Raw genomic sequence first — 127,631 nt, 5'->3', positions numbered from 1 at the left:
ACGCCATTATGTCAGAAGCAAATGTACTTTTTACAAGTAACTTAAAAAGGCAAATATATGTAGACTACTGGAGAAAAAAGAGTAAAAAGTAATACTGTCATTCTTGATTTCAGTCAATTAAAGGTCTTTTTCAGTCGGTAACAAGCTGCAGCAGGCCCCCTTCTCTATTTAAAACACACTGACTTCTGAGGTGGAAGTGATACACACATGGAATATATGAATCTGTAATTTTGAATGTCATATTTAATTAGACTAGTAGAGTAAAAGTACATTTCGTTCTGACAGAATGGAGTAGCCTGCAGTGTACTCATCACTTTGCTTTGTAAAAATACTGTGTAACCTTGTATGTCAATGGTTGAGCCTGCTTACATTTGATTTTGATACATTGCAGCTTTTTTACAGTTTACTTGCTTCTCAACTGTCTACTCTCTTTTTTACTGTGTACAGTGTTCTGCATTTTAGTATATAGAAGCAAGTAACAGAAAGTCTTAAATCAAGTTTTCACTTAAGTAAAAGCGCCATTCAAACACATTCCACCACTGTAACTCACATACAAAATGCAGACCCATTAAGAAAACATTAATTATACAAAACATTGTTTAAAAGACGATAAACTGCTTGAGGGGTGTTTTTGTCTAACTCCGTGGTTCGCACCACTGGTGGGAAATAGAGACATGACAGGTGGGGCGTGCCAAACAGGAGGAAATTTTCCTTTTTATGCCTGTCTTTATCCAGACATCCCGACAGTTCCGGGGGTCTCCCGCATATTGATAGCTGCTCCCTGACCTCCAATACAAGCTCACAGAGATGTGGATCTTTCCTTTATCTCCTGGATCACAGATTACCTGACAGGAAGACCACAGTATGTCAGGTTGGGGAACTGTGTTTCTGGGACATTAATGAGCAGCACAGGAGCTCCACAAGGGACTGTTCTGGCTCCATTCCTGTTCACACTGTTCACAGGGGACTTCAAATACAACTCTGAGTCCTGCCACATCCAGAAGTACTCCGACGTCACTGCTATTGTGGCGTGTATCAGGAAAGGACAGGAATCTGAATATAGGGATCTGATAAAAGCCTTCAGTGACTGGAGTCACAAGAACTATCTCCTACTGAACACCTCAAAGACTAAGGAAATGATCATAGATTTCCGCAGGTTCAAGCCCCCTCAAGTGAATACCTGTGGGGTGGACATCGAGGTGGTGCCAAGTACTAAGTATCTAGGTGTATACCTGGATAATAAGTTGGACTGGTCCCTAAACACAGACGCTCTCTATAAAAAGGGGCAGAGCCGCCTCTTTTTCTTCTTGAAGCTCAGATCTCTGGACATGTGTAGTGCGATGCTGCAGATGTTTTATCAGTCTGTGGTGGTAGTGTGTTGTTTTATGCTGCAATCTGCTGGGGAGGCAGCATCACACACAGAGATGATCAGACTGGTCTAAAGAGCTGGTTCTGTGGTTGGAGCCAGGTTGGACACACTGGAGGAGGTGGTGGAGAGATGACCTGTCAACATGTTCCAGTCCATCCTGAAATACCCAGATCATCTGCTACACAAAACCTTTATGGACCAAAAAAACAGCAGTGGACGGCTCCTCTCTCTCTGTTGCAGGACGGAGAGATATAAAAGATCCTTCTCTCCTACAGCCATCAGGCTGTCTCATTCTAACAGAGATAACAGACTAACTGAATTTACCCTCGAGGATCAATAGGATAGGATTGATAAAGTAATTTTGAATTTGAATTTTTGAATCTGAATTTGAATTGACACTCGCAAATGAGATCTCCCGGTGCCTGGAGCAAGACCACGCACTAGGCTAGAGAGAGACTGTGTGTGTGTGTGTTGTGTGACTACAAGTGCAGCGTGTGTGAGAGCAAAGCGTCCTTATAGCTGTGTGTTGCCTCTCATTAGACCGATCACCCTCCCCCCCAACCCCAGGGGCGACCACAAGTGTAAGTGAACTTGGTTTAATTTTATGTTATTGAGTTAGATTTTAAATATAACATGATGTTACTTGAAAATATTAAGCTTGGCGTATTTCATTAGCATTGTGTTGGGCAATGGGGGCAGGTGGGGCTTGAAAATTCTCCCTTGTCCAAAGTGGGAAATGACCCCACCCTCCCTCCCTCTCTACCTTTAAAAACCTCCTGAAGACCCATCTTCTCTCCTAGCACCACACGATAATTCACCCCACCCTCCCTCCCTCTCTACCTTTAAAAACCTCCTGAAGACCCATCTTCTCTCCTAGCACCACACGATAATTCTACTCCTTAAAGAATTGTCACTAGCACTTATTGATGCACTAATAGCTCTTTTTGCACTATACCTTCATTGTTTGCTTTTTATTGTTCCTGTAAGTCGCTTTGGATAAAAGCTAAAAGACTAAATGTAAATGTAAAATCACTTATCCATATAGAAACAGAAACAGTCGTTAATGACTGCTGGAAAGTGAAATTGTGGTATTTGTCATTTTGTTGAGCCCCGTGGAAGTCCCCAGACTTCCCTTGAAATCAAGATTTGATGAATATAGATCAGAGGATACACAGGTGTTGAAACCAGGCTGAATTAGGTTAGGAAGGTTTTTTTTTAGGCAATCTAGAATCGATTCTCAAAGTTTAAACAGCTCTTAGAGTCACAGTGAAACTGCATTAAGAGTGTCATTACAGAGTCTGTGGGTCGGTGTGTTAGGGGACAGAGAGGATTCAAGCAAACCTCCTTCTATGATGGCACATTGCAAGCTGCTACCACCAACTAGTGGTGGATAAATGCATCATCATGTTGTCAAAATCTGACACAAATATTCATGTCCAAGTAGATTAATAACAAAACAGATCAACCTTCACATTTCTTTTTGCACCATCACCTGGTCAAAAACAATAATCAGTTCTTTAATCTGGTTTATAACTACAGTGACAAGAAAAAGTATGTGAACTGTCGTGGCAGTTTTGACAATTGCACTAAGTTAATGGTTGAGCTGGCCAAACAAGAAGCACTCATCCATATTCCAATAAACCACTCACTCCCGGTTCGTTATTTAACAAAGCAACAAAGTCACTCGACCTGTGGTTGTTGCACTTTCCAGCATTGGCTCTTCAGCAAGAGCTGCCTTAAGCTGCATTCTACCGAAAATTCCAGCAGGGGGCGCTAAGTTTGGCTGCCAAAAAAAAAAATGTTTTCTTTCTTTCCATTCATTTCAGTGCAAAATGAGAAAACTTCTCACTTGATTTTTGACCTCAGAAATGTTTTTTTAGGACAACACTATGGTCTCAATCAGTAGTAAAAAATCTTCTTCAAGACAATTTGATGTTAATAGTTCTAATAATGGCCCCATTTAGAAGAAAAGAGAAGATAAAGAATCGTTTGATTTGGGGCGTGGCTACCTTTGATTGACAGGTCACTCACAAGGCGAGCCGTCATCAGGAGAGAAGCAGAGCAATGCGTATCCACGGCAACGGGTCAATAAAGTTTTATATAACGTTATATTTATTTGAACGTTTTGTTAATTAAATGTCTTGTTCAGCGTTTGGTTGGACTAACAGACACTCCAAGGAGTCACTGTTCAGTTTTCTGAGGTCAGTAATGAACATTTTGTTTTTTGCTAGCCAAAACTAACATCCCACTTATGGTCCAGTTAATGCTAACATGAATTAGCAGTGACTTCTCTCAGTCAGGTTGAGGTGTAGAGAGGCTGTAGTCACTGATCAGATCCCTCTCCTCCTCCACAGTCCAGATATGGTCTGCTCCTCGTATCGGAAACAAGATGGCGACGCAAGATGAGTGTAACGATGAACTCAATGCTTCCAATGGGCCACAAACCAATGGGTGACATCACGGTGACTACGTCCATCATTGATATACAGTCTGTGGTTCCCACAAGGCCTTGCGTCTTGAATATCAAGTAGGTTGCTGCCTACTTCATGCCCCACCATAAAAGGAAACACCAAATTTCCTTCAGAGAACCCTTTCTGTATGAATAAATGAAGATAAATGAGGTTATTGCTGCTTAAGGATTCGACCAGTTATTAAATCCAGGGGTTCACTTACTTTATCCACCAGCACTGTGAATGTTTCATACATATGTTCCAAATGAAATATTAAACCAGACAACTGTGGCAGGGCATCCAGACTGTCACTGGCTATAAAACTACACCTTCACCCTACCAAGATGACATCAGCTTCCTCAATGAGCTCAACAAATTCTTCGGAAGGTTTGAAGCTCTGAACAACACCATCGCAAGCAAAGCTACCCCCCACCCTGATGAACAGGCCCTGAGGCTTGAAACCACTGCTGTGCGGAGAGCACTGAGGAAGGTCAACGCACGGAAGGCTGCAGGCCCTGACAACATCCCAGGACGGCTGATCAAGGAGTGTGCAGACCAGCTGGCCCATGTGCTCACGGACATTTTCAACACCTCACTGAACCAGGCCGTCGTCCCTTCATGCTTTAAGTCAGCCACCATCGTCCCAGTGCCCAAGAAACCAACCATCACATGTCTTAACGACTTTCGCCCTGTTGCACTAACATCCACCATCATGAAGTGCTTCGAGCGGGTGGTTAAGGACCACATCCTCTCCATACTGCCCCTATCATTCGACCCGTTCCAGTTTGCATACCGGCCTAAACGCTCCACTGAGGATGCCATCTCAACTGCTCTCCACCTGAGCCTGGAACACTTGGAGGAGAAAAATACCCACGTCCGGATGCTGTTTCTGGACTTCAGTTCAGCATTCAACACGATCATCCCCCAGGACTTGGTATGTAAACTGGGCCCCCTGGGACTCAACACCCGCCTGTGCAACTGGCTGCTGGATTTCCTCACCGACAGAACGCAATCTGTCCGTGTGGGGAACAACACCTCAAGCGTCATCTCCCTGAGCACAGGCTCCCCCCAGGGCTGCGTCCTGAGCCCCCTGCTCTTCACCCTTATGACCCACGACTGTCGTCCCAGACACAACACCAACCACATACTGAAGTATGCGGATGACACAACAGTCGTGGGCCTCATTAGGGACAATGATGAGCTGGCCTACAGAGAGGAGGTGCAGCATCTGGTGGACTGGTGTAGGGTGAACAACCTGCTCCTGAACGTTGACAAGACAAAAGAGATCATCGTCGACTTCAGGAGATCCCGACCCAACCACACACCAGTCCTCATCAATGACACAGCGGTGGAGGTTGTCAGCAGCACTAAGTTCCTGGGGGTGCACATCACAGACAACCTAGGCTGGTCACTTCACACTACCTCCTTGGTGAAGAGAGCTCAGCAGCGCCTGCACTTCCTGCGACGGATGAGAAGAGCCTCCCTCCCCCCTCCCATCCTCTCCACCTTCTACAGAGGGACCATCGAGAGCCTGCTGACCAGCTGCATCTCTGTCTGGTCTGGGAGCTGCAAGGCCTCAGATTGGAAGTCTCTGCAGAGGGTGGTGAAGACAGCCGAGAAGATCATCGGGACTCCACTCCCCCCCATCCAGGACATGGCACACAGGCGCTGCTTAGCCAGAGCTCACCAGGTCCTCTCAGACCCCACCCACCCCCACCATGGACTGTTCTCCCCACTGGCGTCTGGCAGGAGGTTCCGCAGCATCCGCTGCAGAACAACCAGATTCAGCAACAGTTACTTCCCCCTCGCCATCAGACTGCTTAACACCAAATAACCCTGCCTGTAAAGTGAAACTAATCATCTGTGCAATAATTCAGACACTGCTGCTAACTTTGAGGGTGCAATTAATTCATGTACATATTGGACACCTTTATTTTTATTTTTATACAAGTTTTTATATATATTTATATAGATATATTTATTTATTGTGACAGTCCACAGTATGTATTTATTAACAGGTTCTGCTCACCAGTTCTGTGTTATGTGTACTGCGGAAGCCGAGCAACGATATTTCGTTGCCAGATTCACTGTTGTGTTTTTTGTGCAATGACAATAAAGAAAGTCTATAATTGTTGGTGTGGTATTAGGTTAAGCACACTGTGTTTGTCTATACTTTGGAGATGCAGATAAGATCACATTTTATAACAAATTATTGCACAAAACAAGGGAATTTCAAAGGGTTCACATGCCACTGTAAAAACTGGGAAATCGTCACCAGCCTCAGCTGCACTTTGTGTTGAACAATAAACTAAGATGGTAAATCATACTCTGAAAAAAAAACAACTGTTGTTTTTACGGTGAAAAACTGGCAGCTGTGGTTGCCAGAACTTTACCATGATAAATATGGTGCAACTTTTTCTAATATTACCGTAAAATGATATTAGCACTGTTGATTTCACATTTAAGAATGCCTTTTTTTCCCATATTTTACTGTAAAAAAAATAAAATCAAAAGAAACGCTGTTCTGCCATATGATTGACAAGAAAATACTTTATAAATGCTGCATAAATTAAAGATTTTACCATTAAATATTACAGTATATTTCTGTTAGAGATGGTGTTTAGTACATTTAACAGTGAGAAAAAAATAAATGCAAAAATTACAGTGTTGTCTTGTATATATATTACAGTATATTTTTGTTACAAACACGGTGCCAGAGTATTTTAAAGTGGAGTAATGTATTTTTTTTTTTAAATAGAAAACTGTAAAAAAAAATACTGTTTTGGCTGATATATACATTTACGGTGTTTCATTGTTACTGAAACTGAATGAACTCATTTATCATTTTACGGTCTTTTACTGTCATGGTTTAGCAGTTTTTCACCGTAAAATCTACAGAAATTTTTTTTTTACAGTGCATGGTAACGCCTATAAAAAAATGTGACCTGCTAACGTGATCTGTATGATGGATCAACAACAAAGTACACAATGAGAGCATAATAATGCTATTTGAATATACTTGGCAGCTATTAACACAGATGTGGTTAGAACACCACGTCTTGCTCCCTTGACTTTAATTAGTTGTAGTAACATGACCAGGCTACGCTCACTGGATCATGAATCTCTCTCTCTCTCTCTCTCTCTCTCTCTCTCAGCTGGTTACTGAACATGGAAAGTGAGTGACTGAATGAATCATTAACATTTACACATGTTGACTGGAGGAATTTCACATTTGGGATTTGTTATTGCACTCGCAGAAAACCTGCTGTGTTTGGAAACGATTGACTTGGTGCAAAAAAAAAAAAAAAATTGGGTCCTTTCATAAGAGGCTCACTCAAAGAAAAAGAGGGCCAAACATCGGTCAGTTTAAAAAAAACAAAAATGTGTACCACTAAAAAGTGTAAGAGTGAGGGTTGATTGATTTACCAGGCTTCTGTTCAAACTCCTTCAAGAGATTTAAAGTTTAACCCTTTGGAGTTTGGGGCAATTTTGTCGAGTTTGGGCTCCTTTTCATTCTGCCTGTATGTGTTGATATAATTGTTTTCAGCACAACCTCACCTATATGACCTGATATTATTTTCTTCATTTTGACTTACTGGATCAACATTTTGAACACAAAAAACAAAAACACACATGAAAACACACAAAAAACACACCAAAAACATAAAAATAATTACAAAAAACACACACATAAAAACACAAAAAACACAGATGAAAGCAGTAAACGCAAAAGATTGCATTAAAAATGCTGAATATAAAGAAAATAAGAACAATCTCTGCAAAAAAGTAAAATTATGTTACTACTACTATTCATTTTTATTGCTGAAAAAGGGTTAATGCATTAAATCGGACATGGAAACTTGTGGAAAAGCCAAAACTTTAGAGAAAAGCTGACAGCAGGGCTCCATGCTGCTTAGTTTTTACATCCTGATGTCATGAAGAAGTCGTGCTCCGGTGCTTTTGTGGACTCCAGAGGGTTCATCACAAAATCAAACGTAGTTGTGAGGATATATTAGGACATTTGTGTGTGTTTAAAATTCAGAATTAATTCATGAATAATGTGAAGAACTTGTCAACAACTATAACTTCAACTGTGAAGACATATTTGATATTATCGCTGATAACAAAACTAGAATTCATAGTTTTCTCTTGTCTGTTACACTCTTGACTTGATACAAAGTCTTTGATAACAGAAATTTCATGTCAAATCAAAATAAACTGCCTTAAATCCAGAGAAAAGATAAATAATTATTCCCCACAGTTATATTGTGGCAACATACACAAGTATTCTTTTTATTTTATATTGCTTGGCACAGTTTTTTTTCTGAATTGATAAAAATAATAAAAGAATATAGTATAATATAAACATACATGCATACAGACACAAACTGAGCCTTTGGTTGGGCTCAGGTCTGAGAGCAGCTGATGACAGACAGTCAGTGTGGGCAGGTGATATAAAGGAGGCTCTGTGCTGTGAAAATGTTGCTCATTCAGTGTCTCAACACTGTAATACTGTATCTAATGTAGTTTTTATGCAATGTAATTAATCTGCTTTTATCCTCTGGGGTCTATGATCACGCTGGTGTGATCAGATAAGTCTTTTTTTAAAGCGCTGTAACAAAAAAACGAGGTAACATGGAGTGCTGCTGTCAACTTCACTCCAAATTACAGACTTGAAACTTTCTCCAGTTTTTTGTTTGACGTTCCGAGGTCATGTGAAACCAAAGATATGATAGTTTTAATTTGATAGTACAAAAATATTTATTCAAGTGTAAGAGCGGCCCTCGTGACGATATTTTGTGGCCCCCACCTTGATACGAAAGTTTAATGTGAGTTTTATATGAATGGCACTTTACCGTGTTGTGTGTGGAAGGTCCCTTTAATTACTTTTTTGGGGGTAATATTGTGTCTTTTTTTGGTAATTTTGTGTCGTTTTTAATAATTTTCCGTCTTTTTTTTTAACAGTTCTGTGTCCTTTTTTTTTTGGTAATTCTGTGTCTTTTTTGTAATTTTGTGTCTTTATAAAATACTTTTGTGTCTTTTTTAGTAATTTTGTGTCATTTTATTGTTATTTTTGTGTCTTTTTTAAGTAATTTAGTTTTTTCTGTCATTTTTTTTAGTAATTTTGTGTCTTTTTTTGTCATTTTGTGTCTTTTTTTTAAATAATTTTCTGTCTTTTTTTAATAATTGTGTGTCTTTTTTAATAATTTTGTGTATTTTTAAAATAGTTTTGTGTCTTTTTGGTCATTTTCTTTTTTTTTTTTTAATTTAGTTTTTTGGTCATTTTTTTGGTCATTTTGTGTCTTTTTTTTTGTTGTTGTAATTTTGTATCTTTTTTGGGGTCATTTTGATACTGCCTCCAGCGGCCCCCAGGTAATTTCTGTTTGAGACCCCTGCTATAAATAAACATGTTTTTATGGTAATTTTTAATGTATAGTTTTATTATTATTTGAATTTTACCTTTATATGTTCATATTTGTAACCTATGTTTACATTTTTCAGTTCTTAATCAGTTCATTGAGCATATTTGTGTTTTTATTGCCCTAAATAGTAAAATTTTTATTTCAGATTTCATGATTTTTGTGTATTTCTGGGCTCAATATGTTAATAAAGTGGGTTAAAGTGAAAAAATAATTGTCAGATCATGTTGAAGTTGTGCTAAGAAAGTACCAAATACCAAGCATGAGTATAGTAAATATTATGTGGTATATAAAGGGCAAATAGGCTCAAACCCCAGAGGGTTAAACAACATCAAATCATATTATTCAGCATTGCCTTTAACACACTGCCCCATGTCTTTGTTTTATCTTTTACATGTTTTATTGTTCTCTATTTCCCTAATTTTAATGGTTATATTTTCAAGGTTTTCAAGGTTTCAGGTTTAATATATTCCTTGGATTTTTTAAAACCTAATTTTAATGATTACTTACAAAGTTATTACAAAAAACAAAATTAGAATTAAATTACATGACACAATTCAGTTTTGATGTTTTTGAGAGTGAAAACTTTTTGGTTTGGTTAAGGTATACCAAAAGTGCTTGAATTTTACTCCGTAATCTTATTTAAAAAGCTGTTGAATCCCTTCTAATGCCTTGCACCGATTTATTTTTATATTTCACAACACTTTATAGATCCTGTTGTTCTTAGCAGAGATGTTCTTGGTATTTGATGTCTCTTCTGTTTGTTATTAATTTAAGTGTCTGGTTTCACTGTGCAGTGTTAACACTTGTACAGTATTTAATTTGCATATCATGAAGCACTTTGAGGCACACCCTGTTTACAAATGGTGCAATATGAATAGAGTTGTATTATCTTTAAACGGGGCACAGTAATTAATTTTGTTTCATTACCACATACAGCGTCCTGCTGACGCCAACACTCCTGCTTGAGTAATGGTTGCTATAAACTAAATATTTGTGAGCTGCTTTTAAAGATTTACATCTTCAATAGGAATAAATGAGCTTTGAAGCTAAGAGCCACAGACAGAAACAAAGACATATATCGTCTTATATTGTATACTTCAAAATCTGGTGTCTTTGTTTTATTTGATTGCCTTTTATTTACCTGATAAAAAAGTTTCTTTAAGAAACCAAAAAGGCAGCATAAAACACTGTTAACCTGGCAGCAGGAGGTGACTGGAACCATTAAGTCATGTGTGAGTTTAGTTTCTCACAGCAAATTTGACGAAACCAAGTAATGTCTCAAACATTTGTCAATTTAAAAAAATACATTGCTTCTTTTGGCTTGTAAACAACAACTGTATATATCGTCCTGGGACTGTACTGCCCTACAAAGTCTAACTGCAGTAACTCTGCAAAAGGTAAAACTGAGAAAAACTGCTGTAAAAGTTTTTTAACTGGCCAGCCAAATGGGTTATAGGTAGGTAAGTGATATGACACTTATTTCTACATGTATTGATGTCATTTTTATGCTCAAAATCATGATTATTTATATGACCTTTGACCCCAAAAACATAGTTACTGCATTGCTGTAAAAGGTTCTAATAGTAATGATAAACAGAGTGAAGTAACTATAATGTTGTTGTCTTCTCTCAGCTTTTATATTTTGTTTTCAGTGAATAAACATTTTCAAATTGATTTTGTTATCAGTGTGTTTAAAAGTGTTTAACAACTCTATTCAAATATGTGCATATTTTAGACTTAATATTATAAAGTAATGTTATATTTTAGTCTTGATATAGATTTATCTCACTTTTTTACTTCTTCACTATCTAGATAATAATTCCTCCCTTTTATTTAATCCCATTCAAATAAACTTATAATTTATTTTTTTATTTTATTTATATTTTTATGTTTAAATTAGTATATATATCCAAAGCAGACCGTGGTAAGTGCAATTACTGCTTGGTTTTGAGTTGGATTTTGTGGTTTTTATATCATTATTTCTCTGAAATAAAGCAAAATTGAAATCTAAAACTGTGTCACAAGATAAAACAGACATCAAGGAGTTCATTTTAAGTTATAACTCAATTTTGACCAAAAATGTAGTTACTGCAGTTTGACTTTGTAGAGCAGTGTAGGCTGGTGTACAAACAGATAATGAATGGCAAAATAGATAATATGAAGTATTGTAGAGTAGATATTTACATACAGGCTGAGATAGATGCAGCGTTTCTTTACCTTTTCTGCCTACATGATGCAGGTGAGGTGAGCTCAGGTAGCAACATTTAGAGAAAAATGTTGCTCCTGACATGAAACACTTTGAGGCCTTTCATCTCTGCAGCCAAGCATTCACTAACGCTGAGTGGAAGGAGTCACAAAGAAGGATTATCATGTTATGAACTTAAAGCTGCAACAGAGACTTTAAGTAAAGAGCTGCTGCAGTTATTAACTCAAGTAGAAATCCTGCTTTGCAACTAAGACTGGCACCCAAAGGTGACAGCTTCTGTTGAATAACAACTGGGAGCAATCAGGAAAATCAGCTATGTTACAGCTGGAAAATAATCAATTACCATGTACTGATTTTTACTTTAAGCGTTTGATGTGAGTTTCAATAACTGAGAAAAAAAATATGAAATCATAATTAGTAGTAGTTATCTTAGCCACTGGTGATTGCAAAGGATACCATTTATATTAAGAATAAATAAAAAAATAAAACAAATAGCTTAATAAACATTAGTACTGTATATTCAGAATCAGTCAATTGCTGACAATTAAAATAAATAAAAATACAATAAAAGTTACCTAAACATTATATTCAGTGTACATTCAGTGTTAGTTAATTGCTGACTATGTAAAAAAACCATTAGTTCTGTATATATTTAGTATCATTTATTTGCTGACAATTAAAATAAATGAAAATATAATAAAAGTTACATAGACATTAGTACTATATATTCAGTATCAGTCAATTGCTGACCATGTACATAAAAAAAGCTTTAGAAAATTGCTGGCCAGTAAATTAATTAAATACAAAATCAAATAAAAAGCTATTTAAACATTAGTACTGTATATTCAGTATTAGTCAGTTAGTCTGAAAATAAAAATACAATAAAATAATAAAAGTTACATAAACATTACTACTATATATTTAGTATCAGTCAATTACTGACCATTAAATCATTTAAATATAAATACAATTAAAAAATAAATAAATAAACATCAGTTCTGTATATTCAGTATCATTCAATAGCTGACAATTAAAATAAATAAAAATATAATAAAAGTTACCTAAACATTATATTCAGTGTGTATTCAGTGCGAGTCAATTGCTGACCATGTAAATAAAAAATATAAAATAAAACAATAGCTACAGAAAATTGCTGGCCATTACATTAAATATATATATATATATATATATGTATATTCAGTATTAGTCAGTTGCTGACAATTAAAATAAAAATGTAATAAAAGTTACATAAATATTGTATTTAGTACCAGTCAATTGCTGACCATGAAATACATTAAATAAAAATACAATAAAAAAAAAGCTATATAAACATTAGTACTGTATATTCAGTATCAGTTAATCACTGGTCATGTAAATAAAAATTTAATAAAAATAGAATAAATGCTAGAATACAACAGTTATTCTATTACTTTGCATCTTTTTGTAGTATGGGAATGTTTTCTTTGATCACATTTATTGACAATGCAGCTATTTGCTTGTTGAACTGTTAAAAACATGAGTAAGAAAAGTCTTATAAATTGCATTAATGATTACATTATAACAGGGTCCCTGGTAATCCGTTACCTATTACATCATAAAACACTTACCTTCCCAAAACTTCTGCGTTGATGTTAATAAAAAATTCAGTTGTCTGTATTAATAACAAACTGTGATTAAAAACACTAAAGCTTTTTAACATATGTGAGAATAACAGTGGAACAGTTTAATGCATTGATCATTGATTTGATCTATTTAAATGTGATTCTATGCACATTTTCCACATTATGATCTATAGTTATACAGACAAAATGTCTTAATCATAGTCAGTTATCTTAATCATCTCTGCCACGCTGTCACGTTTTCCTGCATTATAAATAAAACAGGTTTATATATGGCTGATGTTTTGACAGCGAACCATTAGCGCCACTTTTATGTTTATGATGCTTATTAATAGATTTCTTAAACCAGTCATTAGAAACATGTGGCAGCTGCCAGAAAACTATTTGAGATTTCTTACTTTAACATTTATAGGCTCTATATAATGATCTAATAAATGGATTATAGCACAATATAATGCAGCTGTAAGGAGAAGAGGACATTTAAGTGTTTAAATGTTCTTATCTCATTAAACCTATGTGTCAACAGTTAACCTATGGAGATAAATGTAATATTTGACACTTTTATTTGTTGCTGTATTGTCATTCCTAATCTGCAGTTTGATTTTAATCTGTGGTTTGATTTGAATCTGTTTATATACAATTATTCTTATTTAAGTGTTTCCTCTTATGTAGCTCCTTTTCTCATTGTTGCAGTTTGTTATGTTTTCTATTTATTTATTAGTCTTGTAAAGCACTTTGCTGGGAGAAGTGCTACATAAATAAAGTTTATAACTGTGAGTGATTAGCAGGTATGCGTGTGGAATCCACCCTTTAAATTACAAAAAAAAACCCAGAGGCAGACAAGACTTCCTTTCCATTGTGTTCCTTTATTACCATATTTGTGGAGATAACTTAATCAGGAAGCAAAAAATATACCAGACAATAAAGTACTAAAAATCTGAGATAGAAATAACCCCCCAACACAAACCGCCCGGAGCCCCCCACCCCGCCGCCTCCTCCTCCTCCTCCTCCCCCCGCTGCTGCCGTCCTCTGTGGGTTTATGTGGCGTAACGCTTCGTCCACTGTTTGGCTGTTCGGTCATGTTCCGCTCTGTTAGTCGTGTACTGGGTGGCGATGCTTCCCACCAGGGGGTCGGCTGCACGGAAAAATAGGTTTCAAGTTAAGTTTGTGTTCACAAAGAAATGACAAACACACAAAGAGAGGAAGAAGACACCAGAGGGCTTATAAATAAATCTCATGACGTTTACATTTTGTTCCACTGGATTAACATCTGGCTCTTTTCAACTGCGATTTTTCTTTATTTAGAAACATATTGCATAGAATAAATAGTGAAAATAAATAGAAATAGTGCATGGAAAAAGAAGATTTCATCCCATTAGGGTAAAATGTTTCTAGAAATGTTGGTACTTACTCCCCTACATGGATTAACCAGTTTCAAAAATCTTTTAAGAAAGACTTTAAGGGATTAGAAAGGGTTTTTTTTGGACGTTATGAAGTAAAATATCTCAAACAGAATCATTTAAGTCGATTCCCTGTCATAGTGTTAAAATAAATCAGCACTCTGACGTCAAACAAATGAGGTGCTACGCCTGCTAACTACTGTCTGTCACCCGAAATGATAAGTAAAACGCTAAAACTTCACTGCTTTTAAAAATAGAACATGATGTCCTGATGACGCTGGGTTTCATTAGGAAATAAAACCCAGCATTGGGAAAATGTGTTCAGGTGACATTTAGTGAGCTTGAAAGGTGATTTAAATCACTTTGCTGAAATGCACAGCGGACTGAGCTTTCGGATTTGTTTTTTCTCCTCGTGTGTCTCGTGTTCATTGACTGATGTGACACACTGAGAGAAGTAGGGCAGAAATCAGCGAGGTCTGAAGAAAGCCAAAAAAAGCCAAAAACAAGACAAAAAATGGGCAAAACCTCCCTTTAGAACAGAGATGGGCAACTTAAATGCTGGAAGGGGCCACGATTTTTCATCAACACTACCACAGGGCCACATATAGGACCGTACACTTAACCAGATATGATGAAACTACAATTTTAAATATGTTTACAGTGCAGTAACTTAACATATTTCATGCTCAAATGCATGTTTAACAGTATAAATAGGTATACAAAAGGTTTGAGGCAAATAAAAAATAACCACTTACTGTGATTTCTTTTTTTTCAGTGCAAGCAGACCAACATTAATTGCAAGAAGTCATTTTGTGCATTTTTACACAGCACTTTTAATATTTCATGCTCAAATGCATGTAGTTGTACTGAGGGCCACTTCAAGTGAGGGTGCGGGCCGTATGCGGCCCCCGGGCCTCCAGTTGCCCATCCCTGCTTTAGAACATGTGCACGTGTCAGAATAACAGAATCAAACCTCTGTGTTAGATCTGATGTGCTCAGTTTGCTGCAACATGAGAAAATAATAATAAGTTGCTGCACATTCTAGCTACAAGGCCATGGTTTATTAGACATCAAGAAAAATAATTATACCGCTGTCATCATCGGGATAATCTTTATTTTTGTGCCTCTTTTTCACCTACTTTGAACACAGCCTGTTGCAACAAACGGCAAACTGTGAAGTTGTAGTTGTTGAAGTCCACCGCGGACAAAAAAACACAACCATGCATTCAGCAGGTGGGTCACTGTGAAGGCGCTCTAACTAGTCTGAGTCTTACCTGGGTTACAGTCTGTGAGCAGGGAGCAGATGGACAGCAGCACCTTGGAGATGGTGAGGGCGGGGCTCCAGTTGTCCTTCAGGATGTCCAGACAGATCACCCCCTGGCTGTTGATGTTGCAGTGATAGATCCTCGTTCGAAATGTTACCTGCACACACACAAACAGTGTGTCAGGGAGGGAAAACATTCCTAATGCTGTTTATCCACAGAGTTAACCGGCAGGGATGCACCGAATTGTTAAATCCTTTTGGTTGTGTTTTATGTTGTTTGTGGTAATTTATTTCCTCTTTGTGCCAGGAAAACATATCACATAACATTTTTTGTAAAACTTAGACAGAAATTTAGTTGTCGTTTTTTAATTCATAGAGGAACACTTAATTTAAACCGTCATTGTTAAACCTGCAGTCGCTGCTTCACTGAACATTTCTGTGTTTTATCTGCAGGACATGAAAGCCCTCTGGTGGTTGAAAAGAGGTACTTCTAAAAAAAAACAAAAAACAAAAAAAAACAGGAAACGCCATCTGCTGTGACTTCTGCTTTCCCAAGACTATCACAAAGAACTTCTCATTAAAAGCAGCAGTCAGTCAGCAGTGAAAGCACATGATTTATTTAAAGTAAATGTCCTGATGGAAACTGAAAACATCACTTCACAAGAACAAGTGAGCTGTGGTGATGTCAGCCAATGCCTATCATCACAAAGATGTAGATACATTTATTTCAGACCATGTTTCACACGCAGCCTGAACGGGTATTTTTAAATCTTGTGTTCACCTTTGCCTTTCTTACTTCATGAGGCTGTTTTCTGTTGATGTTTATACAGTAAATCTTCCTTTAATACACACATACACACAAAGGACCAAATGTGTATTCTGTCAAGAAGATATAATGTTTCAAAGCTGAGACAATTTAAAAAAAAAGTTTGCTTTAGCTTGAAACAAACAGTGGAAACAAATACCTGCAAAAATACAGAAATATTGTGGAATAGTTCCTTTGTTTTTAATCTCTCTATAACTTTTCCACCCTCCTGTGTTTTTTTTTTACTGATATCACAATTTGTTTTATCCCACTGGGGAAAAAGCCTTAGTTAAATAAACAAAACAATGTTTTTCCATCAGGATCACAGTGGTCATATTTGTTACATGATGTAGCATAATTAGTGGAAATCCATCTAGTCCTCACAGACAAAGAGCTTAGAAAGTAAAAGCTTTTATTATGGAGGAGAAAATCCCAAATGTCAGCTATATTGATGTCTGACAATTGACTTTATGTGCCATCTTTTACAGCTGATCCATCTGTTCATAAGAAAACAGAAGCTAAAAGGGTTTGTCAGGTCCAAGAGAACAAGAGTTTTTACAAAAAATGAGGACAAGCAGCATTGTTAGGACACCACTCCAGAATGCAAATCTGTATATTAACTGCAGAAAGTAGGTTTTCCAGATAACCGTGTTGTTTTGCTGGTGTGACTCTGACAGGCTCTGCTGTTGTTTTGCTCCAAGAGAAGCTCAGTGAAAAGACAGTAAGCACTTTGTTTCTGCTGCAAAACGTCAGACAAAAACACAACACACAGCTAATTGTTAAGTGAGAGTGATCTGACAGAGGCTAAATATTACTTGGTGCATAATTTATTTGTGTCTGTTTACATAGTTTGTTTTTCCTGTTGTCAACCAAACCCATTAAATGACCATAATTAACAGTCAACTCCTCTGAGCCACTGAGCTCCATTGTTGTCCAACGACTTTTAAAAACGTCTCACAGCCGCTCCATTGAAGCATCAAACTGTGACATGTCATGTGCTGCTCGAAGTTCGAGGAACTAGAGGAGTAAAAGCTCACGACGTCACAGACAGGCGATTAAATTAAACGCACCATCACTGTGAATAAATGTACAGATTTCTCTGAGTCTGATCATTTGGGGTAATGTTAGTACAGAACTTTGAAAAGGACCGACCTTATTTTGTATACATTATTAGACATTTTAATGTAGAAATGTTACATATTATACCTTTACCTTTACTTGCTGCCATTGCTACTGCAACACATTGAAAACTAATTCTAGTGGCAAGAACAATCTGTGACAGCAGCAGAAACTCCCTCATGTCAGCGTGCAGTTTACTGGCGTCAGGTTAAACAAAGTATAATTTTTCTTATGAACATGTGAAGTGCCACTTTTAAAAAACTAAAATTTATGAGGTTGAGCATCATTTTGTCCTGCTTTAAAGCTGATTCAGAACACTATGGTTGGTGTTTGTACACTTCTTTAAAAGTTACTAATTAGAGCCCGATGGATAGATCAGTAGGCAGATATTATCGGCTTATCTATATAGGTGTATAGTTGTCTGATAAGTGCCGTTATGAAAACCTTTTTTACACAATATATAATGCAGAAAATGTTGCTTGGCATGATTTAGTACTGGCTTTAGCTCCTAGACTGACACTGAACATTAATGATGTTTATTTAGCCATTAATTTTATTCCTATTTACTCTTCATTTTCTCATTATTTTCATAGAAGTGGCTGAGAAAAGTGCTAGATTGTTTGTATAATGTATAACAATGCTAAATATTATTTTATTAAAGTTTTACGCTTGAGAAAGTAGCTCCCTGGGTCCATTTGCAGAGTGGTGGAAAAAATTAGTGCACTAAGGTCTATCTTTATTCCAGCTCAAAAAATTACTATATTGGTACCATATTAGTTATAGATAAATTTTCAGTATCAGCAACGGTCTCAAAAAGCCCATATGGGTCAGGCTCTAGTACTGATATCGGTACCTTGGGGGGTTTGAAGGGGTAGTCGGGTGTGAAGGCGATGTCCAGGAAGAAGACGCCTCCCTCGTAGACGGAGCCCGGTGGTCCCAGGATGGTCGACCTCCACTCATAGATGTTATCTCCTTTTGGGCCAGCACTGCAGGCACAAAAATACTTCATTTACAGCTGCACAAGTACTTCCACACAGGAGTACTGAATGCATAAACCTTCACATCATCTCAGACGTCAATATTAAATTTAATGCATTTAAATTTTTCATTTCCCAAAACTCGGACTGGATTAATCTGCTAATGCACACCACGATTCATGTTTGAAAATTTAAACAATCAATGTTTATCTGTCTTGTTTCAACAGTATTTGGCATTCTACCTCCGTCTGTTTCATCAGCAATGCAGAGGAGAAGAAAAAGACCACGAGGGAAGAACAAACACATCATTACAAATCTCACAGAAAATACAGCTTAATAAATAAATAACTAAATAAAGTGAGAGGACAAGACACCCACGCACTGAGGAGGACTGTCAATACATCAATGTAGATTACATGCTTCTGTTGCTTTAAACGGATGCACCTGGATCTAGATCAATGGAGAAATCAATGCAGTGTGTACTACAGTATCAAACTCACATATTTATTCATGTTCTGTGTGTATAATCTGATGGATCGCTTCACAAGTACAGCTTAAAGATTTCATACTGGAGTATGTGGGCGTTGTATTTTCTTTGTTCAGTAAAGGAGCTGAACTAAAACCGACAATAAATGCTACTTTCCATTCAAGATTTGCTTCAAGTATGGTATTAAAGTTAAAATTCCACCAAAATTAACCAGATTCATTCAGCAGGAGTCGATGCCGTATGAATCATCCCCATTATTTCTGACGCTCAAAAGGATCAAAGGAAGAGCATCATGGGAAATCTTGTACTTGCACTGCCTTTGATGGATGAAAGCACATGTAATGTGTGCAAAAGTGAGGTTTCACATTTCCTCTGCCCTTAATTAATGATCACAATTTGGGACATAAAATGCACATTTTCACACATTTCTACAAAGGTGACTCAACACACATAAAAATGTACTTTTCCCTTCAAAATGTGGAGTGATGAAAGTTTCATTCCCCCCTGTGCATCATTCAGAGGATGCCTCAGTTCAAAGCAAATCCCCAGTGATGTGTCTACGCGTCATGATCTGTAATCTGTATTGATTTTTTCTCAAAGCGGCCCGGCCTTTATCCCTTGTACATGCAAAACATGTGGTCTTAAACCCCTTGGGGTCCTGAGTACAAGACATAATACTATTGATCCAGAGCTGTCGGGTGGGGCGGGGCGGGGCAGATGTTTCACTCTGACGGGCGGTTTTTGATCAACCTTAACATGGACGTTTGGCGGCGTTTTAGTGCGAGCTACGACACAGAAATAATCGATCCAGAGAGCACACTTTGGACTAATAAACTAGTTGTTAAAAGATATAACTGCAAATGTGACGGATGAGAACTTTCCAACACATGAAAGCTTTCCAAGTCGTTGATTTTAATGAGAAGAACACACGCTCAGCCTCAAACACTGTTTTGCTCTCATCTGCGTCCATGATAAGCCATTAAAAGATGCTAGAATTCATTTCATTTGACTTCAGATATACTGTATGTTGGTCAAGCTACATCAGATACAGTTATGACAGCTGGCCAAAAAAAAAAAAAAGCCCTTTCCATCAATCGAAGCAGTGTGGTGCATAGTTTCAGCACAGCTGGGCAGCAGTTATGTCTGCAGTATGAAATGTACTCAAGATGGAAACTTTGAACAGTCGAACAGCTTCAACTTCAAGAGTTTTCCAGAGTGGCGGCAGCAGCAGAGCTCGTTACAATAACACTTCAAATAAAACCTCAGGGAGATAGTAACTCAGAGTTTTTTTAATGAGATAGATTCATTTAATACAGAGCTGAAATTATTTAATTGATTGGCAGAAAATTAATCAGCTAAAACACCGGCTTATTCAAAGTTTTTTTTAGCTACATTATTGCTGACAGCAACTATTACAAATAGGACATGCTGCTCGTTTTTCCTCAGTTTTATGTTTTTGCAAACTGAAAAACTTTTGGATTTTTTGGCTTACTGGGTGAGACTGATAAACTGAGAAAATAATCTGCAGATACATGGATAACTGAAATAATTGGTTGTTAAAATTCTTATAGGCCTCGGTTTGTAAAGTTTTTTAAATTAAAGCACTTTCAAGGTACCTAAACCAAAAATATACAGACTCTCGCAGCCTTTATCATCACATCGAAATTATTACTATTAACTGAATTGTAAAAATAAAGTTTACAGAATAAATACCCCAGCAATGCAGCTGTTAATAATTGCACGTTTTACGTCATGGTTATTTAATGAATAATTATCAGTAATTAAAACACAAGATTAACAGTTAAGTTTAAGTATTTTCCAAACTTCCAATACTTTGCAAGAACCCTATAAATTAACCAGCCAATAAATAAAGAAAGAAAGAAAGAATTTGCACCACACTGAGCAGTACCAACAGATTTGCTTGGACCCTCAACAATTAAATTTGATGATTTGATTGATTTAAATCTGTACAATAAATTAGTTTGAACTACATGATACAAAGCCAGAAAGACATTAAGAGCTCATCACTTCAGTTTCATTAATATCACAGACGTGCTACACGACAAGTTAAGCTCGACTGCATGTTCACAATACGAACACTTAAATTATTACAAAGTACATTATCACATAATACGAGGTAGTCAATTAAACGTGGCTTTAATCCATCATGTGCCGGGGCAGGTTGTGTTTTAAGCTGTCACACTTCACCATTGTAATTAGGCCGTCCATTATGAATTTGCTGAAATGTCACAAGCCTATTGCTGAAATCTCAAACTGATGTTGTCCTTCAGCTTCGCAACTTTCAGCTGCAGTCATCCGTCCTTAATCCACAATTAAAGACGGTAATTTACCCATCATCCCTCCGTAGTCATGATACAGTCAGAGACACGAATCACCCTCCGAGTGTCACTCAAAGCTCCACTGAAAACTCTCACGATTTAAGTAGAAAAGCTTTTAACCGAAAGAACTGGGATACATGTCACCATTTCTGTTGTTTCCTTTTCCTCACATTATGTGAATGCAAGTCAAATTATCAGTAAATATAACTTTTATAAACAATATAAATCATTTGGAAGTAATAAAATAAATGTATAAAACATGATTGTAAGTAACTGCAGTAAAATAAAAACAGTCTTCTCTCAGATCCATTACTCTAACATTTCAAAGTAAAACATGTGCTTCACAGCAGCAAACTAACAGCTTGATTTTATAAACAGACTGACTTACAAATGAAGGCTGTTTGCCTGGAAGGTGGCAGGTAGAGAGAATAGACTTGCTATTTTTCCCACCCAGCCTCAGACAGAGAAGCTGTTGTTTTAAACATGAGAAACAGTCTGAAGAAAATCGAACAAAAATTCAAAATAGAAACTGACTTCTTTTTTTTTTGAAGACTGTGTGTGAATACCAAACTGTTTTCTTCCAGTTCACAACAACTATCCAGACGGTGTTCATTTCTGGGCCGGTCTGTGGCCTGGGGTGGCTTGTTTGATCTACTGAGCCATGATGGCAGAGATTTCTCTGTCTTTCTTTTTCTCCTTTCACAGGGAGAGGTCAGAGGTCAGGCTCTGCTGCAGAGCTGCAGCCCGCAGCAGGGAGGGCTTCAGTGAGTCGCCTCAGGGCGCTGCAGGAGGGAGCACGCCTGCTGCGAGCTGAGCTTGAACCCAGAGCGTCTGGTTTTAAGGATAATCTTTAAAATCACACCACTGAAGTAAACTGGGCTGCAGAAAGGTCAGTCATACAAAGGGACTGGTACAGAAACCAGGTTTTAAACAGGCTCCAGTGGGTTAAATTATTAAGACCGCAGTATTGATAAGCTGCACATTATCCATTCTTTTATTGTTTTGTTTTTTTAATTTATTTTGGTTTAATTTATAATCAGGCTGCAGCACCTCCTCTACTCTCCATGTCGAGACTGAGCGCCTGCAACTACTTCTAGCCTTTGCAAGTAAAAAAAATAAATATGCTGTTCAACAAGCATACACATATAAACAAAAAAGGGAAAATTTTAGTCTGCTTTGTCTGCAGTTGCTCATCTGCCACACAGCAAAGTGTGACATCTCTCTAAACAGATCTCTGCATATGCATGCAGAATCTATGAGCAACAACATAACATGAGCCTTGTAGTATACATTTGTAGTCCTAGTAGTATTTAAGCTAGCTTTGGTTGAATACCAGGAAACAGTTTGTGTGGAGAGGTCAAAAAGCAACCTTGAAACGCATCAATTATTATTAAGATTAAGCTTTTTGTTATTATTCAAGTGCAGTTATCTGTTTAAAGAGATTATCCAAAATGTCGTCTGGACCTAGAACACAGACAGAAAGTATTGATAAAGTTGCTTATCAGGCTGTAAATAATGACCAGAGCAGAGGAGTCTTGGTCTGAATCTCCGTTATCCAGATTTTCTGCCAATTGACAAATTGGTTAATTGATTCAGCTCTTTGAGTTGTTTGAGTGCCATGCTTCCCCGAGAATGGTTTACATTCTTCAACTGAAAATAAGCACTATTACTATACTATGTCCTAATACTTTGGCAACTGCAATGGTGCATTTAATGGTGAATGGTAATAATAGGAAATATTCCAGTCTTACTAATACACACAGTACATAAGTAGGAGGAATGCACCGCAACTATGTAACCAATAAATATCTATTGTGGTTTCTTTGTAACACAATTTTATATATCGAGGACAGCATAATTGTACACATAATTAATGTGCTCAGGCCTAAGAATAGTTTTGATGTACTGATGTCTCACTTATAAAAACAATTAATGTGTAATTACAGCCTCGTGTTGCCATACACACTGAGGAATGATCCTAATTCAGATGAGTACTTTGAATCCGAGTATAGGAATTACTACAATTTCACCAGGAGAGAAATAGTGTGTTCCTAATGAGTGCATCACTGGAAAGACGACTAACAGACTTTAAAGCAAAAAAAGAAACCAACCTGCAGTTTGGCGGAGGGTCCAGTGTAATATCAGCCAGCTCTTTCTGAATCCTGCACACACAAAGAAATAATAAATCACTCACTGGCTCAACAGTTTTCCTCCATAAAAACATGACAATTGAAAAGATGCCATATGAAGTCCTTCAGCCACGAGGAAAATACAATAATGAAAAACTTGTCGTCCGGCTCTGATCTTTCAAGCATTATTGCCTCTGCCAAGGAGGTTTTGTTTTCAGTTTGATGCGTGTGTTTGTATGCAGAATTAAAGACAAACTACTGGGACGATTTTCATAAAGCATTGTGGAAGGGTGAAGCACGGGCCAAGGAAACACCCATTACATTTTGGAAATGCTCAAAATCATGGGTCATTTTTCAAATTGGTACATTTTGCAAGATAGGACATGGCCTTGGCATCTCTCCGAGTGCCCTTCTTGTTATGAAATGTGATTTATATGTTGTATTACAAATTAACTTTATTTATCTTTATCAGTTTGTGAGTAGTGTAATTCATGCTACTGGTTTCTTGTGTAAACGCAAGCAACAGTGATTGTGAAAGTAAGCTATAATAAGACCAAGAGTGTTAGACGTTTTGTTTCTTTTTCTTTTTCCACGGGGGAAATAAGGGAAGCAATGAGCTGCTCACTCATCTCTGCTCACAGCATATACTAACTGTACATTATCATCTATTAAGAAATTAGCATGTGTTCCTCTATTATAGATTTCTTCCTGTATGAAAGCTGAACCATGATGCAAGGTGGAAGTACTAGAATACACAGCTTCTGCATTTTTGTCTGCAGTCCAACTTCATTGTAGCTTCACTGAAAGGATGTCAGAGCCTTGTTGCCTATTTATCTATTTAAGACATCACCAAATTGCAAAAATAGTTTTGTTTTATTGCTAAAAGTGTTCTTTTTACATGTGACTTTCCTCTCAAGAGAAATCCCACATTAATAAATGAAAGAACTCTGATTAAAGTCAGATGTAAGCAGAAACAGCTGACTGATTGTGAGATAAATCTGGTGAATAAAACTACTCATCTTTCTACAGTCTGGGGTTTTTATTTTTACCTTTTGGCGCTGGTGGTAAGCAGCTTGGAGGTCTTGCTCATGCTGGCTTTGCTCTCCCGTTTCTTTTTGCAAAGCGTGTCCCTCTGTCTGGTTTGGCTGGAGGAAGGCGGCGATGAAGAAGAGCTGGTGCTGGCACGGGAATCCTCATCCGACATACCGGTTTGGATTGGAACAGAGCCGGAACCTGAGGGGGGAGAAAACACAAACAAAAACAAAATGAGTGAAAAAATAAGGTAACACCACAGCTGCAAGTAGGTGGAGCAGTTTCATAAATATTTCTAACCAAAGCAGATGCTAACATACCCTCTGAGTGGCCACAATAGCAGACAGGTTCCAGCATACACAAGCTTCAGTTTCACTATTTATAAATATTAATTTGCATGTTTTCATAAGCAGCTGCTGGTTTACCTGCTACAGTACAAACACTGACACACTTCTCTGGGCTGTGGTATTTAAACAAGGCATGGGTCAATATGAAAATTTCATGCCATCATTATCCTGGACAGAATAACTGCGATTCACAATCCTAGCCTAATAATCATCAAAATGGGGATGGAAATTCAAAGGAAATTCAAATTGGACATGTCGGTCCACAGGGCTGCAGGTGGGCTCTTCATCTCCCTGTCATTCATTAGTTTAGAATTCACATTCGCTTTAATTTTTGTGTAGGATACAATGGCCTGGTTGAGCCTTCCATTGGTTTCCATGCAGATTTATTACAAATTTTAACCACATTTTGAGAATATCAGCAGTAGGAAAAGCCAATAAATGCTTGTTTCCATCCCCTAACTTGGAAACTGGCAACATATTCTTGGCTTTTAATTGATGTTAAATCTCAGCTGTTTACATTTGGGCAACATTTGCTTACTTACATCTGACCTTAGTACGTTATATACGACAAAGTCTAACTGCAGTAACTACACAAAGGGTAAAACTGAGAAATACTGCTTTAAAGTTTTTTTTAACGTTTTTTAACTGGCAAGCCAAATGGGCTAAAGGTAGGTAAGTGATATGACACTTATTTCTACATGTGTTGATGATGTAATATTTATGCTAAAAAATCATGACAAATATTTGACCTTTGACCCCAAAAATGTAGTTACCACACTGTGGTTTTGCTGTAAAAGGTTCTAATAGTAATGCAGAAACAGTGCAGTAACTACTATGTTGTCGTCTTTCAGCTTTTATATTTTGTTTTCATTAAATTAAGATTTTCAAATTGATTTTGTTATCAGTGTTTTTAAAAGTGTTTAACAACTCTATTCAGAGATTTGTGTATTTTAGACTTAATGTCATAAAGTAATGTTATATTTTAGTCTTAATATAATTTTATCTCACCTTTTTTACTTTATCACTATCTAGATAACTTCCCTATCAAATAAACTTATAATTTACATTATTTCATGTTTAAATTAGTATATATATCCAAAACAGGCTGTGGTAAGTGCAATTCACTTGGTTTTGAGTTGGATTTTGTGGTTTTTATACAATTATTTCTCTGAGATAAAGCAAAATTTAAATCTAAAACTGTGTCACAAGATAAAATAGACATCAAGGAGTTCATTTTAGTTATAAATCAATTTTGACCAAAAATGTAATTGTTGCAGGTTAGGCTTTGTAGGACGGTATAGTTATTTAGTTGACGTACAGCTGCATATTATCTTAATTATTCAAAATATAAGGTGACTAAAAATGTAAAGTTTTTGTGACTATGTGCCGATACCCATTTGCCAGTCTGGCAACCACTTGTCACAGTTAATGTCCTCAGTTCAACATGATTTATTAATTTATTTAACTGTTTTTGGGTTCTCTGTTAAACTGGGAGACAAGGGAAGTTTAGCCTGTTATACAAATGATCATTTTTTTGGTGAAGTATTCCTTAAATTGCAAGTATTCATAAATTACTGCTGGTTACCTGCCACAGCAGATTGCAGAGTCACATTTATTTGTATTCAGGTATTTAAACTGCCATATTCTTGTGATAACAGACTCAGATGTTAAGTATTTTGATGGAGGTGATTATGAGGAGCTGTGTCAACATTAGATGTGTACTTAAAGTAATTATCAATACATTACCAGGGAAATTATACTCATAATCATCTGGCTGTTGGAGGGGGGCGGCACACAAATCTGTTACCGCTTGCGATCTTATTTTCCGTATTTAACGTTTCCGTGACGGTGAACGAGCTGCCGTTAGCCGACGAGCTAGCGAAGTGCACCGTTCACACCCGCACGCGTTCAACTTAACCCTTTCACGCCCGTACACTCAACATTGCCAACTATATATAGATTAAATCCTTATTAATGTGAATGTTTAGTTAGTTTGTCGTGACCCCCATAAACACAGCTAGCGCTACCCGCAAACGGTCGCCCCCCCACCGCTCAACTCCCAACGGACAGCCAACACTCAGGCCCGACGACTTCGCTGGATGCGACTACTTCTTGGCCAGACGTTGGGGGAAAGCTGCTTGCTAAGCATCCTTTACAAGTGAACCGACATTCGTGATACAAATAAACACTTCGGTAGTTTGGGTTATTACACATAGTGTTGAGGTTGTGTTTATTGAAACACAGCTTTTAAATGTGCATTTCCAGGGTAATTATGGCAACGAGTCATTAAACGCGTCAGAGAGCAGCCAGGAACAACTCCGTTCCAGCACATAGTCGGAGCCCCTTTTCCGTGCAACCAACTAACCACGACCGTGTTGTTTGTTTCTTTTCGGCGTGTTCAGACAAACTGACCTTCAGCTTCACCTGGAGACACACACACAGCACACCGGCTCTGATACTCTGCCAACTCGGTAAAACATCGGCCGTGATTCATGTATTTTGCTAGCTAATAAAACTTACCCAGTCTATTGTGTCTGGAGCTCCGCCACAGTCTAGGCTGGCTGCTGCCTGTCGCCCTCTGCGGAACGGAAGTAGCCTACCGCGGCTGAGTGGGCTGTACGGCCCCGGTCCTACTGGAAACAGGACATCCTACATTATGTATCACTTTATACACATCATCTCACATATCTACACTCACTTTCATCTATTTAACATAACATTTGGATTTAACATCTTGCTCTAGCACATGTGCTGCTTTCAGTTTTTCTGCTGCATCTACCTGGAACATCTTACAACATTCACTCAAACTCAAAACAATTATAACTATGGGCCAATTCAAAACTATGATGACCAATAACTCTGCCTTCACTGTAACTGTTTTTAATGTCTCTGCATGTGTTTTGTCTGTGCTGTTTCGTGTTTTCTCTGTACTCTGTTTTGTGTTTTCTCTGTACTCTCGACATCATTGCAAATGAGGGGTTGCCCTCAATGATTCACCGAGAAAATAAATAAAGGATAAAGAAAAAAGAAAGAATGTGGTTGCAACAGGAGGAGGAACTTCTGAACTTCTGACTGACATTTACATCAATATTCACCTCATTTACCTGTGAAATAATAGAAATAACAAAGCCTAACAAATAAATTATTATAGTTTACAGACAGTAGCTCTACTTGCTGCACCACTGGCAATGGCCACATAATATATATATATATATATATATATATATATATATATATTCCCTAGTCTCTATTTTTTTCCTTTATCTTGATTTTATTTGAATGTTTAGCTCTTTATTTAAACATATATTGTATGTATTTTTTATAGTATTTTTTTTATATATTAATTATATATTAATTGAAAAGGTTCCCCTATTAATATATATGTATTTTAAAAAATACCCTATAGTTGCTTTTAATTTTTAATTTTAGACTTTTTACTGTATTGTATATATTTTTAATAGTATTATTTTTATATATTCATTGTATTTAAAAAAATACATTTTCAGTACAACTTACAACAAAGTACAACAAATAAATGAATATATATTACAGACAGTAGCTCTGCATTAGACAAAGAAAATAAAAAAAACCTTTATGAGCTCATAATTAAAATGCGGCCATAAATAGGCCTAATAACAGCTTATTATCATAATTTAAAGAAGATCATCTGTTAAGTGTGATGTGTTGTTTACTACATTCAGTGTGCTCATCTAATAGCACTCCAGCAATGACTAACTTGCTGCACCACTGGCCACAGAAACTGAAAAACCACTTAGACTGACCACATTTACATCTACGAATTACTCATGACTAACAAGGTAATATTACAGGGGACAGTTGTTGAAAATATTCATTACACACAGCAGCCCAGGAGCACATTTGTTACCAGTTTCAAGGGCATATTGTGGGTTGTTTGTATTTCTGTATTAATACGCTGTACTTTCTGCATTCATCACATGCAACCAACACTTCAAAACCTTATTTTAACTGCGTCTGGGGCAGTTAGCTACCAATAAATCACATAAGAGGTTTGTAAAGTGGAAGCAGTGCCTTACAGCAGGTAAATGAGCCGGTAAGAACATTACGTACTGTTACCTGCTGCTGGGTGTGTGAGTCTAAAAGGTAAGTCTCAAACTGTGAAAACTGCTGTGTCAATATTTTTGACTAAAAATGTGCAATTTGAAGTCCTTCTTTTAACTTTTTTGTAGAAAAAAAAGAAGCCTTTTCACACCTCATCTGTCTGTCAGTGTCTTTTCATTTTGGCTGTATAAAGAATACAGATTGTATTCATATGAAGTCTTCAGTGGTGGAAGAAGTATTCAGAATTCCTTTACTTAAGTAAAAGTACTAATGCCACACTGTATAATTACATAACTACAAGTAAAAGTCCTGCATTCAAAAATCATGTATCAGCATCAAAAAGTACTTTAAGTATCAAAAATAAAACTATTCAATATGCAGAATGGCCCCATTCAGATTGTTTTATATTTAAAATGTATTATTGGATTATTATTATTGATGCATTTATGTAAGCAGCGTTTTATTGTTGTCCAGGTAGGGTTAATTTTAACCACTCAATATCTTTTTTTATGGTTTGCTTTATAAATATGCATAATCATGTTAAATTGATCATGTTTTTTTATGTTAAATCTCGACCTGAAAAGTAACTAAAGCTGGCAGATAAATGTAGTGGAGTAAAAAATTCAATATTTGCCTCTAAATGTAGTTAAATAGAAGTATAAAGTACCTCAAAATTGTACTTAAGTACAATACTCAAGTAAATATACTTAGTTACAATCCACCACCTGAAGTATCAAATTATTTCATGTAATCTTGCACACAGGCCACACATCTAAAGAACAACATATATTGTTTTGAGATCCAGCAAACTTAATCAATTCAGACCATTTTATTACTACAACACATGAACTACACTAAGCCTTACCTCTAATCTTTGGCAAATGTATATCTGATGTTGTTATTCCAGCACCCGTTAATAGGCGTGGATGCTCTAGCCAGGTTGGCGAGCAGCCTGCTGGCTTCTGTCCTGCAGGCTACAGGCCCTGATATTATTTATGCATACTACCGGCCTATCAGAACAGTTATTACTATCTAAAGTAGGTTTTTTCTGTAATGCACAACGATCCTTACTAGAATACCGAATCTGCCAAAAATATAAAATAAGATAACAGAGCTGAGTTGGTTCTTTGCCGAAAAGCTTTTGTTGTATGATTAATTTATAATGCCACATTGTCACACTGCCAAACATGCTGTGTGCAGTGATTTGAGTATGAACACAACAAAGGCTTCTTTAAAAGCAGCTCAGTTCCTTCTGTTTTTAATACTTTTGATATTCACTTTAGGTCAGTGTTGGAATGTAACTTAGAATATTAGCTAAAGTGCTTCAAAGCGATAGTTTGGGTTGTGAGTGGGGTGTATGAGGTGCAGGTAGTGGCTAATGTTTATACTGTACCTTGTTCATTGAGTGTGATCGAAAAAGCACACTATATGTTATTCATCGGGCTTATTCTTATTCTGAAATAATGTATACATAGAAACGTTGGAAAATTCGTCTTCTCACTCAAATTCATCTGTTAAAGCTGTCAGAGTTATGGTTTCGGTGTAAACAGTTCAAATTGTAATCTAATGTATGGGTAGAGTCATGGGCCAGAGTCAAGCACACTCAACATTTCTTTAGAAATTTTCTAGTTTTACAGTTCTTTAATTTTAAATAAATTGTATATATTTTATAATATTCTTTTTAATATATTAATAATTTTTCCTGTTCTTTGTTGATTTAAAAAAAACACTTTTTTCAGTACTTGCTTTTATTTTATTTTATTTTCAGCTCATTATTTAAAAATATATTGTTTATTTCCTTTAAAGTATTGTTTTTAACTAGTTATTGTATTTTCCCCCCTATTAATGGCTATTTTTTACTTTTTCAGTACTTGCGTTTATTTTAATTTCCAGCTCTTTATTTAAAAGTTTTATATTTTTATAGTATGGTTTTTATACATTATGTTGAATTTTTTGCCATTCTCTTTTTAACGTCAGTACTTGCTTTCATACATTTTGGTTTCAGCTCTTTTTAAATTGTATTTTTCCCTTTTATTATTATTTTTTTTACTTTTTCAGTAGTTGCTTATATTGTAATTTTCAGCTCTTTATTTTAAAATATACTGTATATATTTTTTACCGTATTCTTTTTATATATTAATTGTAATCATGCATATTTATTTATTTTTTTAACTTTTTAAGTACTCTTTATTTTAACCACTTAACTAATTTTACTCTCTTCATTTGTATATATTTATTTTCTATTTTTAGGTTGGATTTTTTTCAGCACTGGCTTTTATTTAAATTTTCTCTTTCTATTTTTTATTGTTATGCACTGAAACCCCAAGGCAAATTCTTTGCATGTGAAAATCTACTTGGCAATAAACCCAATTCTGAACTAAGAAAAGACATCACACATGTGGCTCGCTGCCAAAAACACAATCACAGAATTTCCTGGAGATGCATTCACAGGTTTTTTTGAGATATCCTGCAGACCGTGAGACTGACACATGAAAGCATCACACCTCGGTGATCGAGGTAATAAAAGCTGCAACAATATGCCTAAAGCAGATAAGCTGATAAGAACTTTATTGTATTTGAGCTGATGTCTCAGACTGTAAAGTTTTACAATCAGACATAAAGACAGTTCTGGATGTGACTGGAAGAATGAGCAGAAGATCAGTAACAGAGGTGTGAATATTTGAGGCCGCAGTCGAACACAAACCCCAGACAGAGCCGAGCGTTTTCTCACAAGCCAACCACAGTGTGTTTTATTGGGTGCTTCAGTAATACAAGTGCACAACAAACCACTCTGCAATTGCAGAGGTGGCGGGTAGCCAGTAAATATACAAGTCCTGCCTCTTTCACAGGCAGACCTATACTTTTGTGGTCTGCCTCAAAAGCCTTTGAAAAAATACATACAGTACAAACAAAATCAGAGGAAGTTAAAAAGCATGAAGGATCCAATGACGCAAACCTTCCTGTTCCATGCAGATAACATATTGATGACAAATAAAAAAAACAAGGAAAACAAAGTAAAAGCATATATTCTGCATGTTTGTTCCAGGTGCCACTAAGAAAATGAGAATACATACTGTATAGCTGGAGGACGATGCGTATGATATTTATAATATTCTGTTTTTTTTTCTCCAATACAATACTTCCAACATTCAGATATTGGAAAATAAAAATCCCAATCTACTCTTTGTATAAAAAAGAAGCTTTCAAGTCAACAAGAAACAAAGAACTTTTTTTTCTCGTTTGTGTTTTTTTTGTTGTTTTTTTTTTACACAGAAAAGGTAGATAAAATGTTGAGGTGGAGGTGGAGGAGGAGGAGGAGGAGGAGATACGAGGGCAGGTATACCGTTGCACTTAGTGAGTGTGCTTTGACTGACTAAGGGTGAGAGAGAGAGAGAGGTAGAGAGAGGTACAGTGAAGGGTGAGGGGGTTAAAGGAGGAGGATGGCTGGGAGTCTATGTGGCGTATCTCTTCGTCCATTGTTTGGCTATTCTGTCATGCTCTGTTCTGTTGGTCAGGTACTGTGTGGCGATGCTTCCCACCAGAGGGTCGGCTGAAAGACAGAGACAGAGAGAGAACATTTAAATTCATTAAATATGATCAATCACCTCGACTGAGCAGGAATTATTTCTGCTGTAAACTGAGGAAACTTTTCCAAACATTTCTATCCTCCCGGGCCCAGATTATGTAAACGATTGTGCAAGAGAAGACGAGTTATGTAACAAAAATGATCGAATTTCTGCAGGATCTATTGGAGCGTGACAAGGAGGACATATCTAATCATTTCGCAAACAGAATTTGTAGATGACAAACACTCCTCAGCCCCCTCGAATAACTGTGGTGCACCAGGTCCTTAAAAATGAAATCAAAGTCCAAATCTGTAAGTTTTTACCATTCCCTAATTGTTTTTCTTTACATGTAAAGTTTAGAACAGGATTTAATGCCTTAGTTTTTACATTTTGATATTGTCATTGTGTATTCCTTCCAACTTCGTGTTGAAACAAACTATTTCTGTTGATTATCAGACCTGTGTCTAGTGAGTCAGTCGCCTCTTTTACACAGAGATTCTGTAAAAATGCTGTATTGAAGCTGCGCCATTATACCAGCTATTTTAGATAGCACGCTGACCTTCCAGAAGCAGAAGAACAACAGCGTTTGTGAGCCAACTGACACTGAACAACCCAAGAAAATATGCATTGTCCTTCGTGGAAACAGGAGAAAGTTAATTTTCCCACACATTGCCCAAAATATAAAGAAATTAAAGAACATTTTGTCCTCAAATTCAATCAGAAAATCCCTTTCAGAGGACTAATTTAAACTCTTTTGGAGAAGACAGCACTACAGAAGAGCTGGCAGGAGAGGGTGTTGTTGCACGTCACAAAGCAAGAAATACTTCAACGTAAGGCACCTTTTGTCCTTTTCTTTTACCTCATTTTATTGTTTGCTATGTGTATTTTATTGTTCATGTGTGACTTTTTGCTACTGCAACATGTTTAACCCATGAAGTCACACCAATAAAGCTAATTAAACTGTTGTGACTGTAATAATGTTCACAGTCGTCTCAGGGGCGGAACAAATTAAAACTAAAAAGCTTTTCACCAGAAATAAAACAACTTGTCTTTAATGATGACAGGAAGTCCTCTGTCCCATTGGTACTAGTTCCATAAACAGAACTTGTCCTCTTACAGCCATATAACGACATAAGCCAGATGTATGTATATAAATATATATATATATATATATATATACACACACACACATGATCTACATATTTCTCTTTCTCATTGTTTCAGTCTTGCAATTATTAATTAATGAGTCTTTTGTAGACTTGAAAATGAAATGTACATGAGGTGGAATCAGGTTACAAACAGAACAAAAATGTTTGATTTATACATGATGCATTATACACTCTGAGACATTTCATCTGCCACTGACTGCTGAAAGTACACAAGGAAAAACATATTTTAATATATAGTGCGACATAAACTGAGTGTTATAGTTTAAAGAAAAAACGTTTTTATTGGTCCTGATTGAAGCCTTTAAGTTGCAGGAACTGACACTTCCAGGTGATGATTAAATGAAAATCATCCTGCCGTACCTCCTCTTGCCTGTCATTATCCTGCACTGCTACTTTTAACTACAACTAAGTGCCCATGGCAGGAAGTCTGCACATTATATTACGATTATAAAGCAAACATCTATTGCCAAAAGTGACTTGGTACATTTTCCCCTGCTGTGCTAACTATGACTGATATAAATGCAAATAGATTTCATTCCAGATCATTAAACCATCTTCCAGATTCATGTTGGCTCTGAACTATAAAGAGCTCTGCTGGGGGGACAGACGCAGCATCCATTTTTATTAGGGTGTGGTGACCTTTAAGTAGACTTGATTGCACTGTTTTAAATTTAGCTGTATCAATAACCAGTTAATCATATTAAAAAGCAAAGACAGCCCCTCCAGGAGCAGCAAAGACTGCACAGAGAGGTGCGACAATGACAATTAAACCATCATAATATACCAAGTTATTTCCCTGTTCTTCCATTATGCTCACATAGATCATGTTGAATTGAAAATCCCTACATATAAAACATTACGACACAGCTTTAAAAGGTGGACCACTGACCCAATAACTCCATCCCTAGTCCTTGTCCAGCCTGCACTCATGCACTATATTGTTGTAAATGAAAAATCATCACTATTGTTTATAGCATCGTACATGATAATATTCGTTTTTCATTAAACAGTTTTTGTGGATCTCCTCCGTCAGCAGCTCTTTCTCTCTGCTGTGAAAATGTGGTTTCATTGTTTACAACTCTAGGCCTGTGCCAAAGATCTGTCAGTGTTAGACGACACTGAGAAACAATGAGGGTTTGATTTGGCTTACAGTGCTTAATACACCATTAATAATCTCACCACATCATTTTTGACTGCGTGAAATCTGGCCTGGAGTAAAAAATTAAATTACACAGAACAGCTACTCTCAGTCACATCTCACCGAGGTGGATAATGAGACCTACTAACTCAGCCTCATAATTAAAACCATTAAAACAGACATCAGGTGGTGATCTTACCTGGGTTACAGTCTGTGAGCAGGGAGCAGATGGACAGCAGCACCTTGGAGATGGTGAGGGCGGGGCTCCAGTTGTCCTTCAGGATGTCCAGACAGATCACCCCCTGGCTGTTGATGTTGCAGTGATAGATCCTCGTACGAAACGTTACCTGCACACACACAAGTATACCAGTTTAGAAATATAAGAAACTGAATATTGTGGTTTTGCCAAATACGAGATAATAGGACTTCATACCGGGTTCTTGCAGCCTGTTAAGAGTAAAAGTCAAGCACTTCCAAAGTACCTAAACCAAAAACTTGCAGTCTTAAAGTCTTCATCAACACATCTAAATTGTTATTGAGAATACAACTGCTAGCAATCAAATTACAGAATTAATTTATACCCAGAGACACCAATTTATACTGAAACCAGGGGTTCTTTCTGCATGTTTTGATTAGGATTATTTAATGCTTAAATGCTAACTTCCAGAGTAACGGAGGACAGAGGAGTCATTTAAAAATCAATATTTATGTTTGCATATAACAGCGAAAACAGACATTCCTGTATCCCTTCAAACAAAAAAATTATCCAGAATAAGAATAATCTACACAATTACATCAGAAAACTTAAGTGCTTATGAGAACTTTTTTTGATACCCATCATGTGAATTGAAACATTTAGGTGTGTAAAATACCAGCAGCTCTCCTCATCCAGGATATTTTAAGTTTTTGGACATATATGTATGTATGTGTGTATTCTGCCAGGTTGAGCAGCTTGTTTTAACTAGGATTAATATTAGGTGAGTCATGGAGGAGAGTTAAAGTCTGCTGTGGGCATTTCACCTCCTTTTTCTCCTTAATTCACATTAACCCTGATGCATCAGCATCAGTACGAGTGTAATGGGCCCGCTCGATTGCTCCACTGAGGGCAATTTAACTCCATTTGTTGCTGGATGTGCATGCAGCCACAGATATACTGTATATATATATATATATATATATATATAAAACATACTGTCATCTATTGCAGTTGGTGAAACATATTATTTGGAGTTTTGTTTTGTGTTTTTTTCTTTTTTAATCCATCTAATAATGAATAACACCTCATGATATTGTTACAGAGTCAGACCAACAGAGGGCAGCATGGTGTAAAATCAAAACACAACCACAGTTTTGTTGCCAAATTGAATATTGGACCTCAGCACCAATGTGTAAATTAATTCCTTTAAGTGCCTCAGCACACAGCTTCACTCAGTGACCCATCACATGCACACCAATGTTACTTTTCTTTATGTTGAAACTGGTCTCACACCCCCTAAACAACCAATCGACCTCTGTTTATGTCGTCTGTCTCGCCTCAGATTTGAGCTTGACATCTGTTTGTTTCTGACACTTGACACCTCTCTTTGCCCCCAGTGCTCCAATCACCAACATCTGGCCCTCCTGACCCTGACCCTCCGGAGGAAACCTCTAATGAGCCTAGGCATTCCCCAAAAACACGGAGGGGCAGGACGTTATAAATAACCAACTCCTTCCCCTCCACCCCCGCCGCCTCTGCAGGCACAGAGCTTCTCTTCTGGCTTGAAACAGAAACGTACCCACCTGGCCAACTTGTCAGCTCTTGTTTTTTTCTTTGAGAGTCTTGAGATAAAAAAAAAAAAAAGCGAGTCAGATTCTGGGTTCAAAACTCCCAAGCCTGAGGTCTGAGTGCATTCAGCAAAGCTTCGCTGGAGCGTTTCTATAGTGAGGGAGTGTATGGCAGCTACAGGCCGAGGGGTTTGGTGTGTGTGTGTGTGTGTGTGTGTGTGTAGGGGGGTTTGGCTGTAGATCACAGTGTGTCGGAGGGGTAGGAGGTATTGGAGGGGGCGGAAACACTCAAGTCCCTCTGGCAACAGAAAGCTGGGCCGGAGCCTGTGGATTTGTTTGAGTCTGCTGTCAAACACAGAGCTGGTGGTTACACAGCACAAAGAGCGAGAAAGAGGGAGAGAAGAGAGCGAGAGAGCACGGGGAGGGGGTGTCCATAACAGAGAGAGGGGAGAGAAAATGAAGGCCAAGTGAAAGGGTAATAGGGTGCACTGAAAACTAAAGGGAAGATGGGCCCTGACGGTCTGCGTGTTCAATAATGACATCCACTCAACATCCTTAAAGCACTCTGCAGACAAGGAGAAGAGCACTGAGTGGGTCAGGATGTGGCACGACCCAGATTTTAGAGCTCAAAACATAATGATTCTTCAGAAGGGAAAAGTTCAAAACAAGCTGTAAGGAGGGTCAAGAAGCTGCCGTGCGGATCCTGAACAGCAACCACGACACCAGTGTGATTTAATGTGCTCTATCTCACTTTTTCCCACATTACGCTGTCGTCAACATGCATAAAAGTCACACTGCATCACTGTATCCATTCATCTTCTATATCTGCTTATTCTGTACGTCGGAGAATCTCAGTCTTCAGGCTGTGGACTAGTGCTGAGTCATGAAACATGAGAAATAATATGATTTGGTACAAAAATGCTGAATAATAAAAACACCATTTCATTGTCTTTTACAGGCTATTTTGTGGGATGACCTTAAGCTGTCTGTGTTGCAATTTTCTCATGTGACCGCCCAAACAACAATTTACTGATTTTGAAATGAATCAGCAAGCGAGTTATCCGTCAGTCAGCACCACATTTCAGGAATCAACATCTGTAACTTTTATGTTGTAACAACCAATAAAAAAAGTTCTGTTTTGTTCTCTGTATAGTTTTGCTTTTATGCTTTATACTTGTTTGAAGGCGTATTATGTGTGTGATAGTTAAGTTCATTTTATACATGCACTGCAACCCTGAACAGCTCCTTAGTACAAATAGAAGTAAAAGAAGAGGTAATTGTCTGAAGAATTCGCAGCGAGCGAGATGGCTCGTTGATGATGTTTTTATCATGCAACTTGGCACGAAGCTAGAAGAAAACAAGCATCAGAGGGTGAGGAAGAAGGGTCATTAACACAAAGACACCAACGAAAATGTGTAACTGGAGAACTTCTGTTGGCAGGAGAAGACGCTGATTAGACAAATTCAAGAAACATCCAAATTAACAACCGTAAGCAGGAAAAAGAGAAAGGGAAGTGTTTTAGAGAAATGCCTTGAGAAAAAGTCAAATGATTTATTAACAGGTGTGTGAACCTGTAAACAAATGAACAAAAGCTCTTGTGTCATAACTTTATCTTTCAATAAAGTCTGTGGCTGGAGGTTCACAGAGTAAACACAGGGCAGGAGGCAGAGTAAACACTGGACTGGCTTCCAGTCTGTCACAGGACTTGGCCCATATAATATAAGATAATTAGATTCTGTTCTGATAAGCTTAATAATCATGGGAAAGCACACAGACTGTGCACAACAGAAGAATGTGTCATTTTGCTTTTATAGTAACCCTTGCTCAAAACAACTGTGAATATATTTTTATAAAAACAGCTGAAATCAAAGTTCAAGCATCTAGATTACTATAAATGGTTGGGATGCATAGTTTGGATTTTCTCCAGCTCATAATGATCTTTCTTGCCAATACCAAAACGATAACCGTTAAATTTTACATTTCTGTACTTAAAATGAGTTCATAAACTGTAGTTTATGCTAGTTTATGAACCAAATCTACAAAAACAAAAAACTATTCTATGTCTTCAAATTTGATTTATTCTTTTCTTGCAAAGTGCATTAAACCATTTCAAAACATGCTTTGGCTTGATTTAGGAATTTAAATTGAATACTCAATGTATTAAATACTTGATACTGGTGATTAGCCAGAGTCAGAGAATATAGTTGCTACGCTGTTTAATTTAATGCTTAAAGTTATTTGACTTTGTATTATCAGCTATAATTTAATTATCGGACTGATACATCATAATATAAATTTCCCATTATCGGCCAACATATATTGTGCATCCCTAATAAATGTATCACTTGTTTAAAAAGGGGTCACTCCTGAACCAACAGACAGCATTTTAGCGTCTTTCTGCTGATTGTTTTTGTTCACTGTTCTCATCAGCCGTTTTCAGCACAAAAGCTCAGATAAACGCACTGTATGCGACCTGCCCAGCATCAGACGGCAGACAGATAAAATTAACTCCTATCTGGTGAGCACAGTGAAGCATTTAGCAAATAAAAAAAGCCCGATATTTTTTTCCTCAGGAGCTAAAAGAACAGTGAATATTGGAATTATTCATCAGGGAGCCAGGGATGTGACTCCAAATGATATGAACATTTATCTGCTGGTAATGACAGGCCACATGGCCATAACAGACTGCAAATCATTCTGCACAAAAAAAATATTAAATATAATGTGACTGTGTGCCTGTGATGGAAGAAAATGTGTCGTATATGTGTAAATGTTTCTTCAACACTGGTATCATTTCTTAACTTTTCCAGATCGTGAAATGACCCAGTTATGTGCTCCCCTTTTTCCTGACTGTGCAGGAAGTTCATACTTGGTTAGCTACTCAAACATCCAAATATTTTAACAGTTATGCCTACAAGCTGCTGACCTTGGGGGGTTTGAAGGGGTAGTCTGGCGTGAAGGCGATGTCCAGGAAGAAGACTCCTCCCTCGTAGACGGAGCCAGGGGGTCCCAGGATGGTCGACCTCCACTCGTAGATGTTGTCTCCTTTGGGGCCAGCGCTAGAAAATTGAAACAAAAGACGTGTTAATATGTTAATCAGCGCAGAGCATTGGACTCGACAGCCTGGTGTTCTAACTGCCAGCGGGCTGACAGAGATTTGGGGGAGAGAGCAGCTCAGGCGGTAAATGCCGGATTCTGACAAGTTAATGATGGAGATTTGGGGAATGCTGAAGCCGTGGAGGTTTGCAGGTTTTTAGTTCAAGGCTATTTTAGAAAGATTTAGATTATCTTTCAAAATTTTGATTAGAAGACTAGATTACTTGCTATTGGGAGTTGAGTAACTGAAGCGTGCGCACACACACACACACACACACACACACACACACACTGACACACACCAGTGAAAGATTGAAAGAAAGTCACTTTTAGACAGTAAGAAACAAGATATTTTTAAGACCAAGCAGTGCAAAAAAGATTTCATATTCCAGCCAGTTTTCATTCATGAGATGAGTATTTATGCTGAAGCGGAGGCTGAAGGTCACATCTGTTGTATAGGCTCAGTAATTAATGCTATTTCCATATTAAGGACTCCCTCCCCCACTGTTGTTTGTGGTAAGACCCTGAGCTGGCGCAGAGCCAGGAAGAGACCGGGACAATGTCCAGATCACAAAGCTCGGGACAATGAACAATCCCTGTGATTTCATGTAATTACCAGGACGGTGTTTAACGCCAACCCTTAGCTTGCTGGCAGATGTGCTTACAAATGTGTGTGTGCAAAACTGCCCGAGACACACTCAGGGCTGTTGTATAACTCTTCACTTTTATTCAGACATGAACCAATAATTTCAGACAGAGATTTTCCTGTGTAATAACCTCAAACGGCAAACTGTTAAAAGCAGCATCTGGCTCCAAGCGTGCCCTTGAAAAACAGGATCATTCTCCATAAATAGAAATAAGACACTAGACATTTCCTTCCTCCTTCAGTATCAACACATGCAAATTTCAACTAATCTACTTTACCACTCTTTCACACTGCCCCTCTCTTAAGCCGTCTTTAATTAGCTAATTATGATTACTTCTTCTCCGGGGAATTACTTCAAAATACACTGTTGATAAGGAAGTGGCCAATCTGGACTCTTGTTGTTTCAGGCACAAAGAAAATCTTTTTTTTGTTAGAGTGAAAATAAAATAACAAAAGCAAAGAATGTAAGGGGACCATGCTGGGCATTGTTGGTGCATGAGAAGAGGACACATACTGGGTGTTTGTCTCTGTAAACCTAATATTTATACGGGTACTGCAGTAATTGATAACTTCCAACATACACATGGAGGGGGCCTGCTCTACAAAACTGTCAAATAAGGTGTTTAAGATCATGCTCACAATAAACAGGTTAGAGAGAATCAACAATATTTGTTTAATTTGTTTTGTCAGGCACAAACGATGCTACCTCTATATGACCACGTTTTGTTTCTCTTCCAAACAAACTGTGTTGCATTTTAGTCAGTGAGAGAGCGCTATCTAAACCAACTACAGGAAATGACCTCCAAATACAGGGATTTATAGGCGCACAGAGACAGATGTTGACATCTGATAGCCAACAGTTACTTGTGCTTCGAAAGCTTGTCATAACAATATAAAGAGGGGGCGAACCGCAAGTACGAACTGGTGGTCGTACTACATTCTTCTGTTGTGTTATTTAAATTAGAGCAGAGGAATTGAATATTTCCATCATGCTTTAGCTGAGTTTTGGCGCAAGATGTGACGTTGCAAAAAGAAAAAGTCTGTTAAATAGATGAAGGCCTGTCCTTGACTGAGGAAATTCAAATTCAAACAGTCACAGATATTATTTGACTATACTGATTAATCAAATTGTATTTATATTTGTATTTATTGTCCCTCTGCAGATTGATATTAAAGTATCTCTTTAGATATGGTGCCAGTCAAATAGATGTTACTACTTTTCATGTTATAATATAAAGCCAAATCTGAATAAAAAGAACATTAAAGAACAACAAGAATCTTTAGTCAACAGAGACCCATCAGTCTGTTAGTTGGGTGTCAAACTGATCCATGAAAGAGCCAGCGTGTCTGAAGGTTTTCATTCCAACTAAGCAGGAGCACACATGACTCAACTCATCCAATCACCTGAACTGTCTTCATTCAGTTGATTTGTTGTATCAGGTGTGCTCCTGCTCTGTTGGAACAGAATCCTGCAGCCACATGGCCCTTTCATGGATCAGCTTGACACCCCTGGTCTAAGGCCTCATTTTGAACGACTGCAGCCTATCGGTTTGTATGTGACCAGTATGGTGAATGCAAAAAAATGTAGGGTTGTCAAGAATGTTGACAATGGCTACATTTTTTTCACAACCATCCAGCAAGATGCTGCCGTGGCCAATGAAATGTGTGCAAGCACAGACTCCATGTGAGTTACATTGTAACATGAATGCTGCATTACTACAGTTTATTTTATTGTGGCCATGGATAAAAAATTTGCCACTGTACTTAATTTCCAGAATTGTAAAATGCATTCTCTAATTATAAAACTGCAGTGCATCTGATCCAACTTTAGATTCTTATTGTTATTTAAACCAGACTTTGTGGGTTATATCTCACATCTTACCTGCAGCTGCAGCAACATACCCCCTCAAAAGCAACCGCTCACATTTTCAGTCTGATGCCAGCTAAGAGGGGCGGCCTTAAGGCATCAGCATGCTTCAATCCGACCAGCATGCCCACTGCAGGCAGAGATCAATCAGGCGTGCAGATGTGATGTAAGCAAAGATTGCACTTCTTTTTTCATTCTCCATAAAATTACTTTCGGCTCTTTATGTATCTATAAAACAGTGCAACACTATGAAAATGTCTGAGGAAAGATTGTCTAAAGTATTTGAACGGTTATCCCTTCTCTCTCCTGTCTCTGAGGGCTGGCTTTCACCCTGTTTTTGGAGATGGCCCTTCAGAACAGCTATAAACACTTCAGATGTGTTTGTATGACATGTTGTACAAACTTTTTTAATTCAAGCAAGTCCTGTTTAGCTTGCAATTAGTCAGTGTGACTGATTGACGATAGATATAACAACAGAACTTGTTGCGATCCCTCTCAAAATCCCCAAACATTACGTTCTACATTTCCTGCTGTTGACAGAACCACATAGACAGCTTATTTTCCTTGCTCTAGGCAATCTCCTCTCTCAGCTTACACTTCTGTGCCACACACAGCTCAAGGTAACACTTCCATTACCGCAACACTATTCAAAAAGCCTCCCTGACACCACGGTGAAAGAAGCAGCTGACTATTCCATTTTCAAACATCTTCGATAGAAAAAGAAGCTTACTTCCTTTTGAGGCTGATGAGTTTGTAGCCCTGATAATAACTTAGACATGATGGAAAGATAGAGATGAGCGAGCATCACAGAGGTCCTAGCTCAGCAGCGAGATTTGCTGTAGGGGATCTGACAACCACACAAGGGCTGTAGATAAAGGCTAAGTCAATAGCTGAATGTGCATGCCACCGCTGGCTGTTGCTTGGAGACCTCCTCCCCCCACCGACTCGGCGTTCCTGTGGTGCTTTGTTGCAGCTGGTTGAGGGCCAGCTCATTCAGGATCTGACAGTCTCTTGCTTGGCCATTAGTCTTGGGAGAGGTGAGCGGTGTGGAGACAGTGAGGAGCTCAAGTTGAGTCAATCCACAGATTCATAGCATCAGTGAATGTTCGCATGAGCTCCCATTCCCCCGGCTCTAATTAATGCACGCCTAATGACAAGAGTTAAATAGCTGAGGATTCCTTGAACCCTGTTTAATAGCTCTGCAGAATATTGTGCTCTGCAACTGACATATTCCATTCACAGTAATTCTTGGCTAATCAAGGCATTATATGAATTCCAGTTCTGCAAAGGCAACTTTAAATCAACAGGCTTATTTATTCAGTCTTCTCACGCAAGTGCTCATTGAAAATCAGCATCATTTAATCAATGTGAAGTCAATGAAGGCGTTAAGAAGAACAAACCCACGATAATCTTACACAAAGCCCTGAAAGTGAGAACGACAGTCAGATAAATATTCCATGTCACTCCTGTCTTTTTTCCCGCTCTCTCTCTCTCTACGGAAAAACAATCTCCTCTTCAGGCAGACGGATCTGCTCGGCACAAATACATGACGTTAACTGGTGTAACAGTGCTGCTTATGGGCTTTGTTGGAGGCTGCAATAATAATAACTTCTGTGTAAGTAACACTAAATCTGCAGTGCAGTGTCAGCCAAATGCCTTGATTCACTGAGTATTTGGGTCATTTGTTTCAAGGGTCTGGGATACATTAGGGTGCGGGTGTCCGTGAGAGTCTTGCCACTGCCCTGTCCTCTGAGATTACACTCATGTAGGAACCCACTTTGACAGCTGTGCTACTTCCTCTGCACCACAGCACCAAAATAGTGTTTAACCACAGATTCACACTGCTGCTCTCTTCCTTTGAGGTTTTTCTCCTTACGGTCTTATTTTTACGACATACACCAGTTCAGATTTTTCTGTAAATGTAGCATCAACACCAGCTTGTATCATGATTCAGTCTCAGAGTGTTTGTGGAACTTGTAAAGGAACGAGTAATTGCATCCTACGCTGACCTTGCTCGATGCCTCACCTCAACAAAGACTCATCAGTGCACACAAGGCTGAGAAAGATTGGACACCTTGAAAGCCAGAAACTGCACTGAGACCATTTTCAGAGCAGGAGGATTAAGAAAAATGTTTCTTTTTCTTCACATATATAAAAGGTACACTTTACCACACACCTACTTCGTCATTTTTACCTTTCATTCTCAGTTCTTGAAAACTATCCAAGCTGTGCCCTATAATCACAGACAGCAGTAATAATTTCCATATATATTGAATGACCTTTCCTCTCTGTGATACAGTGCAGTATGGGAGACCAGGGTGCCCATTTAATCATCCACATTGCTTTATTTCATAGACAGGGCAATCTGCACATTGGTGCCAATGTAAAAAGATAACCTTTATCTTTCGGCATGAGAGCCGGGCTAATCTCCGCTAAAATCACTAACCTATCTTGACACCCAGAGCCAATTCCCACAGATGCCAGAGCTCGGGTAGGTTGATGAAAGAGATGTAGCCATGAGATAGGCCTGTGCCACTCACAGGTGAATTCATAAAGTAAACTCATCTACTCTGATCTTATTTACAGCGAGGAAAAAAAGACATGTCTACGTTTTTTGTGAGAAAATTGATATGTTAAATATAAACTGAATTAATTTAGGGAAATTAGCTGACACTCCAGAGCAGATTGCAATTACAAATCAGATTTATTCTTGGAATAAAGATATAACTGAAATCAACCACTATTAAAAGATGCTAAAAGAAGATAAAACCAGCAGAAATCCATCACAGAACAGTATGACCACTTTACAAAGAAACAACTCCAAAGAGTACTTTGGTACGACTTCAAAGATGAGTCTTATTAGTGACAGACTGTATGCACAATTTAAAAATATGCATTGAATGTTTCTTTCTTTACTCATTGTCCAGTTATATTAAACTGTGTAACTCACAGGCATGTGAGTAGTTCTGATGGTGTTGGGTAATCTGTGAAATTTTTGGCCTGACCACAAAGTTAAACCTCTTTTCTCAGAAAAAAAATCACACCCTTTCAAAGAAATGTTATTTTTCGCCACCTTGCTTTGAAACTGATGCTGATATTGATTTCACAAACACAAGAACGTTTGGATGAATTTAGCTCCTTTGACGAATACCTCCAAAGACTTCAGTAACAGATGGTGAAAGCAGTATATTTAGGAAGAGTTCTGTGAAAATATAGCTGTTTGTAGCATACTGAGCATATTAATGGACTAAGTGCTGCAAGAGCGGTATGAAAAGTACAGAAACTGATCCCTGTAGGAATCCACTGTAACCCACATGAATTAAAGCTGAGCACAGCTGCTCTGTGAAACACACGACACTTCTTTAAGCCACCTTTGTTTGATACTCTACGATTATGTTACATTCAAAAGATCAGATAGATGGAATATCACATTCACATAACAAGAAAAAGGTGAGAAAACAAATCATGCAACCATGTTAGTAGTGTAAAACACGAAACACAGCGATACAAGCGAGCACAACAGCAGTATGTTCCAGAGCAGCCTGTCACACAGCGAGCTGTTTGCAGGTAAATAGCTGTCTGAGCCAAGAACTGCACCAAGGGGCTGATAAATAAAACAGGAAAGTAAACCAGTAATTGAATGTGAATCAGTATGTTTTGGAGCTTGTGAATACCGCCATGCACAAATAAAGCCATTATCTGCATTATTCGCCATTCCAGTTCGTTCCCCACGGGCACTTTTTTTTCCTAATGGCACCGTCATTCAGTTAAGATCGTCTTTTCTATCAGTGTGGCTGCTGCGGTTATCAGAAGAGGAACTTTAATGAAGCAATCTTCTTTCCCCCCGACCGTGAAAGAGCCCCAAGACCAATTACTGTGCAGCTCAACGGCCGAGGTGACACCTCCTTCCTCTCTTCTTTTGTCTTTATTGTCTCAAATGACATGGTTTGTTTTTTAATCAAGCCTTTTATTGTTCATGTGTGCAATGAATACTGCAATTACTGACCGGACGGTTTATCCAGCAACGGGGGAAATGGTTGAGTAGGTGGCTGCATGCTTTCCAAGTTGAAGGGAATAGCACAATTTTATTCTCACAGGAGGGTGACCCCGCATGCTGGGCTGAATCAATCTAAACAGCAGTCAGTATCGAATTCAGGAAGTATACTTCTTAAGAGAGGTTTGAAGAACTGGCCTTCCACTCAGGAAGTTTGTCCTTTACTGAGGTTTAAAGTCACTTTAACAAAGCTGTAAATAAAGCAGGGGATCTGTTTATTTTCCTCAGCCTTCCTTTTTAATTCAGCAAGATGCTTCTGAGGTACAACAGAGATTCTTTTGGTGTGGTAAGCAGTTTTCTTCTCCTCATCTGAAGCTGCTACATGCAGCCAGTGTCTGATGCAGTGCAAATGTTTGCCTCTGGCTAAAAATGAATAATGCAGAGCATATATCATTACCATAACACACAGGCTTTGCATAAAGGAAACAGAACAACATCATGAGTCATAAAAATATCACTTAGCCAACAAAGCATGGCTGTATACCCAGGGTGAAGGATGACACAACAGCTAATTGTAAAGAAAAACAACCCAAAAAACAAAACAAGGTTCAGCTCCATAAATGAGGACCTCATGAACCTCAAACCAAAGATTTGCAATTTGGCATGAAATAAAAACATGTGAAGAGCACATGTCTGAGATATTCATCACAACCGATGTGGGCTTATAGGTAGGTTTTACAAAATAATTTCTGTAAGAACATAAAAGTAAGTGTTCCTGGGTATGTGGGATGTGGAGGGGTAATTATAAACATTTGCTTTGCTTGAATAAAACAAGTTAGAATTTGTGCTGACATGCATATTGGTGTGCAGTCCAGGGATTTACAGGAACACTGCTGCAGGAGAGGAAACTGCCTAAAAAACAGATTTGCCTCCGAGACAACTGCAGCCTCTTGCAATTTATAAACTAAATTAGTCAGGAGTATGATGTTAATATTTTTAATTTCACAGCCCTGCACCTGCACCATAGTCTCTTCAGCCATAATTAGAGACTCTTCAGCCTCTCTCTGCAAAAGCACTCTGGGCAGCCATTTGGCTCTGTGGCCGGGGGAATGGACTTATTACCAAAAGGTCAGTGATCAGAACAAGCTGAGCTGCCAGATATGCTGCCGAGCCTGATCCTCCGTTGGTCTTTTCCCTTGACACCATATTAGCCCTGAGGTTTGCAGGTACAGAAATGTAACAAGACTTTTAAGCTGCAGGTTAGACAAATCAGCACTGAGAAAAGGGCATTTCTTCGGGATGTTATTCACTGGTTATTATTCATTACACCATCTGCAACAGCGTGTTAAGAGTGTTAACATTTCGTCCCCACAGACCGCAAAAATGTCATTAAGACACTTTAAACCGTCTTGGCAGGAAATCCATCAGTTCTGTAGATCTCACAGGGGTAATGGGATCTCATGCAAAGTGTTTACTGGTGAGTTACTGTATTTTTTTGCTTGCCAAAAGGTTCTTCTGTTTGGTTTTCTTGTTAGATTCAGTCATACTCAATGTCCTAAACTGCTTTTGTGAAACCGGCAGTGTAATGGCAACACTCCACCACAAAATGTCCACACGCCGTGCTTCATGCTCGGCTTCCCCACAAACCCATTAATAACATTCTGGACAAATGTTTGCCAGAAAACTACCTCACAAATGAGGACATTGAGAATTCAATGACACACATGAATCAAGGCAGGCCGTGTTCGCTGTCAAACAACTGCCGCAGTGGAAAACATTAAGGATAAATTAAACTCAGGCCGGTGTCAGAGGGAGAGCGTGTTGTTGCCGTCGTTCTATAGGAGCAAATTTATTTCTTTTCCACTCAAAACTTTGTGTGAGGAGAAAAAACGATGAGGGCAGATTGGTCGGCTGGGGAAGGAAATTATTTTCAGCAGATGTTTCAGGTGCACAAGGAGAATGGGGGCCATAACAAATCAGCAGAACCCAGTCTGGCTCTGTCCATCTGTATGCAATAATATCCTTCTGTTCCTGAACCAGCCATACCACAGCTATATTTATCTTTAGGTGTGAGCTTTTTTTTTATCCAGAAAGCATATTTCTTCCTGTCTCATGGTTCTTTTTCAGGGCACTTTTAATTATCTAAGCGATTATACATTTACTATAAATGTTATAAAATCATATTGCTGTTCATTTGCAGTGTTTTCATTGCTGCAACCTAAGGGCCCTCAGTTTTTCTCCTTTAATATTCAGTTTAAAAAGAAACGCTGTAAGAATATGAATCATATGCAAACTACTTGATTGTGACTTTTTAAGTTGAATCCATACTGAATAGTTGATGTTACTCTGATGGTTAGATCTGTATAAATTAGACAGAAAATTAACTGGCAATAATACTGATAATCAATTCATTGTTTAAGCCTTTTTTAAGCAAAACCATCAACCAGTCTATGTTCCAGCTCCTCCACTGTCAGGTCTTGCCGCTTTTCTTTGTTTTATATGAATGTACACTAAAAATCACTGCATTTGGACATTTGAAGACGTTATATTTGCAATTACAAACTAAATGATTATTCAACAAATTGATAATAAAAAGTGTCCTATTTTAGGGTAAAACCTTTTAATGCTTGAAATCAAAAAGTATTTGGTATTCAAATTTCAACCATCAGTATTCAGGATTGGTTTACTTTGGTAATACTTTAAATTTTTTTGCTGATTGAATGTTAATTGCAAGTACAATGTGTAATGCTACTTTTATGATCTTTATGACCATAACGAAATCCACAAATTATTATATTAAACTGGGGTGGATCAAACAAGTAATTAGAAGACAGCATTGTGAATGAGTTAGAAGAAGCAGGGTGATGTGGGCACTGCAGCGGAGACTGTAAACTAGCTGTTGGAGAGAAGAGAGAGCAGCAGGTACCCAGGTATCAATAATGTCAAAATGACCTGGTATTTAATATTCATATTTATTAGAGATGGTCCGATCAGGTTTTTTGGGAGCAATGCCGATCGCCGATCACCTAAAGCCTCACCGATCCGATTACCGATCAGAACTGATCAATCGTTTGGGACGATATTAATATTTATATTTTACTCTTGTTTTCCCCCCATCAATTCATCCACTCATGCACAGGCCTATAGTCTTTCATTCATGTTAACCTGGTAATCATTTATTTACTAGATACTACTAGATTACCTAGATTGACCTTTATTTATTGCATAGCAGTAACTTTAATATTCCTTCATAGCAGCAGTGGCACTGTGGAAAACAATATGCCAACATGGCCTCTATAGGGCAGTCAAGAACAGGCAAGAGCTTCATGTTGAAAGTTCACTCATTTATTGATATTACCCATTTAAATGGCTGTATTGTTGCATATATCGAATAAAATAAAATTCAAATAAAAATTGAGCCTATTTAACAGGCTAAACAAACTCAAAATGCCAGTCTGAACATTGGTGGCATTATTGCACATTGTTACACAGTACAGTGTAACATATGATTATTGCTCACTCTCACACCAACATTTCTCTAAATGTCTAAACGTTTGCATAAATTGCCGCTAGCGTGTGTGACATCGGACGAACTCACTTGGAAAAAGTTCCATATGGCAGACATGTTGTGGGTGTATGTCGGCGCACTACCGCCACCTTTGGATCCAGAATGTATATCACACCATAACAAACACTTGTATCATATCGGGCCGATCCGATCAGTTGCCTATCGATCGGCGTAATCCCTAATATTTATTAATATTTATACATGACAACCCAACAGAAAAATGTGAGGTAAATTCTATAAAACCTTGTTTAGTATTTGCACACTCATTCTGTATTCCACAAGCATTTCATCGGCTTTGAAGGTCGATTTTGCCCAAACTTCCCTCATTAGTCTCTGACCCCTCCCTCTGCCTATGCAAATGTTTACTATGCTTTAACACAAGAAGACCCCTTTTTATTTATTCTGCTTGGTGAACAAAGCCATTCTGATTCTGGAGCGGTGCCCTCATGGAGGTTCTTAGCTCTTGCAGTCGATGTACAAGACCTTGGCTGAAAGGTCAGGAGCACACCAGCGTCCGACACAGAAGGGTGCCTATAATTCATCAATATTTATATAAGGTGGTGATTATGGAACAAGACATCAATTAGGCCTGATTCATCCAAGGTCAAGTGTAGCTGTCATATAAAAGCCTCCACTTGTTTTACTTGCTTCAAACTGGCATCACATTACACAGACCCACGAGCCTGGCTAACGCCAGACTAATCACAAATGAGATTAGTCTGGAAACAAGCCATTCATTTCTCCGTAGAGGAGGTGTGGTTTACGATCCTCCAGAACCGTTTATTGGGCGCTAAGAATGTCTATCAAAAGCGTCTGTACGTAGCTCTTAGCCAATTGTATCAGTTTTACCAGATGACGTATGTAGAGCGACAGAAATGGATGTTTACATAGCCGGACTAGCCCATCTCTACTTTGAGACTAAAATGCTCAATTGTGCTTCTGCAACTCTGGCTGCTCTATAGTTTCAGCTCACAGTCTACCGGCAATGTTGGTGTGTGTGTGTCTGTGAGAGAGTGTTGCTTGCTGCTTTGCTTCTCCAGTTCTCGCTTTCTGAAAGATTATTTATTTTCAACCTTATTCCCCCCTCATGTCATTCAGCCACACACATCCACTGATTTTATGGTCAATAGACGAGCTGCTGCGGGTCTCTGGGGGCTCCGCTGTCCCCCGTCTCGTAGCGAGATCCCCGGCCCTACAGCAGTGAGCGGTAGCGGGGGTAGTTGGTAGATTAGGCTTTTGCCAAATCCTGTCGGAAGCAAGGCTAAAACATCCTTTTTGGTGGTGAAACAGGAGTGTAAAGTCAATTGTTCTTCTTCTTTTAAAATCAACTTTCTCTCTAAACTATTTAAAACACTGTCAGCTAGATCGAAAGAGAGCTTTGCGTCTGCTGCAGCCATGTTGGATCTGTAAGAAAACTACAAAACTACAAGCTTCCATCTGTAGAGTAGTATGCATCATCGTCTTGCCGTCCCTCCCCGTTCTGTGATTGGATCCCTAAAACAGGGCTAAGAAACGGCCATCGTTTCCAGACCCTTGCGCAGTTCCAAATGAAATCGAGCGTACAAGGCAGCATGGGTATACCCAGGCTACAGACCCACAGTAATTCATGCACAATACAGTGATCAGCTGGAACACCCGGGAGGTATTCCTGCAGCTCATCCCCCTGCCTCCGGTCTCCATTCCTCCGCCCCCTCATGAATATTGATAACCCTCCCTGCTGTGCTTAATGGTAACGCTGTGAAAAATGATGCTGGGTGTGTCACTGGCACATAATCCCCCGGGGACATGGCACAAACTAATATGCAGCTATCACAGACATGAAGATGATCCCATCAGCGAGAAGAGAATTGGAGGTCAGAACCTACACTGCAGAGAGGATCCTTTCTCTGTGAGCCTCGGCCATGATGGAGATACATATTCATGTCAAGGCGTTAAGCCAGCCAGCAGGCGATGCAGTGACCAGCTGTGTGTGTTTCGTGAAAAGACTCTTCCCTACAGTTTGCATGATGTCATCAGGGAGTGACAGCTCTGAATTTGGGCATCATGGGGGCATTACATCACACCAGGAAAATTCAGGGACCAAAGAAGGTTATTTGTTCCAAGGATCAGTCATATATCACAGCTGTGTTTGAGGTCAGCTGCTCCAATCAAGAGACAAACAAGACAAAGAATTGACAGTTTGCTTAACCCCTCCCCCAACAGCCACTGTCCAATTATAGCTTAAAACAAGCCTGTCAAGCTTTGGATTTTACCACGTAATGAATCAACAGCGCACAATACACACCAAGAACTAACTATCTCTATATTGCAAGACAATAACAATGCAAAATTCCTTTAGCAAGATTCTTGTTTTAAAAAGATCCACCTGGAGGCATTAAAAAGTCAGTCAGTGATGGTGTTTTCAACCAACTCCCAGAACTGACTTTGGCTTAATTAACTAGCTATCTACAGCTGGTAATATCTGTCACTGAAAATCATTTCAACTGGCAGAAATTGACGGTTGCCAGCTATAAACGAGACACTACTTGTCTCTCACCAAGGACTCATTGTTTAGAAAATTACTAAGAATTCCGTGTGGAAAATTCACCAATGTTATTCATGTAAACTGGTTCGTGCATTGCCAGGATGGTGGAGCTTAACGAAACAGTAAGTTGGTTAGAATAAAGATCCAATCCTTTATATTTGTTTATATACCATTAAAGTGTTCGCAGTTTGTAATTTCCTAAGCACGACAGGAGCTATTCTGCAATTAAGTTCAGTAAATTACTTTCTAGCTGTATCAACTCCCCCTCCACCTTATCTCCTTCCACTTCAGTTAGTGGTTTCTTACATTTCCCAGAATGACTTGTGACAACCTGATAGAGGAAGAACTTGTTACTCAAAATGCAGCATGGGTTGTGGCTGCGTTGCATTTAATCTATTTGAGCTGCCTCGGGATGAGAAATTGGTATCTCTGCCTCTTCTGCAATGGGTTATTCAACTGTGATTGCTGAACGTCAGTGAACAATAGCAGCTCTAAAAATCTGAAACTTTGAATGTGGATGGGATGACACCAAAACCTGACATGTACTATTATGTTCTAGGCAGCTGAACATTGTTCTGCCATCACTCCGTTGTAGCTGTAATGAAAGTATCTGTTTGGCCATCTGTGTGAAGAAGATAAACACATCAAACAGCACAGTGGTCCAGAACCACAAGGTACAACACCAGTAGCTGTTATTTTAACAATGTCAAAGTGTCTTTGTTTGGCTTTCTGCTTGAAATGTTGGTGTCTGTGGATCAACGTTACAAGGAAGGAATAGTAACAAGTCACAACAGTCGCAGTGCCGCAATAACAAATTCAGCTAAAACAATTTCTCTGATACAGCGGCAATGCAAATGCACAAGATGGAAGTGATAAGCATGGAAATAAGAACTGAGCAGCAGAAAGGAGTATTTTTTATGAAAGGAGCATATCGCATGTGGGAGATGGAATGTGATTCAGGCGGGAATGTGAGATAAAGCAGAATGATTCTTTCAGTTAAAGAATCACTACATTGTTCCTGCGCTCTTGGACAGACGATAATTTAACCAATTCAGCTAAAGCTCAAACTCAACTGTTTTCTTAATCGTTTAAGTCTTTTAATCTCGCCAAAACACCAAACATTAAGTGGTTCTCGCTTCTTGAAGTGTGAGGATTCTCTGCTTTTCTGTGTTTCATATAATTTTATTTATCGTCTTTGGTTTTTTGATTGTTGTGCGGACAAACAAGGCATTTTCGGGATTTAACTTTGGGGAAACTGTGCAGATAATTCAATTGTGAAAATTAATATTAGTTGCAGCCCTAACTTTGAGCATTCAGTGTACAAGTTTTCCAAAGCAAATGAACTAAAAAAAGTAAAAATTGAGCGAAAAAAAGGTACCCAGAAAATTCAAGATTTAAGGATTTGGTTTACAACCGTCTACTCAAAAAAAAAAGACCCCTCAATTATGTTGACAGTCGAATTTAACCAACACCAATGAAACTGACATGTTCCTTTTAAGCACATCCAAAAACACATTTTATTCCCAGTAAAAAAAATGTAATATTTGTGCAACTTGCAGGTCAGTAAAACACTACTCGTTCCAGCTTCTTCTTTGGTATCAATAGGTGTAAACGCACAAGCTGCCTGTATAATATACTTGAAGTGTATGACAGTGAGAATAATTGCCATGTCAAATCCTCTTGGGCTTCAGCGTGTTCCTTCTCGTTTGATGCATGACAACTGCCAAGGTGACAAGCGAGCTGTCACAATGCCGAGAGTGAGATAAAGCTCGGAGACAAATTTAAATACTTCCTTGCGTTTTTCCAAGTAGTGACAAAGCACTAAAAGTATGTGAGTTTTCAGTCACACTGTATGGAAACTGATTTTTTAAAACAACTTAAGCATTGATATTACCGACTGTTCATAGTCCTGGAAAGCAAGGAAACATCGCTAAGTGTGTGATTTATCAACACAGACGGGTTGCTGTAAACAGTTTGTGATATTAAACGCAGCTGAGGGTTAACACAGTAACCTTAGATGGATGCAGAAGAGAAGAAGAAAAGGCGTGGGTGTTTTATTAGACTTATCAAATGGGCACCTCCTGCCACAGATGTTTCACTAAATTAGATCATCAACACTTCCAAGGCGTTAAATGGTAAATTCTGGTTCTCAGCACACATCTACAGTGAAAGACACGAAGCAGAGCTCTCCATTTTGCAGACAGAAACACACACGCGCAGCCCTGAAGGGAAGACTGCAGATTTTTAACTAACGTGATGAAGATGGCAAATTCTCTCTGACCAGGACAAAGTGGCGAGGGCGTCTGAGGGGCTCCTCAGCCGAGATACAGATGAGATGACATACATCAACTGGCCCCCCAGCGCAGCGTTTGTTGAATGTGCCGAAGTGAATCTCTTTAACACAACTCTCTGTCTGCCTCCTGGAGGGGCCCAACAGTCTGTGACTCCATTTGTCGCAGGGAAAGAAATGAATAACCTTTCAGGCTAACCTGGCTGGGAGCGAGGAGCGTATGGCATACAAATGACGACACTAGCTCTACTGCGCGCACCCATTCATGCAAGAATGGAAATGGTGCTGTGATCGTTTGCATGAGAAATTTGATGTTTGATGCATCGGACCCCCCCCTCCCCCCCCGCCCCTCCTTTTCTCCCTGTCATTGTTAACTGAGAGCTAATCTAGTTGGGTGTATCACAGAAAACACATTATTAGATTTTGGTATCATTTTGGAGTGTACAGAAAGGGAACACACACACAGAAAAGGATTATCTTGAAGAAGCTTAATTGTTTCCCAGGCAACTAGTTCCCCACTAAGACGATGACTGTGAAATTTCCGCTAGCGATTATTTTACTTTCAAATGACTTACTCGTGTCCTCCAGCTAAATCCTTCATGTGAGCCAACCTAGTTTTTTGGGGGAGGTGGGTGGGAGGGTGGCAGTGGGGGGGTTGGGGGGGGGGGGGGGGGGGGGGGGGGGGGGGGGTTGAAATAGATTAGAGTCCTCGAGGAAAACAACATCTCTTTTAGCCTCTAGTACAATAACAAAACTGGGCTGTGAGCTGGAATGAAAAGGTTAGCTCAATGTTTATCGTTAATGATTGCGGGGTTCTGATGAGACCCAGCAGGGGTGATTAATTCATGCAATAAACAAGGCCGTCTAGGGTGAAGTAATTCCAAATCACCAGATGAGTCATATGAAGCACTTTTCCTTAATCATTTTAAGCAGGTGCCAATGAACGGATACGGCCATTCCAAAATGGTCAGAAAACATCCGCGTCTCCCACAAGTGTCCTCAATCTTGCAGGGAGTGGCCTCCATTTTCTGTCTTAATTTGCAGTGGGGTGCTGATTCAGAGGGTAATTATTGTGCTGTAATAAACAGCAGCATAATCAATGGCTGTGTCACTTTGTGTTATTTAAGTTAATAAAATCTGGCTGCTTCACTTCATCCCGAAGGCATGCCCTTTGTCAAGTCAAGACAGACCGATGCACATGTGGTGTGCCACTCGCTCGCGACCATATCTCTTCCTCAAAGGGCTGAGAGCCGCGGCAGCAGCACACAATAACCATTGTCTGTGGTAAATCCCCAGCAGAGCGAGGGGGGGAACCACGCGAGAATCGAAACAGGTTTTAAAGTCACACTGCTGCTCATTTTCCACCATTTCCAGTTCAACCATAATACTGTGATCTAAAAGGCTTTCAACAGAGGTTGCAAACGTGCATTATGCAGCAACAACAACAATGCTAGAATAGAATACAGTCTCTAATCACCTGAGATTACCATCTCAAACAAAACACACACACAACGGCATTATGGGAACGGAGACAAAAGCGAGTGCAATGCAGCGTGGCCTTTCCTTTTTAAGAGACAAGGAGCCTTGAAGAAGCATGTTTCTGCCGTCTACATCCATTACAGCTTGAACATCTGTACGTACAGGCTTATGAGTCAGTGGAGAAATGCTTTAAAAAAGATAAGATAATCTTACCTGCAGTTTGGAGGTGGGTCTAGTGTTATTTCTGCAAGCTCTTTCTGAATCCTGCAAGAGAAGGTTTTTATTGTTAAAAATCTATGTTGTGAGGGCAAATCTCCTGTGGATAATAAAAGCTGAAGGAGCGGACAATTGTGCAGTGCATGAAGTCAGTGTGTTGAGCTTGTAATGAGGTAAATGCTGCTTTAAATCCCACCTTCAAACATGTGCAGCAACAACACAGCGTCCAACACTCACATAGCTGCTGAGAACATCTCACTTATTCCAAATATCACACCTAATTTGATGTGCATATGAGGTAAGGCCACAGAAATCAGTTTTAATATTTAAATGTTTATGTTTTGTTGTCTTTTTTCATTGTTGTCATTAGTCTGTGGTGCATAAACAGAATTAAAAGCAACATTAAGCAGGAGGATGAACGTGTCTGCTCTGAGAATTTCAGATAACCGTGCAAAATGATTCAGACTGTGAAGGGCAGCGCGTGCAAATGCTGCTCACATTAATATAAACACTGTACTTCAGACAACAGTAAAGACTCTCCATGCTTCAGCCCCTTGTATGTTCTCTCAGAACTGCTTTCAAGTGAGGCGCAGACGTGCAAAAGGGAGATGTTCATAACATCGGTCGCTGTTATAAAAAGACTCACTGGCCTCAGCCAACCCTGTGCTCAACTGGTTGCATAATAATTCTGTCATCGCTTGTGTTTTTTTGGGAATAAGTGCGAAGACTGGTGAAGGTAAGTGTCGGTGGTGATGTAGGAGAGACTAGAGTGCTGCGGAGCATGAGGCAAATCTATTGAAACAAACAGGCTGGAATGGGAATATCTCTCTCCAATGACAGCAATGACACTCTGGTGCCGAGCCGTGTGAGTTAGCTCCTTTCTGTGGGTTTAGTGTCACACTGAATAGCGTGGATGCTTGAAATGACAATGCCTGTGGGACTATAGTCTTTTTATATAACTTCACACCCTCAGGGCACAAGGGGAGAGGCCTTTAGTTTAACAAACAAACCCCTGTGTAAATGCCGCTCTCCAGAGCCAGCTTTTTTTTCCTTCTTACCTCTTGGCACTAGTTGAAAGTTTAGCAGCAGTTTTACTCGAGATCTTGGTCTCCTTCTTTTTTGGCTGTGCTTGCTCTCGCTCCTGCTCCGGCGGTACCGATTCCCTTTGTTCAATGTCTGAGCTTCCCCCGCTGGTGCTGGGGCTGTCATCCGGTCTCTGCACTTCGCTGGACATCGTGGGCCCTGGAGAGACATGTCACACCACAACTCATGAGCATGGCAAAGCCACTTGAAGAGGGTCAATACGGATGATATATCAACTTGCTCAAGCAAAAGTGGGTGGATTTAAAGGGAAGCCATAGTAAGATGGGTTTAATTAAATCAATATACAGCTGGACGTGGTTGAGAGTTAAAGCAAAGGATGTGCAAAATGAGAGCTGATGAAAGACATTTGTCAAAGCCAGCAGTGCTGTGAATTTCACATGTATAAGTCCCTTCTTAAAAAGGATATAACAAGCCTGTCATCTAATGATCTATTAGGGGTTATATATTACATGTTAATTGTTTGGAAGACTTTATGTGAGTAGCTTTATTGGCCTACATGTATAAAACACTTTATTGCTGCCCTGTGTCATGGCTCTCCCTTTAAATGAAACAAATACTGTATATTATTGTGGTTTTGTGTCAATGATATGATCAAATTTGTGAATGAAATAACTCTCAAAAGCTTTACAGGCTGATTAAAGTAACACACACGTCTCATCGGTTACGGATCAGAAAGGTCGCTTAAAGAAATCGTCACCCAGTTAAAATAATCGCCTAACTAATTTTTTCAAGTTTTGCAGGAAACACAAAAAACTTCACCAAAAGTGTAAAATATGACATTTATTGATAATTTCACTCAAAAGGATGTAACAAAGGATGGCTATTGGCATATTAATAACACTGTGTGTAAATTATGTAACTTAAGAGAAATAAATGACTTAGGCTATTCTTTGAACATGCCTTTGTGACTTAAGCAAGATATGGTAACACTTTATTTTGAAGGTGTCTACATAAGAGTCACACAAGCCTGTCAGAAACATGACACGACAAGTATCATGAGCATTAATGTTACTTCAAATTGTCATTAATGTTCATGACACAGCCCATGTCATGTTTATGACACACTCATGTCACTCTTATGTAGACACCTTCAAAATAAAGTGTAACCACATCTTGCTTGATTCACAAAGGCATGTTAAAAAAATTGCCTCAGTCACATTTTATTTTGATTTAGGCATAATAAATCCGCTTAAGTCACACACTTGACATAGGCCATTATCTTAAAGGGGTAAAATCACATGATCTGATCAACTGAGGATGTAGGTGATTTTACCATAGGTGGAGAGGATTTAGGCAAAAAAAAAACTATTTTGACAAAAAATGACTTATTATTTTAACAGTGTGACGAAATGAAGAGACCATCTGTGAATAGGAGCAGTGCCCCGGCTCATACATGCCCCCCTTTACAGACGACAAAGACACGGCTAAAATAGATATCTTGTTACTTGAAATGTGCCATAAAAACCGGGCAAATGTAAGCTAAGTGATATTGGAAGAAGTTAATGAAAACGATGAAGTCAAGTGGCGGACAGGTCGCCTTTCCCGGGGGGCGTTTCACGGTAATGATAGGGACATCACCGTTAAAATGTACCCGGTTCAATAGCTGCCAGTGTCGATGCGGAGACGATATACTGCCCAAAATAACGCCGAAGACAAGTTAAGATGTCCGTGTGTTGACAGACATCACTTTAATTGTTTGGTCAAAGCGGGTAGGTCAACATTTGCGGGTGTGAAGAACACAATAGGGGTCGACCGGGAGAGAGAAACCGAGCCGTCCGACAGAAGCGATCATTATTGGGAGCTGGCTAACGTTACAAGGCCGGGGGGAGGAGGAGGTGCGTTACATTACCGCTGAGGGGTGTTTTATGTTTAAAAAAAGGGAAAAGCAGAACAGAACAGAACAGGCCTCGTTGTTTTAAAGTCAATGGAAAATACGCATAGAAGAAGGCGTTTCTGCCGGACTCGTCCCCACGGCGGGGCTGGATGGAGGAGGTCCGCGGAGGGCCGGCGGAGCGGCGGGGGGAATGTGCGGATGGATCCTCGCCGTGTCTGGAGGTCCACATTGAGGAGCAGTGACCCTGCCTCGGCACAAAGGGAGGCTCGTCCCACACATCTACCACCACCACCTCCTCCTCCTCCTCCCCCTCTTTTCCTCCTCCTCCTCCTTCTTCTTCTTCACTGGTAAAACGACACTTTTCACGGGACATTTACTTACTTTTCGCGTATCTACGAGCGGGCGGCTAAATGTGGCGATGTTACCTGGCGGCTGGCCGTCGATGCTGCAATTCCGCGTCGTAATCCCAAAGGTACCGAAAAAAGTATATCCTCACACGGCCGTCTGCTCGCTCCCGTGTCCTCGCTATTTAACTGGAGGTAGCAGCAGCAGAAAAGCGATTACAGAAAACTGAGGCAGCCCCGGACCGCCTCCACGCGCGCTCCCGGCCTGCGCGCACTGCTCGTGCACGTGCGCTGCATTGGGAAGAGAAGTAGCCTGCGCGAGACCATAGTGTGCTAATTAATTAATTAAACTACTTAAGGTGACATTGTTTATGAGATGTCTTTATCACACTCTCCTGTACATTTGCAGGGGTGTTATAGATTTATAGGGCCACATGTGCAGCAAATTTTGCACCCCCTGCACTGCAAAAATGTGTGTCTAAAAACAAGATAAAAACACAAAATCTGAGGGATTATCTTGCTGCATGGACAGATGATTTCACTTGACAAGATTTCTTGAATCGAGATTGTTTAATCTAGAAATAAGCACATTGAAGGCTTAAAATAAGAAATTAACTCTTAAAACAAGATCAATTATATAACACTTCTAAATCTAACGGTTTTTTTTTTATCTTGGTAAGAAACAAATAATTTGCACTGCACTCTGCTCGGACCAGTTCACCGCTGCTTGCAGCTTTAATTTATCTTGTTTTAAGAGTTAACTTCTTATTTTAAGCGTTTAACATGCTTATTTCTAGATTTTTAACTATCTTAATTTAATCAATCTTGTCAAGTGAAATTATCTGTCCATGCAGCAAGATAATTTCCCTCAGATTTAGTATTTATATCTTGTTTTTAGACACACCTTTTTTGCAGTGTGAGTTTTCTTCTCAACAAGATCACCAACCAAAACGACAGAATAGGTAGTTTGTTAATACCACCCATTACGACCCATATGAGCGTTTGTCAAAATTACCCATATGATGATTTCGCGGTTGGCAATGCAGAGTGGATCCTTCTAAAAATAGCGCCCGCATCATACATACAAGTATGGTTCGTTGTTGTTAGAAAAAAAAGGCTGCAGTTTTGCTGAATTTAGGCAACAAAACCACTGATCTAGGTCTAGATCTAGGTCAGGGCCAACAACCTCTACTAACTAAAGAGCCATTGTTGGCCAGAAAAACAGAAAAAATGTCAGAATGGAGCCACAAACCTTATTTTGGGCCTTACAATAAAGACAAAACAGTCTACTAAGTCTAAAATAGCCTACCAATATTACTAATAGGTCATAATGAGCATTTATTAATATGATTTTGTCAGAATTCAGCGATGACCCAATTGCAAATGAAAGGCTAGACACCAAAGAAATGTCTCAGGAGATTTAAAATCCAAAGGGAAACACAAAACACAACACAAGTTGCGGAAATGTAGAGGTTAAGGCACCAGGCCGTAGACTTTCATAAGTTATGATGTACATTTTAGTTGTTGAAACATTTTTAATGCTGTACATAAGCTACACATTTATACAATTGTGGAGTACAAATTGATTTGGGCCTATGATGAATGAAAATTGAAATGTAAAGAATTGATTCATCTCATTCATTCTTTCGTTTCATTTCATATAATTTCTTTGTCCCAGCCACATGGAGCCACTGCAGATGGTCTGAAGAGCCACATGTGGCTCTGGAGCCGCAGGTTGCCGACCCTTGATCTAGGTTAATGGCAAAAAATCTGGATAAGGCATTATAAAAGACAGTATGAGAAGTAGAAAAGTATGTAAATGCCAGAAGTGATGTAGTTACAAGGAAGTGTTGACTACTACACAAATGTAAGGTTCACTGTAAGAAAAAAAAGGGCTGCAGTTTGCATGCGAATAAAGCAATTTAATGTTACGGCTCTTCTGGACTTTCCAATCTTTCCAATCCAATTCACACAGAATAGGGGGTACAATGGGCCCACTTCCAATATCCACCCATATGCACCCACAGAGTCTGATACATGGTCCTCTTAATGCAAAGACCTGCTCTGATATTTTGGCAGATTATTAGATGTAAGCAAGAAGTGCTGAACCAATATGGAGAAAAAGCATGCTGTATGATTGGTCGGCACAGTTTGCTTCTTGCAATTTTAGTGAAATAATCCAACAATAGTAAATATCCAGTATGTGATGAAGAGCCCCCTGATAATGATAGGCAATGGGCTGGAAAACAGGCAGGTTACATTATAATCATCACATGATGTGTAAATCAAGGCCCCAGAAACTGCACCGGACATTAAAAGCCAATTTGACATCACATGATGCGTCAAGCCCAAAAAGACTTTTCCTATAGACTTACGTTGGGAAAGACATGTCTCTTAATTATTTTTTTAAAGGAACATAAACTTAAATACCCCTTGTCTCATGTAAAAACAAAAGTCAGCTATGTTATATAAAGTATAACGCCACTTAACTTCAGTGTCACTTTTTAAAGTTTTTAAATTCAGGCATTTATGTGTACTAATTTTATTCTTTAAGAACTTTATGACTTGATCTTTTATCACAACTAACCAGGAACTTGTTAGCCCTAAAATTAGAGAAGTAGTTTTGCAGCGTAAACCTCACAAAACTGCAGCCTTATAACAACCTACTGCACCTACTAGAAGGTGGAGCAGATGTCATCTTCACAACTGTGTGATAATGTTGAAAAAGGTGCTTTAAACTTGAGTTTATGTTTTGAGGGGACACATGCACATGTAGTTGTCAGCTACAGGACATATAGAATCTGGCAAGTGGGCCTTGAGTTCAAACATCTTTGTAAACATGGTGAAAATGACTGTTCAACTGGACACATACAAGGTTGAACATTTTTAGATTGCAGTGACGGTATTTCTTTAAAAAAGAGGAATTGAAATTCCTCCTTCACCAAGGGGATTTCTAGTTAAATCTTTTAGAGTAGATGTGGAGAGTAAAATGTCCCCACAGTACCAGTGAAAAGCTGCAATTATTACCCTCATGAAAAGCAGAAAGATCTACTAAAAATCATTGAGAAGGTGCAGTAATGTCACTTTTCAATCTGGCAACTTTCTGTTTAAATTTGAATGATGACGTCTGGCATTCATCTGCATTTTTTTTCCTTGAGAGAGTGGTTTCTGATATTTTCTCTGCACTCCATTAATCCACATTATCAAGAAATGCCTGCAGCACTGCAACAGTTTTTTTCCTGTTTTGGTGTAACAAATGTGAACACGGCCCGAGGCTCTACACCAGGCAGAACAATAATATCGACCAACGAGAAGCTGCTGGTGAGCTGAATAAACCAAAAATAGCTCAAACTGCAGAGGAAAAGTCAACGCATGAATTAAATACTTTGTTCAATGAGTCTTTTAGTTCAAACAACGGCGTGCTGCCGCAGCACTTTCATGGAATATTTAAAGTAAATGTAATCTCACTGGCCGAGCACCCACAAAGCACTAAAACACTAATTCTATCTCTCAACGTCGTCCACACAGACAGTAATTCAATCCTCGCTTGTTTCAGGTTAAAAAAAAAAACGAGAATGGCTCCAGTCTGCAGCCATTTCTTTTGCCATTAGCTGAGTTTTAATAGCCCTGAACCTACTCTTCACATATCTGTCTGTCATCTAATCTCACTTCAAACACACCTCCACACTGGAGTATTACCTGACATATCTCTTATTATTACATAAAATAACAGCTTTGGGGCATAGTGTTAACTACAGCTGTCAAAGCTATATGTGACCTACTAGTCTCTACTGTTTGTTTTACACATAAGAAATAAGCCAGGTTTTTATTAAATTTGAATAATAAATGATTAAATAAATAAACGTGCTTGATTCAGTTTAGCTCAGGTAACACAGGAGCTGCTGTATTTTTGATGAAGACTGTTTGCCGTTTTCTACCAGCCCCATTTCCAAACATAAGTAATTTTAAATACAGTATAAATATTTAAATATACAGACTTTGCTTCAGGCATATGACCCTGAATACCCTGATGATGTTATCTCACATTTAAATGCATGCTCACATTCTACCAACCCTGTCTCATTTAAATTAAATATATACTCCATTGATTTTCACAGCAGATATGTTTAAAATATACGTAATGCTGCCTGGATTACCTGGTTTTTTTTTTACAAATGTATCAGCATTTTGAGGAAATGTTCATAAACACATCTGTCAAACCTCAACATTTTCATACAGAAAATATCAGTAGGATGTCTTACAATACATTTTTTTTATTTTTATAGTTGTGCCTATTAAGGGATGAAGACAGATTGTGGTTTCAGTTGTAAAAAAAAAAGTCCCTTGAAGCACAATATTTAATAGAAACCACAATCTTTGGTTTATTTATAGGGACAGCACACAATACTTAACCACAATACTGAACCAGAAAGTGTGAAATGATAACAACAAACACTTTAGTTTCATTTCTTTGTGCATACTGTCTTCATTTATTTATCTGATGCAGTGCCCTGGACTGTAGTGGTGTTTACATGAATTTGTCTTTATGCTGCGTTCTTGCTGCAGAAATGACCCAAATTCCCCCACAGGGATCGTTAAAGTTTCATCTGATCCAATCCAGTACATTTGTTTCAACTTTTTACATTCCTGCTGGCCTGATTTACATATAATTGTTATTGTTTCACATGCGAGAAGTCCTCAGCGGAGGGTCTACAGGCCGTGTCTTGCCTGTTTACCGGCATTTGATGGCCCTCATTATGTTTAATACAAAACAGCTCCAACGAGATAACTGCAACCATATGACTGCCACTTCCGATTACATCTTCCTTATAGGGGCCTGCTTTGTGCCGACCCAGGGGGGATGTGAATGCATTTCAACTGTTCAGAAATCATATAGTTTACATTTGGTGCCTTTTTTTGACACCTTTATTAAAAAATGATGATTAAAAATGAAAATAAAGTCTAAAATAATCAAAAATGTAATCAGACAACGAAATAGAAATTATTTAATTTATTTTTTATGGATCATTGATTTAAATTTTATTACATTTTGATGCATTTTATTGAATTATTTTCACTGAAATTCAGACATAAATATTATACTTTTCATTCTACTACATATTCCTCACAAATTACACTTACGATTTTTTATTTTTTGCACAGTATGAGCGTATAAAATATGATGTAAACACATTGATGCAACAGTAATAACTTTAAAAAAAAGTGCACTCAATAAAGTGCAAATCTCCAAATTCTGGGTGATTTTCTGCAGATCTTGCAGCCACTAAGGGCCAGTTTCTAGGAATGAGCAGCAGCTATGATGGTAAAAAAAACAATCAATTAAGTCAATAAAATAGATTTTTTTTTTAAAGTGAATCACTGCAACAACAAGAAATCCTCGAGCATTCTATCATGATGTGCACAAAACATATAAGGCTGATAAATCCAGTAGCATGCAGGATAAGTTGCAGAAAGCTGCAGACAGACAAGACACAACAAAAATAAGTAACAAGTAAAATAAGACTTAGATAGATACAGCACAGATATAGAAAACATAATAAAGAATATAAAAAATAAGACATATACATACATTATATTCACCTTATATACATACATTACTTCTATGGCTGCTATTTGGCAATAATTATGAATATATGTGTTTTGTGTTTGTTTGTTTTCCTTTGCATTTTTACAGATTGCACATTAGAGAAAATATATTTTAGCCTGTTAAATAGGTTGGTGTATGCAGTAGTATAAACATATATGGATGAATATATTTAAATATATGCAGAAGATATACACAGTATAGTATAAGAGATATATACTAATACAGAAATAAATGTATATATATAAGGTATGCTGTACAGCAAATATGTAGTATAATATATAATGTGCTTTTTAGTATGGTAAGTATAATTACAATAGTGCAACAATTATATCTCTATATGTAACCCACACAGACTGATCCAGACTGTTTATATTTTTATGATCCACATTGTTAACCTGATTTTGGCATTTTATTTGCATTTTATTGTTGTCTTAGACTTTTCCACTTTGCATCTGCTGCACAGCAATTTCCCTCAGGATAAATAAAGTTTTATCTTCTCTTATCTTGCTACTTAAATAAGCGATCTGAATACTGGTTAAGGAGACATACAGTCACCACTGTTAGCCCTCACTGTTACTCACACTGCCTCTGAGTGAAACACCAGAGCTTTTTTCCTGCTCAGTCGTTGTAACTCTCTCTAAAAGCCCACACTGTAAATGTAAAACACTGGGGTTGCTGAGAGCTGAAGCCTTTATTGTCTGGATTAATAACCCTATAGTCAGAGGTAATGGCTTACTGGAAGCACAGTTCTTTTTCTTCTGCCTTCTCCAGAGTCGATCCTCCGAGATCTGCAGGAGCGCCTGAGGGGGAAGCTCAGTCGTAAACTATGAGGAATAAATTGTTCAATAACTGGCTGAAAACCAGCACTCGAAACTCCTGTGTGACACGTCGGTGGATTACTGATCTGCATATTTTTAGGCAGAATTTTTCTCAAATGAAGAAAAATAATGAATATCCAATCAGGCTCAGAGTCTCACCTCCCTGTGGGATGATTGTTGGAGGATCAATAAAACACAAAACAGGCTCATTGTGTGATTGAAGCGTGCTATTCTTGTTTAGTTTACATAGAGATTTATTGGACTGAAGATTGAAGATGTTTGTTTTTACTGTGAAATTTATAGCTGTGAAATTTGCCAGAGTGTGACGACAGGTTTTTACAAGAGTGAACTTGGAGGCTGTAAAAGGTGCATCTGTATTTGTAATGTATAGACATGGTTAAATTAAAGATTTTTACTAAATGTTAGTAGTTAGATCACATTTAAAATAATAATTATAATTTGGATTCAGAGTTTGTAATGTCCAGACTACATTTCACTCATGTTAGGAAGCTTCTACAAGCTACCAATGACTTCACACTGGAAGAGAAATCTAGTTTGGTTAACTAAAGCTTCTTTAAAAAGGTAGGTTCGACAATGTACATGAGATATGAAATTATAAGAAAATAAGAAACATTCCAACATGAAATGAGTTAATTTGCGACAAAGTGCCCTTGTTCAAATGTCATATGTGCCAGGAAACAAACAGAAAATTCCAAAATATTCGTAGGAAACCCTCAACAAAGGTTATTTTTATTGAGTTTCCATCAGTCAGGCTCCAGTTACACCACACATAATTACTCAGTTTGCCAGGTAATTTTTAAAAAAAAGCATGCAACATCTTGATTTATGAATGTTTATTAATAAATAGCAATAATCAATATGTGTGACTAATTTACACCAACTAGATTTTAATAATAATAATGCATTCAATGTATATAGGACTTTTCTAGACACTCAAAGACACTTTACAGAATATAAATAAATAAATAAAATAAAAATTAACTGAAAATTTTAACTAAGTGTTACAAATTCAGATTCAAAGTATTAAAAAAAATATATAGTCAAGTATATTTCAAATGTTCCAGCTGTGAAATGTAAAGTCAGGGGTACAAAATGAAGGTAATAAGGCTCGTAATACATAGTCTGTTCTTATTATAGTAATTTTATATCATGTACTGTTTTGTGTATTTTTCATTATTTGAGTATTTTTTCTATATTCACGTCTATAAAGTATTTGTATTTTATTGTGTACTCTATTTTGTTGTACGGTACTGTGCAAAAGTCTTATGCAGGTGTTAAAAATAAAGAATTGATGCTGGTTTGAAGGCAAAGGGTGGTGGAGTTGATTTAGATTTTTCTTCTGTTCACTCACTTTGCATTTTGTTAAAAAATAAAAATACATTATTAACATTTCTATTTTTGAAAGCATTCTTATTTTACAGCATTTTTTTCACACCTGCGTTAAACTTTTGCACAGTACCGTGTGTACTTGTTTCTAGGGACTACAGATAGAAATGATTGCTAAATCTGGTGCATGCATCTTTATATTCCATCCAAAATCAACGTCGTCCCTCTGACAACTAATCTAAAGCAAAAAATAAATAAAGACGTGAATATACTTAATAAAATAAACATCTGACAGTCAGCTATGAATGAAAGGTTCTCTGAGCAGGATCTGCACCACAGAAGGACGTCTGTTCGCTGTGACTAGATAAACAATGTTTGTGGCGGGCGGGCGAGTCATACCCAAGGAGGGTAAAAAGAGGTGAAGTCATGGGGTCAAACAGCAATGGGGGTAAAACACATGCACAGTGTAACTGGAGCTTCCTGAAAGATCCCTGAGAGGGGGCAGGCTGCTCAAAGGGGATTTAGTGACATAGAATTACAATGCATGGAAGCAAGTGTAAAATTGAAATTAAATGGCCCAAAGTAGTTTAGTTAAACATACAAGAATGACCCAAAAAAAGTAATAAAAATACTAGATTCACAAGCAAATATGATTGTAGATAAACTACCAGCACAAAACTTCAAAATCTAGTTCTACTACTAGTTTAATTATATGTAGTTTGTTACTCCAAAACTGCATTTTCCATCCTTCTTGTTTTTACACAGTAACTGACACGATTTAAAGTGAATTACAACGAGCAAAACAGTCAAGTGAAACAGTCAATAACCAGAACGGATTGCAGAAATATTCAACTCCCACTTCAGAATGATGGAAGTGCTGCACTAAATAAAAGCCAAGCAGAAAAAGACCAGCTGCTGGCAGAGAAAATGATCAAGTGTGGTTAAAGAAAGGGAGAAACATTAACATAAATGGTTTCTTCAAAAGGTTTTGAAGCCTTGAATCTCACTCACAGCTCTGAAGGAGTTTGGAGTGGATGCTCACCAGGATAAAGTCTTGTTGTTCGTCATTTAGGATCTCTTGGTCCAGCACAGTAAATACATTTATTCACACCAGTGGGGACGGAGGAAAGGAGGGAGGCAAATGATCATGGAAACAACATCATGTGGAGAGCTTACATGGTTTTCTACGGGGGAAAAGTCTGTATTTCATTTAGCTCAACTGTTACTTCTCTCTCAAAGAGCTTTCTCATTTTGCTTGACCTATAAACGCAGCTCACAAAGGAGCCCCGAGGCAGACATTCACAGTGGGCCCCCGCTGACCCCCTTCTGGTAATTTGGTTAAACACAAACCGGTTTAGGAGCATGCAACATGTATATTTGGACACAGGTAAACAGGACAAGAAGTGATGGTTAATGCTTAATGATTTGGTTTAGTGGTGCATCCCCACACATCAGCAATTCATCAAAACCAAATGACACACAATGAATATGGGGCCTTCAGGGTCTGCAGCCCGGGGGCAGTAACTCACTCTGCTGATAATCGAGCCCTGCCCTTAAAGCTTAATTGCGTCTTTTATCCCCACTTTTCCTCTGATTTGATAAAACGTTATAAAGACATCTATCATATCTAATAGTCCCATAAATGTCTCTGTAAATAAATGAAACATACATAGATTTCCCCCCCTCACAACAAATATAATATATGCAAATTCCCATCCTTTAATGATGCTATATTACACTTCCTGTTAATTCCATGGCTGCAGCATTGCATTAAATGGGATCTTTTATATGTCTACTGCATCATTATGAGCACATTTCCCTGTAATTCTGGCTAACATATTTGGTATTCTGGGAAACTTTGGGCTCTGGACTAGAATTAACAATTATGCTCTGGGTTTGAGTAATCCCTGTCTGCACAACATGAGCTTGTAATAACGGACCCACCAAACGGTCTGAAGAGGTTTGACTGCAACACAGAGAGAGATCACTAAGTTATGCAGCATAACGCTCCCACTATTAATTAAACAACAACTTTAAGCTTGAAGCTAACATCAGAATGCCAATCTGTGCACAACTACAATGCTAACATGTTGATGTTGGTCATGTTCACAGTCTTAGTTTGCCATTTTAGCTTACATAACATGCACTAATGAGCACTAAACACTGAGTGCAGCTGAGGCTGAAGGGACCATCCATTTACAAGAATAAATGTTGGAATTTTGCATTTTTGCAAAGCACAGATTTCGAATCTCCACATTTTCTAACCAAAATTATGCTAAATAATGAATGTTCTGAACAACTGCAAACTGTTCTCATTGTAACATGTTGGCTGCTGCATTAAACAGGCTGAAAACGTGGTCTGCAATAGCTTATAAAATATGTGGCGACTGCTTTTTTTAAGATTAAGAACAAGATTAAGATTCCCTTCTTAGTCCCACAACAGGTAAATTCAATCTCTGCATTTAACCCGTCCCTTTTACACACCAAAAACTGTTTGGTTAAGGTTAGGCACCAAATCCACTTTGATAAGGTAAAGTATACAGAAAACATGATTACATTGCAAAATAACACTGATTTCAGACATAAGTGAAGCAAACACTGGTTTCCCGGTTTAAAGTCCTGGTTTGGAGAAAACATAAAATATCAACATTTCTTGCTGCTGTCTGGGATGAATGGGAATGTCACTTTTAGTCAGTCAGTATTGGGTGAATTGAAATTTCAACCTAATGATGGCTTTTTTTTTTTTAAAGGTCAAGCGGTCAAAGTTATTACAGTTTATCCTCTAGGGAACATGCATGTCTCTCCCAAATGTCACAGCACTGTTTCCAGTAGTTGTCGAAGTATTTCAATAAAAAGCCAAAATATCAACCCCCCTGTTGGTACTACAGCAAAGGTCAGGAGATCAACAAAAACATAAGGAGAAATCGTCTGGGGACCATGCATGTCTGTACAAAATGTTGTTCTAATCTATCAGGTAGATGACAGAAAACTTCCTTAAATAATTGATATCGATGACATATTGGCAGTGCAAGAGGAAAAGTCAGAGGGGGTTCATCCTCTGGGGACCATGCATGTATTTAGAACATTGAAACGCTGTTGTGTTGTAAGATTTAAATCTGGAACAAAGTGGTGGACTGACCAAACAAGATGTCATTTTTGGAAATTATATGACGTGCAATCGGATCAGTTTGAAGGCAAAACAAAAAATCTCCTCTGGCTGCACCACACTGCAGGAAGCCTGGATATTTTGTGTGTCAAGTGTATAAATCACTGCACACAAAAAAATTTAAGCAGGCACTCACTTTCAGGCAGCCAAATCAATGATCATTATACCATAATTTCTGAGTGTTTCAGAATCAATATGCAAGTAACAATATGTACATGAACACTAAATACTTACACAGCACAGCCCTTGAGCCTGAACACCTAAGATGTATGGATCCAAACTGGATAGTGCAAGTTAGTCTGTGCCCGGTGTTGCACCGTGTTGTAGAATCATTGCGTAAGAGAGATCATTGTGCTTCAAACAAAGTGCTTGTTGGATCATCAAACAGTATCTGGAAACCCCCTCCTCCCTGCAGCTTTCAGACAATTTTCAGAACTTTCCTGAGATCGAAAACCTGATAATCAGGTCCACTTCACACAACACTTGGCCAGTAGTGTACTGGTGGTCTTTTTCATATGTGACACAATCATTTCTGCGTGTAAAATTAGTTAAAAAACAAAAAAGCCTTCAAGGAAAGACTGTCCAAAAGTGTGTGTCGTTAAACCCAATCTTAACCAAATATCACGCCTCTCTTCTTATTATACTGGCACGCTTTAAAATTTATTTTTTTTGCCTTTAACGCCTTAAAGTGAGATATACTATCTTTAAGAATGCTTTGAAGCGTACTGAGCCATCATTAAAAACCACAAATGCAATGTTTTTAATTACTTTTTGGCATTTAAATGTTATTTAATTTAAAATTACATTTTCCCTCTGAGATGCTTATCTTCTTTTCATCATTTCTCAACCCTATCTATACATACCTATCAGTAAAAGACATCTGCAGAGAGGCCTTCCAGCAGCATGTTATCTCTGTGTGGTGCATGTTTCCTGTGTGGCACTGCTGCTTTCTGTCTGTGTGGGCATTGTATCGATCGCTCTTTGTGTCTCTGGAGGCGTTTTCAGCGATAAAGGAATTTCCCACTGTGAGATCAAAATAAATCAATTGATAAATTATAAAAAAGAAGAAAAGATCTGGCTACTGCTGCTGCCTTTGAAGCTCACCCAAGTTGGCAGGTATGGCGACCAGTGTCAGTTCAGATCTGGCTGAGTGTGTAACACGCCACCCTCATTCTAATGAAGGTCTTTTGGATTACCCTCCACAGTCATTAGATCAGCATAATAAAGGGACTCTGGCCGGTGTAAGAGGAGGAGGAGGAGGTGGGGCGGGGGTCGGGTACTTGGTGTGATAGACAGCGACCTATAAGGCCTACACGTGAATGGGGGGACGCTTCAGTGAATTCACTTCCTTAGTTTGTCCCTGGCAGGCCCCAAGGTCACGTCTGCTCACTGCTGAGGAGGCTTTTGTGATGGAAATCCTGTGGATAAAGTTTAACCCCTAGAACAATCTAAAACCTGGTCCTCCATGTTCGCCGGGCCCCTCCCCGGTCACCCCTGCTCCAATCCAGAAGCGATTCGCTGCGAGTCCCCGTGGCAGACCGTTGTTACGGGACCTGCCTGCAGATTGGATGGATAAGTGTTAAGTATGCTTGAGTGGGGTGACATTGTACTCCTGAGATTTGACACAGACGTTGCAGGGAAAGAGGCAGGGGGTGAAACGAGAGAGTAAAATCCATCTGTAATAACGTGCATGAATAAAGAGTTGACTTCCATGTTGATATTAAGCCAAGAAGAAGAAGAAATAAGCATGTAATTTGAGATAAAATGAAGTCTTCTTGGTGACTCATTTTGGAGTGCAGCATGGGAACTCCGAAATCTACCGTCCCACAGTGTTTAAAAAGAAAGTTTAAAAAAATCTTGGGCCGGCCCAGCCCTATGTTCCCCAGGGAAGTGTAAAGTTAAATATCACCACTCCCCAGTCTCCTCTGAGCTCGTTTCATGCTCGCAGGAAGAGCAAAATCAGTGCAGACACCAAATATACCACTGTACACGCTCAAAACATACTCGTGTAAAAGTAAATCTGTTCCACGTCAGCTGGCCGACTATAATGTTTTTCATGCCAGCAGCACGATTCATCTGTTCTGCTGCGCTGCTGATTCACCGTGATCTCATCCTCTGTTCTACACAGCAGCGTGCAATCAGATTTCCAGGCTGTGATCTGAAAAACACAAACTGTTTACTGTTTAATGGCACATTCAGGAACTGAGGTGGCAAACAAGACTGAAGCTCCAATTTACAGACTTTTACATTTTTACATTTTATGCAGTATGCACAGAACTGGGACTACTTCATCATAACGATAGACTGGACAAAAATGGACAATGTGTCTGCACTTCCTCCCACTGTACAAAAGTGAAGCCAAAATATCCCAGACATAGACGCTGCAGAATCTGAGTTCCTGCCTAAAACACCTGTCTGACCCAATCAGAGCCCAAGGCGAGCTGTCAATCATAATGTTACACCCTGCTTTATAGCATTAAATAACTAATCAAAACCAAACTTGTGAGAAAAATGAACACCATAGTCATTTATTTATCCCCCCCCTTTTCATTTTTTTCCAACTGTAATATTTTCTTTATTCTTTTATCTACTTATTTACCTTGTTGTTTATTCAAATTTTACAATTATTAGTCACTCACCATAAACATATACATTTTCAGAATGCAACAAGTATGAAGAGCATGATATGTAAACATTTTTTATTAATTCCTACATTAAAGTTTAAAAGAAAAAGGAGTATCACAATGTATTTTTACCTCTACTTTAAGTTTTTTAGTTTGTTTCATGTCCCATCTTTTAACATGGAGGGGGTGGGGTTTAGGACCTGGACTGCTGCCAGCCACCAGGGGGCGACATACTTGTTTTGGCTTCACTTTGCTGAAGCTGTCGGGCCGTCCAGCTCTGTAAACAGCCTATGATCGTAACATTGCACCTTGAACCTTGACCCTCCCACTCATATATATGCTGTGCAGAGCACAAAATAGCTGGAAAAGCATGCTGGCTTGCAAACTGCAAAATGCAATCAGATGGAGTTGAACATTACCTTTGTTAAGAAACAGTTCTACAAGAAAGTGATGTCACTTAAGTCAGTTGGGTTGAAAATTAACAAAATCTGGCTAAAGCTTACCACAAGTTATGTAGGCTGCTGTTCATGTCTGATCCAAGGCTAAATAAAAAAAATAAAATACAACAGAATCTTTAACTAAGTTGGTCACGTTGCATTGTGGGTAATGGAGGCGCCAGATTTTGACAAGGAAGAAGAATCAAATCAATCAATCAATCAATCAATCAATCAATCAATCAATCAATCAATCAATCAATCAATCAATCAATCAATCAATCAATCAATCAAATCAAAATTAGTTTATTTATCCCTGAGGGGAAATTCAGTTAGTCTGGTAGAATCTCTGGAATAATAATAATAATAATAATAATAATAATAATAATAATAATAATAATAATAACACATTTTATTTATGTGCACCTTTCACGTAATTAAAGGTCACCTTACAAACACAGCAAAAAAAAAAAAAAACAGTAGATAAAAGCTGAATGCCTGATGGCTGTAGGAGCGAATGATCTTTTGTGTTGAATAAAAATATGATATCTCTGGTTTGTTTCGGAAGCTGGAGATAAATTTGCTTTTTACCACAAGTTTGCGAATACAACCAGCTGCTTTGTTCTCATTCTTGTTTATGTACGTGTGTTACTGAAAGGTTCCACTAGAGGGCAGCACACCAGGAAAGTCAGACTAGAACTGGTGGATTTGCAGATTTCTCCTATCATTCATGTGCTTATTGCATCTTGTGGACACGTAATTTCTGATGACATGAACAACCAATGCTGCAAACAGACGCAAGACATGCGAGGCAGCCATCAAACACAAGCAAACATGTAGTTAAAAGCAAGATTATGTCTGGCTTTAATATATATCTACACAATAAATACCATGTTTACCACTAAGCACAGCAGCTACAGGTGCTCATGGGAATGCTTTTTTTTTTCTTTGGTCCTAGACCCAAATTAGTGGACAAATTCAAATTTTAGTCTGATGATGGAGGAAAAGATTATGAATCAGCAAAGCGACTGCAGTTCAACCTGAGTTAAAAATTGATTTCTGGTTTTCAAGATGGCGGCGTAGGAGAGGGTCACGTTCGGGAGAGCTGGTGCGCTAACTCGCTAATTTGTTAATTTAACCCTGCGAAAGTAGCACTACAACCTCTTAATGGTTCATTAGCCTAAAATGAACATTGACAGTTATTTTCTGAGACAGTCCGACGGCATGCCACGTAAGAAAAATCAAGCTGTTGACGATGCTGAGCATAACCAACAGGCGGGCGGTGCCCATGCTGGAGCTAGCACCACAGCCGACACTGGAGCAGATGCTAGCTTACTGGCACTTCGTGAAGCCGTGAGTGAAATAACAGCCAATATCTCCAGAGCTATCGATGAAAAGCTAAGCCCACTGTCAGAGCTCTTTAAAATACATCGAGAGGAGCTCGACAGTCACGATAAGCGCATAACTGAGGCCGAACAGAGGATTTCGGCGTTGGAGGATGCCACAGACCCGGTCGACGGAAAAATGAAAGCGCTAGAAAAGATGGTGTGTGAATTGAGCGAGCGGGCTGACGACCTGGAGAACAGGGGCCGACGGAAGAACATCCGTATCGTCGGACTTCCAGAGGAGGCTGAGGGAGAAGACCCGACTCGGTTCTTCGAGACCTGGCTCCCAGAAATCCTTCACATTGAAACGAAGTCGGGTCGTGTGAAGTTGGAGAGAGCACACCGCTCACTGGCCCCAAAGCCCCCCTCCACCCAGAGACCGCGGCCGGTGCTGGTTAGGTTCCATAACTTTCAAGATAAACAACGTATTATGAATGCGGCGTGGGAGATGGGACGGAAAAATCAAGCGCTGAAATATGAAGACGCAACGGTGATGATATTTCAGGACTTTTCCGCATCCGTTCTCCGCAGGAGAAAGGGATACGATGTAGTGAAGAAGCAGCTGAGAGCTCTCGGCGCTGACTACAGGCAAATCTACCCTGCGTCTCTGAGAGTCACCTGTCGCGGATCCACCAAGGTATTCCACGACCCAGCCGCGGTGGAGAAATACGTCCAGTCACTGAGGGAGGCCCCCCGTGACGTTGTGTGAACATTACTCTGTAAGTTTTTCATGTGAAGCAGCGGATTAGTCGGACTTTTATTATGTGTTACAGTTAGTCAATGGATATACATTGCATTTTATTTGGAGCGCTGACACTTTAACTTTGCAGGCTTAATATAAGTAATGCCTCCCGACCTCCCGGATAGATATCTTTCTTTTGTTGCTAGAAAACCCTCTCACTCGAGCTCCTCTAAGTTTAGGAGAAGGACAGTGTTTACGTTTTATGCCAATGTTGGCCAAGGTGTGCCTTAGATGCACTGTTTTTTGTTATAACCGTTATAATGTTATGTTCTGGTTCTATTTGGCTCACTGTTACAGATTACTTTACAGGCGATATGTGTTCAGGCATCATTTTATTTCATAGTCAGTAACCATGTCAGCTTTGAAGCTATGCACTTGGAATGTGAACGGTGTTCACACGCCTATCAAACGGAAAAAGATCCTAACTTATCTTAAAAGGGAAGGTGTCGATGTAGCGCTGTTGCAAGAAACGCATTTAAATGACAGTGAACATTTGAAATTACAACAAGGTGGTTTTGGACAGGTTTATTTTTCATCTTTTACTTCAAGCAGTAGAGGGGTGGCCATCTTAATCCAGAAAAATGTACCATTCAAACTTTTAAACTGTATAAAAGACACAACAGGCTGTTATGTAATAGTGAGAGGCACACTCTATGGAGAAGAAATTGCTATAATGAATATTTACCACCCACCTGGATATCCAATTGATCTCCTGACTACTTCTTTCTCTAAAGTGATAGATCTTAATATTAGAAACACGTTTATTGGAGGAGATTTTAATTGTCATTTAAATCCCATTATGGACAAATCTCCTCCCGGAAAATCTTCTCTTTCACCTCAAGCTAAAGTCATCTCAGCACTTTGTGAGGACCTAGACTATATAGATGTATGGAGAGCCCAACACGTGGCTGAGAAAGAATATACCTTTTTTTCAAATGTTCACAAATCCTATACTAGGATTGATTACATCTTCCTCCCAAGAACTATGCTGCAGTCAGTTATCTCCAGCTCTATAGGAAATATAGTTATTTCCGATCATGCTGCTGTGTCCATACAATATAACTTAAGAAACCCAGTCAACCAAACTAGGCACTGGAAGTTTAATCCTTCTATTTTAACAGACCATAAATTCATATCCTACTTTAGAGAGGAATTTAAGTTCTTTCTATCTGTTAACTCAGCTTCCACAAACGACCCCTCGTTGCTGTGGGAAACATCTAAAGCTTTTTCAAGAGGTCTTATCATATCTTACATGTCCACTAAGAGGCGAAGGCAGGACGAACAAAGGAAAATCTTGGAGTCGAAATTGAAACATGCGGAGAAAGAATATGTTAAAAGCTCATCTGTTCAGAGACTTAAAGAGATTTCTGCACTTAGATGCACTTTGAACTTACTATTAACAAAAGACGCAGAAGGTAAAATTAGACTTGCTAGACAAAAAATGTACGAACATGGTGATAAAGCAGGGAGATATCTGTCATATCTGACTAAAAAAAAAGCAGATTCTCGAATTATTCCCTCAGTTATAGATAGCTTGGGTAAACAGGCTTTCGACACCATAACCATTAACAACACATTTAAAACTTTCTATGAAAATTTGTATAAATCTGGACTACAAACTGACAATACTGGAAAAATGGATGATTTTTTCTCTTCCCTCAACTTTCCCAGTCTATCTGTTGACCAGAAAACATCTCTCCAAGCTCCTATATCTAAGAAGGAAGTCCTTGATGCTATTAAAGGGTTACAATCTGGTAAAGCTCCAGGTCCAGATGGACTCAGTAGTGAATTCTACAAAGAGTTCCATGACTTATTGATTGACCCTCTTCTAGATATGTTTAATGACTCTTTTAAGAAAGGCATTTTACCGCAGTCTCTGAGAGAGGCGCACATTTCTCTAATTTTAAAAAAGGGCAAAATCCCAGAGGACTGTGCATCATACAGGCCCATCTCCCTGCTGAATGCTGATCTAAAACTCCTCTCTAAAATATTAGCAACAAGATTAGAAAGGGTACTCCCTATTCTTATAAATGATGACCAAACTGGATTCATCAAAGGTCGTAATTCATACAATAATATACGCAGATTACTTAATACAATCCAAGTTTTTCAACAGCAGTCTTTGAATGGTCTGGTGCTTTCTCTGGATGCCGAAAAGGCATTTGACCGCGTGGAAATGCCATACTTGTTTTATACATTAAACAAATTCGGCCTGGGTGAAAAATTTATAAATTGGATAAAATTACTTTATATGAATCCTCTCTCAGCAGTGCTTACAAACGGGTTGTGTTCTTCTAACTTCCAAATTTTAAGAGGTACAAGACAAGGATGTCCTTTATCGCCCTTGCTCTTTGCCCTGGCAATTGAGCCTCTCGCTGAGGCAATCAGGACAAATGAAATCATACATGGTCTCACCATTGAAACAAGACAACACAAGATTACTTTGTATGCGGATGATGTCTTGATTGTTCTGACTGAGCCTGAGGTATCTACCCCAGCACTTATTGAGACCATCAATATGTTTAGTACTTTTTCTGGCTACAGAATAAATTTCAGTAAATCGGAGGTAATGCCATTAGGTAGTCTGAAACAAATACCCAAAACTCCATCTCCCTTTCCTTTTAAATGGTCACCAGAAGGTTTTGTATATTTGGGTATACGTATAACACCCGCCTTTGACCAATTATATAAAGCAAATTTCCCACCCATATTCGAGCGTATAAGGTTGGACCTTGAGAGATGGAACACTCTCCCAATTTCCTGGTTAGGCCGTGTTGCACTGCTGAAAATGAACATCCTCCCCAGGTTACTTTACCCGATACAGATGATCCCAGTTATGTTTCTCCATAAGACGATCAAACAGCTAAATAGCTGGTTTAGTTCCTTTATATGGTCAAAGAAGAAAGCACGCCTCAAAATGGCTACATTATGTCTGTCTTCCACAGAAGGAGGTGTTAATCTCCCAGACATTAGAAAGTTTCAGCTTAGTGTTCATCTGCGTACTATAGCCGACTGGATGGGTAATAAGTCCACATCTCTCTGGTTGGATGTAGAAAGTTCAATGTCCAAATACCCCTTGAGTAATCTTTTGTTTATTAGGAAAAGTGCGTTTTTGAAGTCTGCTTGTACTAACCCAATTACAATTTCCACAGTTAAGGCATGGCATGCCATTAGAAAATTAGAGGGCAGATCTCAATTCACCTCTGTCTTTACTCCAGTATGTGATAATCCTGATTTCCCTCCTGGAGTGATGGACAGTAACTTCCGGATTTGGGTAAATAAAGGAATATCCACTTTGCATAAACTACTGGAAGGTTCTACCATGATGTCTTTTAGTCAATTGAAAACGAAATATGACATTCAACAACAGGATTTCTTTCGATATTTGCAAGTAAGAAACTTTGTTACAAAGGATACCACAATCCTTGAGTGTCAAAATATTTCACATGTAGAGAGACAACTCTTTTTACAGAAATCTGGCAGGTCTATTAGCTTATTTTATAATATCCTTAAGGGGCATAACACCACAAACACTTATTTTCTGAAAGGCTTGTGGGAAAAAGAACTTAATGTTAACATGACAGATGAAGGTTGGAACGATGCGTGGAAGAATGCTAAAACGTTGAGTGTGTGCAACCGAGTGAGAGCCATGCAGTTAAAGCTTCTGCATAGGGCCCACATATCTCCATCTCAACGTCATAAATTTAATCCTAACTCATCCCCACTGTGCCCCAAATGTAAAATAGAAACTGGCAGTCTCACACATTGTTTGTGGCACTGTGGAAAAATACAGCAGTTTTGGCAGGTCATTGGGCAGGAAATTAATAAGATTCTATCCACTAATAGAAATAACGACCCCTTGTATCTACTACTCGGCATATCTGATTTGTCCATCACCGACAAATTTAAAAGAAAACTTCATCAAACACTTGCTTTCTGTGCTAGAAAGTGTATTCTTTTGAATTGGATAATGGATAAAGCTCCTTCTAAGGCTCAATGGCAAAGGGTGATACTTGAATATGTTGCTTTGGACTATCTGACATGTAGACTGCACAGCAGGGATGATGTTTTTCGTAAAACATGGGAACCCTTTTTGTCATATATTGGTTTGAATATCTCTACCATTCTTGCAAGAGGGTTGGTATCATAGCTGAGAATACTCTGCCTTGTAAGTGACACCCTACCGTTTAATTGATATGGTTTTGTTTCTGGTTACCTTGCTTTCTTTGATCATGTGAATGTATCATGTATGGCAGTGCACACTTGGTTTGTTTTACTTACTTATCCTATTTGTGTAGGATGACTCCTGAATCTCTCGCCAAAATCTGAATTTAAATATGTATGTGTGCCAAATGTATGTTTTTTTTTGTTTTGTTTTTGTCATGTATGTGTTCCTGTTTTGTCTTTTGAGAATTTAATAAACACATATTTAAAAAAAAAAAAAAATTGATTTCTGCACCAAATTTCATGGCAATTCGTCCATTAGTTGTTAGTAGTTCCATTTGTTGAGAAATTTCACAAACCTCAAATCTGGTGCTGGAGGAAAACTCAGGGGACCACCAGAAGTAAAAAAGTAACGGATCAATGGACATTGCCTTCCTGGATTTAAAAAGTTAAAATTGAGTATTTAACAGTTTGTCAGTTGCATTACAGGTGCTTAAATATGACAATAAGACACTCCTAATGATGCTATACTCCGAATGAATGATGCTTTACTGTCACCAATAATGAAAGATTCTCTTCTTAATTTAAATTATGTAAAAAATAAATTGCTCTCATGCAACAATAAGCATCTGCTCCAGTTTTACGAGTGAATTAATGTGTGTGAGTCTGCTTCACTATCTTTGGAATGAATATTCAGCACCTGACCAATTATTTTGTATTAACTCTAACACTGTCCCTCTCTCCACCCTGATGTGTGTGTGTCTGTGTGTGTGTGTGTGTGTGTGTGTGTGTGTATGTGTGTCACTTCCTGCCTTTGAACACAAGGTGGGGCTGTGAGACCTGTCCTGATCACCAGACTTTCCTCTCTCATGTTTCTCTGGATACTTTTTCTCCTCCATGGTGATGTTGGTGCTGCTGTCATCTTAATATCACGGTGGTGGAGTGAAGACAGCGTGACGGTGGACGGGAGATGGTGTGTTTATTATGTGTGTGTGTGAGTTCTGGGGGGTCTTGTTTTCCCTCTCCCACTCAGGGATGGCTGCAGCACACTTTGGGAGACAGATTTGGACGGGGACCGCCACCCTTTGATGAGACAAACCACAGAGCGCCAAGGTCACTGGCACCCATCATCTCTCTAGTCAAAGCAGGACGGGCGCCGCGGCGAAGCATGGCGAGGACGGGCTGTTTAAAAGCTTCCCTCGTAGTCCCTTAAGCATGGAAAAATGAACTCCCGGCCCAGAATCGTTTGATGCTCAATGATCCTTCAGGGCTTTAAATTGTTTTACCAGGTGTAATCACCCTCCTGAAATGTCACAGAAAGGCATTGGGTATAAAGGGACTTTTATAGCCTTTCTTTGATTGCATTGAATCCTTAAAATCAGCTATAAGTTGGTATGAAAGTGGATTTTTGCAGAGAGAAGAACGGTTGCACTCCTTAGGTAATAGCCAAGCAAAAAAAAAAAAACGTCTGATTTTCACTCTGCCTGGTCCACTTCTTTTCCCCAGTTCTGACGTTTATGGGCCCAGAACGGACAGAGAGGTTAATTAACCCCTTTAGAATGAAACATTCAAAATCAAAAACTGGAGACACGAGGCTTTTCCACAACAGACATCCTCCGAGGGTGCAGCAGAGCTCTTTATGGCTGTCTTGTTCTATTTCAGGGTCAATCATGTGGAACTCACTTTTTCAAGTGGAGCTGGACGCATTCCAGCTCGTTGTGAGTCAGAGCTGAGGACTCTGCTGCAGTGCAAAAATGAGAAAACACTTCTTTTATTGGAATAAAGGGGTTTGTGTTGCCATTATTAACTGTGGCACATGTTTTTCTTAACTCTACCCCTTTTCCCTGCAGCTCTATTAGCAGAATAAATTATGCTTTTTCTGTGTTTCTTCACCTTTTATGCATCCAGGGAGCAGGTTTTATGGGGCGTGCATGCTGCTTTTTCATCAGCAACTTGATTTTTATTCATGTGCTCAACACACAACCACAACTGGGAGTTCCCCAGCACCGGTGGCCATCTCTACTGGCTGCTGGACTCAAACCAGCGACCCTGTCCTCTCCCCCGTCCCAGTCCAGCAAAAACATCTGCTGTATCACGTCACTGCCATTTAGCCTCATACCGTATTCAACCGTCAAAATGGATTTTACTTCAAACAAAAGGAAGTTTAAAAAGCTCAGCGAAAGTTCATCCAGAAAAATGCTTTTCATATGCATGCTCTTAACATAGTTATGCATATTTCCTGTGCTGTCATCTGAAGATCGGCTTTTGGTGTTCCCACTACTCTATCCATCTGATTTAACCATTATACTGTCGCTGTCAGACTCTAAAACTGCTCTTTACTGCTTTCAGCTGTCATTTCACTGCTTCCTTTGACACACTCCACTTCTCCGCAGCCTCTTTTTCTCCAGAGCTGCTTCCCAAAATGTGACTCAGCTCAAAGTGCTGTCCAGTCAGCTCCTCAGGAATTCTGCTGCAGGTCACATCCGTGCACTTATCGTCAGGGAGAGGTCTCCTCTTTCTACACCAGAAAATAAATCTTCACCGGCGTCTCGAACTAGGAGGAGAAGCCCTCTAGTCTCTGATACTAAACTGTCATCAGTTCACTGCATTAAAGGCGCCCTGTGCAGTTTCCTTGTAAACAATGTTATGTCAAACGCAGAGGTAGAACAAGCATTTAGTGAAGTGCTGTACTTACTTGCAATTTGAGTATTTCCGTTTTATGTGACTTTTTACTTCTACGCCACCACATTTTAAAGGCAAAATGGACTTTTTACTCTCCACACTACATTTCGCTGACAGCTTTAGTTACTTTTCAGGTCAGAAATTAAACATTTAAAAAAAATCCATTTAAAATGATTTTGCATTTTTTTTATAAATCAAACCACATAATATATATTAACTAGTCAAAATGAGCCTTACCTTGAGAAATTCCTTATTCCTAGTCTAGACAATAAAGGTAACCAAGCAATAATAACGAGAAATATAGAAGTACTGGCAATTTAAACAAGAATAAATATAGAAATTAGGAACAATATATACAATATAGACAGACTATTTATACTGCAAGCCTTTAAATGTGTCTCTCAAGATGGAATGGCCATTTAAGTTACAAAATTATTATTATTATTATTAATAATTATTAACATAGAACTGTTGATAATGTTTCAGAAAGTTTCTAGATTTCTAGTATTTTGAATAGAGAAGCTAAATCAAGAATTTTCTTTGAGGAATCTCTGAAACATGCTGATCTGTATCTGAGACTAATAAATATCTCGCTTTACTGGCAGATTTCTTTGAGCAGTTTAACAGAAACAAACTATAACTGGTGAAGGTGTGGACTGAGAGTGTGTTATTTCCCACACAGCATGGTGTTCTGCCTTTTCCACCGAGCTCAATTTCCATTATAAAATCCACCCTTGAAATGTATTTCCAACGGTGACTTTACAATAGAGTCATTTTAGCCCTGCGGCCGGGCTAAACTTAGGGCCTGAAAAGTGTTACGAGTGTAGAAGTATAACTCTTTATTTCTGGGAAAAGCAATTTTTTTTGTTTTCTCCTCACACGGCGTGCACAGCTTGGCTGCAGCGTTGCTACAATCAATCAGTGGCTATTCAAACACAATCAACCATGTTGTGCCACGGAGCCACACAAAACTCCTCTCCAATTACCGACACAATCACATCTGATTGCTCATCGTGTGTGTGTTGGTCAGTTTCCAGAAGGTTCCTGGGATTTCTCCTCCAGAGAGGCAGATCTCATGTTTGCATGTTCTTTCAGTGTAATCTGAGGTTACTTTCTTCACATATGTTTCTCTTTATCCTTCATTTTAATTATTATTTTTCCTTCTTTACACTCTGGCAGCACAGGTGCTTTTACAGGCCAACAATAAAAAGCTGCAACTGTGACTGTAATTGAGAGCGAGAGAGACAGAGCGCCGCTGCTATTTCTACTTATTTAATCACACTCCACACAAACACACAGTTAATATCTCCAGACGTCCTCTCTCCCTGTTCCCCACAGTCAAATATTATTAATAAACTGTTTGCGGTTTCTTTAAAAGCAAACACGCTGTGGCCTTATCGTTTGCATCATCCTCACAGCCTTAACAACACGGTCTAAATCAGCAGAAGAAAGTATTTAGGAAATGCTCGCAGTGTGGGTTGTTTTTGGCTCGGCGGGAGGAGATTAATGGTTTGTTTGCATTCCCTGCATGCTGTTCATCGTAGTGCTGTCCCAAGAAACACACTGCTGTATGTGTTCAGGACATATAATGGAAGATAAATGTGGCGGGAGGAGGGGAAACAGGACACAGAACGGATGAGTTTACTGTTAACAAACGAGATGTTCATGGTACACTTTGTTTTATTTCTGTGTGTTTGGTTTTGACCTTTACAGTAGTGGCAAATACATCACTAAACAGATGCTGCAGTGTGTAGGTGACAGAGGCCTACAGGCAAAGTTAGTGGCTGCTTAACGGTCAAAGACACTGTCAGAACTACTGACACATCTCTTCATCTGTGTCCAATAGTTTCCTCAACTTTCCAAAACTTGTCGACAAACATTCACGCCAACTTTGGAGATAAGAAAAGAGCTTAAATGCTATAGATGCTGTCAAAAATATATGATTAAAAAGTGCTGTAAAACATTTGTCGGTTAAAAGAATTTTTATGGTTTAAAAAGGTTTGGGGAAGCTATGACTAATTCTAAATGATAATAAAACATATTTTGGGGTGTTTTACCAAAGCAAACCCCATTTTTTTTTGTATTTTAACAAACTTTGGGGATGCTTTTAGGAACGCCTGACTAAAAATAATAAAATGGTCATGCAATATCACGAGAAGGCGTATAAATAGTATGCCAGATTTTTAGGAAACCTTGCACGTCATGTCAACACTTAGAAATAACTTAGATAAAAGTTGGTATCAGTGTGGAGATACCATGGTTTATCATACTGTGCATATCATAGACACATGACTTATTTATCTTCTGAGCAGATAGAAATAAATACTGTTGGAGCCTATTAATTCTTTGTATTTTGGGAATGCTGATGACTATTGTAGGTTAACTATTATTATTGATTATAATAGTGTTTTGCTGCTCAGGTCCTTCCTCCTAGCCAGGCCATCCTCCTCCTGTGATTAGGGAGTGAGGACAGCTGGTTTCTTTGAGTCTGTTTTTTTGTTGAAGGAGAGAAGGGAGTGAGGAGTGAAACAATTTATCAACCACTGAATTACATTTTTTTATTTTGCTTATTGTTGTAAGTCAATCCGGAGAATATTTATGTTTTTGTATATAAATCCCATCACCTTTGTTTGAAACTGAAACTCTGTGAGTGCTTATTATTTAGTGAGTCGTAGACCTCTTTCTCAGACTACTCTGATGTTTTCGACCTTTTTTTGAAAGCAAGAGTAGCCCTAATAAATACAGTACTACAAAGCTCAGAGGAACATGAATAGTTAAAGACTGAAAACCAAAAGCGGATTTAAATTTAAAAAGACCATGATAAAAATGGCTTCCACAGGTTACATCAACAAGTTTCAATGCAAACACGTTTAACGACTCATTACACAGCTCAAAGTCCTCAGAGCTCCCAGCAGACCTGCACAGACTCATTCAGCTCACAGACCAACAGCTGAATGAACAACCATAACAGTTCTGCAGCTCTGTCCCTGCTCACTGTAACACCAGCACCAACACAGCAGCTTCAGTGTCCAGAGAACGAGCAGATCACAGAACGTGACCTCAACATCAACATCAACCTGCACAGCAACACGGTCAGTCAGGACCATAGACTGTATATAAGTAATGGACGTAGTCATCGTGAGGTCACCCATTGGTTTATGGCCCGTTTGAGGTATCAAGTTCAGCGTTACACTCGTCGCCATCTTGTTTCCGATACGGGGAGCAGACCATATCTGGACTGTGGAGGAGGAGAGGGATCTGATCACTGACTACAGCCTCTCTACACCTCAACCTGACTCAGAGAAGCTGCTGATAATTCGTGTTAGCATTAACTGGAGCATTAACTGGGATGTTAGTTTTGGCTAGCAAAAAACAAAAACAAAATGTTCGTTACTGACCTCAGAAAAGTGACCTGTCAATCAAAGGTAGCCACGCGCCAAATCATACGATTCTTTATCTTCTATTTTCTTCTAAATGGAATAGAACTATTAACATCAAATTGTCTTGAAGAAGATTTTTTACTAGTGATTGAGACTATAGTGTTGCCCAAAATTTTTTTTTCTGAGGTAATAAATCAAGTGAGGAGTTCAATCAAATAAAACAATAAATTAAATTGATGATTGAACAAAAAGTCAGTAAATAAACAAAAGCATAAATTAATTAATTAAAATGTAATGAATGAATAAATAAATAAATAAATAAATAAATAAATAAAATGAAATAAATAAATCGATCAATAAACAAATTCAGAAAATAATAAATACAATTTAATGAATGAATAAATAAATAAATAAATAAACAAATACAATCAGAAATAAAATGAATGAAAAAATAAATACAATCAGAAATAAAATGAATGAAAAAATAAATGAAAGAATGAATGAATAAATAAACCATGATAAAGGGGCTCCCTATGCATGTGCCTGAAAAACATCATATATAAAAGTAAAATATGGAAGGGAATTATTTGACTTTCAGTACATTTTACATACATTTACTTCAGCATGGTTTTGCATGCAGCACATTTACTTGTCGAGTATTTTCCCAGTGTATTATTGGTACTTTTACATCAGTGTAAGAATCCTTGTTGCAGCACTTAGCAGGAGCCGTTTCAGCATCTTTGAAGACGATGTTATGTCTGTGGTTCAGCAAGATGTTTGGCAGGAGAAAATGTGGAATATGTTTGTTTATTCATCTCTGAAAGCTGCTGGGTTCTCACATTAATCCCACGAGGACAGCCTGACGTCAGCCTTTGAAGTCCAACAGCATGATCATAATCCCCTTTTGAACTCAAACATAATTGGTATCAGTCGTTGAAAGGAGGCGATGAATGAGAAAATGACTGAAAAAAACAGGTCTTGGTGTAGCTTTACATGTTAATTATTCGGCTTATCAGTGTAATGAAACAGCCCGAACCCGCTGAATAAATGTGTCTGAGAAAGTGAAAGGTTTTATTTCTGCAATCTAAAACATTTCAAAAGGAAATAATTGTTTCATCATCAAAACATGATTTAATTGGAGGCAAAGGTCTGAAGAAGATGAGAAATTGTAATTTATAATCTGCTTTTTAAGTGAAGCGGGAGAACAAGTCGCAGCTTGTTTTGAATAAAAGTTTTGGATAAAACTTTGTGATAAAATCAGACTTTTGTTCTTATCAAGTTATAGAAATATCTGAACAAGGTGTTGTTTTGCTTTTTTGCTGCCAGGTGTTTCTGTCCGAACGGTGGACTCAGTTATGCTTCATCATCATCATCATCATCATCATCATCATTATTATTATTACCATCTGCAGTAGCAGCAGCCGCTTCGGATCTAGTCAGTTACAGATATTTAAATGTTGGAGCTGCTCAGTAACTGTAATGCAAGAGGAAGTTAAAATATAACTCTTTCCATATTTCATCTGGACTCTATTTTCTTCATTCTGATCCCAATCAGCATCTTTAATTCCCTAACTGTCTTAATTGAAGCCTGAGAGCTTCTTTTTTTTTGTCTTGCATCCTAACTGAAGTTGTCCTTTTTGCTCTCTGCTATCAATTTGTGTCCTGGAAGCCCTGCAGGCCTTTGCTAAGCTTTTGCTGAGTTGTCATTAGCAAACCCATTGGATGTTAGTTGTGGGAGGATATCCATGCAAACATAATTCATGACAGAGGAGAAGCTGTTTGCTCTATTTCAGCCACATCTATTTTTAATGATGTTGACTTTTTTTTTCTTGGAGGAGGAAAAACAAATCAGGACACAGCGAGGACGTGATGCAATGCTGCGTTTGCCCTGCAGGTGACAGCAGTAGCATATTCAAAATGCAAAACATGTGCACGCACACACACACGCATAAATATATATAGCACAGAAGTGCATAAACAAGAAGAATCAAATCCTCATTATTTTGACATCCTGTGAATTAGATATTCCAGTTTCAGTTCATTTCCATCTTTATACAAACAGATCTTTGATCAGCTCTTTAGATTAATTCTTTCCCAGAAACAAACACACTGCTGTGCCCCTTTTTGCTCCGTCCTGCAACTCAAGACTTTTTTTTTGTCACCACCAAGTAAAACAAACTATCAGCAGATCTGTGTGGAAATTATACGGCAGAAAGAGAGAGAAAAAAATCTATTTCAATCAAAGAAGGGGACATTTCTTTCACAGTTGTGTGCAATTCCAATAATGTCTTCTGAGATTTGAAGTGCTGAGGGGAGCAAGTCAAACCCTGACTGCTGCTGTTCTCACCAGACTCCAGCTGTGTTTTTCCCACTTTGCCCACACAAGAAAAGCAGTGGAAATGCTGACTCCCCCCTCGGGTTTAAAGCAACGACAAATAAAATGAGCTTTGCCTTGTTCTCCGTGTGCACATTCGTCCCTTTTTTTGACAGGTGCATTGGCTCAAAAACAACCCAACAAAAAAGCATAAAAAGAAAAAATGACATCTAAGGTTTGCACGAGTTAACTAGGATGCAATTGTAACTGCTCCAAGGCAGTTTTCCGACATTTGGGACAGTAGATTTCAGGGAGCGTGGATTCCAGGAGAAGATAATCTGATATAATTGGTAGAAACCTTCAGCCCAGAACAAGGTTTCCTTCATGAAGCTGTGCGGTTTTATTAACCTTAATTCACCCAGCCAGGGCTCTTTTTTTTTTTTTTTTTTTTAGCTGAGCATGCATGTTGTTTTCCAGGGCGACGGCCTGCTTCGCATTCATACAATCGCACACATTCTCAGCTGGAAGCAGCCCAGCTCCACCTCTGGAGCAGCTGGCTGTTATTTGCTTCTCACCACAGCAACAGCAGCAGCAGCAGCAGCTGCATAAGGTAACTCAGCAGACAAAAGGATTACTTAAAGTAGTTTCAATTTTCAGCTAAGAGCTGTTGAAGATCCTTTGAAAAGCCAAAGGCCACATACATCACCCTTTCTAGTTTGCTTTTTATTGGGCTGGCTTGGAAGAAGAAACCCTGTCATAAAGTCATTTTATATGACTTGAAAGTAATCAGGACAAAGAAAGGAGGTTTTAGATTTGGCAAAAATCTCAGCTGCCCTTAAAAGAAAGCCTCCCACGGAGAGAATAAAGTGCCCTCGGCTGTGCAAAAAACGCACGTCATCACCTAAGAACACGCCCGTGTATTAGATCTAACCTCATGTAAAATCCGTTGTGAATACATTCCCTGCTGCTGTGGATCAGAGCGTAGGTTTGTCTTCTGCTTGATGACACAGAAAACGTGGCGTAATAACCTTTAGTAAGGACATTCTCCGTCCTCCTGGCTGGAGGCGGAGTCATTTCCTGGGCAGCGATTGGGGGGGAGGAGGAGGAGGTTTCTTTTGTGTTTTTGGGAGAAAGTGATGAGGTGGTGGTGGTTAAATTAAGAGAGAGAGACGTGAGTGAATTGTATTATAGGAAGAGAGGGAGCAGCTGGCAGAGAAACCTGTTCGTTGTGTTCCTCCGGCAGAAAGATGTGGAGGTCCGGAGATATTCTGGCTCTCTGTGAGTTTGTTCTGAGAGGAGCGGTAATAGTCAGATCACAGAGATTTCATACAGCACAGATTCCCATTTCTGTGTGTGGGCTTCCACTTTCAGATAGCTGCAGAAAGGCCACACAGAGTACCCCGCGGTGCACATGCCGCCTTATCGCCACTCGTGCTACAATAATGTGACTGTTGTCGGTTACGCCGCTCGGCATTTATTTGCAATGCTTTGTAATCCCCCAGAGGAAGATAAGTAGTCGAGGCGTTTAGGTGGAGCATTTTGTGACGGAGCGTGCAGCGATGCTGAGATCTTCCTGCCCACGCAACAAGAGAAGCAGCTTGCAGATGCAGCACTGATGGCAAACACACACACAAACACACACAGAAACCTTTACACACTTAGGGGCATACACATGCTTGCATACATATTTAGATGCACACTTGCATAATTTACACATCACTACTGTCAGAGGGGAAACCCTGTATCTCAAAATGTTTTCTGGAGGAGAAATGTCTCTGACATGTTTTTTCCTCACCATAGTGGCCTATGAATGAACTTTGGAGTACATGAGTCACCGTAGACAATAAAAATAATGGACGTAGTCACTACAGAGCCCCCACTGTTTTGTGGATGACTGATTTCAAGCCTTGAATTCAACATTTTGGCTATCACTATCTTGGTATTTTTGCAGCCAGTGTATGTGCAGAACTTTGTACTGTATATGCTAACGCTACTGCTAGCTTGGTTAGCAAGGGGCAAGCATTTTTCAAAATGCACAGCCGACTCCTTAACGTGTCTTTTAGTCCAACTGAACACTTAACGAGACATTTTTGAGCAAAGTGAAAACACTCTGTGAAAGGTTAGACGTTCAAAGATGAAAAACAGAGTGCACTGTGGCAGCAATCCGTCATCATAAGGTTAAATTATACCCTGCTTTATCATCCATTTTACTCTAAATGGGACCATAATTTACAAAATGAACATCAGGCTGCATTGAAGAATACCTGAAACTAAACCATAAACTCATTATGAGGGAGTTTACTGAGGCAATGAATCAGGTAAGAAGTAGGGTCATATTCTTATTGACTTACACTTATTGGACTTCTTTTTTTCAACCAGTGGAGTCGCCCCCTGCTGGCCATTCGAAAGAAGGCAGGTTAAAGGCACTTCAAAAGGCTATTTGAGGAAGTTCTTTATAGTTCTGCTTCATTTTTCAGCCCTGGAGTTTGCCATTTTGCCGGAAACAAACCAAATGAGCATTAACAGGTTTAGAAACTGTAACATAATTACTGACTTTCTAATTATAATCCCTCACTCTGTAATGCATTACTGCACAACACTGTAAACAAACCATGTTGATGGTATTTCTGACTTTAAATAATTACCTAGCCAACTGCACAATACAGCAGCATTAGCCATGTGGTCAGCTTAAAATATGAAATGCCCTCAACGCCTGTCATCAAACCAAGGTGCACAGTAAAAAACAATATTGGAATAACACAATTTAACTTGAATATAACTTTAAATTCAGACATAAAATACATGTTACATGTTTACTTATTGAAAAAATACTAAAATCATTGAGAAATTGGGTTTTCTTTCACAGTTCTGTGGATTTTTCACCATCTTCTACATCATTATTATGACATCTTTTCAATTTTTTCGGTGGAATTCTTAAAATCTGAAGGGTGGCGTTGTTTTCCCCACAATGCAATACTCTCTCTCTCTCTCACACACACACACACACACACACACACACACACACTTGTCTTCACATTAGTAGCCATTCAATTTACTGAATTGCATTTGTTTTGGGGGGTTTGTTCTCCTGGGGGGATAAAGTGCATCATAATGGACAACTGTGCTGCTTTTTTTTTTCCTGCCTCCAGCTTAAATTGCAGCGAAAAGCAAGAGCAGAATTGTAAAACACATTTATCTGTCTCAGACAACCGTCTCCACTCTGAATAATTAATGCTCCGGGCTTTATGTGTCTTGCTGGTTTGTCCTTGGGGCGTGTTGACTTGGGGCATCGAGAGTCCAGGTTGCTGGCGTGGCGGCCTGATGATGCACGCCGCCGTACATCAGACCCCCAGAGCAGCTTTATATGCAGAGGGCGTCGGTCTGAGTGGACCAACAGAAATAAATAATCGTTTTTAAAGCCGCTGCAGTGACTGTAAGTAACTGGTGAAGTGATGCAGAGCGGAGAGTAATGAGTGTGTGAATGTGACAGTAAATAAGTAAACATTTCCCTGTGATAACATACAGTTGCTGTACATATTTAAATGGTAAGAGTTTCACTTTCACAGGAAATAGTGAATTAAATGAAACCAACAAAGCAAGCAAGGAAAAATATGTCTTACACACATTACATACATTTTTCATATTACACCCTCCTGAAAGTGTGCATTTTTTTAATTTAAACTGATATTATGTGAAGTTTCTCTCAGACTTATTGATATAATCCTAATAATGGCCTGTTTGTGGAACGAAAATGAGCTTCAGGCTCAACATTTTGTCATTTTATTCATGTTTTTTGTCGCTGTGAACAAATGATTTTGTATCTAGGACGCTTCATGAAGCGAGGACAGTAAGAGTAGTATGTGAGGATGTTTTATTTTTTACACTGACCTAGTTTGACGATATTTACGACACCGTGGTTGTTGTCTGATCTGTCTGATTTTTATGTTTTTTACAGTGTGGCATTGCGCTGCATTGAAAACATCTCAAAATCTTTACATGCTGCTAAGAAATGTAAGGCACCTGCATTCTTTTTAAAATCCAGTTTCAACAAATCAAGAATTACTTATTAAGTCTTAATTAAGTCTGGGAAAGCAATATATATATGTGATCTGAGTTTCCCATGCCACAGAAAAATGTGTTTTTAAACACCAAGCCAAATTTGAATCAGAAAGAAAATCACCAAGTGTAAAAAGAAAAAAAATATTCCCCAAAACCCCAAAATCCAAGTCAAGTTTGAGTCTTTTAACATGTTTTCAGCTATTTTTTTGTGCCTTGTAAAATATGTTTACATACAAATCTCTGATTTACTTTACCAGGACTTTAAGGAAACTCAAAGACCTTGTTAAAGATATGATCCCCTGTGTGTGCAACATCCATTTCACTAAGAGATAATTAACTGGTGATGTTTGGGAAAAACCCAGAAGGTTGTTTAGAGACACTTAACATTGTACTGAAGGTATTACCAGAATCTCTAAAGACTCTTCTTGAAACATCTGGATGAAAAAACTATTCCATCCGCTGCACCATGAAAAACACTTTAAACTCATTTCCCAAGTTGTTTCCTCTCCAGGTAGCTGGCGGCTGCTATCTTTGTTTTGTTTTGTAAACAGATGCGTAGATGGTAGAGGAGGAATTTCTCTAAGACAAAGTTGCTGTGTAACGATTTGTGTGACACCCTACAAACAGTCATGCACTGTTTTTCATGCCTTATACAGTAAGACAAGCAATTACTGCACCTGTGCACACTCTTGCAGTACTGAACCTGTTTTGGCAACAAAACTACTTGGTTAAGTTTAGGAAAAGATCATGTTTGGGGTTAAATAACCTAAGTAACGCAACAAACATAATTATTTTAAGTACGTATGTGACTGGGGATTTCTACCGGGCGCAGACATTTCTACCGGGCGCGCATGTCGCTGATCCTCTGAGACCCTTTGATTGATTGATTGCTGATCTGATGCCTCGGTCATAACATAATGTTGATGTGAAGTAGTTTTAGGCTGAATCAACTGCGTATTGTGTCTTATTTTGAAAGGGAGCGGAACTGTTTTACTTTGATTCTGTGTTGGACTTCCTGTCTGGTGCAATCTGCTCTGTTGAGCTTGACGCGGTTTAGCAACAGCTCGCGGAGAAAATAGAAATGCTATGGATTGCTCGCACAGTGGAGCGGAGAGCCGCGGCTGGGACGCTACTGAGACGTTACGTGGCGATCCCGGTGGAAATCAGGCTTTACGCAACATGAGACACAAACAAGCAGTCTGCAGAAGAATGCAGAACATGTTTAGACAACAAAAGTACTTGGTTAGGTTGAGGAAAAGGTCATGGTTTGTGTGGGAGATAGACAGGAAGGAAGTGGGAAAAGGGCAAAGAAAATGAGCAGCTGCCAGGATAATAGTGGAAGCTAAGGTGGAAAATATTAACAAAGAAACAAGAAACACAGGTTAAAATGACTATATTTGTCAAGTAACTTAGGTTATTTAAGTACTTAAGTACCTAACATCGGGACAGGAACGAGGTCTCCTGGATGAAAGACTTGTTTGACCCCTTCAGCCACTAGACTTCCTCTATGGACTCGCTCTTTATACTAGGCCATCTGACTTTTTTCTAAGAGGCACTAAGAGGTTGATGACTGAAAGGATGATGGATTTAGTTTTATAAACCAACCTATTGTCAGGACTAAGATGTTATTAAAAAAAAAATCTAGAATTTGCACCCTACTGTGCACTTAGAGAAGTTTTTGGTGGAGCAGCATGTCCGTCTGCTGCACGTCTCGAGTGATGGATGAATTTAAAATCCTTATTTATAATCAGTGTAATGTCTCTTTTCCATGGATCTAACACCCAACATCTTTAACTCCATAAAAGTATCCAACATCATGGATATGATTAGGATCCTGATATTAAAGTTAATAACATCAGAACTTGATGTTGTGATATTGTCACGTGTGGGCTTTTAAAATAGAACCATTTATTTGATGGAAGACTCATTGTTTTATAAATGTTTGAAAGTTAATTATAATAATAATTGAAAAAAACCCTAAAAGTGAATAAATGATGAAAACAAATCAACAGCTACTACTAACAATGTTATTATTAAGGCAATTAAATAATTTTGTTTATAATTAACTCCCACCGGCTCCTGGTGATTGCTTTGTGTATCTGCGATCTCGCACCTCCACACTGTTTAATATGAAAATAAAAACAATCGCCCAGCCCTAATAGTGCTTTACTTTGTATATACTATGTATGAAATCTGCCGTAAAGTAGGTCATAAAAAGAGCACTTCTTTTTTAAAGGCCCCCACACACCGCCCGACGGGCCCCGACGCCGACGAGCTCTTGTCCGACGATTCTGCCACCTCTCGTCGGACACAGTCGGGTGGAAAAAAGCAGTGAAACACATCGCTACGACGACTGCCGACTACACAGCAGCCTGTACGTTCTGCGCTTGCACGAGATGCAATAAGTCTCCCTAACAACGGGTGGCGCTAGTCTCGTGACTGTAATCCAAAACATGAAAACAGGAAACGACGTAACGTAGAAACCATAGAAGATGGAGATTAAAAACAAAGCGCACACAGCATTAAGCTTGTTATTATTTTTGAGAAGACGTTTTGGTCGTTTTGGAAAACAAAGCTTCGCTGCAAAATGGTCGCTCCGGCTGAGCGACTGTATTTCTAAAAACGATGCAAAAACTGCATCAAGCTCAACAGAGCAGATTGCACCAGACAGGAAATCCGATACAGAATCAGCATAATAAACTTCCGCCCCCTTTCAAAAAAAGACACAATACGCAGTTCATGCAGCCTAAAACTACTACTCTCGTCACTTTCGCCCCTCCCACACACCGCACTGATTCGCTAGCACCGCCAATCAGATCCGCCCATAGCTAGCACACAGCCAATCAGAGGATCCGATGAGTCTAATCTCCCGACGGCTGATGCTACCCGACTGAGCATGTGGAATCGGGCCCAATGAGGCCAGACAGCTTTTGTGCTTCCCCGACTCAGATGAAAACACCAAACAGACGCGTACCTTACTGTCCCCGAAGCTCAACAGTCAGGCTGGTCTGTTCCTGGCTTAAAACTCGCTGTGGGCTTTGGAGGCGTGTCCCCACCTCCATGTCTCCAGCGCCTGCGGGGCTGTGTCGGAGTTTGCATGTTCTCCCCGTGTCCCCCGAGGATCCCCTTTCAGGTTCAAACTCTGGTCGGTCGTGGCGCCTGATGGGAGGGAGAGGAACCGGTGGTACTAACGTGATCCTCCCACGTGCTACGACCTGCCGGGGGAAACTCCCCCTGTCAGCGGTCTGCTAACCCCTCATGTCTCGGAGGAAGCATAGGTCCAATTCAGGGCTCTCCCCAGACCGACAGGGACGAGGTGGCCCAGGATCATGATATAGGAAAAACTGGGTGACAAATAAATGGATAAAAATTTAAAAAAACCTCACATTTTGGCACATTTTAAATTACCTACATGACATCTCAGTTATATCATTTCTTTCTTTCTTTCAGTACATTTCTTTATTTAAGCAACACTGTACATTAATTTGAGTCGGGCATTCATCTCACTAAATCCTTATTGTATTAAGGTCTCACAGGCACTCATTACAGTGATCTTCTCATGAACTTCCCCTGCGCTCACTGCAGCTACAACTCATCAGAGTGTGCAGCGACAGAGATACGCTCAACATGTGGAACTAGTTTAATTCCTCCCAGATTCAAAGGCGAGGATTTTTAGGTGTCAAGTGTGTCTCTTCCCCCCCTAAGGTCAAGTGTCTGCAGGAACATGAGGAACACCACGTCTGAGAGTGTCTTACACAACGCGGCCGGCTGAGATAATCCTGCAGACGAGGAAACGCTGCCCTTCTGCTTCTCATTTCTCACATTTTCTTCAGTACGGCGAGCAGAATACAATGAGCGTTAATCCTCTGCTCAGCCGCCGGCAGCTACAGCTCTCCGTTTACCTCTTTCACATTTTATGTGGAGAAGAAAAAACAAAAAAACAGCCAGCATTGATTACTGGTAAGTGTGGATGTAGAGGATTGTAGTGGAATTAAAACATGCTGTTGCACATCACAGATTCCAGCAGCACTTTCAAAAAGAGTTTATTTAGTTTGTTGTCTTCGGACAAAGACTTGAGCAGCTTAAGCATTATAGATGAGCACATTCAATCCATAGAAAGTTTTGACGATAGATTCACTCTTTATTTAATTAATACATAAAGAATGGCAAACATTTGCTGGCTGCAGCCTCTCAAGTCGTCCATACAAAACAACCAAACAAACATGTTGTTTGTCGCCGCTTTCCAAAAGGACACGAGAAATGCTTTTGAAATTGTCCCCACAAGAAATGCTTTTGTAGTTTCTTCAGACGTCTTGATTTACTGACAAGGACCTCTGGTAGCTGTTCAAATTATGATGATTATTGATTTATTACGATGATAAGAGCCACAAAATTGCATCCCCCGTCTCCTAGAAATTACATTTATATACTAAATTGTTGTGCCAGTCATGAGGGGAAGATAATTGCAGCCAGAATTATGTTCAGTGGCAACATTTTTTCTCGTTCTTTTACAGAGTCTTCACTGCTGCATTGATTGGTCAAACCAAAATACTGAGGCTGGTGGTTGGGGTGAACAGAGTGTCCACAGATTGTAAAACTCTGCCACTGGAGACCGAGGTTTACATGCTACTGTGGTTTTGGTTACATATTATACAGTAAACACGTCATGACTCATGCTTCACATCCTGGCTGATTTATTCAATATTGGAGAGGACCACCGCCTTCCCCGACCTGAACACAGCACTGCGAGTGGCTGAACAGAACTGTAAAGGAGTTTAATAACGCTGAGGCTGCTCCAGCTCATATTGTAGGGAAAACAAGTAAAGCAGTGGATGTTTTTACGTCACTCTGGAGGAACATTTTGCAACTTAGTTCACTGAAAAGATTCCCTCAATATGTTGTTATGTTTCTGTCAGAAATATATTTGCTGTTTCAAATGAAAAACGTCTTATCCCAAGAACAAGAACAGATTCAGGAGTGGATGCACCAGATAATCCAGAATGAAACCACTGCCAACCAGCCAGGGTGCAGTTTACATCCATGCCTGTCCGACTCATGTTGTCATGACAGCAGACAATGCTTCAAATACACTGAAGGTGTGTCTAAAAACAAGATAAAAACACTAAATCTGAGGGAAATTATCTTGCTGCATGGACAGATAATTTCACTTGACAAGATTTCTTAAAATGAGATTGTTAAATCTAGAAATAAGCATGATGAACGCTTAAATTAAGAAATTAACTCTTAAAACAAGATAAATTAAAGCTGCAAGCAGCGATGACCTGGCCCGAGCAGAGTGCACTGACAATTATTTGTTTTTTACCAAGATAAAAAAAAATTTAGATTTAGAAGTGTTACATAATTTATCTTGTTTTAAGAGTTAATATCTTCTTTTAAGCGTTCAACGTGCTTATTTCTAGATTTAACAATCTTAATTTAAGAAATGTTTTCAAGGTAAATTATCTGTCCATGCAGCAAGATCATTTCCCTCAGATTTAGTGTTTTTATCTTGTTTCTAGACACACCTTTTTTTGCAGTGTGTGATTACACACATCTTCAACCCAGCAGCTCAGATCTATAAAATCACCACAGCATCAAGGTGGTCAAGATCATAGTCACAAATTCAGTGTCTGAAATGTCTCCTTCTGTTCCTGAATGACGGTGTTGAATAACTGTCAGAAAAGGGTTTTTGCAAAACATTATGATGTCCCAGTGAAGCTGATCTTTTGTACATACAGTAAAATAGCATAATTTCATCCTACGAGACATTTAATGTAAAATATGTCATGATAAGGAAATTGGTTCTAGAGTTATAACCAAAAACTTATTTTGTGAGATCACAGGGACTAGGGTTGCAAAGGGGTGGAAAAAGTCCAGTAAATTTCCAGAAACTTTCCATGGGAAGTTAAGCTGGGGAATTTTGGAAATATTCCAAATCGGAAATGTTCAATGGGAATTAGTGGGAATTAATGGAAATTAACTGGAATTCAGTTAACATGCTTTACTCAAGTACTGTATTTTACTTTAGACTTTATACTTCTATTTCACTACATTTTGAGGCAAATATTGAACGTTTTACTTGTAGCTGTGTACATGTAGCTGCCAGCTTTAGTTACTTTTCAAGTTGAATTTTAATATCAAAATATGATCAATTTAAAATGATTACGCATTTTTATAAGTTAAACCACATGAACGTATATCAAGTAGTTAAAATGAGCCCTACCTTTACTAAATTAAAATGCTGCTTACATAAATGCATCAATAATAATAATAATCCAATGATATATTTAGAACATATGAAACAATCTGAGTGGGTCCATTCTGCAAAACGTGATACTTTAAGTACATTTTGACACTTTTGTACTTTTACTTTAGTACGTTTTGAATGCTTTTACTTGTAGTTGAGTAATTTCACAGTGTTGTATTAGTACTCTTAGTTAAGTAAGGGTAGAATAGTTCTTCCACCACGGCTACTCACAGCTTGTTGCACCATGGAAATCGAGCCCTTATGTGTTTTCGCGGCCAACCAAACATTAATCACAGTTTATTTGCCTGAACCACAGGCTTCACCATGCTGCAGTTTCCATGTGCAGATATTGTTGAAAGCAAGGAATTAAAAAAATATCATATTTCACTTTTTCACTGCTTTGCCTTCTTTCCAGCTTGTGGGGACCATTAATATCTTAAATAACCATGAAATCACAATAACATCAGTCGAGGTCTGTGTCCGTTTGTTTATGCAGAGAATTCCCTCAAGTCTACATCTATGTTTTATATAAAGTAAACCTTTTCTTATAAGAGGTGTAGCTAAAAACATTCTGTTTCTTCATCACAATGTCCTCATAATGTTTCCTCTCCTTTTCATTTTGTGTAAATGTTTAAACTGCCGTCTGTCACACGTCGACATTGTGCGGTTTCTTTTCAAATGGGAAACTTTTATATGCATCACAGAGGCTTATAAATATTTATATCCGCAATTGCCTTTTCATTCATTTTCTTTAGCATTCTGTTCTTTGCTGCCACAGTGACCCAGTTTCCCCCCACGGGAGTCAATTAAGTAAATTTTATTACAGTGTATTTTACCTTTACACTGTTTGTACAGGTCCGTCCAAATGCATCCTGACAAGAGCGCCACGTGAACTCGTCTGTAGAAGGAAATAACAGCAGACAGCTTTTGCTCACAACATTATTGACACAGTATTCTTCCCTATGAAACCCCCCTGGAAGATTCGGTGTACAAGAAATGACAAAGAAATTCTTATTTCCGAACAAATCCCCAACAAATTATTCTCTTTAATAACTGGAGGTAGCTGCTGCTGACAGCCGCGGGAGCATTGATTTTCATTCCCAGAAGTTGTCTGTGAAGTAATCTGCGCTCGGGGGCTCACTGACGATAATTGACCTGCAGGTGCCCGAGGTTTTTAATGCTCTTTAAAGTGAAGCAGGAAGGTAAGACAGCAGCAGCAGCAGCAGAGAGGTGACAGGTCTGATTTGCTGTCTGTCTCTCAACGTGCTCATGTCTCACCAGAGATCGTCTTTGGCAGGAATTTTATAGAAACTCAATTAAAAAGAAAAGGTTTCCTTGTCTAATCGATGTCCATTTCCATGAGAGAAAACCTTTTGGACCCCAGTTTTGCTTTCATGTGTAAGTTCAGAAAACCTAAAAAATAGTGATAGAAAGACCGAAAGAGAAGGAAATAAAATTAGCCAAAACTTTTGGGTTACATCAACTGCTGTCTCTGCATTTTCCAGTGCTGTAAGAAGTATTCAGATCCCTTGCTTCAGTAAAAGTACTGTCTTTTATCCTGTGTAATCTTTGTCATAGTGGAAAACAACTAATGTAGCATCTGGCCTTTCAACACATCCCAACTCTCTCAGTCACAGTTCACACGAGAAGTAATGCACTGGAATTTGTCGGTACTCCACAAAGCTCAGCTGGGTGGTAGATGAGTTAAAACCCTGTTATTTCAACCAGGAACATTTGTGTTCCGCTGTTGGAAGTTAAATCTTGAAATATCATCCATCCATCCATCCATCCATCCATTTTCATCCGCTTATCCGGGGTCGCGGGGGCAGCAGGTTAAGCAGGTCATTAAAGGCGCCCCTCTCCCTAGCCACGTCCAGCTCCCCCGAGGCGTTCCCAGGCCAGGAGAGAGATATAATCCCTCCACCGTGTTCTGGGTCTTCCCCGGGGCCTCCTACCAGTTGGACGTGCCCGGAACACCTCTAACGGGAGGCGCCTGGGAGGATCCTTACCAGATGCCCAAACCACCTCAGCTGGCTCCTTTAACATGAAGGAGCAGCGGCTCTACGCCGAGCTCCCTCCGGATGTCTGAGCTCCTCACCCTATCTCTAAGGCTGAGCCCAGAAACCCTAACTCATTTCAGCCGCTTGTATCCGCGATCTTGTTCTTTCAGTCACTACCCAAAGATCATGACCATAGGTGGGTTGGAACATAGATGGACCAGTAAATCGAGAGCTTTGCCTTCAGGCTCAGCTGCTTCTTCACCACGACGGTCCGGTACAACATCACTGCTGATGCCTCACCAAACCACCTGTCTATCTCACTCTCCGTTCTACCCTCACTGCTGAACAAGATACTTGAACTCCTTCGCTTGAGGCAGTACCTCTCTCCACCCAGAGGGGGCAGTCCACCGTTTTCCAGCAGAGAACCATGGCCTCAGACTCTCATCCCAACCGATTCGCACTCGGCTGCAAAATGCCCCAGTGAGTGCTGGGGGTCCCGGTCTGCCTTTTTGTCTTTTGCAACTACGAACCGTACGTTTTTATAATGATGTGTGTGCTCATATGGGTTGCTATGGGCAGTACTGACAAACGATCTATTCTGTCCTTTAGGTTGGAGATTGGCGCTGTGGTCACGTGTCAGCAATGTGTTAAAAAAGAGCACTTGTCACATGTCACATTTCATGGGAAATCATACCAACCCCTTCATGAGAATAATACTGGCTTTTCAAAATAAACTTCCATGTTTGCAGGAAAAGTTGAACTTTGGGTAATAAAACCACTTGACTAAGGTATAAAAGAAAAGAGTTGGGCTTGAAAACAACTATTTCTGTACTGAACACACTGAACACTGACACAGTTAAACAGGCTTACTCCAAATAACAACACTGGCTCTTGGTTTCATACAGGACATGAACACTGGCCTCCTGGGTCAAAGTCTGGGGTTTGTTTGACCCATGCACTCCCCACTGCAGCCACTCTGAGCAGCCCTGCATGCTCATTATATAACATCCGTTACACTAAGTGTTGTATTGGAGCATCAGAATCAATGATGAATGATGAGCTGGGAGAGGGACGGGACTGAGCCTTCTTTTGAACTTTTACGACATGTTTCTGTCCCATGAGGTCCTTGAGCGATGTTTACAACTGTAAACATGGACATTTAAAAGAAGAATTATGTTTTATTCTATTCAACTGAATCTGCAAACATTTGACTATCACTCTCCAGTCAGGAGCATTACACTAAATGAAACACACCTGTGGGGGAAACAGAGGTATGTGCAGCATGCTGAGCTCCAAAGGTCTTATCCAGGTCCATTCAGAGGACCCACCTGGGTTAGACAGGTCAAAATTATAGTCAGTCTAATTGGATCCTCGTGGCCTGAGGTTAGGAGTTCTTCCTGAGCCCCTCCAGTGTATCCGGTACCTTCTGCCCAACCTCAGCAGGGAGAAAAAGCAGATAAAGATGTGTTTCCCTTCAATTTGTGAAGCTGAGACCCAAATATTTAAGTTTTAAATAGTTTTCAAAGCCAGTTTTAATATGGTTTTAAACCGTGCCACAACACCATATTGTGAAAATTTGGTGTTTGTTTGTGCCGACAATAAGGTCCCCTCCTGTGTGTTGTTGTTTATTAAAGCTTACTAGCTTCTTCTACTTATTCCTGAGAAAAGTGGAGGTGTTATGAGGTTTCCACTCTGTTTGCTCACTCATACAGTCTGTGTTATTAAAACGCCGCTCCGTTCCTTAGCCCGACTTTCACCTCCACTACAGAACAGCAGGCCGATCCATCCAGTCCTCTGCTGGTTCGACCGCTCGGCAGCAGAGTGTTTACTGAGGCAATAGCATTTAAGTGCTTTACTCAAGGACAGCTGCATCGTCCTCTTGAGGGAAACACATTAATGCAACAATGATCTGACTGCCAAAATAACCAGCCTGCTGTCCGCGGCGCTCCTCGGCTAATGCACTGTGTCTCTTCCTACTGCACGCTGATTAAAACCTTAATGGTGTTTTTCGTCGCAGGTCCAAACTTTTATCCGGCGGTGCCTTTTTCTCAGCTGTTTTATTGATGTAATATATACAAGGACGTTTATTTCTGGGACATTATATAGCCTATAAATATCCCCTTTCGCTGAAAATAAGTAGCTGGCGTTCATCATCACTACTTCTTTGTTTTTTTAGACTTCATGGCGCCGTTTGAGCGAGCAGGTTTGTTTTCCAAAATGACAGAATCTCTGGCAGGAGGCTGAGTTTCTGTTTTGTTAATGTGACAGATGATTTTTAGAACAATGCATCAATGGAAAAAGAAACACTTGTCAATTCCTACAAACCCTGACTCTGAAAAAGTTGGGTAATTAAGTAATAGAAACAGAACACAATGATTTGCAAATCCTTTGCGGCCTACATTCCATTAAATACAAAAACAATGTCTAACGTTAAACTGGGAAACTTTTGTCTTTTGTAAATATAAACACACTCATTCACAATATGATGCATTCTGTTTTTAATTGTTGTTGTAAAAAGTGAAACAGGAAAAAAATATTTTAAGTAACTGAGAAAGAAATAATGTACAAATCTGCAGGAACATACACTAAAGGCCAAAAGTTTGGAAGCAAGATAAAATTTGTACAAAAAAAAAATCATAGTTTCATTGGTATACTTTGCAACAACAACAAAAAATTATTATATAAAGAGCCGCTTATCAGAATACATTTTAACTTTAATTATCATGTATTTAGTTTTTTATTGCTTAGACTTTTCTTCAAAGAAACCTCCTCTGGCTTTAACAACAGCATACGAGGCATTTGTTTCTCAAGTTTTTTAAGGTATGTGCCAGGAACTGATTCCAAGCTTTCTAAAGTTCATCAATGAGAGACTGCTGATTCATGGGGCACACTTTTATGACTGATTGATCCAATTCGTCCCACACAAGCTCAGTAGGAGAGAGGTCTGGAGACTGGGGGGGGGGGCAAACTATCTTGTGAAGAACACCTTCCTGTTCTTTTCAGTCTAGGTAACCCTGGTAGAGCTTGGAAGAATGCTTTGGGTCATTATCTTGCTGCAAAACAAACTTTTCAACCCACAAGTCTAAGCCCAGATTGAACTGCATGATGCTGGAGGATGGAGTGGTCCTGTTCCTTCTTCATGATACCCTTTACTTCAAACAGATCTCCTACTCTATCTATTTTTTATTTTTTTCCTGTGCAATAATACAATACAATGATATGGACAGGCAGGGAGTGAATATTATATAATATATAACGACAATAATGGTACCCGTGTGTGTGTGTGTGTGTGCATGCATGTGTGCGTGCGTGTTTCAGTTATAGATCTAGTAGTTAAGTATTAATATATGATAATAAATATTATGTATCATTATTAGGCAGAGAAAGCGGTACTACTAAAATGTAAATAGAATAAATAAAAATAAATAAATATATAATAATAATAATTTAAAATATATATATATATATAGTCTGTGGTAGTTTGTCAGAGATATGAACACAGTTGAGATTTATTGGGATTTTTGGATCCAAACTCTCAAAAGCCAAAGAGCTAAAGTGAATTATTTAAATTGTGAATTGTGCTTTACTTTTGCACTGAAATTCTGACTCTTGCAAATCTTCTCAACCCTCAAACTAAGCCCTTCTTTTCTTATCTTAACATTTATTCAGCAATGGTCTGGTAACATCAATGTATAGCTAAAGGTAAATTGAGGAAATGGTTCAATTCAATGAAAGTAAAGTCTGATAATGCAGTAAACACATTGTCATTGTCAACAGAAAATGTATGTTGCTTCCAAAATTTTTGGCCTGTCGTGTAAGTTTGTTAAAAAAAAGTTTTCTTTTCGCTTTTTGTGTTAAAAGGTTCAGGAATTTGTATATTTATTTAATAAAGTGGATTAAACAGCATAAACAGCTCTCACATTCACTTTTTCTAGCTCTCACATACCCTTTTTATAAGCTCATACATTCACTATTTTAGCGATCACTTACCCTTTTTATAAGCTCATACATTCACTATTTTAGCGATCACTAAGAGTTTCATTTTTACTTTTTATTGTAAAAAGTTCAGTAATTTGTATTCATTATTTATTCATTTATATTAAAGTATATTAAACAGTATAAACAGTGTCAGTAAGAAAAAAATGATTATTTATTTTATTTTTAAATTTTTTTGTCAAGGTCAAATTTTCCACTTGAGTCATGTCCTCCGTAATACTGAGGGTTTTATAATAATATTTAAGAGCTATTTACATTCTATGATTTCACACATATTGATATTGATATTTTTTAAACCAGAAACCTAAATACATTTAAAATATATCTCCAGAATACACATAGCACCAGACTATAATGTTGGGAAATAATGTTTACAGAAAAATATAATTGAACAGTTAACGATGCATATATAAATAAAAGTTGTGTTAGTGGTGGGCATCTCCTTGCAGGAAAAAAAAAAGATCTAATTTGTGTATTTTTCAGTTAAAATATGAAAATTAAACATCGAGTGAAAATAAATTGAGGTGTGAGTGAGTGAGAGGCTTTATGTTAATGCGGTTCTGCTCAGACTCACTGCTGCTGTTTTATCTTCCCTGCCTGGTGGTTAATGGAAATTAATTGCATTCACTTTGCATCCGGAGAGGAAAATAGCTTCTGATTAAACAGCTGAAATGAAATCCAGGCAGGGCTCCGGGCAGAGCTGACCCGGCTGGAGAACGTCTGCTTTAAGAGGGACGGCATCACGGCTTGGTGGCTATATTGCCAATATAAAGACTTCCAGTACGAGGTTCATCTTCCTCCTCGCTCAGCCAGACAGCCAGCATAATTAGATATTGATAGAAGGGCAGTAATTAATGATGAGTCTGCCAGCAACATTATCTGCCCCGCAATTTCATCCACACGTCCTGAGCTGATTGGGCCGGCGGGTCGCTGAGACACAGCCAATCATTCGTCAAGTTCTCTGACCTGAATCTGCTGTAATGGGACGAGCCGAGCGCTGATGGAAACCAGCGAGAGTCACTGGTCAATAGTGTGAAGATGGCGGCAGGCTCCGATCGTTTACTAGATGGATTATCCTTAATGAGTCATATTTTATTTTTATTTTTTTTTTTTACAGAAGAAACCTAATTTATTTAAACCAAATTTGAAGTTTGTATGGATGTTTATAGTTTCAAACAAAAATACTCTTGTGATATTTTTTGCAACAAAATAAATGCAGAAAAATTCAGTAAAATCTGCTGATTATGCACTAAATGAAAAAAAAGTTAAAATATTATTATTATTATTATTATTATTATTATTATTATTAATAATAATAATAATAATAATAATAATAATAATAATAATAAAAACACTACATAACAATAATATACAGTTTGTGTTGTGCAAATAATATTTTAAAATATCAAAATTACTTTGACTTATATACTAAAAAAACAACTTAAAAAAAATAAAAATAATACAAAACTCAACAAAACCTGGATCTGTCTAGTTTAAAATAAAATAACCCCCCCCCCCCAAAAAAAAAAAAAAAAAAAAAAAATATATATATATATATATAGACTCTAATTTAGTTAAAGCACAATTTAAAAGAACTTCAAAATAATTTCTTTTCACTGGTGTTTATTGTTATTTATTTTAATTATATAAAATATTTTTTTTTTTAGATTTCAAATTTTAACTTTTTTTAACAATCAAAATAAACTCACACAACTTTTGCTTATTTCTTAGAAAAGAAAAACATTTTAAATTCACGAAAAATATAAATAAAATTAAATAAGAAATAAAATAAATAAAAAATATAATATATTAACACAATAAGTTTTCATACATATCCTGTCATACATTTTTTCTGATACAAACACGTGACTTTTGTTTTTTTCACATATGAAGTTTCCAAACAACAGTTTAATGTGTGTGATAAAGTCACATAAAAGCACTTAAATCCATTTACTGCTCCGGTGTTGTTTGTTTTTCTGTGACTTTTACAAGTGCAAGTCAAAAACACCAGACCCCTGTGTAAAAACTGAGAGGCTTGTGTGTTGAAGGTTTCTTTTTACAAGCAACTGATGGAGATAATTGCACAATCCAAAAGGTTTTTGGTGGGAACGTGGGAAAAGATTTTGTCTGTTGATCTCTAAGGTGACGACTGACGAGTGGAGAGAGAGGATGTGACTGTAACTGTGAGACAAAGAAAGGTAGAAAAGCAGGTAAATGTCTTTATGTTTGTCTGTGTGTGACAGACAGGAAGGTGAATCACAGGCGGGTTGTCTTCTCTGCCTGCAGGGAGGTGTATGTGTGTGTGTGTGTGTGTGAGTGATGGCTGTGTGTCTGAGCCGGGGTTACGTGTGTGCACCGGTGCGTGTAATGAACGCCACCGCCAGCCCGTGACTCCCCGCTCCTCCTCCCTCAGTCCCCTAGCCCGCCACACTGCACCCTGTACACGACCACTCCCATCACACACACACACACACACACACACACACACACACACACAGTAGCCGTATACAGTACTATTTCCTCCTAATCATGAGCACGTTTCGGAGATGATCACATCCACGGAGATCAGTTCCGGTTTCTCCGGTTTGAACCCACAGCCATTTGAATAATTGCCTGAGGCTGTTCCCATAAAATGCATTATGATGATAAATTGGATTTTAAGGACCTATCAGACTATCCAAGGACAGAGTGCTGTAAAAGAGGAAGGGACAGGAGCAGATGTGGAGATGCAGCGGCGAAGGAGAAATGCAGGATTCATACCACACTTTGAAATCTGAGACGTTTGTAGGTGCAGAGAGGAGATGGTGGGGCTTCAGCTCACATATCTGTGCTTTAAAAATAAGTGGAAGACGAGTTTTTTTAAGGATGCTTTCATGTCGTATTATACCAATCATATAGTAGATATACCAGCCTCACATTGGCCAATAATCAAAGCTGTAATTTCCACTTTTTCAGTTAAACGTACGACAAGTAAGCCTCAATTTAATACTGACTTAGTTGAAATAAAAAAGGCTATAACTTTGGATGAAAGTTGATTTCTTCCTCGGCTGCAGTAAAAGGAGGAGAGGGTAACTTTGGAAGATAGGCTTTTGATTTGTCTAACTGCGACTGCCAAGGCTATATATTATCTTTAGCTGTAGTTAATTTTTGCACAGAAATAGGAGTGTGGATTTTGTCCCATATCGTTTTATTGTAATTGCTTTACAGAGGAAGCAGCAGGATAAGAACGACTCCTGTTCTGCACAGTGAAATTTGCAGAGCTGCTTGGACCTTTGAATAAGACGCACTGAAACTGCAACTGCAGAAATTCATTACACATTGTCCTTAACTCGGGTCGCGGGGGGCTGAAGCTGATCCCAGCTGACATTGGGCGAGAGGCGAGGTACACCTGGACAGGTCTCAGACTGTCACAGGACTGAGACATGGAGACAGAAAACCATTCACGTTCTCATTCACTCCTACGGGCAATTAAATCTAAACATGTTTTTGGGACGGGTTCGAACCTGCGACCCTCTTGCTGTGAGGCAAAAGCTTCTGAGCTTCATCTGTGAATTTGTAAACAAAATGAAGCCAGATTAATCCGATATTGACCCAGAATCTGAAAATAATTATATCTAATCATTTTTAAAAAAATGAATCTATTGACAAAACAACATTTTTTAATTTCCCTTGAAGGAAAATCAACATTAGCTGTGTTTCCATTTCCAAGTCAAAGTGAATTTTGAAGCAAAATAATTTGAAATGTTGCATTCAAGAAAAATGTGAATTAGGGACGTTTCCATCCACTGGTTTAGAACGAATAAAGAAAGCTGCATGAATGTACTTTGGTCAGCAGATGGCAGTGTAATGTGTTGCTGTAGGCTAATACTTCAGTAAACAGGAGAATAAGTAGAGATAAAAACAAGAACAAAAATTAGATTGTTAATCGGACAGAGTGGAAACAGCTGATCAGTCATGTGAGTTTTAGAGAATTTATGTGTAAAAAGTGTTTCCGTTTGCATATTGCATAAAAAAAATAAAATTTAAAAAAGCCAAAAACCACCTTAGGCAGGCGTAAAAACTTTTATGCACATTTTTGAGAGTTTTATAGAATTTTGGTGTTTCCATTAAGCTTTTCTCATGCAAATCTTCAAAATGTGCAGAGAAATTCGTTAACTGAAACATGACTACAGTTTTAGAGTTGATCTCATAGAAGAAATGTGGACGATTGAGGATCAACTTATCGAGGAAGATAAAATGCTAAATAAGTAAAATAAAATAAGTAAAATGCCTCCCGATCCACAGACGAACGGGTGAACAGGAGTTTAATGCAACACACAGGCAGACGTCCTCCAAATGAACCATCAGTATGTGAGTCCAAGGGGTGACCCCGCCGCTCACTCATCTTATTCACCCTGAGATCATCTGAATAATTGATCGAACACGTCTCATGCTACTTCTGGATAGACTTGTTGGTGAAATGTCAACACGTTTCCACCCAATTAGTCCATTCAGCTGCGCATGAGCTCTTTTTTTTAGAGTTATAGAGCTGCGAGGTGGAACACAAACTGTGCCAAACACACGGTCACAGAGGAGCATTACATCAGCAGAAATCTGAATTTTATTGATGCAAAACCTTCTACCTGAACTCTGTGTTGTTGTTTAGTCATCTTCTTTTTAGCAAATATGGAAATTTGCTTTTATAGACAATAAAAGAAAGCCTTGGATGAATCACTCGACATAGCGCAGATGTTCCAGGAGAGCGTTCGCCTAGCCGATTCCCGGCGGCTCCGACGTTAAACCAAGAGGTAGTCCATCAAACCTTTGTGCCCCTGAAGCATGACAACCTGGCCGTGACCAACATTAACCCGTTCAGGGTAACGCTGGCCGTGCATATGGATTCCATATGGATGTCTCTCCCGGGGCGGTTAACTAGCTGAGGTGATGGAAAGCCTCACCGTACCAGCACTTTAAAACTCTCTCTCCCTGTCTGACCCACTGTGACAAAGCCAGGCTGGAACATGGGGCCAAACCACCAGTAATGCTCCGTCTACGGGTCAGCTCTAATTGTTCAGGTTGAGTAAATCTGGCGTAGTGTTTCTGACTTGGAACAATACTAAGAGAAAATGGTCCAAGATTGATTTTTATAGCCTCTGGGCAAAAACCTGGGAAAGTGAGCTGGGTGTTTCTTTGTTTCGTGAAGTTTTTGTTCTTATATTTTACAGATTTTTTCAGAGCTGATGCTGCAGAGATGCTGATCATTATCACATTTATTATTTTTATGTAAAGCATTTTTGTTTTTTTTCCCGGAGTGTATGGGATGTCAGTTGAGAGTTATTGCATGCCAGTTTTTTAGCCCGCAGCTTGACTCGACTTTCACGGGTTCCACTTGTTTTCAAACGCTGCTACAGGGGCCAAAGGTCTCCCCCGTTCATCAGGAGATGCATGCTATCCAACAAAGTGCTGCATATGCAGGAAAATCTGCCAGCAAAGCAAAATCCAAAGTGGAGGAGGAGGAGGTGCTCGAGCCGCAAACATGCTATGTGATCTACAATCAGCGGTGCTGTCAGAAATCTGATGATCAAAACAGATAGGATGCTGAGTGCTTTCCAAGCAGCTGCCTCAGAAACACTCGTCTGTGGACGGTGAGGGAGGGGAGTCGTCTCCTCGGGGGAAGGTACATCTGCCCCGATTAGTTTTTACCTCAATCATTTAAATTTCTTCTTCGCTTTCATGCTGCATGTTCAGATCTCAGCTCTGAGCTAGACTCCAAAACAATGTTGATGTGTGTTTTTCCTACAAGGGGGAAAATATCCTGTTTTGACATTTAATGCTGATCATAAAATCCCATTGCAGTGGCTACACGGTGGTCTAGTGGTTAGCACTCTCGCCTCACAGCAAGAGTGTCACTGGTTCTACTCCGGCCTGCAGCACTTCTGTGTGGAGTTTACATGTTCTCCCCGTGTCAGTGTGGGTTCTCACCGGGTACTCCGTCTTCCTCCCACAGTCCAAAGACATGCACTTAGGTCTAATTGGTGACTCTAAATTGCCCGTGGGAGTGAATGAGAGCATGAATGGTTGTCTGTCTCTATGTGTCCGCCCTGTGATAGTCTGGTGACCTGTCCAGGGTGTACCCGCCTCTCGCCCAATGTCAGCTGGGATCGGCTGGGCTGGATAAGCGGAGAAGGATAATGAATGAATAAATGGATTAGTTGCAGATTCTTGGTTGAATTTAGCTCCTTTTTGTTTACAAATTCACAGATGCATCATATTTTAGAAAGCTAGCTCAGAAGAACTTTATTGAAACATGTATTTGTAGAATTGACTCCTGCAGGCCTTCGTCTTTAAATGTGGAGGAGATTTAGTTAAAATGATGATGGTTCCTCACACAGTTCCTCAATTTTGGACCAACTGGCTGCTTCAGGGGCAGCTAGAGCGCTTGTTTTTAAGGTGAATCTGGTTTATTCAGTGGTTTTACCGTTTCACATCACCTGGTCCTGGAATATTATTTCTTACTGAACAAAGTTATACAAATACACAATCCAGTTTTTACAACCATTTTCTTTTAAATCAGGGGTGGGCAATTCATTTAATTTAACACATGAGATACTTATTTCATATAAAATGTAGTAAATTATATGTTTTTGAGCTGCTATTGGTAAGAATACATGTTATGATAAGACTATGTGGAGTCAAATATAGCAGTAAAAACTCCAATCATTATCTCACTTTTCCATTTATTTTAAACACCATACATTCAAACCACAAAAATAAATGTAGAGCATGTATGTTATGCAGTAAACCAGCAATTTATTAACTTTATAAATAATAATTTGTATCTCTGTTTAGTGGCTTTATGTCCCTGAATAGACATTTCGCATATTTTTCGTAGTTTCGTGGGTTTAAAAAAAATCCTTTTAATGTATTTTTGGGTTATTTGGGTTTTTGGGCTATTATTTTTATGTTAAATCCGGACCTGAAAAGTAACTAAAGCTGTCGGCTGAATGTAGTGGAATAAAAAGTACAATATTTGCCTCAAAATGTAGTGGAGTAGAAGTATGAAGTTACATGAATGGAAATACTTAAGTAAAGTAAAGTAAAGTAAAGTAAAGTAAAGTACAGTTTTGCTGCACCACTGCAGAAAACTAACTAATCCCTAAATTTTGTGTTTACATGCGGAAATTCAAGCATTGTATAAAGAACTTATTACATGTTGAACAAAGTAGTTTTGGTTCCTAAATGCGATCCGATCTTTCCGTGCGATCATTTCATGATGTTATACGTTTTGTATTTGTCGGCCTCTGACTCAAAAGCAATGAGTCAGTTACTCGGACAATCCCCAGACCTGTCTTCTACTGGGGCTGTTCCAGAATATTCCCCGTTAATAACCAACCCTTTAAACACCTCTTTAGATAACATGCATTGGTGAGGGGAAAGAGCTCCTGATCTGGTTTCAGCCCCTGGATGAGTCCGCTGCACTCTGACGTGCCATAATAGTCTGAAGTGAAAAAGACGGAGAAACTTGAGGGGATTTAGTTTCTTTTTTTTTAGCAGGGGGAAAAGATACCAAGAAACAAAACCATCTGGTGCGGCCGGTGTGCTGCTCTCCAGCGTTTCCACTTCACCCTGATTGTTGCCATTGTTGTCAATTAGCTCAACATATGTCTCATGGAACATGACTAACGACGGCACGTTATGTAATCCTTATAAAGAACAGATCATTGTGGGAGATTAGTCACGAGGCTTGTGATGGAATTGCCGCGTCCTCGGCCTCGCTCGCTCTGTCTCGGGGCGCTGCCAGTATCAAAGAGCAGAATCTACTGAATCTAATGGATACTCGCTCCAGCTTCTGGGAAGTCTCCGGGTCTTTCATTGTTTGTGTCCTTGTAAATGCCCGTTCAAAATCAAATTATTGTGCTATGAGTCATGTCACCCATTTGGGCGAGTCACTGTTGCCTGATTGCTATCCCTTCCCTTTTGCGCAAGAGAGCCGAGGTTTATTTATAATAGCTGTAGTTTAATTAAATGTGTTTACATTTTAATTTTATCTGTGATTTAATCCTCTCAGTCTGAGGAATGAAAACAAGTTTCCATGACAGACTTGTTGGAAAATATGCACCCAGACAATAAAAGTTTTGCAGGGGATAATATATTCGATTCTGCACTCGATTGTGTGTACTCGTGCATGCATCCCTGCAGCGTAATGATTTGTTTACGTGTGTGTCAGTGCTTGTGGTGTGCTGACAGCTGGGGAATGCGCTGTCTGTTATGAGACACAGGCATTGCTCTTTCTTGTCAACACACTTTCTGAACAGGGTGAAAAGGAGAGCGAGCGAGCACTTTCTTGTCTTGTCATATTGAAGAATGGCTCTCATTTTGGGTTGATAATGCGCCTTCAAAATCTTTATAAATCACTGAGTTTTCACCTTTCAGTTGAGTCAAGTAGGTCTGCTCTGTGCGGGGCTGAGTTCCACGCTGTTGAGCCGAACTGATACACTCATAAAAATGATTTCCGGCCTTTTGCCGTGTTCACTTGGAATAATGTTAGCCCGATACAATTTTCTAACACCTCAGAAGATAAGTCGAACAGCTTTCCCTGATCGTTTCAGTGATTAATCTCACTAAAAATCACAGATCACTCAGTATCATAAGATTAAGTATACTCCAATTGTGTGTTTCAAAAACAAACAATTTCGTCTCGGATATAATTTAATTAGCTCTGTAGACTGCTGTAATTACGAAAAGCACACTGCTCTCAACAATAAAATAAATACATATTATTATAAATATGAGAACTGTGTTTTGGAATAGAGAATAGTATGAATATTATTTCATAACTAGAAGGACACCTGGGAGCAGAAAGCCAATCCTGTATCTTACAATATCAACAAAGGAAAAAAAATCTGTGTATCTGCCCTGATATTAGTATTTGATCCAAAATTGTACGGGTTGTTCCTTGGATCATAGAACACCTTTTCCACAAGATTTATTAAATTTGGGCCACTAGTTTCTACGTAATCCTGCAGATTAACAGATAAACCAAATCAAAAACATAACCTCATTGGCGGAGAGAACTGTGGAGTAAAACATTTTATTTTTATGAAAAAAAAAATCATGTTTCGATGAACAGCAATAAAAGATCGATGGGTCAAAACACTGCTGAGGAGTATACGATGCATTTGGTTGTTTGCTCTGCTCCAAATCAGTCAGTGAGTTTGTTGAGATTGGTGATTTGATGAAGCGTTACCATCCATGTTGCCTTGTCTTATTGGTTGTCAGACATGCTTATACGAGCTGCCTGGAGCTCCTCACAGTCAAACAACGAGCTGTCTGGACACAAATGCTTTACTTGAGGTCTGACAAGATGGATTTGTGATCTCATGATCTTGCATTTTTTGGGGTGATCTGGTGATCTGGTGATCTGGTGATCGTGCGAAGATTTCCTTCTGCTGTGCAAGGAAAACATCACAATTCAGTTCCTCGGCTAGCTGCTCCACAATGCAAACCACACCTGGGTACGATTAGAGTGGAGCTGCTGGTTGGATCTGATCACGTTCCAAACACAAACAAACTGATTCAGAGTTTCATTTTTGCAACTGGACCTCCTCAAGATGGTCTCGGTTCGGCTGTTTTGGTCCGTACACAAACCAGTGTTCAAGGCAGGCGTGAGAACACCTCGACTTTACTTCCTGGTGTAGCAAATAAGCTTTGGCACGTTAGTAATCTTCTTTTTTTTTAACTGTAAAACAGTCGTCAGGAACTGGGACTGCTGGAGAAGAAATGAAATGATAATTAAAGCTGTTTTTTAGTGACCCTTGAGACTCCAAAGCTGAGGGTTAAATACTTGTTGACCTAGAAAGCAATTTGTGTTAATGAATATTTTTACAAATAGATGCAGCTCTTTTCTGTGGTGTATATAAGAGGGGTTAATAAGGGTTACAGGCCTGAAGCTCTCTCAGGATCTTGTTGAAGAAGGTCCTGCAGATGAAGCTCTGTTTACCCGATGATATATGATCCATCCCCCGGCTATGGTTGTGATCTTTGTTTAATGATCAAAGCAAAGACAGTACAGATAAAAAAGGCAGGAAGGAGCTGCTCCTTCACATTGATGAAAGGGGGCAGTGGAAGTATTTTAGGCATCTGATTAAGAGGTTTCCTTTTGGGCGTGACCCCCGGAGGTAGACCCAGAGCACGCTGGAGGGATGTTACTCAATCTAGCGTAGAACAGCTTCGGGAAGAAGCTGGCGGATGCGGTTATGGAGGAGGAGGCTGTTACTGCAAGCCTGACCCAGATGAGAGGAAGGGACGGATGGATAGAAATTCTAGCAAACAGGCAACATTATTAATCTTGTCTCTGTCCCCCGAATTAATATAAGAGCCACATTTGCTTTGCTTTTAGCTATGTTTTGGTCTCCACCCACTTGCTTGGTTGTGTTGGTGCTTGATAGGTTGCAACCAGCAGGTTTATTGGGGCCTTTTAGCTGCAAACAGCTTCTGGCTGAAGCTGTAAACAGGGATTCAAGCAGTAAGACTGAACCATAGGGGCGTCCTGTAGTGCATAAATTAAAGCTAAGTCCTTGCCGTAGCAGCCATGGGTTGACTCAGACTCACGGCCCTTAGCTCTGTCATTCCCTCTCTCTCTCCCGACACTTACTGACTATTTCCAGCTGTCCTGTCCAAAAAAAGAGACTGAAGCATATAGTAAATGTGCAGAAAACGCCTTTGGTTGCTTCGTTCCCCCAGCGAGACAGGCAGGTCTATGTCGAGCGCATCAATGGTGCTGCTACAGGACCGGATAGCTGTCTGGCTAGGCTTGAAGAAGCACATGGCAGCGTTCCCCCCCCGTGGCATGTCATAAGTCTGTTCATGTTGTGAATTGTATTATGCCTATGTTGCTGAGGTTTTTTTCATTGTTTTTTCCTCCTTTCCTCTACTCACATGTGATGTATTTCTCTCTCTTCCTGTCCTGTTTACCTCAGTCATACTGTTTGTGGGTGTTTTATACGTTTGGACGGGTTGATGGCTTATCTCGTTGTACTTGTACTTGTTACTCTGTGCATTGACAATAAAGGCTATTCTATTCTAAAAACCAAAACAGTGAGCTAAAAGACACCAAGATATTATAATTATCTGCAGATTTTGAGTAGTGGAGCTTTAGATATACATATTTAGATGATTGATGTGATTCCTGCCTGTGCCTGTGTAGCTCATCACATGAAATAAGAACTTCTCGTCGTTATTCTTGCTCTAAATTGTGCCGTTATTCAGCTTAAACATCCAACAACAATGGCGAAGACTCTCTATTGAAACCCTGCCGGCTCCAATTGACTGCGCCATTACTCAAGCATCAGATAAGGATCGCCGGTCAGGATAAGCTCAGATAAAAGTGGAGAACGACATTATTCGACAGTGTGAATAATTGAAGAGCCCGCAGTTGATTTTCTGGAAAATAAATAAATAAATAGAGGAAGAATGTAGCGGTGTGTAGCCTTATCGGCGGCGCCGTGGGTCTCCACCCCCGACACAGACGTGTGGCTGGGTGCAGCGCTCGTGCTGGGTGAGAGAGGACAGGTGGGGCGTCCATCATCCATGCAGAAAGGACAGAGGAACCTTTAAGTCAGCAGGATGCATTGTTCAATGAAGGTCAGTGGTAAGGTGGGAATGAAATAGGGCGACACCGGGGAGAGTGATAATAGCTCATCACGGTGCAGGTTTCTGATTCGCTGCCATGTGCTTCATCAACGAGCACTCCACTCCAGCTAAAGACAAGGTCACACTGTTCAAACCTGGCAGCGCAAGCGTCTCCAAGACTAATCTAAAGGTTGTGGTCGTTGAATAAGAACTTCACTCGCAGCAGGAGAAGCATGAGGCAAAGTGAGGAGTCATCAGAGTTGACGGTAAATGTACACACCCATTTATCCATCCGACCAAAAGAAAAAACTTCCATACGCTGATTTTCCAACACAGTGCTTCAACGTCAAACTGGTGTGTTTCCAGTCACGTCTTCTCTGAACAAGATTTTCCTGTTTGCTCCTTGTATGCCAAATAGGTGTATCCTCATTTCTTGCTCTGGTTTTTATACATTAACTGCACACTATAAATAAAGTTTTAAAAGGAAATATTTAAGGGCGAGAAGTGGAAAATATATTTATGGCTCATTACAGTCCATACTTGTGGCTTTGATTCAACCACAACACCATTATAAACCAGTCTTTCTGTGTATGACTAAGGCTGCAGCTAATGATTGTTTTCATTGTAGATTAATCTCTCAATTATTGTTTGTTTATAAAATGTCAGAAATTTGAAAAAAAATGTTGACCCGTGTTCTGACAAAACACTCAGAAAGCAAAAGATATAATAAATATAAAATGCAATACAGGCAGCAAATCCTCATAGAAGCTATTTGGAAAAGCTGGGGGTAGCAAATGTTTGACAATCAAATTGAAAATGTGTTTTTTATCATGAGGAAACAGAAATCTGTGTTTAAAGTTTAAAAAAAATTGTGATGTGATGTGTTGCTATCCATCACTGAAAATTCCTCGCCAGGATTAATAATGTACTCTATTCATCCTTCTCAGTGTGTTACCTACAGTTTGGAGAAGCAGGCAGGAGTACTGACACAGAATCTGAGTGATGCACTGCAGCAAAATGTACTTAAGCCACCAAAAAAAAGCCAACCTAAAATTCAATTGCAATTCCAGAGAATGCTACATCTAGCATGTTTTTTACTGCATTATCTTGAAATCAGACACCCCATCAGGTAGCTTGTGCACTTTTTTTGTCTTCTAGTTTCCACCAGTTTCCTTTCACTCATTTGTCCCATTCAGTCTTCTTTATTACTTGCACTTTATCAGTGGAAATCTGTTTACATGCACTGCCAGTTCTTACAAATTTTCCCAGTTCGCACCAGTTTAGTTTCATTTCTCATATTTCCTCTCTGTATGTACAGTTATGGGAAAAATATTAGACCAACTTGTTCTCTTCAATTTAATGTTCATTTTAGTACCCGGTACAAATAAAGGTAGATTTTTCTGAACAAATATAATGATAACAACAAAAATAGCTGATAAGAGTTTAATTTAAGAGCTGAAATCTAACCATTTTCCATGGTTTTCTTGATAATAATGTTGGCTATTATCAAGAAAACCATGATAGATATCAGATAGATATCAGCTCCTAAATTAAACTCTTATGAGCTATTTTTGTTGTTATCATTATATTTGTCCAAACTTGTGTACCTTTAGTTGTACCAGGCATTAAAAATGAACATTAAATTGAAGATAAAGGGTGGTCTAATGATTTTTTCCATGACTGTATTTTCTTTCATCGCTGCTGAACTGTTGGGAAGCTACCATGCAAATTGTGTTGTATTTTTTTGTACTATGACAATACAGCCTCTTAAACTTAAACTTCTGCAAACAACAAATACATAATGTTACATTACGTTAATCCGTTTGATTTGTTTTGTTTTTTTCGTCTGGCAATGTAATGTAAAAGGACCGGAGGTCTGGATGGATGTGATCAACCAATACAGGACTTTTAACTGGGAGACTGGTGTCACAACGTGTCATATTCAACACATTTTTGGTTAAAAGATGTCGAGATTCAATGGGTTTGTGGTTTGCAAAAACATACATGCCACTATTGATTATACGGTCTTTAAACTGCAGAAAGTCTGACCCAAATAGCCAATCTGTGCTTATAAGTAAATATACGTATTGTCAAAGGAAGAGCCGTCTGACGGCAAGGTAAATCGGTTAAAATATTCTTAATTTAGTGAACACTTAAACTGATGATGGTCCTTTTTCATTTAAGGTGTCTAAAGGATGTTTTTTTGCTCCCACAGCAGCACTCCACTTCAATAAATCTGAACAATCCCTTTATGATTAGGGCAAAGGTTTCATTTAATAACAATAAGTCGCAGGCCTTAGGGTGCACTCTTTCCTACTTATATATGACGCACATGTGTCTGGATATAAAACGTTTTATATGAAGTCAAGAAGAGGTAGGAATCTGTCTCTGGTTCGATCTTAAGCTTCAGATTTCTGCAGCACTTCACATGAGATGTATTCATGTGCTCCCACTCAGCATGTTGGCAAAACGTTGTCAGGCTCAGTGGTGAGACGCTGAGATTTGTGCAGATACAATTACTGCAGTCGATATATTTCAAGCCAATATTGTAGTTTGAGAAACACTTGGATAAGCCAGAGTGAATGTTTGCCGCATCACATTTGTCTTATTTTGGAATCCAAGTCCCCTCCCTCAGTGCTGCTAATCATCCGCGCTGCAGAATGAAGAATCCGCTGTTTCCCCTCCTTCATTTCTGCATCTTTTATAATGATGTTCAAGAAGCCTAACAGGGTTTTTTTCTCATGCTTTCGCTCATTATTTGATTTGAAAAGTTTGCTGCAGGCGGCTCTGTGATTGTGTAGCTGCTGACATTTGTTTTTGTGCTGTGGTGCGTTCAGAGCTGTGGGAACCTCCAACCTCTTGACACTGATGATCAGCAGCCTTTTTATTGGAAGAGAAGACTGAATTTGTGTGTTTCTGTTTCATGTTGTTTGGTTATTGTTTGACTCCTGGGCTGGATTTTATATCAAAGCTTGTAAATGTAAATGTTGTGCAGCGGCCAAAACCTAAACTGATACCCCGACCTGAAATATATCTTCTGAATATAAAACATGGCTCCCTGCAGGCTTGAGAATATTCATTATAAAAAAATAAAGTAAAAGTAAAAATACATCTAAACGTCACTTCAAGCTTATGAAACCTCCTGCAGAACATCCTTCTGTCCATCTGTACGCTCCAAACTCTCATGTTTACACTGAAATATGACTAAATATTCTCCTTCTGTCTCCATCCTCTATTTGAGCTCATGAGCAGGCACGTGTTGGTTTGATCTGGTAAAGTAGGGAGGTCACATCAGCTATTTTTTAAATGAAATTTCTCCAAATTTAAGGCGTCAGAATGCTTCAAATTAAGTACTTGTCTAATCATAGAACAGCACCTGAGACCCCTTCCTCCCACACCTTTCTAATGTTGGAATTAAGAGGGCTACATGCCAAAAAATGTGTAACTTTCTACAACCAACACTCGAACAAGCACGTCCTCTTCATACAGCACTTAGCCACTTGCAGAGATGAGAAGGTAAGCAGGGTTTTTTCCTATTTTTTCATTCTTTAGACAACAATTTCTGTGTTTGAAGAGAGATTGTCAAAAACAGGGATGGGCAACTAGAGGCCCGGGGGCAACTAGAGGCCCGGGGGCCATATACGGCCCGCACCCTCACTTGAAGTGGTCCTCAGTACAACTACATGCATTTGAGCATGAAATCTTAAAAGTGCTGTGTAAAAATGCACAAAATTACTTCTTGCATTAATGTTGGTCTGCTGTTCTTGCACTGAAAAAAAAAAAAATCACAGTAAGTGGTTATTTTGTATTAGCTTCAAACCTTTTGTATTCCTATTTATCCTGTTAAACATGCATTTGAGCATGAAATATGTTAAGTTACTGCACTCTAAACATATTTAAAATTGCAGTTTTCTCATATCTGGTTAAGTGCACGGTCCTATATGTGGCCCTGTAGTAGTGTCAATGAAAAATTGTGGCCCCCTCCAGCATTTAAGTTGCCCACCCCTGGTCAAAAAGTAAGGCAGTTAACTGCATTTGTACACTTCATCATGTCTTGCTTTGGAAGTTTCAGGGTTAATAAATCCATGCAACAGAATGGACCTGCACTTATATAACGCTTTTCTAGTCACTTTTCAACCAGCGCTCTTTACACTACAGACTGCGCTCATTCACCCGTTCACACACACATTCATACTGGTGGCAGAGGCTACCCTAAACGTGCCACCTGCCACCATTGGGAATTCATCCACACACCGATGAAGGCAGTATCGGGAGCAATCAGGGATTTGCTCAAGGATACTTTGACTGGCTGCCATGGTCAGGGATCGAACCACCAACCCTTCGATCGGTGGGCAACCCGCTCTACTAACTGAGCCACTGCTGCCCCAGGAGGGGAACAACTCAAATAACTGCTAACACACACCAAGCAGGTAGGATGAAAGGCAAGGCAAGAGTCTGCATCAGGCAACAGGACGGCAGCTCACACAGACAAACCAAAAAGACAACAAATCCAAGAGGACATGTCTAAGTAGCAGGTCAGGGACAGACAACAAGTCAAAAATACTGGAGCAAGTGACAGGGATCAAGGACCAGGGACAGGAGGCCAGAGGCAAAGGCTGCAGGCAAAATGACAACAGTGACTGTGTGGCCAGGAGCAGATGGACACGGCTGCTTTAAATACTGCAGAGGGTGATTGGAGAATGAGGAACAGGTGAGCAGGTGGAAAAGTCTGAGGGCACCTGGCGGATAGACATGGCAATGCATGGGGTGAGAAGTGACGTAAAATATAAATAAATACTGTGGCAGACTTTGACTCAATGTATTCTGGTTTCTGCTCTTAGTCCGCACAAGGCAATACTCTTACTAAGCTGTTTAATGGCTGATGAAAATAAATATTAAACTATTATTCCCATTCACATGCAGCTGTGCATGCTCCTATCAATGCAATATATTGTATATTGTGTTAAAATAAGTGGAACGGGTGGAGCTGCCTTTGCCACTTTGCTTATTTGCTTCAAAATAGGATTCTTTCAAGATTTCTAACTTGTCCAACCGTGTAAACACAGCCTCACTCTTTCACGCCTCCAACCACCTTCTGGAAAACCTGTTGATATCCAAGTCTTCTATAATGTTGAAAAGGTAGATTTTTTTCTCCTTCCGACTGGAATTATGGGCATTTCTTTTGGACGTGCATCTCTACTTCAGCCTTGCAATCTAGTTGGTGGCACAACTGTAAACAGACCAGAGGCTGTGTGTCGAAACTGTTGTGAAAAACCCAACTGAGACAACTGAATGTGCTGTAAAACATGTCCAAAGAATTCCTCTAAAACCTGAATTATATCAGCATGACCATGTTTCAATCGGGAAATGTTCCATTCAAAATAAGGCCTAATTCAGAATATCCAAACCGAGTATGTTGTTTACATGACCCATATTAAAAATAGATTATTGTCAGCAGAATGATCATAAACTGCAACAGTGTATAGGTTGTAATCTGGTATTAAATATGAGACACTATTTAAACAATTATTGTAGAATAACAGTAACATCCAGATAACCCCTATTTCATTTCATCTCATTACTCAGAGAGTAAAGTTCACAATGAAGAGTTTGCAGTTGAGATAGCTTTGCTACATTAAAGTAGACTCCTGAGCTTTTCTTCAACTTTCTCAGTGTCCTCATGGCAAAAAAACCCCCTCCCCAGGCATCAAAAACTTGTAGGAAAGTTTTGATGTAGCCTCTGGCGCAGCTACAATGTCTCCAAAGCTGCACTGTAACCCCTTAATGCACAGCTATAAATCCCTCTGTAGACACTCGCCTCATTATCTCCCATCGGTCCGAACCGCTCACTCTTTGCTCCGTACTTATTGGCTTTCCTGACGTACAGCTCACTATGAAACCTGTTCCTATCCATCGCTCCCTAATATTGAACCATTTTGGTCTTTTTAAGATATCAGGTCAACAGTAGAACATCTGAAGCTGAGAAACTGAGGATTAATTTGAGGCACAGAACTTAATGGTGGAAGTATATGGTGGCTCAATGACGTCTCATAAGTACTGCAGCAATTCTTGGGTTGATACTGTTTGTTGCAGGTTAAAAGCTATACCATTTTTACCACTAAAGAATTGATAAAAAATGGCTCAAAATTCTTTAATTTTAACGCACCAAGAAATACTTTAAAATACATGCTGTGATTTGTTTTCAAAACTTTTGATATTTTGGAGATTTCTGCAAGAATTGCATTTTTTGACAATTGTTTGTCAAGCACATCCGTTCTATAAAGTGCGGCAAACTCACCTGTTGTCAATATATTGAAAATGCTCTAGGTCTGTAGTTTGTGGTTGTAAAGTTTCATGAGGCTGTGATTACTTTGGAGTTCACAGCAGCTCATTTTATACACTGAGCTCAAGTTTAACAAATGATCAAACTACAATTTAGTGCTCTAATGGGAACTAACATCATCACAAATGAATAAAATTGGACTCATTGAATCTACAAAAGTCTCAGCTTACAATTCAAAGACTGTTTAGATCCCAGTATGCAGAAATATTCAAATACAATAGGCAGAAATAACATACAGTATGTGTGCTGCATAAGACAAAATGGCATAGATTTTGCCTTAAACTGCATCAAATTAGCAACTGGGCATGTCTGTAAAGGAGAGACTCAAAAAATACATTTTTCATTCAGATGTCTTGAGATCAGAGGTCAAGGGATCTCTTTGAAAGTGGGCATTTCAGTTTTCCCTCACCAAAACTGAGCAACATGGTTGGTACCAAAGCATTCCTCCATTCCAAAGTCTTATAGGCTACAATCAGACTGCAGGCAAATGTGACTCAGATCCAACGTTTTTATGACAGTCTGAACAGCACAAATCAGATCCAGGCAACTTTCATATGTGGTTCTAAATCGGCAACATATCTGATGTTCTCCAAAGCAAAGTCAGTCTGAATGCTCATGTTGCATTTTATCCGACTTTTACATCACTCTAGAGCTCCCCAACCATGGTCAGAAAGCCCAGGGGAGATGTGTGTTGTGGGTTAAGCCCCTTCACTTTTAACAACATATAGGAAGCGCTACACGGGAGCTCCATCTGGTCTTGCGAAGCTGCAGGCTTTATTAACTTACAAATGCACATTTACTGCTTATGTGATCACTTTTACTCCTTCCTGCCAACCCGTTTCTCCGCCTGCTCCGACTGCATATCATCCTCTCGATCTCTGTCGCTCGTCCACTCACTCTACAGACGCACACACACCAGGCGGCAACCTCCGGGTCTGAGCAATGAAGCAAACCAGGAAGTGCCTTAAGCTGCATTCTACCGAAAATTCCAACAGGGGGCGCTGACGTTGGCTGCAGAAGTATTTGGGTCCATTCATTTCAGTACAACATGAGAAAACTTCTCACTTTATATATATCTTCAGATTTTTTTTTAGCACAACACTATGGTCTCAATCGCAGTAAAAAATCTTCTTCAAAACAATATGATGTTAATAGTTCAAATAATGGCCCCATTTAGAAGATAATAGAAGATAAAGAATCATATGATATGGGGCGTGGCTACCTTCGATTGACAGGTCACTAATGAGGCGAGCCGTCATCAGGAAAAGCAAAGCAATGCATATCCATGACAACATGTCAATAAAGTTATATATATGTATATATATATATATATATATATATATATATATATATATATGTATATATATATATGTATGTATATATATGTATATATATATATATATATATATATATATATATGTATATATATATATGTATATATATATATACGGTTTGGTCTCATAACTTTGACCCTTTCAAACTGTTTTTTCACTTAATGAATTAAAAATGTCTTGTTCAGCGTTTGGTTGGACTAACAGAGACTCCAAGGAGTCGCTGCTCAGTTTTCTGAGGTCAGTAAAGTACATTTTGTTTTTCTTTTTTGCTAGCCAAAACTAACATCCCAGTTAATGCTCCAGTTAATGCTAACATGAATTAGCAGCAGCTTCTCTCAGTCAGGTTGAGGTGTAGAGAGGCTGTAGTCAGTGATCAGATCCCTCTCCTCCTCCACAGTCCAGATATGGTCTGCTCCCCGTATCGGAAACAAGATGTCTACACAAGATGACGACAAGTGTAACAATGAACTCGATGCCTTAAACAAACCACAAACCAATGGGCGATGTCACGGTTACTACGTCCATTATTTATTGTGCGTGTCATAAACCGTTTATGACACGCACACACACACACACCCGCCTCTTAAAGTAGACACACCATTCTTATAATGAGAAGTTAAAAATCTCTTTTGCTCTTCTGCGTATGTTTGGGGCTGTGAGCAGTTCACACTGGAGTCTGATACAGACCACATTTAAAAAATAATGTGAACAGCCAAAATCGGTTTGGGGCAATAAATCTGAATTGAGCATAGGCCTGCAGTGTGAACGTAGCCTTACATCTTCACCGAAGCATTAAAAGTGAGCCCGCTGCTGCCTCTGAAAGACAGAAAGTCAGCCGAGGACACAAAACAACACTAGACTTAAAGACAAGTAGTGTGGTTAAAGCCTGATTAAATAAGTTTTTATTTCTATTTATCTTCATTTAATGTCTGTCTCAAACGATTAGCAGCACTGGGACATCCAGTAGCCTGCAGAGTCAAATCTGAATATGACATTTTGAGTCCAGGCCAGTTCCAGCAGCGGCTGACTCGAGGTCTCCGGTGTTTAACCCGTTCACACATTAAGATCATCTTGACACTGTGCAGGTCGGCTGGAAATCGGTACATAAATCATTCACTGTGACCTTGTCTTCATCAACTGATAGCCTTAAGTGATTAACTCAAGTATGCAACAGTTTAATTTCCCTGCCTCCCGTGTTTTTTTTCCCTTCCATTGAAGCAGGAGCCGCTGAGAGGCTTGGACACCATGAAACACCGCATGCTGTGCACAGAACTAAAGTCCTGCTTTACACACTCTGGCACACTTCCCAGGCAAAACACACCATTTCTTTTTTCTTTTTTTTTTCTTTACTCCTAATGTTTTCTTGCTCCTGGTGTTCTTTAAGCTCTGTTTCTCTTCTGATTAATTCCCCCCTTTCCTGATTAAAAACCTTGTTTCTGATTAATAAGCGGAGGAGATAAGTGAACAACAACAGAGAATTTATCCCTGAAGAAAGCAATATTCTTTCGCCTCTTCCAACGAGCAACCGCTTGATCCCAAATAATAATTAGTTTCATATTTTTGGATGAAGCAAATACCAAAGCCCTTCTGTTTCCTATCAAGAGCAATTATTTTAATAGGAAATGACATCATCTGAGGTCCAAGGTGGGCCAGTAAAGGAACAGAACAATCCTCCCCTGCCCACTGGCACGCACATACCACTCCGCCCCCCTCTCCTCTTTCTCTCTCAAGCTGAGATTAAGTGCATTTCCCTGCAAGTCTGTAACAACAATGGCCAAGAAAACAATTATTGTGGGACTTGCACAGACACAGCTGGATGGTTTTGTGTGTGTAGAAGAAAACAAATGAGTAAAATTCCCCAGCAAGGGGCCTGTTATTAATTACAAAAAGAGGGGTGATGGGGATGGCTTGAGTCGCCTGAGCCTCGGAAAAGCAGTGGGATCAAAGAAGAAATGAGGGATGACAAATAACCTGCAGCCAGAGTCCGCTGGAATCCAAGCAGTGAGATGATACGACCGCGCAGAGAGAGAGGGAGGAAAATATATGTAACACAAGAAAGATAAATGAGCAGAAGGATTTATAGAGAGGGATTCTGGACACATTTATATTGGTTTTATTCATCATCTGCACCTTGATTTTAAGAAACATAAACTTCTGACAATAAATAAATGGAGCTGTTGAACTGCACTGATTTAGATCAGGCTAGCATTTCTCTTGCAGTTACAGCACCCACTGAAGTAATTGCTCACAAGTCTCTCACCCAGCTATTTGCCTCTGAATTTTAATGGCATCGCTGACAAAGGACAACTGGGGCAGCCTATTTTTCAGTTTGAGTCTCTGTTATTATTCGCCCCGGTTCAATGTGCTGTCAATGGAGCTGTCACTTTGACAAGCTCGGGGCTTTTGGCGAATGGAGTGCTGGTTAGAAACACTTCAATTTTTTCTTTTTCTTTTCTGAGCATGTGATCTTTCTCTCTTTGCTGGCTTTGTGGAGGCTTCTAAGCTCCAAGACACAGCATGATGCTCGACCACCATTTACACACTTTTAACCACATGCAAATGTGAAAGGGCGTATCCAAAATACAGGGCAATAAGAGCCGTAAAAAGAAAAATATTAAAGTTCTATCCTTTGCAGAGATCTGTAATTGGTTTTTATGTTACCTTTTGTTTCACTCATATATCAGATATCTCAAATCAGAAACAAAGCTCTTCAAGTGCAGACTGTTCAAAAAAAAAAAAAAGAACATCTGAGCTAAATCAAAGAAAACTGCCAGCAATGTGACAAGCGATGGAAATCTTTCATCCTGTTTCGCCGACTAGTCATGGTGCCTTTTATAAAGCGGAAAGACACAAGCTTTACTTCAGGCTTCACTCCTACCTGCTCGTGCCGCTTACAAACTTTCAGAAGGAGAGTCTGAGATGATTGAATTATTGGGATCAAACAGCGTATTTGTCTTGCTGAGTGGCTTCATGTGTCTGGCGGGGTTAAGTGGTTGGAATCTCCAATTTTGGGAGGAATGCTAAACTGGAGTCACGCTGCTTTCATGGGGTTGACAGGAAATTACATTCATCTATCTCTCTTTTTTCCCCCTTCTAAGATGTCATGAGGTTCGTAGGGGAGATGCAGAAGTGACTAATATTAGCATGAAAACTATTAGCATGTGCAGGCTTTGTTGTACACAAATCTGGAAGACATTCTGATATAATGAATGTGGACTTAATACTGTATAAAGTCTCAACACAGATGGGATTACACAAACACTGCATTCCTCCATGACTTTAACAGGATGTGATAATTACTTGGACCTACAGTCTTCTTGTGTTTATTAGTTAAAGGTTAATTTTAGTCAATGGCTACTGAAGCTACTGAAACAATTTTGGTAAGAGCTATAGTTTTATGAAACCTTTAACGTTAAAGCCGAATCAAACAGCAGCCAGTTAGAAAACAACAGTTTGCAGCTTTTGGGATCTTAGCTTCCAGTTCATTAGATGTTTTCAGGCCAATACAATTATGATTTTTGGAGTTTCAAACAATTCTTATCATGCTTATGTTCATTTTTTGTAATTTTTTTGTATAAATGTTGTCGCTTTTACAAACCAAAGTTTAGTCCTTTTTAATTGAATTCTGGTGTGGTAAAATCCTTGTTATGGTTTGTTTGGTTGCTTGTGAACGCTCCAATCATACTCGACCAACCAAACAACCGGTCTGGGACCACTTCAAGAGAAGGCCTCG

The 127,631-nt window shown here is 39.0% G+C and overlaps 2 protein-coding genes across 3 annotated transcripts; both read right to left on the bottom strand.

Moving 5' to 3' along the window:
* Nucleotides 1-13,913: 13,913 nt before the first annotated feature.
* Nucleotides 13,914-27,619, bottom strand: LOC131976456 (ubiquitin-conjugating enzyme E2 E1-like). 2 transcript variants are annotated; one of them, XM_059339500.1, is made up of 6 exons: nt 27,487-27,619; nt 24,637-24,820; nt 23,570-23,620; nt 18,509-18,641; nt 15,742-15,889; nt 13,914-14,202 (listed from the first exon to the last, which is right to left on the bottom strand). In XM_059339500.1, exons 2-6 carry the CDS (start codon nt 24,789-24,791, stop codon nt 14,105-14,107), a joined length of 585 nt encoding a protein of 194 aa, XP_059195483.1. In that variant the 5' UTR covers nt 24,792-24,820; nt 27,487-27,619; the 3' UTR covers nt 13,914-14,104. The 2 variants fall into 2 exon arrangements, with proteins under 2 accessions (XP_059195483.1, XP_059195484.1); XM_059339501.1 differs by lacking the exon at nt 27,487-27,619 and adding an exon at nt 26,713-26,951.
* A 4,208-nt stretch (nt 27,620-31,827) lies between these two features.
* Nucleotides 31,828-59,868, bottom strand: LOC131976506 (ubiquitin-conjugating enzyme E2 E2). Its single transcript, XM_059339569.1, has 6 exons — nt 59,727-59,868; nt 57,422-57,605; nt 56,361-56,411; nt 39,610-39,742; nt 35,119-35,266; nt 31,828-32,596 (listed from the first exon to the last, which is right to left on the bottom strand). Exons 2-6 carry the CDS (start codon nt 57,595-57,597, stop codon nt 32,499-32,501), a joined length of 606 nt encoding a protein of 201 aa, XP_059195552.1. The 5' UTR covers nt 57,598-57,605; nt 59,727-59,868; the 3' UTR covers nt 31,828-32,498.
* Nucleotides 59,869-127,631: the final 67,763 nt, after the last annotated feature.

Source organism: Centropristis striata, chromosome 8 (genome assembly GCF_030273125.1).
Source record: "Centropristis striata isolate RG_2023a ecotype Rhode Island chromosome 8, C.striata_1.0, whole genome shotgun sequence".
Classification (NCBI taxonomy): Eukaryota; Metazoa; Chordata; class Actinopteri; order Perciformes; family Serranidae; genus Centropristis; species Centropristis striata.
This window is presented reverse-complemented; position numbering and strand designations above follow the sequence as displayed.

Bases quoted from the DNA above. Each gene is read 5' to 3' on its own strand.
- LOC131976456 (XM_059339500.1), bottom strand. From the start codon at position 24,791: ATGTCGGATGAGGATTCCCGTGCCAGCACCAGCTCTTCTTCATCGCCG. The intron at 18,642-23,569 runs GTTGGTTTCTTT...TTGTGCCTGCAG, and splicing joins GACCCTCCGCCAAACTGCAG to TGCTGGCCCAAAAGGAGATA. The intron at 15,890-18,508 runs GTACCGATATCA...GTGTGTGTGCAG, and splicing joins ACCCCTTCAAACCCCCCAAG to GTAACATTTCGAACGAGGAT.
- LOC131976506 (XM_059339569.1), bottom strand. From the start codon at position 57,597: ATGTCCAGCGAAGTGCAGAGACCGGATGACAGCCCCAGCACCAGCGGG. The intron at 56,412-57,421 runs GTAAGAAGGAAA...CTTCTCTTGCAG, and splicing joins CTTTCAACTAGTGCCAAGAG to GATTCAGAAAGAGCTTGCAG. The intron at 32,597-35,118 runs GTAAGATCACCA...TCTGTCTTTCAG, and splicing joins GCTCACAGACTGTAACCCAG to CCGACCCTCTGGTGGGAAGC.